Here is a 144,179-nt window from a genome sequence, read left to right on the forward strand (position 1 = left end):
AAAGAGCCGGCCCTGAGACAAAGCAAGACAAGCACATACAAAAGGGGAGTGAATACGAATGAATGCTGGTTCCATCTCTGCTGCTGACTTTCACGTCTCGACACAGGCCCAGCATAGGGTCTGATCAGCAACTGAAAGACTTGGCAAACTTGTACTAGTATTGGGCTGTTTAAAACATTGCTTTTAGCTGTCCGTTCTGGTCGCAGGTTCACAGCAGTGTTATAAAAGGTGGAGTTGCTGTGGCAGGCTCAGCCAGATGCCTTTTAAGAGGGTAAAGGAGAGAGGTAGGAGAGAGGAGAAATAAGGCAGGGAAGGAAAATGACACAGTAGGGAAGGGCTGACATCAGGAATCTAAGACTCACATCCCAGCTGATCAGGATTTAGCCAAAGCTAGTGGAGGTGGTGATGTTGTATTCCATTCCCTCTCCCTGACGGTCTGGTGATGATGTCTTTCAGGATCAGGACAATGAAGGCCAGATGGTGTCATGATGGATCCCAAAAGATGTTAGAGGTGACAGTCGTGATAGTAAAGCCTGCTTCTTGCAGTGCACCTTTCTTGCCTGTTCCTATTCAATGATCCCTGAGATAAAGAATATCCGAAAAGGGGTGGCAACCTCATTCCATTCAAAGTAACCAGTCAAAACCCATTTTGGTGATCTGAACCCAAACACTTCCTCCCATTTCTAGAATCTTCCAGATCATTGTCATACCAACTGGTAACTTTGATAAAAGCCTTAAGGACCCTGTGATGGGGTATACAAACCCCACCGTGGACCCAAAGGATTAAAAGACAATACTGGGCCCAGGTAGCCCCACCCCTTTGAGCTTGCTAAGCATGCTCTGACTGGAGGAGTGCGTTAAAAGGAGCTCAGACGCCCAGTCAAAGGCTGGTGAATAGGCTGCAGGAGAGAAGAATCCTTCTCTGGGAAGCTAGACAGAAGGTTGAGGCTAAAAGGGGACCACAGAGTAGGTAAGACCCACAGGCAGTGCCTTCTCCAACCACCATCCCCTTAGAAAAACAGCAGGTCCTGCAGGGCTTTGCTCTTTTGGACTCTTTTGGTAAGTGGTTGACTGTTTGAACTATAGGGGCCACACCCCAAACTGAAGGGACATATAGGTAGGAAGTAACCCAGGGCAATGGACTTAGAGTCTCTGCAGAGAAGACCCTGCCAACATAGTTTCTCAAGGGGCCCTGGGCTGAGACCTGGTGGAGAGGGAGGGCCTGGGTCCTCCTACCCAAGTCCCTTGAGGCCCAGATGCATGTGGAGTCCAGAAGATTCCTGGCTTAGGGTCAGGAACCAGGCACCTCTACTGCCCTGACAGAGAGGCAAGGGGCTGGAGGTCAGGTGTGCTAACTGGTAGGCTACCTGACCCTCTGAGTACCCTATCACAGACCCCTCATCACAATTCTTTTCTGTTAAACAATCTGGTTTGTACTAATCTTTGTCTCCAACTCCTGATTATTTTACAAACAATTTTATGTAAATGGGCTAATTTGAATTTTTGGATAACTAAGAGTACAGGCTTTGGAACAACAGAACCCCCATCATGAGTTCTCATTGATATCTGAAGTCAGGACCTTCAGCACAGAAAGCATGAGCCTCTACAATCTGAGCTAAAGTAGTAACTGCATTAGTTGGTAGCAGTGGTAAACTCTTATCCTCTTATGTGGACAATTCACTAGAATGCTGAACTAGTGAGCTACATTATCTCTATCCTTCCTATTTTTAATCAAGATCATCTGTTCATAGATGAGAACATAGACCTCTTGTAGAGACAAAGACCTTTATGAAGGACATCTGCTCAGGGTATAATATGTTTACCTTGTTATTGCTCTCTATAGCTTCATCAGCATATAACTTCTATGTAAGCATCAAAGTCACTGCTCTGTGTGTTGCATCTTCAGAAAACATGATGGGTGTTGGGACTGTTTTACTGAGAAGCATGACACTAACTACAGCTGATCAAAACTTCTGTTCACACTCAGTTTGGTACATCTGTTGTTCAATAGTTAGCTTTAATAACTTTTTGTTTTACTTTGCACGCTGAATTTGAGCTGTTTCAATTTGCCCCCTGCCTCTGCTGTGCAAGATACTTTCCTAGGAATATTTTTCTCTTTATTTTTAAATGTATTTTTAAAGATTTACCCTGAGGTGCTGTAGACCAGAGAAGAGCCTCTGGACAGCGTTAAGCACTGCGTTTACTTTTATGACTCCAACAATATCAGATTTTTACTCTAATTTTAAAAAGTCAAGCTGCTAGTAAAAAAATAATAATTAATTACACATCATGGTTCCTATTCAGCATGAAGGATTTCATGCTGGCAGGACTTAAAAGAACAGTGTCTTTCTCCTGCAATATATCTTTGTTTCTACTTTAAGCAAGTCACTGTCTCCAACAGAAAAGATGGTCTGAGATAACAAAGGCAGATCTGGTACCTATCCTCCTATTTTATAGTTTACCAACTGTATTCAGTATTCTTTGCTGTTCTGAGCACTGGTCCCATGCCTCTCGGGAATTGTCTGTGTACTAATGTTCAAAGGCTGACTGGAGGATTCGGCATGACTTTTTCTCTCCTTACTTTTCTGGCATTAGGCAAAGGATGACACACTTCAGTTAAGAGGACAATGATTTTTAATTGCTGCCACCATCATGCAGCATGACAGCAACTATTGGCCCAGCATGTAATCAGAGTGGCTTTGGCATTTGTGATGGGGCTGAGATGTCAATTCATTTGTTCATAAGTTGAAAGAAGTTCATGTATCATTCCCTTGAATGCTTGCTGGAATTTTAAATGTAAAGCAATTACAATAATGCTGTTTGCTTTATCATGTTTTTAAACCTCCTGAATCACCGCTCCCTGATACTAAATGTACACACCGCCAACCTAGGGGCTTTGCTCCAACTTGTGCAGCTGGAGCTAACATGTAGAGGGTATGCAGGGCCACCCCACCCCATTGAGATCTTGTTGACACTGCCAGAACACCTGCAATGCCCTTTGGGACAGACATGTATACTACCCCTCTACAAGCTCTGGTCCGGAGGGTGGGGGGAGCTATTCCACCTCCTTTGAGGTACAGTATTAGCACTAGGTGGCCCAGTCCTTACGGCACTGAGATTGTGACAGCCTCTTTGTGGGGAAGGGAGGCAGACTAGCTCATAGTAGAACAGCAGCTGTAACTGGCAGAGTTTTCATGAATCCAGGCCACTGTACTAAATACATCCTTATCTACCATGGAAGTGTAATATAAAATAACTATACCAAGGGGAGACTTCTGCCCCTCAGTCAGTGAGAGCTGTTCATAGGCATTCAGAGGTGAAATTTGGCTTTCAAAGTACCATGGCTGCAAAATTCTTTATATTCTAGAGGATGACCATAACATTGCTATGAGTAATGTGCCTGCCATCTACCTCAGCTGTCACCTGTAACATTACAGAGAAACTAATATATTTTAAATGGTCTAGGCAGGCACTAGTTGAATAATGTAAGTAATTATTAATCTATAATTTATTAAACAGATGCAAAAAATGGAATCAATTATTCAGGGTCTGATGTCACCGTCTCCCTCAGATGGAGTAGTCCCTTACTCGCTGATCAATCCCATTGGCGTTGATGGGGTAAGGTGCTAATTGGTATGTGGCAGCATTAGGGCCCTGATAAGCTGTTCAACTTTGCAAGTGGGTTGAATCTTAATTTTTTTTAAAAGAAATAAGCAGCAAATCCCCATCAAGTCAAAAGTAAACTTTGCTGAACAGTCTTTGAGCAGCAGCCTCTAAATACATATATATCTTATCTCCAGAGTGGCTGAGCAGCACACAGACATTAATAAATTTATCATCCCCATGTCCCAGAAAGGTAGAAAGGTGGTATTATCCCCAGGTATGGAGGGGGAACAGAGGCACAGAAAGATTGAGTGACTTGCCCAAGGTCACATAGGAAAACTGCGGCAGAGCCAGGCATCGAAACCAGCTGCACTGAGTCCCAGTCTAGTGTCTTAAACACGAGACCATCCTTCCTCCCTCATATGGACCGCTAGAAGGACTAATCTGTACAGAAGTACCTCAAACTCCTGCATGGCATATAAAAATGCCTCTAAAATATAACTGCACATCCTCCATTTCTTTGTCTGGCTCTTTTTCTTTTTCTGTCACATACAATTGGGCAGAGAGGTTAAAACATTAAGCAACTATTGGTTTCAATAAATTATAGTCAGATATGACCAGAGTCTTTTGATCAAAGAGCGAAAAGGTCATTTGCTGCACAGAAACTATGCCTATAAAGCATTAGCTATTTGAAAGAGCAGAAGCATAACAAAGGAAATTTTATCACAATCTTTAAATCTTATACTACAGAAAATCTAGTATTAAAGCTTAAAAATCATCTCCGTGTTTCCCTGGTCTGGTTACAGTACATTCCAAAAGACAAATGTGGTTTCTATTCTCACCAGAAAGGACCTCATCTAAATTCACTTATTTCCAGCAAAAGTTCTAACAGTTCGATTCTTATAAAACAATATTAAAGAGATCTTGGGCACAGACTACTCCCTGTTTACGATGAGAAGTAGGCTAAATACAACAGCACAACATCAGGCTCTGTTTTTATGGAGGGCGTCCCTACTGTTTCTCCCCCAGGAAGGCTATTACTGACCTTTCTGCACATTTTATGAGAGGAAAAAAGGAGAAATCTCATACTCTGTGGGTGAAATCCTGACCCCACTGTAGTCAATGGCACAATGTATATTGACTTCAATGGGGCCAGGATTTCACCTAGACACTTAACACTAACTAGCTAGAGGCAAGAAAGATGTGGTACGCAACCATAACCACTGCCTTACCTTACCAAATATCTGCCGTGGAGGTCTGTATTTGGGTGCCCAGCTGTATCCCTTTGATGCACACCTTAGAATGACTCAGACTATGGGATGATGCTGTCCCTTGCTAGAGACAGAAGCCCAATGGATCAGGCCCTAGATATCCATGTTGATCTTCTTAGATCTATCAGTTATCACTGGTGCTGGTGATCTTGATATGGTGTCAATTCATTTACAGAACCTAGTAGGAAGAGAACCTAGGGAACAATATGGGGCAATTGCCCTTTTGCCCCACAGGCCCTCTCATGTGATATGTTGCAGGTTTCTACTTTGATACACATATGAGATAATTAAGATGGGCAGGGAAGAAGTGCGCTGAGGTGCTTTCAGTATCTTGATCACACCCAGCATCATATTTCTATCTCATATAGTGTTGTCGAATGTCAGTCTCAATTTCTTGGTGAGGGATAGGTCATAATATGAGAGAGGCTATATCCAGATAAGACTGAGATGATGATGGTAGATTGGGGAAGTACTTAGAGGATATGGCAAAGAGGATGTTGCCTGTCTCCTGGCTGAAGACGTGTGTCTCTCATTTGTTACTCAGTTGTGTGTCTTGGAGGCCATCATTAGATTCCCAGATGCTTTTAGATAACTAAGACTTCTTTTTTTCCATCTGCATCTGGACAGGTGGTTGTGAACTTTTCTTTCAGACTTCACCGCTGTAATCCACTAACTTGCACTCTACAAGAGACTATATTTTAAATCCACCCAGGAGCTGAAATTTGAGCAATATGTGGCAGCTGGCTTGTTAAGTGAAGTATCTTGATGTGAGTATGTGATAGAATTATTTCATGATTTACTCAGGCTGCCTCTTGACTTCTGGATGGTTTTTAAGCTGTTGGTTTTGACCTACAAGCTCCCAAATGGGCTGAAACCCGCTTACTTTTGTGTGTGTGTGTGTGCAGGGCCGGCTCCAGGCACCAGCGAAGGAAGCCCTCATAGAGGACATCCTCCCAGTAGCTCGGCTAATTGCAAATGTGGCAGTATCACACACACACACACACACACACACACAGGTGCCCCAGGCTCCAGGCACCAGTGAAGGAAGCAGGTGCCTGGGGCAGCCAATAGAAATGGGCGGCACTCCGTCTGGTATTGGGGCAGCAAGTCCTGGTCTTCGGCAGCTGATCAAGCTCTCCGCGTTAGTCTTTGGCGGCACTTTGGTGGCGGGTCCATCTCTTCTTCTTCGGTACTTTCAGTATTTTGGTGGGAGCTCAATCCTTGTGTGTTTTTTTTCCCCACTGCTTGAGGCGGCAAAAAAGCTGGAACCGGCCCTGTGTGTGTGTGTGTGTGATGTGTGTGATACTGCCACATTTGCAATCAGCCGAGCTACTGGGAGGATGTCCTCTATGAGGGCTCCTAGAGTTGGAAATTCATTCCCTCTGCTTGGTCCAAAATACCCTATATTTGGCGACTTTCAGTGCAAACTTCAAAACTCCTATTATGAACTGGGTTTGGGGAGGTATGAAAGTGTGTGGAGGGGACAATGTGTTCAAGGGTAACTCTGACACATGATAAAGGGTCAAAGAACTTCTCTGCAGCTCAGGCCTCCTCCTGTCCATTAGCACTGAACAGGACACCATGATGTAACCTTAATGCTTGTTTATACTCTGTCCTCAGCTAATTCCTTATTTTTATTTTTCCCATAAAAAACACAGAAAGGAATTCAACGATGAACACTGTGACATTCTTGCTGATGGTGAAGATGTCAGAACAAATAAAAGATATTCTCAGGGCAGTTGGGTCAGTTAAATTTTAATAAACCTTTACGCTAAGCCCTGCCCTTCGATTGACCCCTTCATCAGTAGACAGGCATAGAGCAAATATTTGCAGAATCTGTTGTCAGATTGGCTGGCTACCAATAACCAGCACAACCAATGGCTCAAATCTCAAAAGTAAGTCAGATGAAACTGGTGCTACATGAAAGAGGTGGAAGCATGGAAGGGCTGTTGATAGGGAGGGGGAGAGGGAGGGGAAGGAAACAACAAAGCACAGCATAAAACAGAGAAGACAAAAGAAAAAAATGAAAAAAACAAGTTGAAAATTACAGGTGAATGGAAAGATAGTGAGTCAAATTCTGTTCTAGTTTTCATGAGTCCAGGGACTTCAGTGGAATTATTCTGAATTTCCACAGCTATAACTGAAAGCAGAATGTGGCTCAGTGAACAGAAACATAATGAGAATGGAGAAGGGTATTTTTCTAACCGTGCAGTTTCCTGCCCCAGAGGCTGTGAAATAATGATGAACTTCTATCTGAAATGTGAACTTCTATGGTAGTATATCAGTCAAAGAATGCTTCTGGAGAATGTCAAATTCTCTGGAGAAAACCAGGCACTAAAACTGACAATGTTTGTGGCCACTGTAGTTTACCTCTTGAGAAACTTAGAGAGTTGCTGAAGCTACTCAACAAAACAGAGAAAATAATAATAAAACTAAAACTACGGAAAGGGAGAATATTGGGCCTTACATTCCTTTAGCAATTATCTAATCAATAAACATTCTAGTGACATTACTGAATATTTAATAACCATAGCAGGAATAGAAGCTTAGGAATTGGGAATGTGGATCTGACAGCAAAAATATTTGATCCCAAACCTGCTTCCATTGAAGTTACTCATAGTTTCACCATTTACTTCAGTGAGACCAAGATTAGCTTCTTGTTAGCCTTAGTAGGTAAAATGTTGCCAGCTCTTGTGATTTTTATCTAGTCTTGCAATATCTTAGGTTTTACTTAAAGTCCCAGCTCCTGGAGACAAGTGATTCAGTGAGAATCTCAGCTTTCATTTTTTAAAAAAGCAAGTTTCTAGCCTTCATGGTTTCCGGGGAAAGCTTGAAAATGTGACCCAAGTGCATCCTAAAGACTCAAAAGCCAGAAGTTAAATAAAAAGAACCCAAGTTCATTGTTTTTTAATCTTGTGATTTTTAAGCCAATTTCATGATTTTCCAGAGCCTGGCTCATGATTTTTGTATGCTCAGGAATGGTAATATTATAGGTGAAATTCTATATGCTTTTCTGTTCCATATGTCCTCTTCATTCCATTCATAGTGATATTCATTCTGATCATAGTGCTGATTAAGGTGTGTAGATCTAACCCCTTTCATTGAGCAGGTCAGGGTTAAATGCAGAAATTGTGTTCTAGGGAGTTAGGAAAGTTAGTGATGGTACAGGAGATTCCCATTCACTGCCTTCTGTATACTTCGTCTTGCTCCTCTCTTCTTGTAGTTTCTCACTTTTACTACTTATGCAAAGAACTCTGATTAGGCGCAAGGCCAAATTGAAATAAATAGAGTTGGTTCTACTCGGGGCAGAACTTGTCTCAGTTTCGTTACTCCCGCAATACCACCTCACCTATGTGGAACTCCTCCCCAACATTACCTCTGTGAAGTCATAGCAAATTGATAAACTAAACAGTAATTAGTCTCCAGGACCTGATGGTATTCACCCAAGAGTTCTGAAGGAACTCAAATGTGAAATTGCAGGACTACTAACTGTCATCTGTAACCTATCATTTAAATCAGCTTCTGTACCCAAATGACTGGGGGATAGCTAATTTGACGCCAATTTTTAAAAAGGGCTCCAGAGGTGACACTGGCAACTATAGGCCAGTAAGCCTCACTTCAGTACCGGGCAAATTGGTTGAAACTATCGCAAAGAACAAAACTGTCAGACACATAGATGAACATAATTAGTTGGGAAATAGTCAACATGGTTTTTGTAAAAGGAAATCATGCCTCACCAACCTGCTAGAATTCTTTGAGGGGGTCAACAAGCATGCGGACAAAGGAGATCCAGTGGATATAGTGTATTTAGATTTTCAGAAAGCCTTTGACAAGCTCCCTCACCAAAGGCTCTTAAGCAAAATAAGCAGTCATGGGATAAGAGGGAAGGTTCTCTCATGGATTGGTAACTGGTTAAAAGATAGGAAACAAAGGGTAGGAATAAATGGTCAGTTTTCAGAATGGAGAGAGGTAAATAGTGGTGTCCCCCAGGGATCTGTACTGGGCCCAGTCCTATTTAACATATTCATAAACAATCTGGAAAAAGGGGTAAACAGTGAGGTGGCAAAATTTGCAGATGATACAAAACTACTCAAGATAGTTAAGTCCCAGGCAGACTGCAAAGAGCTACAAAAGGATCTCACAAACCTGGGTGAATGGGCAACAAAATGGCAGATGAAATTTAATGTTGATAAATGCAAAGTAATGCACATTGGAAAACATAATCCTAACTATACATATACAATGATGGGATCTAAATTAGCTGTTACCACTCAAGAAAGAGATCTTGGAGTCATTGTGGATAGTTCTCTGAAAACATCCACTCAATGTGCAGCAGCAGTCAAAAAAATGAACAGAATGTTGGGAATTGTGAAGAAAGGGATAGATAATAAGACAGAAAATATCTATGCCTCTATGTAAATCCATGGTACGCCCACATCTTGAATTCTGCGTGCAGATGTGGTTGCCCCATCTCAAAAAAGATATATTGGAATTGGAAAAGGTTCAGAAAAGGGCAACAAAAATGATTAGGGGTATAGAACGGCTTCCGTATAAGGAGAGATTAATAAGACTGGGACTTTTCAGCTTGGAAAAGAGATGACTGAGGGGGAATATGCTAGAAGTCTATAAAATCATGAGTGGTATAGAGAAAGTAAATAAGGAAGTGTTATTTACTCCTTCTCATAATACAAGAACAAGGGGCCACCAATTGAAATTAATAGGTAGCAGGTTTAAAACAAACACACAGTATTTTTTCACACAATGCACTGTCAACCTATGGAACTCCTTGCAAGAGGGTGTTGTGAAGGCCAATACTATAACAGGATTCAAAAGAGAGCTAGATAGGTCATGGAAAATAGGTCCATCAATGGCTATTAGCCAGGATGGGCAGTAATGGTGTCCCTAGCCTCTGTTTGCCAGAAGCTGGGATTGGGTGACAGGGTATGGATCACTTGATGATAACCTGTCTGTTCATTCCCCTTGGCCACTGGCCACTGTCAGAGGACAGGATACTGGTCTTGATGGACCTTTGGTCTGACCCAGTATGGCCATTCTTATGTTCTTATAGCCTGAAGCTTTCCATGTGTGAATATTTTAGATACTGTTAAATAAAAATGTATCTGCACGATTTCATATCCTTCCTCTTGAGGAGCCAGGTGGCTGAGTGCTAAAGATACATATAACAAGCATATTGGTCACAGCCTGATTAGGGTGAGGTGGAGAAGCTGCACTTCAGCAGACTTCCTGGAGGAATTCTGCACAACTCTGAGGAAATGCACTCTGGTGCAAGCGCTGAACTGCTATGTTGCACAATATAGCTTATATCCCCCATACCAGCTCAACTCCACTGGTATGAGTGGAAGGGATGGATGAAGCTCTGACTCTCTGCTCTTACCCTGCCCCTCTTGAGGAGACTAGCTATAGTGGCAGTGCTCAAAGTGAACCATTATTGCCTTCCCTCGAAGCAATAGAGCTGGAATTTTACCTGACTACTGCACAGGTCTGCCAAAAAGTGGAGGAAAATTCCTTATGTATCTACTCAGGCCCAAATAGTGTCTATCCCTAAGTAATACACCTGAGAAAGGATGCTGATTATCTAAGGGATATTGTGGCATGTTGTTTCTAAATGTATTTGATAACTGCAAATTAAAATCAGCTCTAGTCCCTGAATCCATTACGCCTCAACCAAGTTCACAGACAGATATGTATCTGACTCCCTGTTGCCCTGGTGGGTGCTATATCTGAGCCAAATAGCTGTAATGTAATACATCAATCACCAGCTTGTGTGATTAGTGCATTTGACAATGATTAATATATTTGACAAGGATATTTTTGTTTGATATTAGCTTCCACTTATGTGTACACAAAACTCTCCTTGAAAACATGCTGATAAAAAATAGAAAAGGACTCAGGCAAACATTGTTTAAAATGCAAGTTAAAGAAAACTCAATTGTGTTGGGCATTCACACCACCGTTTTGCTGGTATTTACTTAGAAAATAAAACTGACACAAATAGGTTGATGCTTTCCTACTAACTGTAGACAATAGGGGTAAATATAATCATGTTCAATTCTTGCAAAAGGGATCCCTCGATAAGAGATTCTATCAAGCTGGCAACAGGGGAATGGGGATAGAAGACACAATGACCAAATAGACAATCAAATAAATAGAAACTGGGAGAGATAAGGGCTGTTTTCCTCTGCATGCTTATCAGCTTCAGCATTGACTTTACAGCTCTTGAGCTTCTAGAAATCCCAACCGCAGTGGAAGATGACATACTATTCCACATTCCGGATGACAAGCTGACAGTGTGGTCTTGGAGCAGGAACTCTAGCAATCACCAAAGGAAACAGTGATGGATGGACTTTTGACTACAAATGACAGCAAGAAAATAATAAGATACGGCAGGAAGCAGCAATAGTTTTATAATGACAGGTGCTGCTGAAGTAAGAATGCCTACTTCTGGCATGCTGTCACTAGACTGGAATGAGGTTGGCACTTCTATTGAACAATATCTAACACTTATATTGTATTTGTAAATATATATGCCAGTGTCAATCAGAAGCAATTTCACTAAAGCCCGGCCAATGGCTTTCCAGCAGATTAAGGGGCGCATCATGTCCATACAGTATATATTCTACAATCACTTTAATTATAGCCGGTTGGGGGACAGGAGAAAATTAGCCTGAACATTTTTGACTTTTCATAAAAAAATGTAAAACCCCATTTTTGTTGTTGGTTTTTTTTTAACTGAAAATTTTTCAATTTGGGGATTTTTTATTTTTTGATAAATGAAAATTTTCCAAGGTAAGTACACAATTTCCATGAAATCTTCCATTTTATTAAAAACTCAATTTTCCTTTAAAAAAAGTTTTGACAAAAATTTTCAACCAGTATTAACTTTCCTCTACCTCTGAAATACATCAACTTCTGGGGTAGAATGCAATAGCTATATAATAGCATGCCGCAGTTCAGGATAAGAAATGAAGAATGTTCCAATAAGATCAAACTAAGTTTGTATCCATGCCCATATTTGTTTTTCCTTTTCAGTATTTCAGATTATTCCCTGTCTATCAGCTTACGGAACACCATAATAAGAGTGTTTGATACTCAAGGTATCATAATGTTATTTGCTATAAACACCCAGACTTGGTTTTGTAATTGTTGTCCCCTCAGAACTCCCTCTGAAAGAAAAGGGTGAATCCAAATAAATTCCAAATTCTATTTGTTTCTGACTCAAGTACATTGTGTTGTCACTTAGGCAGCATGAAAATATTGCTGCTGCTTTGGTTGGACAAAGCGCCTTTTCATTACCAGGAAATACAGATATTGATAAAAATAGATAAACTATGAAAATATTCAATTATTGTGAATAGTTGGGGATCAATTCCGTTGTACTGAAAGCTTTTACAAAATGGCACGATGCTGATATAAATATAAATTCAACAAGGATATCCATCTTACATTCCCAAATACAATAATTCCTAAGGTTATTGACCTACTCTCTCAGACGTTGCCAGATTTGGTTAGCGCAGAGTCTCTGCCATCTTGCTTTACTGCTAACAAGGAGAATGACACATGTTCTTACAGTGTAATATCAACATTATAGCAACATTCAATCCCATATGGGTCATACAAGCATTTCCATCTTCTGTCCTGTTTTCAGTTGCTTCTAACTTTTGAAAAGTTTTTCACTTCTCAGGATGAAATTTTCAGAGCTTGATCTCTTCCTAAAAAAAATGTCACACCAAGGAAGCTGGAGGAAAATCATTTGAACTGTTCTTGAGAATTAGTAGTGTGGAGAGAAAAATACATTTTTCCCCATTAAAGAAAAAGTCTTCTGACTCTTTTGAACGGCTCTAGTTCTAAAACAGTTGGGAGTAGAAAGTTAATATCTGGAAAGGAAATAGCTCCATTTAGTGGAAGTGCCTTCAATTGTGTCAGTGAAAATCACTTTTGATTTGATCATATTATGAAATATCACACTCTGCAATCTATAGTAAATTTTGCTTGATGCTTTCTCACCAAGAGCTTGATCCAAAGCCCTCTGAAGTCTGTGGAAAGACTCAATGGAATTTCAATCTGGATTTAAACCTGCAAAACTACACATGAAAGGAAGGCTATGCTGTACATAGGTTTGTAGTTTACCTGGCTGTGCAGTGAAAAATATATTTATATATAGTTGTGCTACCTTAACTGTCATAACAATTCAGAATAACTTTATTTACTAGGGCCCTGGTCCTGCAAAGGGATCTGAGCAGATGGTCTCTTCCAGGTGTGTGGTGTCCCATTGACATCACAGATTTCTTTGAGAATCAGGACCGTAGACTTTTTATGTTTTCTTCTATCCAAGGGATGCATTTTAATAATCTAGGCCCAGATTCTCAAAGAGTATTTAGGCACCTAACTCACTTTTGAGGTTCTGGGCTTTAGTCAGCAGTTACATGCCATGCAGTTTCTATGCAATTTCTTTTCCACCAGCAGTAGAGGTGCTTTGAGAGGTTTGGGGTAGCTGCTAACTCAGCTAATTTAGGAAGTCTATAGTACAGTTTAGGTGCAATTACGGGGATGAGGTAGTGAATGCAAAACTAATTTATCTGAAAAGGTAAATGGTCAATAAGTGCCAGAGCATTTTCACTATTTCTCTGTTAAACTTATTCTAGAGTTTAGAAAATGGAATTTAATCTGTGCTTTTCAATTAAGTGACTATTATTCTCTCCATTTTTGCCATGTACAGCACTGCAAGATGCTCTGAGGGACAGATTTAAATACCCTTACACATCTTGACTAGCAGCTTCCCCTATGGCTGGTTCCTATTGACTCTGGGATTATCTACATGAACACTCAGTTTGCAGGAAACTGGGGTCTAAATCTATCCTGCACTAGTCTGCCACACATTAAGTGTCTGTCTTGACCAGGAGTCGGCAACCTTCGGCATGCGGCCCATCAGGGTAATCCGCTGGTGGGCCGTGAGACATTTTGTTTACGTTGACCATCCACAGGCACAGCCCCCCTGCCAATGGGAGCTGTGAAAAGAAATCTGTGATGTCAATGGAACACCAAAAGAGTCAGAAGATTTTTTTTCTTTAATGGGGAAAAAATGTATTTTTCTCTCCACACTACTAATTCACTTTTCCCAGCCAATAGGAGCTGCGGGAAGTAGCGGCCAGCACTGGCCCGCCGCTTCTTGCAGCTCCCATTGGCTGGGAATGGTGAACCGTAGCCACTGGGAGCTGTGGGGGGCTGTGCCTGCGGACGGTCATCGTAAACAAAATGTCTCACAGCCCGCCAGTGGATTACCCTGTTGGGCTGCGTGCCGAAGGTTGCCGACCCCTGGTCTGGACACTACTTCTGTGCACTAAAAGTTCCCTAATGCATTCTACTCCCGTTTCAAAGCAGAATAGATCAAAATGCACTAGGGAATTTTTAGTGCATGGCTGCAGGGTCCACACGGACACTCATGCATGGCAGGCTGGTCTGGGGGTAGATTTGCACCCCAGTTTGCCACAAACTAAATGTTTGTATAGATAAGCCCTTACATGGAGCTACTCACAGCAGGGGTTCTGGAACAATTTGTATAATGGGGGTGGTGAGAGTTTACCAAACTGTAAACACTGTGTATGATGGAAACCATTTCAAGTCACCCCCCAGCACCCCTAGTTCCAGCACGTATGACTCACAGAGAAAGGTACTATCCAGTATGAGGCAGCACTTCTGACTCACAGAGAAAGGTACTATCCATTTTAGAGTTATACATACTTAAGGTTCTCAGAATGTAGGGAGGAGGGGCTGTTTCTGTTTTGTTTTTTAATGGAATAAAAGTAATTTTTAGCTATCCCATTTTATTATGAATGCTTAAGAGCCAAATTTTCAAAACATGGACACGCTGATCATGCACATTTGTACACACTAACATGTCTGTAGTCAAATGACAGAATAGGTATTTTTAAATCAAAGGCAAATCAGAGACATGTGCATGAAATCTCTAACATATGCCTACACAAGTGAGAGCATACAAGTGATGGTGTGCCCAAAATGCAGCTAGGTTAAGAACCTTTTCAAAATGTGCTCTTTAATGTCTTTGAGCTACTTGATTCCACCAAACATAAAGTGACTGGCATTCAGAATAGAATACAGGGTGTTAGTCATGTGGTTCCTACTGACACTCAGTAGGAGTTGAGCAGCTAACTACTTTAGACCCCTTTGAAAATCCACTCAAAAATCCTGTGAATCCAGCTGAAGACTTACTCCTCAAGAGTCACTAAATGTATTTAATCTCTGTGTGCTGACGAACATTAGTATCCAAAGATATTCCTTAGAATTAAATATTTTATGTTCTAATTGGGACTGTCAATTAATCGCAGTTAACTCACGCAATTAACTCAAAAAATGAATTGCAATTAAAAAAATTAATCACAATTAATTGCACTGTTAAACAATAGAATACCAATTGAAATGTATTAAATATTTTTGAATGTTTTTCTACATTTTCATATATATTTATTTCTATTACAACACAGAATACAAAATGTACAGTGCTCACTTTATCTTATTGTTTTTTATTACAAATATTTGCACTGTAAAAATGATAAACAAAAGAAATAGTATTTTTCAATTCACCTCATACAAGTACTGTAGTACAATCTCTTTATTGTGAAAGTGTAATTTACAAATGTAGATTTTTTTTTGTTAAATAACTGCATTCAACAGCAAAACAATGTAAAACTTTAGAGCCTACAAGTCTACTCAGTCCTACTTCTTGTTCAGCGAATCGCTAAGACAAACAAGTTTGTTTACATTTACAGGAGATACTGCTGGCTGCTTCTTATTTACGTCAGAACAGGCATTCACATGGCACTTTTGTAGCCGGCGTTGCAAGGTATTTACGTGCCAGATATGCTAAACATTCATATGCCCCTTCATGGTCGGCCACTATTCCAGAGGACATACTTGCATGCTGATGATACATGTTAAAAAAATAATGTGTTAATTAAATTTGTAACTGAACTCCTTGGGGGAGAATTGTATGTCTCCTGTTCTGTTTTACCCGCATTCTGCCATATATTTCATGTTATAGCAGTCTCGGATGATGACCCAGCATATGTTCGTTTTAAGAACACTTTCACAGTGTATTTGACAAAATGCAAAGAAGGTACCAATGTGAGATTTCTAAAAATAGCTACAGCATTTGACCCAAGGTTTAAGAATCTGAAGTGCCATCCAAAATCTGAGAGAGACGAGGTGTGGAGCATGCTTTCAGAAGTCTTAAAAGAGCGACACTCCAATGCGGAAACTACAGAACCCGAACCACCAAAAAAGAAAATCAACCTTCTGCTGGTGGCATCTGACTCAGATGATGAAAATGAACATGCATTGGTCTGCTCTGCTTTGGATCATTATCGAGCAGAACCTGCCATCGGCATGGATGCATGTCGTCTAGAATGGTGGTTGAATCATGAAGGGACATATGAATCTGGAGCGCATCTGGCACGTAAATATCTTGCGACGCTGGCTACAACAGTGCCATGTGAACGCCTGTTCACACTTTCAGGTGACATTGTAAACAAGAAGTGGGCAGCATTATCTCCTGCAAATTGTAACCAGACTTCTTTGAGCGATTGGCTGAAGTAGGACTGAGTGGACTTCTAGGCTCTAAAGTTTTACATTGTTTTATTTTTGAATGCAGTTATTTTTTGGTACATAATTCTACACTGGTAAGTTCAACTTTCACGATAAAGAAATTGCACTATAGTACTTGTATTAGGTGAACTGAAAAAGACTATTTCTTTTGTTTATCATTTTTACAGTGCAAATATTTCTTTTGTTTTTTACAGTGCAAATATTGTAATAAAAATAAGTATAAAGTGAGCACTGTACACTTTGTATTCTGTGTTGTAATTGAAATCAATATATTTGAAAATTTAGAAAACATCCAAAAATATTTAAATAATGGTATTCTATTATTGTTTAACAGTGCAATTAATCACAATTACTTTTTTTAATTGCTTGACAGCCCTAGCTATAATGTTTTGGGAGGAAAGGGGTTAATTTTATTTATAATATCTTTGAATCTCGTTTAACCTGTGGTTCTATTTCTGTGTTTACATACACAGAATATTAGAATATATAACAGCAAATATATTCTAAATTTTAAAAAGTGACTAGAGATTTGGGGAGCTCTCAACCTTTCCAGACTACTGTACCCTTTTCAGGAGTCTGATTTGTCTTGCCTACTCCAAGTTTTACCTCACTTAAAAACTACTTGCTTACAAAATCAGACATAAAAATGCAAAAGTGTCACAGCACATTACTGAAAAATTGATTACTTTTTCATTTTTACCATATAATTATAAAATAAATTATTTGGAATATAAATATTGTACTTATATTTCAGTGACTAGTTTGTACTGACTTTGCTAGTGCTTTTTATGTGGCCTGTTGTAAAACTAGGCAAATATCTAGATGAGTTGATATACTCCCTGGAAGACCTGTGGTACACCCAGAGGTATGCGTACTCCTGGTTGAGAACCACTTTCTTAAAGGGCCCTGATTTTCAAAAAGTACTGAGCACCTGCCCTCTGAAAATTAGATCCTTTTTAAGAGTCTCAAGTTGTGCACTCAAAATAACTCATAACTTTTAAAAATATGGACCCTGTATATATTACAGATATGGGGGAAATTTTCAAAGGTTGAAATGGCAGTTGGACACCTAACAAATGTCAATATGCAGTGTTGTAGCCGTGTTGGTCCCAGGTTATTAGAGAGACAAGGTGGTTGAGGTAATATATTTTATTGGACCAACTTCTATGGGTGAGAGACAAACTTTTGAGCTTACACAGAGCTCTTCTTCAGGTCTGGGACCTCAAACATGAAGACCTTGTCTATCAAATGTCAGTGTGAGTTAGTGTCTTTGAAAATCCGCCATAAGTGTTTACTAAACTTTGTCTTGCAATAAATATGAAAAAAAAGCATTTGAAGGTGGATCAAATGTTTTACTGCAATAAACCATTTCTGTGATTTTGTACTTGTAATAATAATAATAATAAAAATTAATAATAATATAGCTGGATTATGGGCTTTTCAAGTCATCTGATCTAGGTAATTAAAATATTCCCATTTGATAAAGTAATTTCACCCTCCTCCCCAGCCTTCATGAGACAAAGTTCACAGCTACCTGTGATGCTGTGTATGTGAGGTGCATGCAAAAATCTTATAAATCTTTAGGGGAGGCTGTATTAAGGTGCAGAATTCTACCAGATTTATCCAGACATCTGAGTCTCATTTTGGAATTTCATTTATTTACAGCTCTGGTGAATTTACTATATGTGCTTCATTATAATGTAATGTTGCATGATTCTGATGCCATGGAACTACATTCAAAGTCATTTGGGGGAAAATAACAAATGCATCATATTTGTTTTATTATTAAAATATAGATAAAATAGTCCTTTAAAATATTATCAGTTTCAAGAGCATTTACTAATTTTCCTGTCTGCCGTATGAATCATGACATGATCCTGGTAACTTAGCAACAGCATCAGTTAAAATATTTGGCAGTATACGCTGCCTGCATTTTAAGAGGATGAGCAGATTTTCTCTTCTATAACTAATCTCATTTTCTAGTGGTGTTCTAATTGCTATATGTGTGCAGTCTGTTGCTCCTATCGCTGATGGAAACCTAGCAATTTCAAGGACATCATGCATTACTTGCTGCTGATGCTGTGGATCTTGGAGGAAAAGTACCATAATACACGGATTAGTTCCCCTGAGAAGCACATCCATAAACTTATCTGGGCACTGCGAAGCAGTGGGTTGATTAATGCCAACACTATTCCCCATTTGTGGTTTGAAAGACCCAGTTGCTTAAAAATAAACAACAACCCTAAAGCAGATGTTACTGTCACAGTCACAAGTAAAGCATGACTTTTTGTCAGAATCACTCTCCAAATCCCCTTTCAAGCCATCACAGAGAGAAGTTATTGTTTGTCAAATCTGTATCTTGGATACACTTGTTCCTCAGTCAGACATGGAAGGCTGTAAAACAGAGATTAAATAGCCTCTGCCTATGAATTCAGTTAGTGGGGAAAGACGGTGTCTTCTTTCTCTTAGTTATTTTTGATTGTTTAAGAAAACAACACAGGAAAAGTGTCGTGTTTCAGAATGTGCATAAAAGTCAAATCCTCCAGTTAATAATAATGATAAAATTTCATTCCATCATCACCACCATCATTACTTAAGTGACAACAGTGTGTTCAACTTTATGAAGGCTTTTACAGTCCACACTACCACTAATTACTTAGTTCAATAAAGCACTATGTAAATACTAAATATTACATCTCAAATGAGCTGTACAAACATTATCTAATATTTATAAATCTCCTGTGAGGGAAAGAGCTATGTATTATTATCCCCATTCTAGAAACAATGTGATGGAGATACAACCAAAGTGATTGAGGTCAAACATTTCAGACTAAGGGCTCGTCTACACTAGACGTGCTCAGTGGCACAGTTGTCCTGCCCCCAATGCAGCTGTGCCGCTGCAGCGCATCTGGCGAAGATGTTCTATGCTGATGGGAGAGAGCTCTCCTGTTGGCATAATAAAACCACCTCCGCAAGAGGTGGTATCTATGTCGGCAGGAGAAGCTCTCCCGCTGATATAGTGCTGACCACATTGGCGCATAGATTGGTGTAATTTACGTCACTCAACGGGTGGCTTATTCACACCCCTGAGCAACATAAATTATGCCTACAGAGCCTGTAGTGTAGACAATCCGTAAAATTAGGCACTTAAATGTATTATGAGCTGGATGAAACCTTGTTATGGGTGGAGTTAAAACCTCATTCAAATTGATGTGTGAACACACCCTTCACTTAAGATAGTTGTAAGAACTACTTAAAGGGACATACCAAAAATAAGGCTGAATAGAGTCTGCCTAGAAACTAGCACCATGTGGGCATGGGCATTGTGACTAGGTTTGTTGTGGGGGAGGAGAGGCAGATCACACAGAAACTGAGAAAACAGAGAACATAGAACATAAGAACGGCCATACTGGGTCAGACCAAAGGTCCATCTAGCCCAGTATCCTGTCTTCCGACAGTGGCCAATGCCAGGTGCCCCAGAGGGAATGAACAGAACAGGTAATCACCAAGTTATCCATCCCCTGTCGCCCATTCCCAGCTTCTGACAAACAGAGGCTAGGGACACCATCCCTGTCCATCCTGGCTAATAGCCATTGATGGACCTATCCTCCATGAATTTATCTAGTTCTTTTTTGAACTTTTTTGAGAGAGAGGCAGAGGCAAAAAGAACTGGAAAGCTAGGGCAGGGCTACACTTAAAACACTGCATCAACACAGCTGCTCTAAACTGACGGGACAGAGCTTCTCCCATCATCTTAGTTAATCCACCTCCATGAGAGGCAGTAGCTATGTTGGCGAGAGAAACAGTCCCGCTGACATAGTGCTGTCTACACTGGCGCTTAGATCAGTATAACTAAGTGGCTCAGCGTGTGGCTAATTCACACACCTGAGCGATGTAGTTATATTGAAGTAATTAGGTAGTGTAGACCAGGGCTTAGAGAGAGCTTTTGGGTTTGGAGTTGACTAAAGAGGCTTGGGGCTGTAAGCTACAAAACTGCTCCTTTTGTTCTTGGTTCCTCTGGTGTTGGAAAATCCAGATTCCTTGTAAATAAACAAGACTTCATCAAAGATAATACCAGACTCCATCAATTTCTACTTCCACCAGGAATGTCCCCTGGGCCCCAGACTTTGACTAGCCACTCAGATCAAAAAGGGGCAACACTTTATTGAGGCACCTAAATAAAAGTGGGCCGAGTTTTCAGAGGTGCTGAGCACTTGCAGCTTTCAATGGAACCACTGGGAGTGACAGGTGTTCAGTGGCTCTGAAAAATCAGCCCACTTTTATTTAGGCACCTAAAAATGGATTTAGGGGCCTAACCTTAGGTAAAGTTTGAAAATGTTGATTTGAGTGATTTGTTTGTGACTGCTGAAGAAACCTATATCAGAAACAGGAATGAACACAGCAATTCTGATTCTCATACCTGTGCTCAGAGCCTGGATATCCCTATCTTACAGTGGTGGGGTGCTTTGGGGATTAGTTTGCTATTCCGCACCCCTGCTGATTACAGTCAGTGCTCATCCATAGGCCCCTCCACATCTCTGCCTACACATTCTTGAGTATGTTTTGTTGTTTCAAAGATCTTAGTCCCCAGGAAATAGTGAAATACGCCTCTTTCTGGAAAGAATATGTGACCTCAGACTTCATCTTCCGGAATACTTTCCACTAAACAACAGCAATTAGCATTTTCTTAATCGCCTCATCCAGTATGAGCATGATCACAGAAATATGAGGTGACTGAAAAAGGATTGGTATATAGCAGATTTCAATAAAAATCTATCCTGCAGTTTAATTCCCTTTTTTCCAAGTGAAATTCTTTTAAAATTTACCATTCTACCAAGATATTTTCAGTTTCCAGAACATAAATTGCTGGCAGGGAGTTTGTGTGGTTTCTTTTCCATCTTAAAATCTTCATTGCCTCCTGGTAGAGGACATAATCCGAAAAGACCCCCATCAACTTCGGTGGGCTTTGGGTCAGGCATTTATTACTAGAACTTCTACGGTTCTTTATTTGTTGATAGATACAATTATTGTCTTGTTGCTTAATCTGACCTCTTCTACTGATATTAAATAGACAGGTGGTTTTTCCAGGGTTTAATTTTTATAATTTACAACTGGAAGAATGTGTTAATCTTCCTATCATCCCTATGCTTCTGTGACACATCTGTTCTTAAACCAAAGTGTTGAGGTGAGATTGCAAGCCTCTGGGACTATTATCTGGTGTTAGGAGCAGTTGGTTTCCTCAGGATGTATTTTTGGAAGCAGCCACCACAGGAAACACCGTCTGACATATGAGAGGTCTGGATGATTGTCTCAAGTTCCCAGCATAGCTGACCCACAGGTATCTCAGATGCTAACTTCAGGTGGACCTTAGCTGCTGCATTCACAAAACAGATGTGGGAAAAGCTTGTTTCATGAAACTTATATTTTTTAAAGTCACTGAATGAGGTCTTATGGCTGTTTGTGGGTGTGGAAGAGGGCCAGGGAGTCTCTTCCCCCAGCACCCTTTTTCAGGTGGCAGTCATATATTTTAAGGCCAGAAGGGACCGTTGTGATCATCTAATCTGATCTCCTGCACAGCACAGACCATAGAATTTTACCAAGTGATTCCTCCATCAAGTCCATAAAGTCCTGATTGAACTGCTAGACATATCTTTTAGAAAAAATTTCCCTTGGGTGCGCATGCCCTAGGAGTGCAAGTGAGTTGGAGAAGGCCAGCTAATGTCATCCTCAGTGCAAACACACTCAAAGCCCATCCCCATGCACAACAGAGAGCACCAACTGAGCTGCCCAGGGAAGGAACACTGGCTAAGTCTTTTAAAATATGTAGCAAGTGTGTCACTACGCAGTAGCCTTCTCACCTTCCATAAGGGCATGCTTGGACACTAATAAATCCAGAGTAATCTTCTATTCCACATCCCACTCTACTTTCTTTTCTTGCAATATTCTGCCACACAGTCCTGCTTCTTCATCTTCTAATCAATGCAAATAACTCAGTGCTTCTTTACATGGGGATAAAACTTTTCTCCTGGAACTTGCTTCACAATGTCATGAGGCTGTTTTTGGTGGGAGTTTTTCTACTTATGTCCTGTGTTTTAAATGGTCTCCATGATTGTGGGCACAGTTGTCAGGGTAAGTGGCTGAATTTCTCCAGCCTTGGTCATTTTTCAGCTCCACTTTCAACTTTAACAGATCCTAGTTTCCAGAGTGAGGGATAGATTTAGTTTCTCCAAACTTATTTCATCAGGTTGTTCTGAGCAGAGAGCTTCTGTTACCAGCTACTTCCTCCAAATGAATACCAAGTGTATGATGAGACCAAATGTACAGGGCAAATGTTTAAAGAGGCAGGGCCCCAAAAGGTCCAATGCATTTCCAAAAGCAACCTCCAGCCTCAGTGTCCTGTTTCTCTTCCCATGTAGCTTTGAGCAGATGTTGCAATGGAGATGCTTAGGGCTGATATGTTCATAATGCATTGTATATATGAAATATAAGACAGAAGTTCTCTGCTCATGATGGGGTCTGGAGAGCTGGGATGTGAGTGGAATAAAATATATTGGGATAAAATATTTCTCATATAGTACTATATACCAAAGCAATACAGAAAAATACTTGGACAAGATGTGGATTTACACAATGACAAAGCATTTCTATATATTGAAACCATGCTCTGATGTTACTGATAGCTTGTTTATATGATCACCAAAGAATACCGAAGGCATGCAATGTATTTTGTATCATGTGGAGCACTAATGGGCAACCTGTGGCCTGCAGGCCGCACTCAGCCTGTCAGGGTAATCCGCTGGCAGGCCGCGAGACAGTTTGTTTACATCGACCATCCGCAGCTAGGCAATATTGGCCGGGAACGGCAAACTGCGGCCACTGGGAGCTGGGAGCTGCGGGCAACCATGCCTGCGGACGGTTGATGTAAACTAACTGTCTTGCGGCCCACCAGTGGATTACCCTGACGGGCCGCAGGTTGCCCACCACTGATGTAGAGACTAAATGTTTATATGCTTTACACTGAAAGGTTCCATCTGACTGCTTCCATACAATGGATACCTTCTTTTGTGATAAAGCTGGACCTGTTTAATTTAAGCAAGTTATTTTCGGCATGCACCTCATATTCACTTTGAAAATATTGTTAACTCACTGAGCTTAAATGCCCCAAAGCATCTGCAGAATGTCTAGCAAGTTAAACCTTTAACAAAGAGCCTTAGTTCTAAGATGACATCTTATTAAAAAAAAAAAGAAAGAAAAAAGAGAGAGAGAGGAAAAGAAATAAGGTAGAGATTAAATAGCAAGTGATTATCATGAAAAAAGTAGAAGAGAAACTGAATCATTCTTTACCCAGCTCTGCTATCTACTTTAGAAACTTGTATCCCCAATCTAATACATGTAGAAAATAAATTCAATAATAGAAAGAGAAATGGATAAACTGCAGAGAATAAATCTTAAGAAGCATTTCATAATGGTTGTCAGAGCAAGGAACTAGAGTTTTTAAAAATGGAATGACAGGGAATCAGACATAGGCGCCAACTCCGTGGGTGCTCCGGGGCTCAAGAACCCACAGAAAAAAAATTGTGGGTGTTCAGCACCCAGGAGTCAGAGCCTGAGTGTGGAATCAAATGAGTTCTATGCTGCTAAAAACTTCTGCTCTTGGGTCAGGGAGTTTGTTTATAAACAGAGGCAGGGTGATTAAGATAACAAAAGGCTTGTCATTAAATTATATTAAGGATCATTAGATGATCCTGAAAGCATTCCCAGGCACTCCAGTTAAAAGATAGGAAACAAAGAGTAGGAATAAATGGCAGATGAAATTCAATGTTAAATGCAAAGTAATGCACATAGCAAAATGTAATCCCAGCTATACATACAAAATGATGGTTCCTAAATTAGCTGTTACCCATCAAGAAAGAGATCCTGGAGTCATTTGGAGTACTTTTGAAGCACTATGTTTCCAGAATACTGCAAATTCATAAGAATCCTTCTCACTGTACCCTTATCATCCTGAATTCATTCTCCAGCTTCAGGAGACTTAAAAATTATTTCCGGTCATCAATGGGACAGATGCAACTGAATAATGTGCATCAAAACAATACCAGGGGAGCTAGATGTAAATAAGATTGCTGACAGTTTCATCCAGAATGCTACAGTGAAACAAAATGTCTTTAAATTGGGATGTTAGTGAAGACAGCTTTTAGGTGATTGCAATGATTTTAATATACTGTAATTCAGGAGAATGTAATTATGTAGTTCATAACAATTGAATCATTATTAAAATAGTAAAGATACCAACAATAGACTCATATTCAATAACTAGAATATGAAAGAAGTGTATACATAGCTTCCCCCCAAAGCTGGCAGAGTGACCCCCCAAACACACACACCTCTTCAAAAGCACCCACCAGCAAAAACAAAAGTCAGCGCCTCTATACGTGTATGTATATATACAATGCATACGGTGTATAAATGAAAAATATGTACTGCAAAGTAAGAATAAAACAGTGCAGAACATCTTAGCAAACAATGGAAATATCTACAATGGAAAAAGTATTATCCATAAAAATAACTAATTTAAAACCTGGGAAGGAAAAAAACCTTTGAAAGAAATATGTATATCAATACACAAGATTCAATCAAATATTTAACAAAATATTTGACACATAGGGAGTTGTTAATATATTATGGTATCAATTTTATTGATGATTTTCCTCCTAATTTATTCTAAGTAGACATTTTATTTTTGCCTTTTCTTTTCTTTCTTCTGGAGCTCATGCACCAATCAGTCATTCAGAGAAATAACATCACTCATACACTTGTCCAAATTATTTGTACAGATCTGATCATTCCCAATAGGTGACTTGGGTAAGGGCCACAGCTAAAATTATTGCTTGCCTAAGGTTTCATTTTGGTACCATGATAACTCATTTTGAACGTGAGCCCTGTAGAGTCCCTTTCAATTTATTACTCAATTTAAGTGAACTAATCTAAATTAAAATCTCCCTGAATCAATACCTCATTTTTATCATCGGGCATTCTGACTGTATCATACAGATCACTCATCCATTATTCACTGAACAGCTAGGCTAAAACAGATTTATGGCAAAAATGCTTTTCGCTACCATAGTCTTACATACTGTTGCCCCTTTTCAACCAGAGCAGCTAGTCCAAGTTTGGGGCCCTGTCCTATTTGGAAGTAGAAATTAACGGAGTCTGGTATTTTCTTTGACGCAGTCTTCTTTATTTACCAGGAATGTATGAAATCCGGTGTCTCTGAACACAGAAGGAACTAAGAACAAAAGGAACAGTTTCTTAGCTTACAGCCCCCAAGCCTCTTTAACCTACACCAGACCCAAAAGTTCTCCGTAGCTTTTTCCAGAGTCATACTGGGCTTACAGGCTCCTGCTTGGCTTTCTTGCCTCCTCCACTCTCTCTGTTCTTCTTTTCTCAGTTTCTGTGATCTCTCTTCCGCCTTCTCCGCCCCGCCCCCTGCCGCATACCCATACCAATAATCAGCCAGAAGTTCCTGGGCATGATCATATGCACCTTTGGTCTTAGGTTGGGGCTTATGATTACAGTTCTGCAGTGCTTGAGGTGCCACCAGAGCTCAAGCAATTAGGTGCTGGGGGCTAAAGCAATTTTTTTACATTCATAACTGATGCAGCAAGCCCAGAGGTGCCGGGGCTATGAACTGCCAAGCCTAGAGGTGCCGGGGCTCAACCCTAGCAAGCCCTGGCACAAATTAAGCACTGAAGTAATGTTAACTGAAGGAGGAGTTCACATCTCTCAGTCTCAATGGGATTTTAACTCAACCCATAACAGGGTTTACTTATTCCCAACTCATAATAACATTACCCACCTCAGCATCATTCATCCTTCCATGAGGCCTAAAATGGTGACACCCAACAACCCACCCCAACCGAAAGAAAACAAATTAAAAATAATTCAAGGTTAGCGATTTATGTATATACAGTGTCCTTCTGTCAAGATGTTTTCATATCACCAATCCACAGGAATTTTATTCCCGTCCAAATCTTTTTGGGGCTTTTCTCTCCCCAGGTTTCCTTGCAACCACTGGGGGTGGGGGAGAAGGAGGCTTTTACACAGCCCCTGAGGAATACCTATTGTGTTTGTGGAATCTGCTGGCTGGCAGACGGTGTCCATTTTGTTCAAATGGGGAAGTCACCTCTATAACAACTCTTCCAGCCTCATCTTCCACAGCTACATTCTCAGATTCAGGGGGCAGCCATGCTGGAATCTTGTTCCCCAGACTGTAAGCACTATCATCTGTGTCCAATAGGAAAGGGGGTTTGAAACATGGATAGGCCAAGTCATGTGCAGTCCCAATAGCCTAGTTCAACTTTGAAAAGGCTAAATCACACCCTGCTAATCTCTAAAATGGTTTCTCTTTTTCACTATTTGCTGCCTGTCAGAAACAGTCAGTAAAAGGGTAAGTGATCCATTCCCTTTTGATTCAGAGCCACAAGATCTCTAGCAGCTAAGATTCTCCACTCTCTGTCTCTCCCCTGCTGGAATGCTACCACAGCACAGCTGTTAAAATCATTTCCATCTCTGGGAGCAGGACAACTCATTCACTGCAAACCAGCTGCCTACAAACTATTTGTTTGACTTGGGCCATATTTTTAAAGGGAATCTCCACAAACTGAATTGGTTAGACACCTTTCCTAGCATTGATGACACAGTTATTAGCCAAACTCCCGATATTGTTGGTTACCTGCCCAGATCTAAACAAAAGTTTGTGGGGCTAATCCTTGTATCTCCACCAACATTTGCCTCTTCAGCGTGGTGCTCCTCTGTTTTTGAAAATGGGAGAGAGGGTTTCACTAGACACTTCTGACAGTTTGCCTTGACTTGCCTTAAACCTATAACAATCCTTTTTGTGGCCAGTTTTGTCACAGGACCAGCATTTAACTGATCTGTTTCCTTCAATTTTAGAATCATTGCCAATTTCCCTTGTTTTATAAACCAAATTTATCAGTTTTCTAATCATTCAATGAGGTCATGAACCAGATTAAAATCCCTCTTCCATCATACATATTAGACACAAACGGATTTACAGGGCTCATGGCAATCGGCTTCCATCTTCCTCACTAGTGGTTGCTTCCTCTTCTGGTGTACTGCTGCAAGGAAAGATCCAAATTCTGTGGCAAATTCCCCCAGCCTCTTGGAGCATCTCTGGCCTCCTTTCGCTGATCTTGAGCTGCAAGTCCAACTCCAGCTGAGCATCTATACATTGGTTCATTGTCAGTCCATCCTGGAAGGCCTCTGCAGTATTTGGATATGTGAGGAACATGAGTTCTGGTGGAGATTCTTCTTTCCCTCTCCTACTAGCTCTTTGCTGTGCCCTGGCCAGCTCAGCTTGATGGCTAGTTCCAAACTGTATGTCAAGGGCGTGTACCAGGTCTGGGTAACTCCATCTCTTTTCTGGGCATGAGTTCTGCTGCATCATCATAGCTGGGACACCCAAATTGGGTACTAATAACCTCTCTTTCTGTCCATCTTCCCAGCTGCTGATTTGAACTATAATGTTGAATTGAGCCAACTAAGCCTCCTCGGGAGTTTTTTCCCTCCACCACAGTGTTTTTTGGTCTCACTGGACCTGGGGCAGCCTGACCTCTCTGCTCTGGGCCTCTGTGGTTTACAAATGGGGTAGAAAACTGTTGTAACTGTCCAGTCTGTTGTCCAAGTTGTCATCCAGGGAGCTGCCTTCCACTGTGATCTGTGACCCTTTGATTTCCTTTGAAGTTGAATTTTCAGATCCTTGAGTCCTTGCTGCAGCTCATCTCTTTTAGCAAGTTGCAGGTTGGCTAAAGCTTGTCTTGTCTCCACTATTTCATGGGAAAACTTCTGATCTATGGCAGTCAGGTTGCTGGCCACCTTTTTGATCTGTCTTGCCATTCCAACCTGGGGCTTTATAGCTGGGCTTCCCAACCTCTCTGGATACTTTTGTAGTTGTTGCGTCAGCAGATATTTGATCTCCTCCTGCAAGTCAACCCTCACTCTTTTCTGAGAATTTGCCAGAAGCTGCTTATGTTCCTTTTGTGAAACTTCCAGGTCTTGTTTTAAATTCTTTTCTGAAGCCTCCAGCTTCTGTTTTAAATCCCACTGACTAATTTTGAGTTCTGCAAGCACTGCCATTATTTGTTCCACTTTGGTTCAGTAGGAATACCAGCTCACAATCTTTCTCCTAGGAAACTGGATCCCACTTCTCTAACACCTGTGTTGCCCCTTTTTGACCTGAGCAGCTAACCAGCATTTGGGGCACTGGGGATGTTCTGGCTGGAAATAGAAATAGATGGAGTCTGGTATTTTCTTTGAGGCAATCTTGTTTAGTTATAAGGAATGTACAAAGTCCTGCGTATCTGAACACAGGAGGAACCAAGAACAGAAAGAGCAGTTTCTTAGGGTATGTCTACACTACGAAATTAGGTCGAATTTATAGAAGCCGGTTTTATAGATATCGGTTTTATACAGTCGATTGTGTGTGTCCCCACATAAAATGCTCTAAGTGCATGAAGTCGGCGGACCGCGTCCACAGTACCGAGGCTAACGTCAACTTCCGGAGCGTTGCACTGTGGGTAGCTATCCCACAGTTCCCGCAGTCTCCGCCGCCCATTGGAATTCTGGGTTGAGATCCCAATGCCTGATGATGCAAAACAGTGTCACGGGGAGTTCTGGGTACATGTCATCAGGCCCCTCCCCCTCCATCAGAGCAACGGCAGACAATCGATTCGCGCCTTTTTACCCGGGTTACCTGTGCAGACAACATACCACGGCAAGCATGGAGCCTGCTCAGCTCAGCTCAGCTCACCGTCACCATATGTCATCTGGGTGCCGGCAGACGTACTGCATTGCTACACAGCAGCAGCTAATTGCCTTTTGGCAGTAGACGGTGCAGTATGACTGGTAGCCGTCATCGGCTATCTGGGTGCTGGCAGACGTGGGGCTGCATTGCTACAGAGCAGCAGCCCCTTGCCTTTTGGCAGTGGATGGTGTATCACGACTGGTATCCGTCATCGTTGTATTCCTCAGTGAGTTCAATCAGAGGCACCTGGGCAGACATGTTTTGTCTCCTGGCCTATTGAACCGTCTTGACGATGATGGCTAGCAGTCGAAGTACATTTTTTTCTGCCAAGCACCCAGAAGATGCCGATGGCTATCAGTCATGCTGCACCGTCTGCTGCCAGCTTAAGATGTAAAAAATAGATGGACCAGATTTGTTCTGTATTCATTTGCTTCCCCCTCCCTCCGTGAAATCAACGGCCTGCTAAACCCAGGGTTTTGAGTTCAACCTTTGGGGGGGGCCATTCTGTGTGACAGTTGTTTGTGTTTCTCCCTGATGCACAGCCACCTTTGTTGATTTTAATTCCCTGTACCTGTACGCCATGTCGTCAGTCACCCCCCCTCCGTCAGTTTTGCGCCTTTTTTCAGACCAGACGCCATAGCACTGGGATCATGGAGCCCGCTCAGATCACCGCAGCAATTATGAGCACTATGAACACCACGTGCATTGTCCTGGAGTATATGCAGAGCCAGGACATGCCAAAGCAAAACCAGGACCAGCCGAGGAGGCGATTGCAGCGCGGCAACGAGATTGATGAGGAAATTGACATGGACATAGACCTCTCACAAAGTACGGGCCCCAGCAATGTGCAAATCATGGTGTTACTGGGGCAGGTTCATGGTGTGGAACGCCGATTCTGGGCCTGGGAAACAAGCACAGACTGGTGGGACTGCATCGTGTTGCAGGTGTGGGACAATTCCCAGTGGCCGCGAAACTTTCGCATGCGTAAGAGCACTTTCATGGAACTTTGTGACTTGCTTTCCCCTGCCCCGAAGCGTCAGAATACCAGGATGAGAGCAGCCCTCACAGTTGAGAAGCGAGTGGCAATAGCCCTGTGGAAGCTTGCAACGCCAGATAGCTACCGGTCAGTCGGGAATCAATTTGGAGTGGGCAAATCTACTGTGGGGGCTGCTGTGATCCAAGTTGCCAGGGCAATCAAAGACCTGGTGATATCAAGGGTAGTGACTCTGGGAAACGTGCAGGTCATAGTGGATGGCTTTGCTGCAATGGGATTCCCAAACTGTGGTGGGGTGATAGACTGAACCCATATCCCTATCTTGGCACCGGAGCACCAAGCCACCGAGTACATAAACCGCAAGGGGTACTTTTCAACGCTGCTGCAAGCCCTGGTGGATCACAAGGGACGTTTCACCAACATCAACATGGGATGGCCAGGAAAGGCACATGATGCTCGCGTCTTCAGGCACTCTGGTCTGTTTCGAAAGCTGGAGGAAGGGACTTTCTTCCTGGACCAGAAAATAACCGTTGGGGATGTTGAAATGCCTATAGTTATCCTTGGGGACCCAGCCTACCCCTTAATGCCATGGCTCATGAAGCCGTACACAGGCAGCCTGGACAGTAGTCAGGACCTGTTCAACTATAGGCTGAGCAAGCACCGAATGGTGGTGGAATGTACATTTGGACGTTTAAAAGTGCGCTGGTGCAGCTTACTGACTCGGATAGACCTCAGCGAAACCAATATCCCCATTGTTATTGCTGCTTGCTGTGCGCTCCACAATATCTGTGAGAGTAAGGGGGAGACATTTATGGCGGGGTGGGAGGTTGAGGCAAATCGCCTGGCCGCTGATTACGTGCAGCCAGACACCAGGGCGGTTAGAAGAGTACAGCAGGGCGCAGTGCGCATCAGAGAAGCTTTGAAAACCAGTTTTGTGACTGGCCAGGCTACGGTGTGAAACTTCTGTTTGTTTCTCCTTGATGAACCCTCCGCCCCCCCCCCCGCCCCCTCCCGGTTCACTCTACTTCCCTGTAAACCAACCACCCCACCCTCCCCTCCCCCCTTCGAGCACCGCTTGCAGAGGCAATAAAGTCATTGTTACTTCTCATTCATGCATTCTTTATTAATTCATCACACAACTAGGGGGATAATTGCCAAGGTAGCCCGGGATGGGTCGGGGAGGAGGGAAGGAAAAGGACACACTGCAATTTAAAACTTTAAAACTTTAACACTTATTGAAGTCCAGCCTTCCGATGCTTGGGCAATCATCTGGGGTGGAGTGACTGGGTGGCCGGAGGCCCCCCCACCGTGTTCTTGGGCATCTGGGTGAGGAGGCAATGGGACTTGGGGAGGAGGGCTGTTGGTTACACAGGGGCTGTAGCGGCGGTCTCTGCTCCTGCTGCCTTTCCTGCAGCTCAACCATACACTGGAGCATATCAGTTTGATGCTCCAGCAGCCGGAGCATCGACTCTTGCCTTCTGTCTGCAAGCTGCCATCTTTAGCCCGCCACTTGCTCTGTTCAGCCCGTGATTCATCCTGCCACCTCTCCTCTCATTCATATTGTGCTTTTTTGCACTCTGACATTGACTGCCTCCATGCATTCTGCTGTGCTCTTTCAGCGTGGGAGGACATCTGGAGCTCCATGAACATATCATCCCAAGTCCGCTATTTTCTCCTTCTAATCTTCGCTAGCCTCTGCGAAGGAGAAACATTTGCAGCTGGTGGAGGAGAAGGGAGAGGTGGTTAAAAAAGACACATTTTAGAGAACAATGGGTACACTCTTTCACATTAAATTTTGCTGTTCACATTACACAGCACATGTGCTTTCGTTACAAAGTCTCATTTTTCCTCTTATATTGAGGGCCTGCCGGTTTGGTGTGAGAGATCACTCATGCAGTGCCAGGCAACAGAATTCGGCTTGCAGGCAGCCATGGTAAGCCACAGTCTTTTGGCTTTTTTAACCTTCATAACATGTGGGAATGGTTTCAAACAGCAGCGCCCTCATTTCCCATACCAAGGACCCATTGGGTTGGCCATTTAAAATGGGTTTGCAATGTAAAAGGAGGGGCTGGGGTTTCCGGGTTAACATGCAGCACAAACCCAACTACCCCCCCCCCCACACACACACACCCAATTCTCTGGGATGATCACTTCACCCCTCCCCCCCACCGCGTGGCTAACAGCGGGGAACATTTCTGTTCAGCCGAGCAGGAACAGGCGCCTCTGAATGTCCCCTTAATAAAATCACCCCATTTCAACCAGGTGACCGTGAATGATATCACTCTCCTGAGGATAACAAAGAGAGATAAGGAATGGATGTTGTCTGCATGCCAGCAAACACCGGGACCATACGCTGCCATGCTTTGTTATGCAATGATTCCAGACTACGTGCTACTGGCCTGGCGTGGTAAAGTGTCCTACCATGGCGGACGGGATAAGGCAGCCCTCCCCAGAAACTTTTTGCAAAGGCTTTGGGAATACATGAAAGAGAGCTTTCTGGAGATGTCCCTGGAGGATTTCCGCTCCATCCCCATACACGTTAACAGACTTTTCCAGTAGCTGTACTGGCCGCGATTGCTAGGGCAAATTAATCATTAATCATTAAACATGCTTGCTTTTAAACCATGTGTAATATTTACAAAGGTACACTCACCAGAGGTCCCTTGTGTGCCCTCAGGGCCTGGGAGCACACCTTGGGTGAGTTCGGGGGTTACTGGTTCCAGGTGCAGGGTGATAAACAAATCCTGGCTGTTGGGGAAACCGGTTTCTCCGCTTCCTTGCTGTGAGCTATCTTCATTGTCTTCATCATCATCATCATCATCATCATCTTCCGCATACCCCGAACCCACTTCCCTGTTGCGTGTTTCTCCATTGACGGAGTCAAAGCACACGGTTGGGGTAGTGGTGGCTGCACCCCCTAGAATGGCATGCAGCTCCGCGTAGAAGCGGCATGTTTGCGGCTCTGCCCCAGACCTTCCGTTTGCCTCTCTGGCTTTGTGGTAGGCTTGCCTTAGCTCCTTAATTTTCACGCGGCACTGCTGTGCGTCCCTGTTATGGCCTCTGTCCTTCATGGCCTTTGAGACTTTTTCTAATATTTTGCCATTTCGTTTACTGCTACGGAGTTCAGCTAGCACTGATTCGTCTCCCCATATGGCGAGCAGATCACGTTCTGTCCATGCTGGAGCTCTTCTGCGATCCTGGGACTCCATCATGGTTACCTGTGCTGATGATCTCTGCATGGTCACCTGTGCTCTCCACTCTGGGCAAACAGGAAATGAAATTCAAAAGTTCGTGGGGCTTTTCCTGTCTACCTGGTCAGTGCATCTGAGTGGAGAGTGCTGTCCAGAGCGGTCACAATGAAGCACTGTGGGATAGCTCCCGGAGGCCAATAACGTCGAATTCCGTCCACACTACCCCAAATGCGACCCGCAAAGGCCGATTTTAGCGCTAATCCCCTCGTCGGAGGTGGAGTAAAGAAACCAGTTTAAAGGGCCCTTTAAGTCGAAAGAAAGGGCTTCGTCGTGTGGACATGTCCAGGCTTAATTCGATTTAACGCTGCTAAAGTCGACCTAAACTCGTAGTGTAGACCAGGCCTTAGCTCACAGCCCCCAATCATCTTTACCCAACATACCCAAAAGCTCTCTCTTTAGCTTTTTCCAGGGTCACATTGTGCTTCCAGGCTCCTGCTTAGCTTTCTTGTCGGCTCCTCTCTCTTTGTTCTTGTCTGTTCAGTTTCTGTAATGATTCTCTCCCTCTCGCTCTCTCTCTCTGCCCCAATATGCAGCCAAAGGCTCCTGGGTGGGTTCACACACACATTTTGTCTTAGGTGAAGGCTTATGCTTACAGTTATGGTAACTGAAGCGTGAGTTCATACCTGTCACTCTCAATGGGGGTTTAACTAAACCCCTAATGAGCTTTCACCCAGATCATAACAATACAAATGTTATATGAAGTACAGCAATCAGTAATATGGCAAAGCTCACACAAATTTATATAACCCTTCTAGATTTAGCTCTTTATATATTCTACAGCCATTTCACGCCAGCCATTTATCATCGCACCATTACAGGGTAATCTAATGTGTAGTAAAATACTAACAAGGTACAAGATTACAATTTGGAAAATGATGGATTTTTACTCTTTCAGTTTCCTAATTTAGGAATGAATACACACTGTACCACTGTTGTGTTCTTCCACCAGTAATTAGGGTGATAAGAAAGAAAGAAAGAAAGAAAGAAAGAAAGATGCATATGTTTTGTGTGTGATAAGGAATGAATACATTTTTAAAGCAATTTTTTAAAATAAAATATCCTCATTCTTGTGACCAAATTAAAGTAACAGGAACAAAAAGTGATACATAGAGAGAGAGACCATTCTATTGACAAAGACTGCAAAAAATCTTTTAGAAGACTTATGCATTCACATCTTGTTCTTTCCATTATTATTTTATGCCCCACTTGTATTACAGTCTACAGCCAGTATATTTTATGTCCCGAATTTCATCTTTTTTTTCTTGACCTTCTAATTTACATTCATGATATTTCAAATGCAAGAGATCTGAATGAGCACTGTGGCCCTGATTAAGCAAAGTACTTCAGCACACACCTAACTTTAAGCATATGAGTAGGCCAACTGAAGTCAATAGAACTTACTCATGTGCATAAAGTTAGGCATGTACTTAAGTATCTTTCTAAATTAGGGCTTAAGTGTTTGATGCAGCAGAGTGCTGCGCCCTCTGTCTCCAATCCAGCAGAGCACTTAAGTATGCATTTAACTTTAAGCACATGAGTAGTCCCATAATGGAACTACTTGTGTGCTTAAAGTTAAGCATGTGCCTAAGTGCTCTGCTGGACTGGAGACAGAGGGCTCAGCATCATGCAGAATCATGCCCTTCATCGATAGATACTTAGAGACAAAAAATGAATACACGAATCAGTGAAATGAGGGTATTGAAGGGGGAAATAAGGACCGGCTCTGACATTCTAGAGATGGTCCAGATCCTATATTGTAGTCACATAATTTAAGGACATTCAAGGCCTTGTTTACAAAAACACCTGTGTACAGTTCTGCCCCAAATTTTCCTGTAATCACTGGCATGCTATCTGTCCTTTTGTGTGCCCAAATAACTGGCTTTCCTGTGCAATTGTGGCAATTCCACATACTAACTGGACATGTAATTGTGCACATGCATGTTTAAAAATCAAGCTGTCTGGGCATTTAGGAGTGCATCATTCAAATCAATGGGAGTTTTTCCATTGAATTATATGGGAGCAGTATCAAGCTATTAAAGTTTAATCAACCCTGGTACAGTGGTCACCTTAAATAATAGGCAGCTTTGCCTTGGATGAATTACTTCAATATTTGCAGACTTTCATATACTGCCCTGTAGTGTAGGGAGTACTGAAATAAATGTATCTATTATTGTCTAAGTCAAACCTGGCTAGTGTTCAGGGATGAGTACTGTATTGACTGGTTTGCATAATTCCATAAATCCACCATGAAGTGTAAACATTGTGGTTCATTGGTTCTCCCCTTTCCCCACAGCAGATGAGTAGGGTACAAAAGAGTCACTCTATTCACAGTTTTGTCTCTGAAAGCAAACTGCCAACTCCTGGATAGACAAAACTTGTAGGAACAGATGTCTTTTAACAGCTTCTTTTGATTTTGCAGCTACTGTGCTTTACCCTGCTTGTTGGAGAAATTCCACTGGAACCCACAATAGGAGCAATTCTGCCAGTTTCCTAAAACTGCAGCTCCTCTTTATTAATCCTAGTTCCCCTAGCAACAGCTAGAAATGTGACAGGTGGTACTGGTCTCACTGTCAATCAAACCATATTTAAAATTAGACAGGAAAACTTTAGGTAATATACGGTAAAGACCCTGCACTGGTCCAAGAGCGACAGATTAAAGATGGGATTTAACAGGTCTCTTTCATCTCTAATCTCTGTGATTCTGTGAATAAGGAATTGCCATGAAATCTGCTACCATTTATTGAATCCTGGATTCTAATTTTGGGCAAAAAATTGTATGTCAATTATGTGGTTTATACCCCAAAATGGCTCTGAAAGAGTTAACTGGAGCTGGCGAGCTCAACTGGGGTACCTGGCTACACCTGGAGAATGGGCCAGGCCCCGTCAAAGATGAGTCCTAGGTGGGAGAGGAGTTGGGTGGTTAGTATAAAGTATAAAGACAGTAATCCCAGAAGAGAAGGGGGCTGCAACCTTTTTTTAATATTATGATAAATGATTTCCCAAAACAAATAAGTGCTGGGTACATGTCACTCTATTCACAGATGATTGTACTCTGTGGGTTAGGCGTAAGAATACTGAAGTGGCAGAAAATAGAATCAACAAAGCATTACGAGAGACCTCTTGCTGGGGAAATGCATGGGGTTTCAAGTTCCCCATTGCTAAAACCAAAGGACTGATCTTTACAAAAGGGAAAGTTACAAAGGAATGTACCAGTATGGAGAACAAATAGATGTAGCTCAAAGGTTCAAATTTTTAGTGGTAATATTCAATACAAAGTTACTTTGGAAAGATCATATAAACTATGTTATAGATAAATACACAGGAAGGATTAATCTGCTTAAAAGTCTTGCTGGGAAAAATTGGGGGGGGGGAGAGGGTATATAAGAAAACACTGATGATGGTATACAGAGCCTTAATTAGACCAGTTATTGACTATGGCTGCTAAGCCATATTTCAGGGCCTGGATAGGACAAATGAAGTGCTTTGTTTAGAGTATCAGAGGGGTAGCCGTGTTAGTCTGTATCCACAAAAACAATGAGGAGTCCGATGGCATCTTAAAGACTAACAGATTTATTTGAGCATAAGCTTTCGTGGGTAAACCCCCCCCACACACACACTTCTTCAGATGCATGGAATGAAAATTACAGATCCAGGCATAAATATACTGGCACATGAAGAGAAGGGAGTTACCTTACAAGTGGAGAACCAGTGTTGATAAGGCCAATTCAGTCAGGGTGGATGTGGTTCACTCCCAATAATTGATGAGGAGGTATCAATACCAAGAGAGGGAAAATTGCCTTTGTAGTGAGCCAGCCACTCCCAGTCCCTATTCAAGCCCAAATTAATGGTGTTAAGTTTGCAAATGAATTTTAGCTCTGCAGTTTCTCTTTGAAGTCTGTTTTTGAAGTTTTTTTGGTGAAGGATGGCTACTTTTAAATCTGTTATTGAATGTCCAGGGAAATTGAAGATGTCTGATTTGTGTCCATTTATTCTTTTATGTAGAGACTGTCCTGATGTCTGATTTGTGTCCATTTATTCTTTTATGTAGAGACTGTCCGGTTTGGCCAATGTACACGGCAGAGGGGCATTGCTGGCACACGATGGCATATATCACATTAGTAGATGTGCAGGTGAATAAACCCCTGATGGTGTGGCTGATGTAGTTGGGTCCTATGATGGTGTCACTAGAGTAGATATGGGGACAGAGTAGGCAACGGGGTTTGTTACCAGGATTGGTTCCTGGGTTAGTGTTTCTGTGGTGTGGTGTGTAGTTTCTGGTGAGTATTTGCTTCAGGTTGGGGGGCTGTCTGTAAGCAAGGCCTTACTTGGTATTGATACCTCCTCATCAATTATTGGGAGTGGACCACATCCACCCTGACTGAATTGGCCTTGTCAACACTGGTTCTCCACTTGTAAGGTAACTCCCTTCTCTTCATGTGCCAGTATATTTATGCCTGGATCTGTAATTTTCACTCCGTGCATCTGAAGAAGTGGGTTTTTTTATCCACGAAAGCTTATGCCCAAATAAATCTGTTAGTCTTTAAGGTGCCATGGACTCCTCATTGATTTTGTTTAGAGTAGCAACTGGCCATTGTGGCTTAAACAAAAATCTTTTTTGAATAAATAGACACAAAGATGGACTATATGAACTCTGTAAGGTGAAAGAAACAATGGATCACCTTTTATGGGTATGCAAGAGCTTTGAGAAAGAAAGGGGAAAGTTTTCTGAAGAATTCAAACATCTTAAGATAAAAAAAATTACATTATGTTATTTAGTAAAAACACCAGGGAAATGGAGTATTATTAAAAAGGCACTGTTACATTACCTGAAAGACACAGGGAAGAGTGAGAGGATATAAACTGCTAAATACTGAGGAATTATAGTTGGTGGCGGCTATAGACTATTCAGACAAGTCTGCTTCATCATAAAAGAGAGAAAAAGACAAGAAAGAAGGGGGCTGCAGGGAGAGTGGGAAATAACTCTGTTGTCCCTGTCTGGGCAGTAGAGAAGTCTGCAGGGTAAAGGAAGGACATCAGAGATGAGAAGAAAAAGGAAGAGGAAACCCAGGGAAAGAATTGGTCTTTTGATCCTCCTTGAGTACAGAACTCTGGCAAGTGTCCAGGAGAGATAGGGAGAAGCCACTGTGCTGGAGAACGCTCCAGGGTTAAGCCTGGTTACAAGAGCAGCATCTGGGCCTCCAGGAGGTCCTCAACTGAGAAACAGAGCTCAGGGGAAACTTAAGAGGGATAAAAGATCAAGCCTGAGGAGGGCAGTTCTTTAAGTATATATTTTTAGTTGAGGTTTGTTGGGGGACTTCAGGAGGGAGCCCTGCAAGCCCCTGTGGTGAAAGAAAGGTGACTCTAGAGAAACTATGGAGTCAGAGAGGAATAAAATTACACAGTGGGCCCAGGAAGGGACTGTGGGAAATGTCTGATGGCATTCTGAGGTAGGAAGAAGCCCAGGGGAGAAAGTAGGGGATGGGTCTGAATACACAGAAATCGCCTATTTATATAGGGTCCCTGGGCTGGAACCCAGAGGAGAGGGAAAGCCTGGGTTCTCCTACAGGTCCACTGAAAAGATGCTGTGAAGACCCCAGAAACCAAAAGTGGAAGGTCTTGGATCAAAGACTTGGACTTGGATCAAAGACTTGACGTGAGACCATTGGACTCTTGTTTGTGGTACTCTGATACCCTGGAAAGGGTGAAATTTTAAAGTGACCTGGCTGTAGGACTGTCACAAGAAGAAGCTGACCACTGTAGGGCCGGAGTAGCTGTTGGCAAGGAGCTGCTAGATGAGGAGAGCCTGCTATGCAATGCCAAGCCACCAGGGAGTCACTCCAGCAGTGAGTCAACTCTTCTACAATGGTACAACATGGATGTGAACTCTACTAAGGCATCACACTAACCTAACATTTCCTGGCTCTGTTTGGTCCATGACATCTTGTCTGTTAATCAGCAAACTTGGCTTGCTGTAGTAGCAGTATCTCTGCTTGCTGCTTGGAAGTACAAGGGAGCAGTTTGATGTTAATGTGAACTTTGTGTTCCTCATTTTAACGGTGGTGAGGACTGAAGGGATGGCCTTCTGGTTTGGGGACACGACAGACAGCTTGTCTACACAGTTCATGTAACAGCAGTAGAAAAAAACAATGTAGTTAAATGAGTTTTGCACAGCTCTGACTAGGCCCCTTCTTGACAGACTCAGTGAGCCAAACTATGGTCTATCTTCTATTTGTCTCTGCTGCTACATTAAATACAATAGGCCAAACCTAGCCCTCAAGTAACTCAACTTGTTTGACACTGCTAGTTAAGCTTGCCTTCTGGGGAACTGCCTGGAATGCTCAACTAGATGTAAAAATCTCCACACCAAAATCAAAACGAAAGTGCAAGCATCCCAGAGTCCCCATGATGTAAAGAAAATCCTGGAAGAAATCACATGCCCCTGCTATATTGTCTGCCATTGAAATGGCAACCATTTTATATGTACCCTGCTAGCAAAAAAACCCAAAAAACAAAACCAGCCCTGCAGTAGATAAATCCATTTAAAATTGGCTTTGCTGAAGAATAATGAATATATATTGTACACATTGCGGCCCAACTCCCTCCAAAAGAGCAATGGTACAAATGCTTGTTAGAATAGACATTGGACTGAGGCTATTATAGGGAATTTCCATTTCTGAGGGGAAAAAAATTGACCTAGATTTCTTCTCAGCAAATATATTCACTCAGTCTGAAAAGCAGCAGTGGTTTAAGTTTTGATTACATTCAAACCTCTGCATGCAATTACAATATGACAGCATCAGGGTTAGAAATGGTTTGTGGTCTCATTCAAATCTTACCATGTTTGTATGAAACAGATAAATGCCCCCCAAACATTTTGATTAAACGATGTGAGGATAGAATTACATGCACCAAAGTAATGTGTTAAGCAGATTGGTCCTCCTGCTGAGGAGAGCCGTAGAGAAGCTGGAAAGAGACTGGGCATAGTTCAGAAAGTAAAGCTTGAAAGAATTGAGTGGTACATTATTGGAAAGGCAAGACTGTAAGTTATTTCTAAAAAATGTAGTGAAGTTCTCCTCTCTGGGAAATTAAAATAGTTAGGAGACCTCTCAAACCCCAGCAAGATCACACATGTTCCACATCCCCTCCCCATTCCTTTCCACATGCTGTTTCAAAAGCCATCACATAACAGAAAGGATGGTCCTTCTCATAGTAAGGAATTGTTGCTCCCTCAGCTGCCCTGAGGTAAAAATAAACATGCCAATATGTGTGCAACTGCCATCTGTACCTGAAAAGGGCAGAAGCTCTGTCTTGGTAACATAATTACTTCAATTTCAAAGGAGCAAAGAAAGGTATTGTGGCCTTATTGCCATAGGCAGGTTTATGTATCTGACTTGATGAAATACAGTGTAGGCTCACACAATGAGACTAGAAAGTATTCAAGAGCCTAAAGTGCATGTTGCCTATAGGTGTGAGCCATGTGTAAAACAGAGTGGTTTCTGAGGAGGTAGATAAGGGACAGTCCTCCTGCTCAAACTCTAATTTGAACTCCTGGCTTCCCATTGGTCACTAGATCTGTCTGTCTCATCTCCTTAAGAAAAACGGCTACATTATTCTACAGCAATGGACAAAACACAGTGACCTGTATTATTACTAGAGCCGTGTTTTGATTCTGCAGATATTAGTGCAAAATTTTAAAACAAACAGCTGAATTATGCCTCAGTTGGGGGTCAAAACTAGAGATCAACCCAAACCAAATCTTGGGATCTGTGATCCAAACCTGTAGGGAAAGCTAAGCTGCATACCTACATTTTGGAACCTGAGCTTCAAAGATGTTCAGAGCAGAGACTTGGATTCTCCTCTTTATAAAGATATTGCACCAAATCTTCAGCTCCACTCTGGCTGCTTTGTGCTACTTGGAATATCTCAAAGTAGCCCAAAGCTGGCATAACAATCCTCTTGACAATTCTTACAGCGTGCCCCTCCTGCCTCGTGGCATGACTGGGAGAAAGAGGGCATAGCTGAGATATCGCTATTCTCCAGTTATTGAAACATCCCATGACAGTCTGAGAAAAACCAGCATAAATTAGAGCAACTCTTAAACTGCTCTTCCTTGGCCAGGGGTCCCAGCTGGTGAAGACGGCCACTCTTGTTCCACCTCAGTCTTGTGCCAAGACCAGCTCTTCCAGACTGAAGAATTTCCCCCACAAAATTCAAACCTAGACTTTTGAGTTTGGGCCTTTCTCTAGTCAGAATCATATCAACCTACCGAATTTCACACGGTTTCTGTTGTAAACCATAACCTAGCCTTGGGTCAATTGAAATTCAGCCCAGGTTCATGCAAAACTCAAACTTGGCCCAAGATTCTGGCTGACAACCAAAGTAGATGGTTTCAGGTTTGTCACGAATACTTTTCACTGATCTGGCTAGTACAATATTTTGGTTGACTGTTGTCAGCGGCGGCTCCAGGCACCAGCTCTCCAAGCATGTGCCTGTGGCGGCAAGCTGCGGGGGGTGCCCTGCCGGTCCCTGCGAGGGCGGCAGTCAGGCAGCCTTTGGCGGCATGCCTGCGGGAGCTCCGCCGGTCCTGCAGATTCGGCGGCAATTCAGCAGCGGGTACGCTGAATCCGCGGGACCGGTGGACCTCCTGCAGGCATGCCGCCGAATCCGCGGGACCGGGGACCTCCCGCAGGCATGCCACCGAAGGCAGCCTGCCTGCCGTGCTTGGGGTGGCAAAAAAGCTAGAGCCGCCCCTGACTGTTGTATCATATTGTAATGTTTTTTATAATGCTATATGAACCATTTTAGCAAAGCTGGTAGCCTGGATATATTTATCATCAGCCTGAAGTTTTGTGCTTTCCTCACATAACTGTCAGTATTTGTCCTAAATGGGTAAGCCAGATGCTTATAGCCAACTTGAATTTATTTTCAAATATCCATGAATAAAAACACTTGCGCCATATGATCATCATAGTTTCTTTTTTTGAGGTTTATTATTGACACTTTACCTTTGCCCTGATGTGACTTAAGGTGCTCGCAAATTATAAATGCACATACATTCCCTTTATACAAGTGAAACCATCTTGGGTAAAACTGGCCAGACTTTCATCACCACTACTGTAGTCTGTATAGAAATGTTGTCCCTAGAGCTAGTGGTTTTGAAAGTGAAGGTGACTGACATGAAAATACAAAGTGGGTGTCCTGACCAGAAACGTTTACCATGAATAGGACACTAGAGTTGAGTTCTTCTATAGAGGCCTGAGTACTAGGAACTGTGATGTTTCTTTAGGGAGAGAGAGAACTTCTTTACTCCTGACCATCAGTAGCGCACAACCATTTTGAATGCTATCATTTGTGATGAATGTGGAATGAATCAAGAGCAGTTTGGAGTTTTGGGAAGTGTGCATCAAATAACACCATCAAATAACACCATTTGAAAGGATTATCAGTAGAGACGGGTTAGAAAATTTTAGTAAACTGTTTTGTGAATAAATGCCAAGATTTTCACAAAATTGTATTGATCTCCATGAAATTTTGTTTTGAAAAAGATTGGGGGAGGACATCCTGAAAATGTCAAATGTCCCATATTCATTGTTCATTTTGAAATTTATTTTATTTTATATTTAAAAAAATTAAAAATTAAAAAAGGAGGTCAGGCTAGCTGATCTGGCAGTCCCTAAAACTCCATGACTCTAAACATTTTGATGGGCCAGACTTTTTATTATTTTATTATTTATTCTGAATTTTCATTTCCCACCAAATTTTGGCTTTTTGTCCTGATTCAGGATGAAAAGCAATTTGAAATCTCAATTTTTGGCAGGACAGAAAATCTGTTTTCTGACCAGCTCTTATTATAAACACAGTTCCCTGGCTGGTGCCAATGGCACAGCTCAATTAAAAATTTTGTTTTCTCTGACCTTCTGTAGTTCAGACAGATAAACTCAAATGAATAATTACGTCCCTAGAATGTAGGCTAAAAATACTCTTAGGGTGAATTATTACAAGAAAAATGACAACCCAACTAAGTTAAAGAAAAGACACAGCCACAAAAAGTTATGTCACATTCTCTATTTCACAAGGACAGAACAAGTCAGAGACATAAGTCTAGTGTATGCTGTTACTTCCAACTACTGAGTGGCTTGTTCAAATTTCAGTTGTATTTTTGGAGAGGAATTGGGTTGAATCCGTTATTCAATTTGCCATATGCTAATACTGGCATCTCATGTTTGTCACTTCACAGGACCTCTTGCAGGAAAGCACAAAAATCACCGGGACCACAAATAAACTGTGCTTATGACCAAAACCATCCTGGTTAACTGTGATTCATTCTTTATTCAATCCTAGTAGATTGCTCCCTTTTGTGATGAAAGGACTTCTCCTGGACATGGATAGTGCAGCGTCTCAGTTTAATTAATGACGCTTTCTAGCAAGTATCCTTGTGAAGAAATATTAAAAGAACTAATTATAATTTGGCTAAAACTTCATAATAAACATATACAGTTAACAAGTTGGTAAATAACAAAAAGGAAGATAAAAAAATTAGGATTAAGTAAAATCCATTTATTCATGTCTGAATATTGGTGCTATCATAGCAGAATTTTCTGAAGTCTTCTCAATCCATCCCTAGTTTCGAACACTCAGCAGATTACCTCTAGTTATTTCCTGTATATCATCCATTCATCTCCTCGCTGGTCATCCCCTTATACAGTGACCCACCACCATTCTTTCTTTGATAACTTTTTGAGGTTATTTCCCTCCCTATGCTTGATGCGATCAAAGTACATCTATTTGCACCGGTTGATTTCCAACAGCAGGATCTCTTTCTCTCCAATAATATCTCTAACATAAGCATTTGTTTTCTTTTCCATCCAGGAGATATGTAAGAGTCTTTGACAGCACCATGTCTCAAAGCTTTATGCCAATCAAACCGTACCTTTTGAGATTCCACAGTTTTTCCAAGCTTTCATAAGGGAGGCCATGGATGAATGAGCCATTCCTAGTCCTCTTCTGATTTCTTTGGAAAAGCTTCCTTGGATATGTGAGTTCTCAGGTAATTATATTTATTTACTGCCTCTCCAACTTGACTATTAATTGTGATGTCTGCTTGCATCTTGTTTTTGTTAATTAAGTCAACATATATGCATTGCATTTTCACCCCATTCAGGAATAGTCCCTATTCCTCACTAACTGCTTTTACAAACTCCACCATTTGGCACATTGCATCAGTGGTTGTAGCAAAGAGCATCATGTCCCAACTACATCCACTTTGTCAAACCATCCAGGGTTTGTCTTGCAATAAATTCTGTGTCCATGTTGAAAAGGCTTGGGGGTAGAATACACCCTTGTCTCACACCCTGTACAGTAGAAAACCACTTGCTGTCTTCTGCTACTATTTGCATCATGATATATTGTTGATGTAGAGACCAGCGATGAGTTCGATGAGATGCTGTGGAGTCCCCATGTCTCCAGTATCATCCAAAGATGGTTATGTTGGATGGTGTCAGCCGCTTTTCAGTAGGCAATGAAGCACATGATCAATGGGTGATTATGCTCCCTGCAGTTTTCAATGATGTGATGGATGTTTGGAATTTGATCATGTGTGTCTCATCCCTGTATGAAATCAGCTTGTTACGGCAGTAGTTCTGCTTCCATGTTTTGCTTCATGCAATCTTGGATTATGTAGAGCAGAACTTTGCTCATGTACAATATCAGGGAGATTAATACAATTGTTATTGCACTCTGTTATGTCTCCTTCCTTTGATAAGGGCAGAAAAATTCCCTTCATCCAGTCACCTGGACAATTTCTAGTCATCCATACATTACTGCAAATTTTACATAAGAACAACACCACAGACACTAATCACTTTTAACAATTCTGCTCATATATTATCTATCCCTGTTGCTTTTCCAGGTTTCATTTTCGTAACAGCACACACCACTTCGTCTCACAGGATTGATGACTCTGGCTCCATGCTCTCTTCTGTCATCCTGTGTTGTAAATGGCTCTGATGAGGCATACATATTGATACAGTAATCTCTCCACCAGCATTTGATGTCATCACCTTCAGTAAGAACTCTGCCATCACAATCTTTTATTAAGTTTGATCATGGGGAAAACTTTTTGTAAGAAGTCTGACCACTATGAACATATCTTCTGTATTATTTCTCTCTTTATAATGATCAAATTCCCTGCATTTTGTCCTTATGTATTCACTCTTGTCTCATCTAGTCTTGGATCTATCTGTTCCTTGTACTCTCTCCTACGTTCTTCAATCTCCATGCTATTCCCTTTCACTCTGCATCTTTTTTTCACCAGTTCGAACAAATTCTCAGTTAAACCATGCTGCAGTCCATTGCAATTTTTTTTTCAATGAGTACTTTAACAGCTTCAAGCATGATAGTTTTCATTTTGGTCAGGTTGTTCTCTTTCATCTTTGACAACGTCTCAAATCTGTTTTAGACAGACCTTATATCGTTTTTGTTGATTCTGGACAAGTCCAAAATGTCAAATATCATATCTTTTTAAGTTTTAATTTTAGGTTTGGTGGCCAACCCACAGTTGATGGCCGACAGTTGATGGCCAACCTGTAGTCTGCACTCCAGAAAGTCTTGGTCCATTGGATGCTCAACCTCTAGCATTGCTGTATCATTACATAGTCAGCTAAGTTCTTTATAGTGCTGTCAGGTGACCTCTACGTGTAGGATGTTGGGTGAAAAAAGTATTTGTAATGACAAGGTGATTTGAGCAGCAAAATTCAACTAAAAGCCTCCCTCTCTCATTTTGTAAACCCAAACCATTATTTCCCATTACTACTTTATCAGAGCTTGCACTTCCAGCTTTTGCATTCAGCTTTTCAATTACAAGGGTGATATCTATCTTCAACTGGTATTTTAACGTGTCTCTCATCAGGCCATTCACAGAGCTCATCAATCATGCCATCATCAGCTGCTGCCATAAGAGCATAAACATGTATGATTGACATATTGACTGTCTTCACTCAAAGACAAACTGTGATGACTCTATCGCTGATTGGATTATATCAAAGAACATAATTTGTCTTCTTGGATTAGACAAATGAGACCCTATATTCTCTCATTTTCTCAGCTCTTGAGTAGTACACTGTATTCATTCATCATCATGAAACAACCAGTATCATTTCATTGTGGGCCTGAGATTCCATATATATCTAACATCTTTCAAATTATTTGGTGTTGGGATTCCATCTGAGACCTTTTCCACTTGGCTTATCCAGATCACTATGTTCAGTTCTAGAAGAACACTTTATCCAGTTCTCTGGGATCCAAAACAGTAAGTTTGACTCTGGATTTCATTGCTCGAGTCCCTTTATTAGGCATAGAGCAAAACTATGCTGAGTTGATCAGATTCACACGTAGGAGGTGGGTATAAGGCATACCACATAACCAAAGTTACACAGACAACCTCTTCCTTTGTATACATTTACACATTATTTGCTGTAGATTATACCACACATTTTTGGATTGGATTGGTTATTTTGCAGGAACCAGTACCTGTACAGCATGCTCTGTCTCTGTGCTGTTCATATGGAACCTGATCTTTACATTCCAGGTTTATCTTGTCCATAGTCCCTAGCTACTTAGCTAGCACGGACATCCTGACTACAGCATACTGTTTGTCAAGCCCCTATTTACAACCTAATCATTCATTCACCTTCCTAATTATGCCAACTAAGAAATGAGGCAAGTTACTTATGTCAAGCCAGGCTTACATTTGGTCACAGTGATGAATTTCCCTTCATACATATTTCTCACATTGCATGTTCCTACTCTGATGATTTGTTTGTGAAGGTTCAGGTTATTCTCTTCCTTAGTGCAAACATCAGACACCATATTTTCCAAGGATTTGGTACAGCACCATCATAACCACAGCCTGTGCCATGAATGGCTGGAGCCTCCTTCCCAGGATAATTTGTCACACATTCTGTCTTGGGGATCTCACTGCCTAGTGCCATATACAGATCTACACTTTGCCTTTGTACTGCCATGATAGTTCTCATGGGGAAAAGTACAGGGATTGATTTCCTGTTGCCTTCCCTCCGGTTTGTGGTTTTTGTTGGTTAAATCCATGATTTAACTCTTCCACCTTTCGATGGCATTTCCTCCAGCAGGGGTTCCATTACCCTCCCCAAGTGCCCATCCAACCAAAGCCATTGGCACTTCCTAAGGTTTGCCAAGTTACCTGAATGCCACTCATCGTGCAGGTGGTGCTGTCTACTGCCATTACAACAGCAGGCATTAATGCAGTCTGACCTGCCCCACAAACAACTTAGGTGTATAAGGAAATTAATGGGATAAAGTGTAGAAATGGAAAATCTGGGTTGAATAGCAGGAGAAGCTTCTTGACACTGAACTATATGAGGCTGTGGAACTATCTCCAAAGCAAGGCGGGAGAAGCCCCATCACTAGAGACATTTAAAACTAGACTGGATGAAGCCCTAGAAGATCTTTCACACTGAAGAGATCTGTTCTGCGTTGGCTGGAAGATGGACTGCATGACTTAACAGGTCTCCTCCAACTTTCAAGGCATGATGCAGCCCTGCCATATGGATAGTTGGCCCTTTTAATGATTGTGTAAATGCAAAGGAACTGTAATAATAATAAATTGCCATAATTATATGAACTCCTGCCTTCATATGGAAACAGGTTCTTGGAAGTTAGAATTAGAAATCACCCAGTAGATCATCAAGTCCATCTCCTGTCAATGAATGTTGTAGAGCCCCAGTCCTGCTCTCACTGAATAAGTCAATGGAAAAGTGTCCACTGATGTCAATGAGTGCAGGATTGGGTTCATATCTGCAGGCAGTGTACATCAGCTATTAAATTGAGCTACACTTGGTCTTAGGCAAAAGGCCTATAAAAAGTGAATGGCTTCCTGTTTGAAACCCTAATGCCAATCCAATGAGGGAAGAATGTGATGGATAGTACAAATCTTTCCCAGTCTAAAAGGGATCCCTGATGTCATGGCCCCAGCCCCATGGGACCCAAATGAAAGGGGGCAACATGAACCAGGAAATGTGGGAAACTAGGACCCAGAAGTATTCCTGGAGGGAGTGAAGGGAAAGAAGCAGAACAGCTACACTCTATTTTTCAAAAGCACAGATGAAGAAGACAGTATCCCAGGAAGATTGCTGCTAGGAGAAGACAACTGTCCACACCTGGAGAGCCTGTGACAAATGTATGTACTTTTGTTTTTCTTATTTTGCACTGTGCATCTTCTTTCAATGAACAACCTGAGGGCCAGCACGAAGAAACTTTACTTCGATTTGGATCTTGAAATAAATAACCAAGTATCGTTCCCAGTAAAAAGGTTTTTCTTCTGTACTAAAAAGGTTCTCTTGTTGCTCATGGGAAGGACTTAGGAATTGCACTCAGTCCCCCATATTTTCACCCTCTATTATTTCTGCTGTTGCCTTATTTACCCTCCAAAGTCAATGGTGATAAAAGGAAGCTATAATTTACGGTATGCTGAAGGCCATCTGTTGGAAGCTAATTGTTTTCCCCCAGCCACTTTCATATTTTTTTTTCATCATCTCTGTAAGTGTGTTTGAACCGGAGGCCACTGCAATCATGGCAACTACCCACGACAGCACACGCTTTTATTTTTCTTGGCAACAATTATTTATCCAGCTTGTCTAGTTGCTGATGACATTGAAAGAGCATCTGTTTCATGCTGTCTGCATCACTTAATGTAGTAGGAAACAATTTTCTGGACCATTTTGTTGGTTTCTCTGACGTCTTTTCTCTACTTAAGTTTACCATTGCTGGCAACTTTTACTTGAGCTTGACTTGTTAACTGTATCCTTGTTTACTTGATTAGCTTATTTACTGCTGCTAACTAACTATTTAGCTTTCACCATGAAATGTATCCATCTGGGGCTTTCCCCCATGCATTGCATTGCTCACTGACCTGTCTTGTGTCTGCCTGATCCGCACACTCCCTGGGGTGATTCTCCTGCTCTCAGTTAATACAATGAAGTAACATAGAGGATCCTAGGGAGAATAATATTGAGCCACTGCACTATGAGTAAAATAGCCATTTAGTTCCCAAAATGTTTACATAAACAATGGTATTGCAAATCACAGCATTCACTTTGGTATCTGACTTTAGTTTATTCTGAATAATCAATCGGGGGTTTGTTTCTCTCTGTTCTATATTCTAATTGCAAACAGCTATAATCACATTTCTACATGCAGATTACACACTGGTCCCAGGAAATAAGGGTACATATAAAACCAAATTATGGCTACTGAAGCATGGGTCCCCTTGGTGTGATGGGATGGAGAAGGCATAGGGAACCCCTTCACTTCCTATTGCAGGGTGAAATCATGATTTGTCTAGTAGGGTTGCCACATGTATGGTTTTTGTAGCACCTTGCAGGTTGCTGGTAAAAATGTGCTGTGGTTTTTGTTTGTTTGTTTGGTGTTCCCTCACAGCACCAACTTTCCCTCTGTAAGCTGTGTGCACATGTGGCCACGGCTGTGCAGCGATATTGTAACTCCTGACACATGCACATCGCAGGGATGGGAAGGGAGCCTGGACGGTCCTTCTCTGCATGCTAGGCCCTCAACCTGCTCTTGGCACCAGGGACTGGGAAGTGGGATGTACCCAAGGCTAGCCATCAGGGAGGAGTCAGGAGTGGGAACTGGGGTGGGGGAGGCAGGGCTCCTGGGTGGGCATGGTAGGCAGCTTACGAAAGGGCTGAGGGTCCTGGGAGGGGGTGGATGTAGGGGTCAATGGGAAGGTAAGAGACAAAGTGGCCTTGAATCTCCCCCATCCCATCACCTGCACTGCTGCCTGCGGGAAGGGATGGGATGAGAGGGGTAAGGCTGCTGGTGTGTGTGGGGCGGGCACCTGAGAGGGGAAGAGGAAGGTCAAGCTGGTGACCTGTTTGGCTTCCTGTTTGAAACCCTAATGCCAATCCAATGAGGGAAGAATGTGATGGATAGTACAAATCTTTCCCAGTCTAAAAGGGATCCCTGATGTCATGGCCCCAGCTCCATGGGACCCAAATGAAATGGGGCAATATGAACTAGGAAAAGTGGGAAACTAGGACCCAGAAGTATTCCTAGAGGGAGTGAAGGGAAGGAAGCCGAACAGCTACACTCTATTTTTCAAAAGCAGAGATGAAGAAGACAGTATCCTAGGAAGATTGCTGCTAGGAGAAGACAACTCTCCACTCCTGGAGGGGAGGCAGTGGCCAGGTTTGCTGTATTTCTGAGGTGGCAGGCCTAGCTGCAGGCCTGGGCAGTGCAAAGGATTTGAGGTGGCTAGCATGGCTGACAGTTCTAGCTGTTTCATTCATAAAGTCTGAAGCTGAATGCCTTTTAAGCTGAACAAGTGAAACTTTGTTTAACCCTGTGAACTGCTCTGCCCATGTGGCTGAATTGCTTCCAGCCTGACTCTCACTTTCAGCCTCTCAATAACAGTCCCTCCAGGGCATATTGGCGCTCTGAATCCAGTTCTACTGACGATGATACCCTAGTGGCCTCAGGGAAGGGCAGTGGAGGGATAGCTGATCTGTGGCAGTCATCTCAATGGCAGCTCTTTGGAAAATCCTGTCACTGATTTAAATGCCAGAATATGGGTTTAAGAGCCTAACACAATGTCTCTGACATGTTATTGGTTGACATACCAACTTCTCAAAAAAATCTCATGAAGCAAATGGATTAAACATCAAACTTGCATCCCTCAAGTGGTACTTGTGCCATGTTTGCACTAACTGCTAACTTTTGGCTCCTGTATGTGAAAATCTTTCTTATAATTAATCTTGTAGAAAACACCTGATGACTTTTATTTGAGGAATAGGAGTGTGATCATGTAATTAAAGAGTGTGAGCAATTTTCTGTTATGTTACCAGACTCACAGTGTTGTAACAGCAGCTTTGGGCCCTGTATCCTAACAGCCATGGGGGTCGGGGTCCAGGTGCATATACACTCCATTGGCATTTCCTGGAGTTGGAGTGCTTAATCATATGACCTACTGGGAACCACAAATTTTGTGGTTTCCAATAGACCTTAATGTAACTGTTTAAAATTGAATGTCTATTTATTCTGTAACGCCGACAGACCTGGTCACTCTGGGGTGGGTGTCCTGCTCACAGTTTTATGTTTATGAATCCTGCTTGCGGCATTTTCCCTAATTAATGTCAGGTGACTTCCCTCCTTTCATTAAAAGTTTATTTTCTACACTCAGACTCTGTGCTTGCGAGTGGGGAAGTATTACCTCCAGAGACACCCAGGGGTGGTGTGTAATTTTCCCAGGTTACTGGATGGGGAGACGAGCTGGTTCTATGTTGTACTGTTGAAAAGGAACACCTAACTGTTGAACCCAACACTGGTTGCTGCCGGTTCCACCTGGCAAAAGGGTTACAATTCATTTTAAATTCTGCTTGTTAGGCTCATAAGATGCATCCTGTTGCTGGGACAGTCCTGGGGGACAGCAATCTTCTTCTAGCATACTTGCTACTTGTTAGTTGTGCATATATATATAATGATATTGGGGGTCAAATTGTGACTATGCTTGCACACACTTACCTATACGTACTGTGACAGACCCAGACCAGTGGGGTACAGGAGTCTGGTAGAGGGCAAATATACTGGTCACTGGATGAGTAGTTTTCTGTTCCCTGAGTGACCAGAGCAGGGGCTGCACTAGAGTAATCAGGAACCTGCTAGAACCAGTTAAGGCAGGCAGGCTAATTAGGACACCTGGAGCCAATGAAGAAGAAGCTGCTAGAATCAATTAAGGCAGGCTAATCAGGGCACCTGGGTTTTAAAAAGGAGCTCACTTCAGTTTGTGGTGTGAGTGTGAGGAGCTGGGAGCAAGAGGCGCAAGGAGGTGTGTGTGTGTGTGCGCGTGTGTGTGTGCGCTGCTGGAGGAGGAGGACTGAGGAGCACAAGTGTTATCAGACACCAGGAGGAAGGTCCTGTGGTGAGAATAAGGAAGGTGTTTGGAGGAGGCCATGGGGAAGTAGCCCAGGGAGTTGTAGCTGTCATGCAGCTGTTACAGGAGGCACTATAGACAGCTGCAGTCCACAGGGCCCTGGGCTGGAACCCGGAGTAGAGGGCGGGCCCGGGTTCCCCCCAAACCTCCCAATTGACCTGGACTGTGGGTTCTTCCAGAGGGGAAGGTCTCTGGGCTGTTCCCCAACCCACATGGTGAATCTCTGAGGCAAGAAAATCCGCCAATAAGCGCAGGACCCACCAAGATAGAGGAGGAACTTTGTCACAATACATGCAGGCATGTGCACACGCTCTTCACTATGCTTTGAATGGGAGCGTTGTGCACTCCATTAACTGAACCCAGGCTGGGTGATCTGTGCTCGCCTGTGTGGAAGAGTGTCATGATCTCACCTTTACTCCATTCCATCCCCCTTAAAGGGCTAACATCACCATCAGCACTTGCCTGGAACAGAGCCAGCAATCCACACGCCTCCAATTCTGGCTGTCTTCTTTCACAGGGACACAAAGAACCTTCCATCTACTCCTAGCTCTTGGTGGTCACTGGTACCTCAGGCTGAATATGAAATGCTTGTTCTGATTGCTTTTTGGTTCAGAACAAGACCCCTTGAACTAAATTTGAGCTGTTCCTAGTTCTGCCATAAATGTGCTTAGATTGAGAGCTTCAGATAATGAATTAGTCCACGCAATTGTGACTCAGTGATTACAGTGCATTATTTGATTTAACACAACAGGAAGACCTTTGTGGCCACAGATCTAGGGAGCTTTTACTTGCCTGACAAGACTGTGGAAGCAATTAGTTAACACAGTAATTCTCAAACTGGGGTCCGCGGACCCCAGGATGTCCTTAGAGACTGTACAGCACCCCGAACATTCCTCCATGCCCCCCTAAGGGCTCGGGGAGGGTACACCAGAGATTTTCAAACTAAGGTTGGGGGAACACAACCAAAAATTGCAGCATCACTGCAGAAAAGAGCTCTCCTTCTGCGCACTGACTCCACGAGTAGGTAGCAGCTAGCCAAGGAGACACATCACTGCTCTGCCCTGCTACATCAGCACTTCAGGGAGCAGCGTCAAATGGAAGGCAGAAATCTGGGGTGGACACCTGACCCCATGTGCCCCACTCCCACGCATTGCCTCTGACGACACCCAGGATAGATAGACTCTGTAGAAGAAGCAGACACAGGGACACACCATCTCATTGATATCTGTAAATACCTATACTCTTTTGCTTAAAGCATTACTAACAGTACGTGTTGATATGAAGTACACATACTTTTGTCAATCAGTTTCTCAGTTGGGGGGTCTGTGATTAACATTGCATTTGAAAATGGGTCCATCAACAAAAAAAATGTGAGAACCTCTAAGTTAACAGATAATCAAAAGCTCCCCTATGAACATTAGATGTGATATTCCAGTGATTCATTGAGAACATTTTTCATGACTTTCAGTACAAATACACATATGGGACCCCCCTGCCTCCTCACACACACACACCCAAACCACCAATGGATCAAAAGTTTAGTCAAGAGGAGTCACAATTTTAAACCTTGATTTGCTTGACATTTCCCTTTCAGTATGAAATATCAGGTCTCTGAGGTCAAGCAATGACTTGGCACTGCAAACCCATTTTCTGGAAGAAGATTTTAAATTCATAGGATTGACATAAAGGTGAATCATTCTAGTAAAAAGGCAATGTGGATGTACTCTATATGAAACCTGAGCAGAAACGCACTGAACTCTGTCACATAATGTTACAAAGGTCCTTTACTCCAGTGAAAAGATCTAATTAGCATTGTGAAAGCTACTGTATTTTATTGTTGGCTGGACAGTATTCTCGGAAAGGAACTCAACAGCAGAAGAGACAAGAGAGATGAAATGGAAAAGATCTAAACATAACAACTTGAGAGAGACCTTCTGCCTGGTGTGGGAAAGTAGGTGGGAAAGGTACATTACCTCTGATGGCAGGATGGATGTTCAGGCTGCCGGATGCTTGAGTGAGAGCTTGGGGCATGATCCTGTTCCCAAGTGAAGTTTAGTGGAGTTCTATTGTCCATGTCAGTGGGTGCAGGATTGAGTCTTGGGGTCAGTTGTAGTGGGGCAATGGTGGGGAGAGCTTGGTATGAAAGGCATAGCAAAGTAAAAAGAAGCAGACACAGGAATAGATTTTATCAGTATCTTGATTCATAGACCTCAGAGATGATATTTCTTATTCAAAGGAAAATGTCTGCAGCACTTTGGAAAGCAAATCGAGGGCTTAGAATAATGCTTCTCTTTCCCAGAAGTTTGATTTGTTGATGGTTTTGTGTTGATCTTATTCAGTCTGTATTAAACTATTTAAGAGTAATTAAAATGTAATCCAGTAGCACCCAAAGGTTCTAAACAAATCTATGCAATGTAGAAACCTACGTAAGGGCTTACTCCCTTCCCAAAGAATTTACAATCTTAGATACATAATATACAGAGGGTGTGCAGAGAGACATACTATAGTACTATATGCATTTCCATATCCTTTTAATAACTATAAATGGATAAAATACCACCTAATTCACTCCTGTCCTCAAACTATCATTAATTGGCTGTGCTGGGAAGGGGGAGAAAGTGATTCTTAATACCATTTGGGCCAATAGAGATCAAAGTGCAGAAGGTCCCTTTCACGCCTGGATCTGGGGAAATGATCAAGCCCATGATAAAGCAGAGGTATCCTTCCAGAAAGCACCCTTGTCTGTGTAAGCCCACTGCTCAAGAATGTTCAGTGCTAGGAAAAAAAGAAAGAAAAGTTTCTAATGCATGTGTTGTACAAAATGTGTATGTTTAACTTTCTAAATATGAAATACACTCTCAACACACATGTCGCTGTCCCTCCTCAAGAATGACGGGCAGAGTTTAAAATGGATATTGATGTAAATCTGTAGTTACCCTCAAGTGGATCAAATTCTGCTATCTGCTAGTCAGGATTCACACTGCTGTAACGGGAAGCAAATTTTGGTCCACAACCTTCAGTAACTCTCTGTGAGCCCAAGCATTCCAAATGGAGCACAAAGGGAGAGTGCTTTTGTTTGATACTCATATTCACTTCATTGTGGCTGAGCAACTGATTCAATTCTTTGCCTCTCATCCTGCCTCCTCCCTCTTCCCGGCCCCCCCAGTAATCACCTTTGGGCTAATCCCAACTGCTCAAAAAGCGTGTTTGGTACATTGAGAGACGGGGTTAGGATACAAACAGTATCTCAGCCTTAAATCCAGCATTTTCTAAGATGAACTCTAAAATTGTTTATGGGCTGACACTGTTTGCCTGAGACACCTTGTGATAAATGAGAGGTGGGGGAATGTAGCTTCCTGTTATGGACACCCAGCCAGCTAGTTAGCTATAAAATCCCTCTTGGTGCTGTTCTTTACTTGCTTTACCTGTAAAGGGTTAACAAGCCCACAGGTAAAAGGAAAGGAGTGGGCACCTGACCAAAAGAGCCAATGGGCGGGCTAGAACTTTTTGAAATGGGGAAAAAACTTTCCTTTGTCTGTGTGTTGTGCTTCTCCAGGAAAGAGGGGAACAGGGCAGCAGTTATGCAGTAAGAAGCTGAAGGCCAGATATGAAAATCATCAGATCATATCTAGAACTACTTATTTAACAACCCAGATACGTAAGTAGATCAGGAATGTTTAGAAAGACACGATTAAGTTTATTTCTGTTTATTTCTTATTGGCTTGTGGACTCCTCTGAGCTAAACCGAAATGCTTTTTCTTTTGCTTGTAACCTTTAAGCGGGACCTCAAGAAGGTTATTCTTGATGTTTAATTTTTGTAAGTGGGTTTTTTAAATCCAGCAAAAGCCTAAGTTGCAGATGTATTTTCTTTCTTTTTGTTTTTAATAAAATTTACCCTTTTTTAAGAACAGGACTGGATTTTTAGGTGTCCTAAGAGGTTTGTGCATATGTTGTTTAATTAGCTGAGGGCAACAGCTAATTTCCTTTGTTTTCTTTCTCCGCTTTTCCCCGGAGGGGGGCAGTGAAAGGGTTGAGGGCACCCCACAGGAAGGAATTCCCAAGTGCGCCTTCCTGGGTTCCAAGGGGTTTGCATTTGCATGGTGGCAGCATCTACTCATCCAAGGTCAGAGAGAAGCTGTAACCCTGGGAGTTTAATACAAGCCTGGAGTGGCCAGTTTTAGTTTTTAGAATCCTTGCGGGCCCCACCTTCTGCACTCGAAGTGCCAGAGTGGGAAATCAGCCTTGACACACCTTATCAAAGAAAGGGTTAAGTCGGTTCTGCTAACTTGCCGAGATAGGTGACTCACTGCCCTCCTGGATACAAGGGAGGTGAAAGTGGTTCACTACAGAGAAAAGAGCTAGGGTGTGGACTGAACAGTCCTGAGTGAGGAACCCTAAGAGCAGCCACGCCCGGGGAGCTTTGAGCTGAACTTTATCTTATTGTTCATTACTGTGTTAATAAAACCAAGCCCCAGAAAGAAATTTGGTTTTAAATGGCTCATGCACTGTCCAAGTGAAGTCAAAGTTAGTGAACATAGAAAGCTCTTCTATAGTTGATTCTTAACTGCTGCTTCAGGAAAACTGGAATTCTGGCTTCAGAATTTTTGGACTTGGTAGTGGAGTAAGTGAATCATGGAGTCTGGAAGTTCCTTCAAGGAACTGTTTTTGCTGGTCCAGGCAGCACTTTAGGCTGGGACCGGTCCCCATTAATATACTCATGATAGCAGACCATAACAGTAGCATGAAGGGTGCCTTTGCCATCTGCTGTGTCTTCAAGGAAGTCTGTTACTGGCAGCACAAAATATAAACCTACCCTTGATGAGGTCTGGGGGAATGTGCAACCCTTCATTCATAGAGCCCTGCACGGATACAAATTTATACCCGTGGATGTGGATATCTACGGATATAAATCGGTATCCACGGAACCGCAGGGCTCTCCGGGGAACCGCAGCAGCGAAAGGAGCAGAACGTTGGGCCGCCACTCCCAGGAGCCAGCGCCCCATGCTGGCAGCTCCTCTGGTGTGGCTGTACCACCCCCAATCCCGTCCACTGGGGTGGGCACCAAGCTCACTAGCAGCTGTCCTGGGTCACGCTAGTGTGTGCAAGCAGCGCGCATGCCCCCTGACAGGACACGCAGACAGCTGCGTGGAAGGGATGGGGGCAAGGCTGCGGGCAGGGCTGCAGGCGGTACAGCTGTGCCAGAGGAGCTGCCGGTGCGGGGCACTGGCTCCTGGGAGCAGCGGACCCACATTCTGCTCCTTTTACCACTGTGGTTCCCGGGAGATCCCTGCAGTTGTATCCTCTATAATTCAGTTCCAGGAGGCAAAGAATCTCATCTGCAATTGCAGTCTCCAGGCAGAGTGCTTTGTTGTACACAGTGAGGAGCCGAAACTGAGCATAAGCTGCATGAGGAATTTGCTATGGGTTTTGGAACAAATTGTTAAACCAACTTTCACTTTTAGTGGTAGATTGCACATATGCTGCACAGTTGTCATGTATGTGTTAGAAACCTGCCTTTTAGTCAAGCACTCATACACGAGGCTTTGCAATAAAATGGCAGCCTTGTGCTCCATTGCTTACTGTCGTACTTGGTGGTGTCGATGCATACCTAAAGAAGTATAGGTCACATGGTATTATTTTTTCAGGTTTGGCATCAGCTATAGATCCTGAAACTCCCATGTATTACAAAACAAAATGCTTTTCCATAAAAATGTAGCAGCTGCAAACAGTCTTCATATTACTGCTGACATCAGCACTTTCTTCCACTTTTGATAGCACCACATCTTTTGCAGCCAGCTTTTAAGTATATGTGCAGTGATTCAATTCCGTGGATAGATTTACTAAAAACTACATCCATATCCCAGTTCATCGTCAATAAGTGCTTTAAGAGCCTTTCTGCTAAGCATTTGTTCCTCTTCAGTCCTGTTCAAAGCACATATTTCTTGGTATTTAGCCTCTGCATCGGCCATTGACATCACTTTCCCATCCATTAGAGCTTCTCAGAGGCAATTTAGGAACTCCAGCTGAGTCACACCATTTGCAGTAGTAAAATCAGTATTTGTTTCTGTTGTTTTTACCTTTTGACACAACACATTACATACAATCTTGGTGTAGCACTTGATGTGAAGCTCAGTGTTATCGGTGTGGGCATCTTTTGCATCAGTCGAGAGTCCTGTGGCACCTTTAAGACTAACAGATGTATTGGAGCATAAGCTTTCGTGGGTGAATGCCCACTTCGTCGGATGCATTCACCCACAAAAGCTTATGCGCCAATACATCTGTTAGTCTTAAAGGTGCCACAGGACTCTCTGTTGCTTTTTACAGATCCAGACTAACACGGCTACCCCTCTGATACTTTTGCATCAATGTACCTCTTAACTTTACTTTCTGAGTAATGTTCTTGGTAGAGTGACCGCTTCATACAGTTTCTCACCTGTCTCATGTGCCAAAACGGTGCTTAATGGATGACTTCAGGTTTCCAGCTTACCACAGAAGAAGCAGGTGTTCTTGAAATGCATACCATGGGACCTAGTATGAGGAAAGTCTTGCCCACAGCTCGCACTTGTCCTGGCATCTTCAACTTTTTCCTGAGGCTTGATGTACTTTCTCTCCAACTTTGCCAAATCCAGTTTATGGGTGCACTTCTTATAACTTGTAAGGTGCCACCCAGCATTGTGTTTAATCTGGTCCTCCACAGTGGTATTCTTCAACAATTCAGCTACTAGTTGATACTCTTTGTTCCCCCAATGATGCCTAAAAGTGATCAAGACCAAAGTGAAAACAAGGATTTTGTAATAAATGACATTCGGATTGTAATTTATTGTTACGTAATATGTTATATAACTAAGCGCATACTGTTTGCAGGTGGATTCTAGTAAATTCTGGCTTGATACTGGCATCTTAACCAATGCCTCATTACACCTGTATTGGCATAATAAACTAAGCTGATAATCAGTACCACTGAACTGCTTCTTTTTTGCCGATGAAGGCAAATCAACTTGAAGCTCCCCTTCCATTTATAGTAATCTCTACCATTAAAAAAAATAAGGTATCATGTTCTGAGCATTAAATGATAATGCAATACTGTCACTTGAGGGCTGCAATTTAACTTTATGAGGGCTTCAAGTTTGACAGGCCCGTCTTAAAGTATAATTACAAATAATTGATTTTTAAACATTTTCTCGAATATATATTTACACAATTGTTCTAGGTTTGTCTTGCTTGGCACTATTGTGGTCATGGAACATAGGCCTTTTGAATGATACTCAACTTGACCCATTTCCAATGACATTGTATTATCAATATTTCCACCACCCAGAGGACCTAGATCTGGGAGCCCTCCTATCATGCCACAGAGGTTGACACCATTGAAATTATAATTTGATAGATTTTTACAAATCAAATGATACCTCCATTATCTTTCTATCATTTTACTTGCCCTCAGAATTACACATGCTCCCAGACTAATTTGAAGATTGCTGGACTCAGTCTGTAGTGTCTGATGCAAGGGCAGGGCCCTCTGATGCATAGACAGCTGACACATGAGGATTGTGATATGTCCTTTCTGCACACAGCCCATGGGTCAATCAGGCCCTCTGTTTTCTATTACTATGGTATAAATCCTAAGTAACTCCACTGAAGTCAGAGTTATTCAAGATTCATGTCAAAACTCTTCTGTTTGGTGCATAAAGAGAAAGTATAATAGGTGAAGAGAACGTTTATACATGAATTCTTAAAATTATCACAGTCTACAAAGCATGCTTTATGTAATTATGATATGGACTTCAGTGTAGTAAGGTGGGTGTGTTGGGGGAGCTTCATGAGATCACTGTAAGTTTGGGGCATTTCTCTTTGCCCCTCATAGGGTGGAATTCAGCCTCCACTCAAAGCTGTTCTTAAAAATCCTTTATTCTACTTTCAGCTTCCAAGGCTGATATTGGCGAGAATGTGCTACTCTTCCCCTCTCATGTGTATCACTGCTCCAAAGAAAAATAATTTAGTGTCTCTAGCCAGAGAAAACTTTGCAGTTCTTTTAATAACTGATTCAGACACATGTATTTTCCCCAGAGATGTGGAAATGGCCTGGTTCAATAAAATGTAGGAATAAGAAACTAGATGAAGGCAGGGAGAGGGGACCCAGCTTTCAGACTCTTTATAACGAGATTTGAATATATAAATACTGTATGAAACACAAAATCATGTGGCTACTCCCCTATAAATGTCCACAGTGCTACAGTGTGATTTAACTTCAGTACTAAATGGTTTTAAAATATGGGTGCACACTAACTACAAATGACTAGTTCGCTCTGAAGAGGAATGAACACCTAAAAGACCAACCCCCCTCCATTAATAGGAAAAGTGTTATACATTTCTTAGAGAGCTCAAATAATAACTGCCTGCATAAAATATTCACTCATGCAACTGTATAAATATGATAGTGGAATTACGCAGTCAGTCGCTTTGAGAGTTAAACTGATTGCTAGAGTTGTTCCATTAGGCTCTGAAATAAGTGTTTGGAAGGCTTGATATGAAGAAGTAAATCAGGCTTTCCCTTACAGATTTTCTCTTCTAAAGTGCTGGTGGCTAAACTGACAGAAACATATCCTAAAAATCCTATCGAAGGTCTTCTCTTAGGTATTGTTAAAAGTGTATTGAATGATCACTATTGTATTTGTCAGTATTGGAGTCTGTAGGGTGAACTAAAAAAAAACCATAGCTAACTTAGGGCTTGTCTTCACTACCCACCTGGATCGGCAGGTAGAAATCGATCTCTCGGGGATCGAATTATCGCGTCTCGTCGGGACGCGACAATCGGTCCCCGAATCGACGCGCATACTCCACCAGCCCAGGAAGGAGTAAGCGCCGTCGACGGGGGAGCCGCGGCGGTCGATTTGCCGCCGTCCTCACAGCGGGGTAAGTCGGATCGGATATGTCGAATTCAGCTACGCTATTCGCGTTGCTGAATCTGGGTATCTTAAATCGATCCCCCCCCCCCCAGTGTAGACCTAGCCCTAGACTATTCTACACTATTACTTATGTTGGTATAATTCATGTCGCTCAGGGGTGTGACTAAGCCACCCCCCTGAGTGACATATGTTACCCTGACCTATGTGCCGGTGTGGACAGCGCTATGTCAGAGAGAGAGCTTCTGCTGATGACATAGCTTCTGCTGTTCATTGGGGGGAGGATTAATTAAGTCACTAGGGCCTGGTCTACACTGGGGGAGGGGGTGGGAATCAACCGAAGATACGCAACTTCAGCTACGAGAATAGCGTAGCTGAAGTCGACGTATCTTAGTTCGACTTACCTCGCGTCCTCACGGCACGGGGTCGATTGCCGCAGCTCCCCCGTCGACTTTGCTTCTGCCTCTCGCTGAGCTGAAGTCCAGCAGTTGATGGGAGAGCGATCGGGGATCGATTTATCGCGTGTACACTACACGCGATAAATCAATCCCCGATAGATCGATCGTTACCCGCCGATCCGGCGGGTAGTGTAGACGTACCCTAGGAGAGCTCTCTCCCATTGGCTCAGAGTGGCTACACTAGAGAGCTTACAGCAGCACAGCTGCATTGGTGCAGCTGCACCTCTGTAAGCCCTCTAGTGTAGCCATAGCCCTAAGATAAGAATAAGAGAGTTCAACTGATCTTAATCTGAAACTACAGAAGCAAGCTACAGAGAACTCCTGTCTGGTTCTACAGTAACCACTCACCCAAGCTTTTTAGCAGGATATCAGGATACAAGCATGACATCATTACACAACTCTCGGTAGATCATACTTGAGAACATGTCACTAGTATCACAGTATGTAGAAATACCAGTCTTGTACATTACAGCCTAACACTGTTTATGAATACCATCTTGTTTTCCATTGGGTTGTTCAGCATTTCAGTTATTGGAGGTGATCTGCTATGGAAAATGACTTTGCAAATATGTTTTCAGGGTTGTTGTAGCTTTCAGAAAAAAGGTGAGTGAGGTCATATCTTTTATTGGACCAACTTCTGTTGGTGAAAGAGACAAGCTTTCGAGCTACACAGAGCTCTTCTTCAGGTCTGAAGAAGAAGAAGAAGAGTTCTGTGTAGTTTGAAAGCTTGTCTCCTTCACCAACAGAAGTTGCTCCATGTGATGGGGCACCTGCCCCACACTAGGTTCTAAGGGGTTAATAGAGCCCTAGGGCAGCTGCATGGGAGGCAGCCAATCAGAGAGGGGCTGTGAGGAGCAGTCAATCAGGGCCAGGCAGGCCCATACAAGAAGGGCTGCAGAACAGAGCAGCTTCAGTCACTCCCTGGAGCTTGAGGAGGGAGAAGGACTGGCTTCCTTGCAGGCTAAAAGCAGGTAGCAGCCTGGATAGAGCAGTGCTGCAGGCAGAGATCTGGGGATCTAAAGGCAGCTCCTGGAGGCAGGGCCGGCAGTTGGGGGGCGATCGGCCGCGGCAGTTCAGCGGCAGGTCCTTCGCTTCTAGAGGGAGTGAGGGACCTGCCGCCCCCAAATTGCCACACGTGCCACCCCTCTCCCTTGGCCGCCCCAAGCACCTGCTTGTTAAGCTGGTGCCTGGAGCCAGCCCTGCCTGGAGGGCTGCAGGGATCTACAGGCTGAGGCCATGAGGCAAGGGCAAAGAGGGTGCCAGGGAAACCTACAGAAGAGTCGGAGGGGGAGCCGCAAGCAGCAGCCTTCTACAGGGTTCTTGGGCTGGGACCCACAGTAGTGGGTGGACCCTGATCCCCCCCCCCCACACACACACACACTCACCACTGGGGAAGTGGCTAAACAGTAGACTGCGGTCACCTCTGAGAGAAGTGGCTGGACAGGAACTGCAGAGATGTTCCCCTGAAGGGGGGAGCACCAAGTGTGGCATGGCCAGAGGGCTGTGTCACTGAAGAGAACATCACGGTCCGTGGAGGGACGTGGGTCCAGGAGCAGAAGAGGTGAGGGGTGGTGCACCACCAGAGCAAGGTGCACTGGCTACCAGAGCTAATTCCCATATTGGCCATGAGGAGGCACTGGTGTGTTGAGACAACCCCATCACAGTCCAATAAAAGATATTACCTCACTAACCTTGTCTCCCAACTTTGTAACCATGTCATTGTAGGGTCAGGTTTATTGTGTCTGAATGAATACAGATCAGATTTGCGCAGGTTACAAATTAAGGTCCTTTTTCTAGTTGTCAGCCCCATAAACTCACTTTAGTCTCTGAAAATTAAGCTGCATTCTTAAATACTCACCCATCATCAACCTGGCCCACATGAGGTGCACAGCTTAACTGTACTTTAGCTACATCTACAATACAAGTTTGTTGAATTAGGGTTGTTGGTGAAGTTGCACAGTCCAGACAGCACACAGATTGACTTTAGGATTCTAGGGAGAATTTGCAGGGGTGAAAAGCATTTTATAACTTATCAAGGGAGAAAATTTAATGTCACTTAATACTTTTCAGAGCAGTTGTGGAACCCTGTGATTCCATTTTTAGAGAACTGCACCAAGAATAATGTTTTTTAAATTACATCATTTAGATTTCTGAGTTTATCAAAATGACTTGCCATAACGGATTGTTGTATTTCTTTTAAAGTAACTGAATCAAATTAACCAAAGAATAAAATCTTCATACAGGGCACTAATCACTTACAACATGGCCTATTTGTTTGCAAGCATCCAGTAAGTCAGTTATGAATAACATGCTTACCTAGAAGAAATTAAACACAAAGATGTCAGCATGGCCCAAGCAAAGCTACAGGTCAACACAATGACCTAGGCAAAAACTAGAGATATACTTGACAATGCTAGGATTCACTTGAATAAACAGCTTTATATAAAGCTATCTGAGCAATACAAATAAATCTATCTTGTAGTCATTCTTAGTGGAGGCACGTCAGTAACTGACTAGCAGGGAATAAACAACCGTATAGTAGTAACAATCACTTTGTTATTAGATGTTACGAAGCATCAAGTTGGATTTATATGTGTTGACTACACCATGAGACAGCTTCAGATTAAATTGCTGGCTTGTTCTAGGACAAAACAGACGTTAAAGAGGAGAATGTTGTCTTTCAATAGCCTTATGATGATTTAGAGTAAGTTTAATCATCTCTCTCTCCCTCTCCAAAAAGATTAGAGATGTGATTGAAAGCGCACCATGTATGCTGCTTTTATTCTCAGAGAGATCACTCATTATAAATGTATAAATTTGCATGCAACCTACTTCACATTCAGAATGTGAGCACAAAGTTAGGAAGGTGGAACCTGGAACAGAGCATTTAAAATGGGAAACATGGTATGGTTCATAACACAGTAAACAGAATCCACAGAGCCTCAGGGCTGTTAGCAAAATGGACTATTCTCTAACTGCAAACTAAGCCGAGTCCTTGGGTAAATTAAAAATCTACCAGCATAAATAAATAAAAGCATATTTTTTAGTGGAGGGAAGGAGTGAGCATCTCTGCCAGCTTTTAGTTTGCTGTGTGATGTTTCCTTCAAATAATAGCTTAGCAACTCATTTTTCTAGTGTATGCATCCCCTGTGCGAATGAGACAAAATTCCCCAATTTTAATGCTTCTTAGTTTCACACTTATTTCATTTCCTGCAATCACCAGCAATCTCTTTGGTTTGTAAACAGGACAACTGCACAACTATACTCAAGCCCCATAATTATGACACTATTGATAATAATCCAGTAGATAAATTGTCTTTTGTGATTTTATTTTGTAAAGAACTAATACTATTTATTAGGGGGCAAGTGAGTGTGTTTGACTATAATAATGTGCGAGCTCAGTCTCACTCTCTCTCTCTGACCGACATTCACCCCTAAAACTGAGCCTTTCTGAAGACTTGAGAGTGTTTAGTTAAGGAACTCCCTATGTGTTCCCCATTCTCCTCTAGTGCTCAGCTTCCTTTCCTGAGAGGCTGGAACTGTTGTGCAGTCAAGGGGTATGCAAACTTATTTCCCTCCTCTGAGAACTTCAGGAACAATCTGCTAGCTTTGCTTTTGACCAAGCTACACTGGTGGTGTCTTCTTGATCAAACCAGAGCTCTGTGCTAGGATGTAAGGTCCAGAGCACCTTTTTCATTTTAATAAAAGAATCAGCACAGGAATTACTGCAGGGGCCTGTCTTCTGGACAGGGACAGAGGCCTGCTTCCCAGTCATCCCTGTAATATGCCAGTAGAGTGAAGTAGCATAGCAATCTTCAACAGGATAAATACTCATTATGAGGGATTTAAATCCTTCTGCTTCAGGGCATAAACCAATTAAGAACTGATTGGGGTTAAATTTCCCCCTATGTACAGGTATAACAACATGGCTGGATTCTTCTGATCACCCCTCCATTCCCTGCAAGGTGAAGCTAATTGAATTCTGCTGACTCAGTGACATATTGTGATGCTGTCTGATTAAAAACAACCATTTATATCAATGACATTGCCACTGTTAGACAGTTGCAACAAAACTTGTACAAAGTATATCATGTAAGGTATCAATGGAAAAGTTATCATTTGCTAAGTATGATTATCCTGTTTATATGCATGTATCACTTTTGTGTCTGAAGGTATGAATATTGAGCTATATACCTGTGTCACCATTGTGTTTCTCCTTGGGATAACACCCACCAGGTAAAATCTACATTGAAGCCAGATAGCTAGGTGTTGATGGCCCATTAAAGACCATTAGCTCTCACAATGGCCATAGAAAAAACTCATCCCGCCCAGCAAGTCTTCCTGTGGATGCCTTAGCCTCCAAGTAGCCACTGGATGTCCCTGCGAGGGCAGGTCTACACTACGACGGGGATCGATGCTCTGAGATCGATCCACAGGTGGTCGATTTAGCGGATCTAGTGAAGACCCACCAAATTGACTGCAGATCGCTCTCCAGTCGATCCCTGTACTCTACCTCTGACGAGAAGAGTAAGGTAAGTTGACAGGAGATTTTCTCCCATCAACCCCCCGCAGTGTAGACCCCGCGGTAACTCGACCTAAGGTATGTCGACTACAGCTACATTATTCATGTAGCTGGAGGTGTGTACCGTAGGTCAACTTACCGTGGTAGTATAGACATGGCCTGAGTCAGCAAGCCATGTAAGGGCATGTGACTTACTCATGTGTCCCTGGCTCCATCTTGTGCCAGTAATTTCCCACAAACTGCGCTGTGAGCTTTGTTTTGGGACAGTAAAATTCCAAGCACCTGGCAGAAAGTATAAAGGCCCCTTGAATCATCTCCATGTTGCCTCTTTCCTGATCTGATTCTCTCGACTTACAGCTAAAAGGAACATTCTAAACCAGCGGTGCGCAACCTGCGGCCCACAGGCCGCATGCAACCTGTCAGGGTAATCCGCTGGCGGGCCGCGAGACAGTTTGTTTACATTGACCATCCACAGGCATGGCTGCCCGCAGCTCCCAGTGACCATGGTTCGCCGTTCCCAGCCAATGGGAGCTGCGGGAAGTGGTGGCCAGTATGTCCCTGTGACCCATGCACCAGGAATGGTGAACCGCGGCCATTGGGAGCTGTGGGCGGCTGTGCCTGCAGATGGTCAGTGTAAACGAACTGTCTCACAGCCCGCCAGTGGATTGCCCTGTGGGCCACGTGTGGCCCGCAGGCTGCACATTGCCCACCACTGTTCTAAACCATGGACGAGGTCCTTCCAATCTTTTGGAAGTTGCCAGAGAGACTTTACAAGCGAGCAGTCTATAACATCACTGTTACACACCTGATATAAGAACTTTGTAATGATTGTATGTATATGATCTATTCACCATTTTTAACTCTCTTCTTTTCTCTTCTAAATAAATCTTTAGATTTTAGTTACTAAAGGATTGGCAACAGTGTGATTATTGGGTAAGATCTGAGTTATATATTGACCTGGCTATGTGGCTGATCTCTTGAGATCAGAAGAACCCTTTGTTTGATGAAATTGGTTTTCAATAACCACTCATCATTAAATCTAGTGTCTGGGTAGTGAAATATGGGCTGGAATGCCTAAGGAGACTGCATTTTTGACTTCTTGTTAACCAGTGTGGTGAGACAGAAGTTTACTTTTGGTTACTACAAAATAGGGAATAACTGGTTAGGCAAGGATTCAGCTGAAAAGGATCTGGGGGTTATAGTGGATCACAAATTGAATATGAATCAACAATGTGATGCAGTTGGGAAAAGGCTAATACAATCATTCTAGGGTATATGAACAGGAGTGTTATATATAAGACATCAGAGGTAATTGTCTCACTCTGTTCAGCACTGCTGAGGCCTGAGCTAGAATACTGTGTCCAATTCTGGGTGCCTCACTTTAAGAAAGATGTGGACAAATTGGAGAGAGTCCAGAGGAGAGCAACAAAAATGGGGAGGGAGGAGTTTAGAAAACCTGACCTGTGAGGAAAGGTTACAAAACCTGGGCATGTTTAGTTTTGAGGAAAGAAGACATAAAAGTCTTCAAATATGTTAGTGGCTCTTATAAAGAGGATGGTGATCAGTTGTTCTCCATTTCCACTGAAGGTAGGACAAGAAGTAATTAGCTTAATGTGTAGCAAGGGAGATTTAGATTAGATATTAGGGGAAAACCTTTTAACTAAAAGAGTAGCTAAGCACTGGAACAGGCTTCCAAGGAAGGTTGTGGAATCCCCATCATTGGAGGTTTTAAAGAACAGGTTGGACAAACACCTGTCAGGGTTGGTCTATTTACACTTGGTCCTGCCTGAGTGCTGGGGGCTTGTGAGGAGGTGTGCTAATGCAACAGTTCCACCTCTGGTCAGGCAGAGCATTGCATAGAGTCCACTCAGTCTGGCAGGGCAGTCAATCAGCTCCTCTTGCCTGAGTCTCTATGGTAGTCCCATTTCTGGGGTATAAAGGGTGTTAGTCTCAGTCCTGTTGGGGTGTACAGGTTTCCCCTTATCTTTGGCTGGGTTAGCTGGTCCAGGTCCTGAGGGGCTCTAGAAACCCCTTTGGTTCTTAAGTCTCTGCGGGCCTGGTAGGGGAGCCCAGGCCTATCCACTCTACTGGGTTCCAGCTCAGGGCCCTTAAATGAGGCAGGTGAAATCAAACCTCAAAAACTCCTCCTGGTGGGCCCTGAGATCCTTCTTACCTCTCTTAGTTCTGAAGGCTTCACCAACCTGTGGCTCTGTTCATCACTTCTCTGGGGTGTGGTCCCTGGGTGTTTTCTCACTAGCTAGCAGGCAGGACTTTCCTTCCCCAGCCTGCTTGCTCCTCTGGCAGACATCTTGCTCCTCTGCATCTCAGCTGTTCTATTCTCCCCATTGCTGTGAAGCTGAGAGTCAGCACTGGCTGGTGGTTGCTGCATTAACATCAACATCTACATTAACAACATGGGGTCATGCTGATCATGGTCATGGTCAGCATAGTGATATATCCTATGGCAGGGCTGAACTAGAGGACTCCTCAAGATCTCTTCCAGCCCTAAATTTTCATGAGTCTATGCATGTTCATATGTTTAGTCCCAAGACTTCTCTGTTAACTCAGGATGGGATTTTCCAAAGCACTTAAATGCCTTAAGAGCACAAGTCCCATTGACTTGTGCTTTTAGATCTCTGTAGCGGGGTGGTCACCCGCTCCTGCCTTAAGACTTAAAACAGCCTGGGGAGAGGGCTGTGGCAGGGAAGGAAAAGTGGGGCTGATTGGGGGAAGCAGCCTCAGCTGGGAGGCCATGCCCCAATCAGGCTGTGGCTGGCTTAATGAGGGCCCAGGTGGCCATTATAAGAGGGCTGGGGCCAGAAGCCAGAGCAGGACTCTCCCTCTAGCTCTTGAGGGAGAAGGGTCTGGCTGCCTGGGAGCTGAGCAGGGTACCTAGACTGGAGCAGGGCTGGGGGAAGGCCAGAGGTGCTGGGGAGCTCTGGCCTGGAAACCCCCTCGGGTTGCTGCCCTTGTTAAAGGCCAAGAACAGGTACTGGGGTTGCTGAGGGGAAGCCCAGGGGTAGGCAGAGGCAGCAGGTCCAAACCCCCCTTGTTGGTGATGAGTGGCACTTACATTGCAGTCTGCCCCAGGGAACGGGGGCTAGGTGATGACTGGCAGTGGCCATAGTCTGAGGTGAGATGAGGATAGAGGGTGGGAATTCCCCAGGGAGGGGAGACCCAGATCTGTGGGAGTACTGCCAGGGGGCAGCACCCTGGCCTGAAAGGGGCACCGGGGTCCAGGAGGGACTCGGGCCCAGTGGCAAGTGGGACACCGGCCGGCAGAGGGCGCTCCGGAGGCTGGAAATGCTAATTCCCTGGATGACCAACAGGAGGCGCTGCACTGGTGAGTCCTGCCCTGTGATAATCTCCTAGCTGCTTTTGAAAAATCCCACCCCCAAATTCTTACTGGACACATCCTCTGTAGTGTTCTGCTTCTGCAACAAATTCATTGTTACAATCTGCCAGAAAGTAGTGACTATGTCAATTAAAATTGTGAGTAACCATGGTGTCCCCTACCTCCCAGAGCTCTCCAAGTTGGGGACACAGGATCGATGATACGTCTTTTCCACACTCAGTTCCCTTTCAGACATTGTACACTTGTATTTCTGTCAGAGTCCTTCACTCGGAGAGCTTTCACATGTCTAATCATCCAATTATTTAGTCTTGTGTCATGTTGACAACCGGTTTGGTCCTGTTCCCATTGAAATCAAAACATGACACAATTCCTACTTATTTCAAAAGGAGCAGGATCAAACTCAGTGCTTACGAGAATAGGCTCTGGACAAACCCAGTTATTAGCAATGAACTTTCTTATATAAAAGTTAGAAAAAAATAAAAACCATGTCCAGATATTCATAGTATAGTCCAACATTTACAGGTGTACACAGAACAAAAAACCTAAATTCTTTGGCTGGTTGGCAAATAATACTTGGTCATACTCAGTAGCCTTGCGCCAACTACCACTGAATTAAGGGGAGTCTTACCACTGACTTCCTTGGAATATGGATCAGGCCCGAATTCCTTTCTGGATCCATCACAGGCTGTATGTGATTAACAAGTTAGTATGTTTTAAACAGTACAGTATTGATGCAGCCGCAAGAAAAATGCTGGTGCTTCATTTGGATTCTTAAAACAAATCATCTGTTTTCTTGACAATCTACTTGACTTCCCCCATTTGTGATTTCCTTTGATTGCTCTCACTGTAGTCAAAAGACTACACATAAAAGAGTTCTAGGAGAGCACATGTGATTAGACTAATACAGGATAACCTAGCAAAGAATTTCAATTCTACCGTCCAATTTTTGCTCATTTGATGCCTGCTCCTTCACTGCTTTTAATATCAGTCAAGACTCTCTGATAAAAATGAGCATTTTGCCTGAGTAAGCAGTCCTGGCCCAGATTATAGCTATTTTTTTTCATATCCAGCTTGAATCACTTTCCTTTCCAATACTGTACATCCAATAAATACACACTGTAACAAATAGCATTACTATTAAATAGCATAACTGAAACATTATTTAGTCTGTCATCTCCTGCTTCCCTACGTTCTCTGCCTCTCCTCCTGTTTTCCCAAACATAAAAGATGAAATATTGTGTAGTTAGAATAAGTTACTAGAAGGCAAGATGGTCCAATAGGGATGGAGGATGGTCCAGTGCACAGGACATGGTCATGGGGCTCAAGAGGCCTACGTTCAGTACCTGAATCTGACACAGATTTTCTGTGTGACCTTGGGCAAGGCACTTGGGCCCAGATCCTCAAAAAAATTAAAATTAAATTTTAAATCAATGGGAGTTAGGCACTTAAATACCTCTGCTTCAGTTACCAATCTGTAAAATGGGGATAACAGGACTTCTTTACTATGAAGTATGTGAGGGTAAGCTTTATCAATGATTGTGAGACACTCGGATAGTACAGTGTTGAGGACCATATAAATACCTAGATAGACAAGAATAATTTGGCTTGTTTCATCACTTTCTCCTAAAATATCACAGTAATTTGCCCTGCGCTCTGCTTTAAATAAATGAGAAACTGTTTTTGGAAGAGTGACTTTGTAGTGTGTGCCCCATTGGGAGCTATGAGCTTGTGTCAACAATGAAATAAAACACAGTGTGTCAGAAAGCTGCCTGCAGTCAAAAACAACAGCTGGGTTTGTATAGAAGGATAACACTCGATCTGGAGCCCAATCATCTCACAGGAAGGGGAAAGAAACCTGCTGGAAATAAGCTCCTAGTTTCTCCCTCCTTTTGTCCAGGAGAAGGGGTTTTCTAATCTCACACAGGAGACGCTTATGTAGCCTGGAAACCCTGCAGAGTCCTAAGCATCACAGGGAAAGTAGGCTGCAACTAAGCTGGTTGTGGGTTTACCATGGAGAGTCAGCTCTGTAGAGATGCTTCCTTGACTCTTCTTCTCCCCAACATTATCGCTATGCTGCCATTAGCTCTCATTCATGCCTGCTAATCCTCTGAGAAAGGGTAGAGGGCACAGAAGAGGAGTGAATGTTTCAAGCAGCACCAATTTCCAGATAGGTTTTGCTCAGAAATCCACTAGTTTTGCAAGGGACTGTGCAATACACAGGAACTCTTCTGTCTTTTGCACCTACTGACCTATGAAATCCCAACCCCACAGTACGCTTGCAGAGTGACTTCCGTGGAACTTGGGACAGCATTTTAAAAGTTTCTAAATGGCTTTCAATGGCTTATGTGCTCCTTTGGGTGCTATTTTGAAAATCCCTTCCTTTGACTTCAGCAAAGCCACTGATTTACCCCTTCCATTCAACACTGCCTATTTCTGCACAGATTTGCTCCCCTTAATTTTAACTCTTTCATCCTTTCTGCATATACAGTAAGGGGACAGCCAAAGTTCACAAAGAAATAATGAAAATGTGAATAATTGAAACTTTGTAAAAGTATTGAGAGCCTTTGTCAATTACACATGACAACCAGTTTTGCATGTTGCACAAATGGTACAATTAAGTACTGAGTTACCCCAATGCTCCAAAGTATGATCCTTGGCATAAGATGGCACATATGCTAACTCCTATAAGGATATGATCCAAGATTCCAAACCTCTCTCTGCACCCCTATCAGCAAAGTATCGTGCTATTTCCATATTGGCATGCAGAAGCCAGAAATCCGTTCCATTTCTAAGAGGTTTCGTAAGTCCTCTCTTTTTCTAGCAATCAAATGTTAATGGAATATGCCACTTCAGTTTACATTAATTAAGTTCATTTGTTTGCATAAAACCTTGCCAGACCATTTCCTACTAAACTGTTAGTCAATCTTATGTTTGGAGTCAGAATGAGTAGTTGGAAATAAAAGTATGTTCCTAGGAAGCAGTGTCCTCTCAGTATGAATTCTTTTTTTCTTAAACAAAACATTTCACATATTTTATACCAAGTGGAAACTTGGAAGAACTCATGTTTGATGTTCTTTTCAGATATGCAGAAGAAAGACTAAAGATGGTTTGCACAATGCCAGCTATCAGAGATACTTTTTCTCATTCTTATAATAAGCACTGGGTTAGGGAGCATATATAGAGTTTTAAGATTTACTAGTTTGTTGGATCACCATAGATGTTTTACTTAGTTTATTTATGCCAGTTTTCCCCCACATAACCTGTAGAATCAACATCCTAAGATCTTTATCCCATGCTCAAAAGATAGCACCAGGCTTCATAGCATCCTGATTTATGCTCAGACCTGTATGTAAGTGTGAAATGATTTTTTATTCTGCAGCAATAGATATAATAAAAAATCTGTACAGTGTTTCCATTGTGTGGTAGAACAACTGATCAGCTTAATATAGTCAAACCTTCTTATGGAGAAATTATTTAAAAGAATAACTTCACAATAAACAAGGGGGCACTGTGGTCCCCATTCTGCAATAGCATCTACTACCATGAGCCCCTGCCCCCAGATGAAGCCCTGTGGGCCATAAAAAATAAATTTAATGTTGCACTTAGTACTGAATTGAACCAATTTGGGACTCTCCTTCTTCTCGATATGCCAAACCCTGAAGCCATTACCCAACAATCTGTACTAGGGCAAAATCCCCATTGATGTCAACGGGAGTTTTGCTTAAGTAAGAACCACATCATTGAGCCAGGTAAATGTAACAAAATGTTGGTATTCATTGTATTAGCAATTAAGCATGAATTTAAAAATGTATTGGAAAATCCCTCTCCTATAAGATATGTGGCCTACTGGGTAGAGCACTAGGTTGACACTTAGGAGACATGGGTCTTACTCCTGGCTCTGCCAGAGGCCTGCCAGGTGAAGCTGAGTCTTTTTAATTCTCTACACCTCAGTTTCCACAGTTGTAAAATGGTGTAATGATGCTGACTTCCTTTTCTAGAGCACTTTGGGATCTACCAGTGAAAAGCTCCATATAAAAGCTAGGTGTATTCATTATTATTGTTGTAGAGAATGGAAATTAACAAATGGATCCGACTTAAATTGGAGTCCCCACTGTTTGGGCTTCCTACTTGCTTATTATATCAGATACTGTTTATAAAATCATTTAGTAATACTGGGCAGAAACAGTAAGGTATAATTAAGGTTTTTAAAATGTGAATAGATCATATCAATCTACATTAAATACAAGAGTGAAATTATTTCAGGCCTGCCTCTATGGGGTGTTTTAATACACTTGTGGAAATGAGAATGTTAAACAGCACTGAATGCTTTGCTGTCCAAAACATAACCAACAGTCATGGACATGGATGTGGTGGAAGCTACTCTGCACAGTTCTGCTGTTACATCTTGGTGCCAATGCGTTTCTTTCTACAGACTCTCAGACGTCATGAAGCCACTAGCTGAGGTACAAGCCACGGAGGGGTCTCATGGGAGTCAATGTTACTTAGAGCTGTGCTAAATCTCACGTGCACAGCTATGAGGCAAAGATGGGAACATGCCTATGGGAAGCTGCTTGTAGCAGGGTGTACACCTGCTCCTGCCTGGAAGGGCCTGAGATAGCCCAGGGAGCAGGCAGCGTGAAGGCTGAGCTGATTCGGGGAAGTGGCTGCAGCTGGGGCCAAGCCCCAAACAGCCTCAGCAGGCCCTATAAAAGCAGGGAGCCAGGAGCTCAGGCCAGAGTCTCTCTCTGCCTTCAGAGAGAGAAGGGCCTGGCTGCAGGGAGCTAGACAGGGTACCTGAGTGGAGCAGGGCTGGGGAAAGGCTGGGGAGCTCCAGCCTGGATAGCCCCAGGCTGTGGCCTGGTAGGAGGCCAAGGGGTACTGGGGGTTGCAGAGGGCAGCCCAGGACTAGGCCAAGGCAGCAGGTCCAAACCCTCCTTGCCAGTGATGAGTGGCCTATACTGCAGTCTGCCCCAGGGAGCGGGGGCTTGTTGGTGACTGGGAGGGGCCTAGTGCTGAGGCAAGGTGGGGATAGTAGGCGGGGGTTCCCCTGGGAGGGGAGACCTAGTGTGTGGGTACTGCCAGGGGGCAGCACCCAGAGCAAGGGGCACCGGGGTCCTGGGAGGGACATGGGAGCCCGAGGAAGAGGACAGGCAGATCACCGGCCTGCAGAGGGCGCTCCAGAGGCTGGAGAGCTAATTCCCCGAAGCAACCAGTAGGGGGCACTGCAGGGGTGAGTCCATACCCTTACACTGCTCCTTAGCTCTTTCTTCTGCTTCCTAGACTTGCCCCTCTTGACCATAAATTGCCATCCCCACAAAGCTAAAATGGGAGGATTTGGGAAAGCAGCTGCCCTTTACCCATTCCTGGCACACATCTGGCCTGCCTCTGTTTCCACTAATGGAGAGGGGCTTCATGCACTTGGCCCTTATGAAATTAATGTGAGTTTTGCCTGACCAAGGACTGTAGAGTTTGGCCCAATGTCTGCATATTATTTTCTGTTCAGTAACAGAATCATAGAAATGTAGGGCAGGAAGGAACCTTGAGAGGTCAGCTAGTCCAGCTCCCTGTGCTGAGACAGGACCAAGTAAACCTAGATCATCCCTGACAATGAGCTCATGGTTTCCTCTTTACTTTTCTAATTGCTGCTACACATCACTTCTCTGAGCTCTGCATGGTGACTTTTACGTCTTTCTCCTCAGAGAGACCCTGAAAAAATCAGATCTCATCAACCTATCAGCAGTTTAGCCTGTTTTTACTATTGTGCTTTACCTGACACTTTGCAACAACAAATTATCCTTTAATAATCTCTTATGGGGGCTCTGATCAGAGTCTAAGTAGGCCGTCTCCACTGGGTCCCCTACATTAGCCCTGTAAAGGGCTCTAACAAAGTTGAGAGCACAGATTTTCCTTACAGAAACTCTGTGGTTTTGATGCCATGAAGTTATAGTTATCCAATTGTCATACTATTCCATCCTTAACTGAACCCTCAATCAGGTTCCCTGCTATCATAACAAGGTTCAGGGATCAGTAATTCTTAGCTTCATTTTTAAAGATAAGCATCATGCTGGTGAGTTTTCAGTCTTCAGGTATAATCACTGTAAAGGAAATAATGTATTCTTGTTATTATCTTCACTATTTAATGCTTTGTTTGCATTAGATTCCTTGGATGAATATCAGCCAGTCCTTATGATTTACAGCACCAAGGTTTCTCAAACTGCATCACATATAGCTTTCTTCTTAGGATCTTCAGTCTATTAAAGGCCACAGCTTGATTTCAGATGAAGTGTCCTTTGAACAGGAAATTTCTCTTTATGCTCTACCATAAAGATTGATGCAAAAGAATAATTTAACATCTCCGTCCTCACATATTGTACCTGATGCAATCAGCATTTACCGGATATGACTGGACAAGTTGGAGGGGACATGGCTTGGTAGAAAGGCAGAAAGATCTGGGCAGAATGGGCAGAAAGATCTGTTCCCATGAGAGTATACTCCCCTCCACAGCCTAGAATGGAACTCAAGATTCCTGAGTCTCACCATTCCTCTTAAGTAAATCCATTTATTCACATCTGAATATTGGGACATCATAGCAGAATTTTTGAAGCCTTCATGATCCATCGCTAACTTCCAGCACTCAGCAGCTGATCTTCCAGTGAGGTGCCACACACCTTGCATCCATCTCCTCGCTGGTCATCCCCTACTGCTATGACCCTCCACCATTCCTTCCATAATAACTTTCTCAAGGTTATTTCCATGTGTAACCTAATGTGACCAAAATATATATGTTTGAGTCTGCTGATTTCCAACATCAAGGTCTGCTTCTCACTAGTAATGTTTCCAACATAGGTATTTGCCTTTTTGTCTGTTCAGGAAATACACAAGAGCCTTCATTAGCATCACATTTCAGAAGTTTCAGTTTTCTTCGTCAGCAGTATTAAATTCCCATGATTCACATCCCCAAGTCACTGTGGAAAAAATTAGGCTTTTCACAGTCGCACCTTTGTACATTTCAAGAAGACACTTTTCTTCATACTTTCTTAAGGGAGGCCAAAGCTGAACAAGTCTCCCTAATCATCTTCTGATTTTGCTGGCACAGCATCCTTGTTGGATATCTGAGCCCATAATATTAAATTCATCTACTGCTTCAACAGCTTGTCTGTTAATTACGATGTTGACTTGCAGCCAGTTTCTGCTATTTGTGTCGCTGTACATGCATTTTTCATTGCATTCAGGAATAGCCCATATTCCTCACTAACTGTTTTTATGAACTCCAACATTTGTTACATTGTCAAGATAGTTAAGTCCAAAGCAGACTGTGAAGAGTTACAAAGGGATCTCACAAAGCAGGGTGATTGGGCAACAAAATGGCAAATGAAATTCAATGTTGATAAATGCAAGGCAATGCACATTGGAAAACATAATCCCAATGATACATATAAAATAATGGGGTCTAAATTAGCTGTTACCACTCAGGAAAGAGTTCTGGGAGTCATTGTGCATAGTTCTCTGAAAACATCCACTCAATGTGCAGCGGCAGTCAGAAAAGCGAACAGAATGTTGGGAATCGTTAAGAAAGGGATAGATAATAAGACAGAAAATATCATATTGCCGCTATATAAATCCATGGTATGCCCACATCTCAAATACTGACTGCAGATGTGGTGGCTCCATCTCAAAAAAGATATATTGGAATTGTAAAAGGTTCAGAAAAGGGCAACTAAAATGTTCAGGGGTATGGAACGGCTTCCATATGAGGAGAGATTAATAAGACTGGGACTTTTCAGCTTGGAAAAGAGACAGCTAAGGGGGGATATGACAGAGGTCTATAAAATCATAAATGTTGTGAAGAGAGTGAATAAAGAAGTGTTATTTACTCCTTCTCATAACACAAGAACCAGGGGTCACCCAATGAAATTAATAAGCAGCAGATTTGAAACAAATAAAGGAAGTACTTCTCCACACAGCAAAAGTCAACCTATGGAACCCATTGCCAGGGAATGTTGTGAAGGCCATAACTATAACGGGGTTCAAAAAAGAAGTGGATAAATTCTTGGAGGATAGGTCCATCAATGGCTTTTAGGCAAGATGATCGGGGATGCAACCCCATGCTCTGGGTGTTCCTAGCCTCTGACTGCCAGAAGCTGGGAGTAGCTGACAGGGGATGGATCACTTGATGACTGCCCATTCAATTCATTCCCTCTGAAGCACCTGGCATTAACCCTTCTTGGAAGACAGGAAGCTTGGCTAGATGGACCATTGGTATGGCCCAGTATGGCCGTTCTTATGTTCTTACGATGGTTGGTGCGAAGACCGTTGCATTACCAGCATAGCTGAAGTTGGTTAAGAGGTGTCCACCAGTGGAAATCCCACCTCCTTCTACTTTGCCAAAACCTTCCAAGGCTTGTCCCATAATAAATTCTGTGTATATGTTAAAGAGGCCTGGGGACAAAATACACTCTTGTCTCACACCTTGCCCAGTGAAAAACCACTGCTGTTTGGCTACTGCTGTTCGCACCATGGTCTGCTGTTTGTGGCAGAGACTTGTGATGAGTTCAATGAAATGCTTTGGAATCCCCATGTCTGCCGATATCCTGCAAAGATGGTAATGTCAGGCGGCATCAAACGTTTTTGTGTAGTCAATGAAGCACATGATCAATGGGCGATTGTACTCTGCATTTTTCAATGTGAAGAATATTCGTGATTTGGTCACATATGCCTCAACCTTCTGTGAAACCAGCTTGTTGTGGTGGTAGTTCCGCTTCTACCCTTCATTTCATGTAATCCTGGATTATGTAGAGCAGAATTTTGCTTGTGTGCAATATCGGGGAGATGGTACCATAGTTACTACACTCTGGTATGTCTCCCTTCTTTGATAAGGGCAGAAATATTCCCTTCATTCAGTCCTCCAGCCACTTCCTTGTATGGGGTGAGAAATGAGATCCACTCCAGTTAGGCTTAAACAGCTTCTTTTAGCCTGTTTTATGACCATGCTATTATCAATTATGAATTGCATAAACATGCAAAAATAGACAAGGCAAGAAAGTAAATGGCAAATTACTCATCCTGAGAACTGAGTGACTTTCCAAATCTCTGGTGTCTGCTATGTTTGGCTTGTTCTTCCCCTGTTTCTCCTCCCCTCTCTTTTTGTCAATCATCTATCTTTTATCCCCTGTTCCATAACTTTGCGCAGACTCACTTTACCAAACTACCTCATCTTATCTATATGCCTGCCATTCAAAACCCCTAATTAAAGCATTCTCATGCATAAATCACAATAATTAACCTAAATTAATACAATTTTACTCTTATCTGTCTAGTTCCCCCACACTATTTCATCCAGCTGTACCTTCTCTTTATCCTTTTGACTGGGTTGTTTTGTAGCCTTGGGTTTCTACTTGTTTGCTAGATCTTGTCTGATTAATATATAATTTCTTTATCTTGATGGTCATCGTAGGGGGGATTTCACCTGGCCATTATTCACCGCAGAGATGGCAACTCCCTCTTGACTCTCTGTTTCACCCTACTATCTGCACAGACAGAAAATTATATGGCTAAGACACACTAACCAGTTTTCTAGTTTACACAACCTTGAAACTGTCTCAGAAAAGTCTGGAGCACTGTATCAGTGGAAACACATATAAAAAGCAAAAACTCCTTTATATTTTCTTATAATGCTATATATTCTATATATAATATTTATTTCTCTAACATTTAGTGTGTGTATATATATATATGTGACTAACACAATTAATTACACAATTCTCTAACACTAGTCATTCATACATCATTACAAATTGTCCACATGAGATCATTACCACATTCATCAACCGCTTTTAACAATTCAGCAGGCAAGTTATCTACCTCTGGTGCTTTCCCAGGCTTCATTTTCATAACAGCATGTACTACTTCCTGTCTCAGTACTATGGCTCCAGTTCTGTACTCACTTTTCTGTCATCCTGTATTATGAGTGGCTCTGGCGAGGTATACAGATTGGCATAGTAATCTCTCCACCTGCATTTAATATCATCAGCCTCTGCCATCATGAACTTTTATTAAGTTTGATCATGGGGAAAACCTTTTGGTAAGAAGTCTGACCATCGTGAACATACCTTTTGTATTATTAATCTCCTTAGAATTCTTAAGTTTCAGACATTTTGCCTTCAAATATTTGCCCTTCTCTCATCTAGTCTGCCTTTGAATCTCCTCACTACCTTGTATTCTCGCCGACATTCTTCCAACTCCATACCCTTCTCTTTCACTCTGCATTGTTTTTCTGCCAGTCCAAACACCTTCTCAGTGAACCACGGTGCAGTCCAATGCAGATTTTTTCAGAATGTGTGCTTCGGCAGTTTCAAGAATAATACTCCCTTTATTCAAAAATTCATTGGGATTATTCTCCTCTTTCATCTGTGCCAATGCCTCAAACCGATTCTGGACAGAAGTTATATAATTTTTGTTGATTCTGGACAGGTCCAAATGCAGTGAACTTGTAGTATATTGTATCTTTTTAAGTTTTAATTTTGTTTGAGGCTAAAAACTAATGGTATGACCCACAGTCTGCACTGCATTCGACATTCAATCTCCAGCATTGCTGTATCATTATATAACCAATTTGGTTCTTGTGATACCATCAGATGACCTACACCGGTATAAATGTCTAGGATATTGGGTATTTATAATGACCAGGTGATTCGAGCAGCAGAATTGAACTAAACATCTTCCTCTCTCATTTTGTGAGGCCAGACCACTGTTTCCCTCTTTATGAGACCTTACAACTCCAAATTTCACATTTAAGTTCCCAATTACAAGGGTGATATCTTTACTTGGTGTTTTAGTGAGTATCTCCTCGAGTCATTCTTAGAGCACATCAATCATGTTGTCAACTGCTGTTGTAGAGGCATAAACCTGTATGATTGACATACTGACTGGCTTTGCTTGAAGGTGAATTGTAATGATTCAATTGCTGACTGGATTATATCCAAGCACACACTTTGATGTCTCCTTGGCTCAGATAAATGCAATCCCATTTTCTCTCCTTTTCTCAGATCCTGAGTATACTGTGTATCCATCCATCATCATGAAATGACCCCCATCCTTCCAACACAGCTCTAAGATTCCACATATATCTATCTTACGTCTTGCCAGTTCTTTGGTTACAATTGTGACCTTCCCTTCGTACATACTCCTCACATGCCATGTTCTTACTCTGATGATTCGTTTGTGAAGGTTCAGGTCATTCTTTTTCTTTGGGGAAAACATCAGACACTGTTTTGTTACAGCGCCATCTTAACCACAACCTGTACTCTTAATGGCTAGAACCTCCTCCCTAATATAATTTGTTGTGACTTCTGGCCTGGGCATTACTGTGGGCAGCTCGCCACCATCAGGGGATCGTCGCTTTGATGTTTATATTATGACATTATACCTTCCAATATCATAACATATAAAAATTGAAATGATAAAGTTGAAATGAAACATTCCAATCTTAACTGAACATTTGGACCTTATTGAAACAAAACAGTCTGATAAAGTCATTTCGATGTTTCCAAAACAAAACATTTCAAAAATTTTGTTTTGTGATAAATTTTGACTTTTTGTTCTGATTTGGAACAAAAAGTTCAAAATGTGAGAATTTCCTGCTAAATGGACATTTCATTTTCTGACCAGCTCTCAGGAGAAGGAATGGTGGGGTCACAACCCAGCCCTCTTCACACCAGCCAGCAGAATTGGCTTGGCACGGAGAGAACCACATGCTTCCTCCATTGAAACAATGGCAGAGCTGCTGTTGCTGCTGCAGAGGGTGCTCCACTGGAAAAACTTTGGTTGAGTCAGCCAGAACTCCTTAGAGGAGCTCCTTCTACAGGGAATATGATGTCGCTGCATCCCCTCCAGATAGGACTGTAACTTAGAACTAGGTATAAGTTGGACATTAAATTAAACTTATTTCCATATCCTAACCAAAACTAAAGGTGAGCAAACAAACAAAAATTGTTAGAATTGTTAGCTAGAACTGAAACAGGAATAGGATGTGATTTTACTCAACAAGAAAATTTACTAAAGATATGAATTTTGTCTCTCTCCTAGCAGAAATACCTGCTCTTGTGCTGTTACTGAGACTGAAGGTAACTTTTTTTTATGTGTGCATCAAACAAGCTGTCTTTGGTCTTTTATTATTTTTTTTAACTGAAGTTGATATTTACACTTGAGAAGAGTGGCAACACTTGTTCTCTGCAAGATACTCAGTTAGGATCTGATTTGGCACTGTTGCTCGAGAGCATTAGGAACATGTTGTTCTCTGCTGTTACGGAAGGAACAAACTGCTTTCTTCGCACCGAAATCCCTGCTAGACAATGCACAAGGGAAAGATATAGATGTCAGTGGTGCAGTAGCTGTTGAATGCTGCCACTGCAAGATAGGTGTGTGGGTGTCAAGATGGGGGATGGGTATTAAAAAGGAGAGAAAGAAAAGGTTACTTGATTTCTTTTAAATCCATTTTTTGTGGTACACTATGAAATCCAGCAATTACAGCCCCAAATCCTGCTCGTCTATTCACCTCAGAGGATCCATGCAATCAAATTCAAACCAGACATAAATTCAACCCATTGAAGTTCCCTGGTGTGGCACCTGCTTAAGCCAAAACTGATTTTGGTCCATTGATTTCAATGGGACAACCCATGTGACTAAAGCAAGCAGGATTTGGCCCAGGCTCAGAACATGCCCTTGAAGTTAAAGAATATTGACTTTTCCCCTTCTCCCCCTCATCCTTTCCCACCATATTTGTTCTTTTTTTCCTCTCCCTCCCTCCTTTTCCTATCTATTCATTCCCCCCCCCCCCCCCCCCCCCCATTCTTTGGCAGGATGCTGAAATAACCCTCTGTGATTTCTCTGAAAATAAACTACAGTTTTACTGAGACTGCAACTTTTTTCAAATGGATCTTCTTTAAAAGTAGTTAGAATAGCAAACCTACCATTTTATGTGGCACCTACACAAACTAGTCTCTAACTGGAGACACCCATTTGAAAATGTGGAATTCGAACTGCACATTCCCATCAGCTATTATTAATATCTAACTCCACCCCCCAGCCTCCCCTCTCCATGTAGACCAATATGTTTGGAGGCACATGTTTAGGAGGAAGGCTGGTTTTGCTATTAAGACCCAGGAAGGGGAGCGGGGAGAACTGGGTTCTATTCCTGACTTTCCTACAGACTTCCTGTGATATCTCGGCCAAGTCATGACATCCCTCTGAGGCTTTGTTTCCCCGTCTATAAAATGGGGATATTTCCCCCACCCACACAAAGGTGTTGTGAGGTTTCATTGGTAAAGTGCTCTGAGGTTCTCCAATGGGAGATGCTATAGCAATCGTACCAATTGTTCTAACAGTACATGTTGCCTAAAAAAGCAACAGAATTTGGACAGATTAATACAGGTACTCAGTGAGAACACTGCAGGTATCCTTTAAAGGTGAGACAAAATTATCTTATATTTTTGCACTGTCTGCATAGATCACAAGACATAGTCACTGGCCCAATCCGCTGTATGACAAAGTCTTCTACAGTAGAAGTATCAGTGCCGTGATATCAGCTGTGACTTAACTATTGACATTGGCAGGAATGAGTAAAAACCATTGAAGGAAGTAAAGATTTTTGTCCTGCCTACAGTATGTATGAATTACTTCGCCCTCCACTGAAATGCAGTCCTCTCCCAGATGAAATGCAACAACTGCGTCACAGAGCACAGAAACATTACCCCACAGGGAAGAATGTCCGAATTGAAACTGGGTAGATAGAAGGTAATTACCTAAATTGGAATTTAGTCAAGGCAGCAGGGTTAAAACTCCTACTCTTGTAAAAGATGCTTTGGGTTCTCTACTGACAACAGATGGTAAGGATCTTGGTTTTGTTTCTTACCTGTACAGCAGTACCTCTATTAGCAAATAGCCTCCTAACATCATGCTGGAATATTGGTTCAGTACTTACCCTAGATGGAAATGTGAATGGTACCGGATAAACAATGCCATTTCCTGATGGAACATGGATATCCTTAGAGGTCTCCAATCCAAGTTCTGAACAGGTATGCACTATTCAGATTGTGAGATCTGATGCTTGAGGTACTATGGCAGAAAAAGCTAGATCTAAAACTATCCAACATCCATGACAAAACATAGGCAGACCCTGCGAATCCTTATTCACACAAATAGTCCCGCTGACTTCAGAGGGGTAACTTGTGTGAGTAAGAACTACTTATGACAGCGTGGGATTTATCTATATCAAATTCTGAACTCCATTTTGTATTATGTGCCAGGCACAAGTCTAAACTTATTTGAGAGCAGACAGACAGCTGCCCTGCCCAGAAAATGTGCTCCACTATCAATAAGAAGCTATCAAGACCACAATCTAGGCACAATGACTTTGAGGGTCTCTCAACTGCTGGTCCACCCCATAGAACAAAATATGTTTTCTATACAGGGGCCAGTGGGCAGGAAGTGGCATGGGAGAGAGAAGTGAGCTTTACCAGGTGAGGATTGAAGTATGCCAGATGGAGCCCATGGCGCAAGGAAGACACCCTACGTAAGAGCATGAGTTTGTTCTGTGCAAGATGGGGCAAACATTGTCACATGGAAGTAGGACATGCAGGTAGGGTTGCCACGTGTCCGGTTTTTGACCGGAATGCTCGGTCAAAAGGGGACCCTGTGGCTCCAGTCAGCATTGCTGACCAGCCACTAAAAGTCCAGTAGGCAGTGTAGTGGGGCTAAGGCAGGCTCCCGGCGGCTCCCAGAAGCGGCCGGCATGTCCGGCTCCTAGGCTCAGGGACGGCCAGAGGGGCTCTCCACGCTGTCCCCGCCTCGAGTGCCGGCTCTGTAGCTCCCATTGGCTGGGAACTCCTCCCTCTCATGCCACTTGCGCTCACCCCCTCCCCGCCCCAGCCCTGAGCCTGCACCCCAACCCCCTGCCCCAGCCCCAAGCCCCCTTCCGCACCCAAACTCCCTCCTGGGGCTGGCACCCCACACCCCTGCCCCAGCCCTGAGCCCCCTCCTGAACCCCAAACCCCTCATCCCTGGCCCCATCACAAAGCCCACACCCCCAGCTGGAGCCTGCACCCCCTCCCGCACCTACCGTCCCAACCCTGAGCCTCCTCCCGCACTCTGGACCCCTCAGCCCCAGCCTGGAGCCTCCTCCTACATGACCTCATTAGCAGCTAATAGCCTGAGATGTGCAGAGATGAGGGCACTCAGAACCTTTCAGGATTGGGACCCTGTGAGGTACTGAGCACTTCCTGCAAGGTTCTGAGGCCAAAAGTGTCAAGCTTGGTTGATTAAAGTAAGACCTTTAAATCCATATTTACACAACTAATAAGTGGTGGCATTTTTTTTTAAGGGAGCAGAGGGTGATCAGTGCCCTTTGGGCTTGTGCCGAAAAACTGCATAAGGAATGTAATTTTACAAGAATAACATGGCATCGACTGCTACAGGACACATGCAGAACCCTGAATGCAGGAGTCTGTCTAATATAAAAAGCCTTTCAGTTCACCTTTAGCAAAAGCTGCAGTATTGTTTTCCAGAATGGTGAGCTAACAAATCTACAGCATGGGCTAACTTTTTAAAACCAGCTTTGGCGTAGCCTTTAAGTGGCTGTAAGGAACAGATCATCTGCACAGCAATTAGAGTCAGAGGAGGAGGAAGAGGTCACTGGACCAGTCAATAATCAGTGCACCTTTTCCCCTACAGCTGGCACACAGAATGCTTCTAAAGCTTGTTGCTTAATTAAGCTTTGGAATTTTAAGTAGTGCGCTTCTGCCATCTAGAGGTTTTCCTGCCATCCTGAAAACCTATCTGTTGACTTTTTTCCATCTACTTCACGAACATAAGAAATGAACTGAACCAGAAACCCAACCATTGATTAAAGGATAACAATGTTAAGATTGATTCCACATCAAATTAAACTAAAAATAAAGAGTGGGGTGATGGTGGAAATGAACAGACAGGGAGTATCCTTGATCATTGCTTTGATGGGCAGAAAACTCTGCCTCACAATTATTACTTTTTTGTAGTATTCTCCATGGAACAAAATATATTTAGGAAGATGGAAGATAATATTGGAGATGTGCATCAATGTGAAAGATAAAACTTTTTTTAAAATGGATATAAAACACTGATTTTTTTTTTAAGTCCTCTGAGACTGGAAGAAACTGATCTTTATATTTGTCACCTGCAAAATAAATTGACTTGTAATGAAGGTTGATCCTGTGATTAATATAACCCTTATACAAAATGCATAACCAGAACATTGCAATTAAAAATCCCTAAGTATTAAATAGAAAGGAAATTTACATAAAGATTCCATTAACCTTACAGTTCCTTCCATTCGGTTTAATCACACGTAAAAATCCACCTTGCACATTCCACAAGCAACCTGAACTGTGACCCCCTCAGATATACTTAAAACCTCTGTCAACATATACGTCTCTGTAGATGAGTCTCGACAACTTTGCCAGAAAGAAGTTAGAGACTCCATATCACCACGCTAGCTGAGCTGCATGCTGCCTTTTATGTTTTAAGCACCCCTGCCACACTCCACCTTTAGCATTTAAAAGCCAGAGATTTTTCTTGCCCTCCCAGTAAAGAAGTACAGATTTCTCAACTATGAAGCTCAGGGAATCCACAGGACTGAATTAGTAGTGAGATCTACATAGGGGCAGGGAAACCCAGAGACCTTGGACCCTACTAGATCTTGGCCCTTCTGAGCTCCTTACCTGCCTGGAGAAGTAACTATTTGAATACTCCAGCACTTAAAGTTTTATGAAGGTATCACTCTAAGGGCTAAAGTGCTACACTTGATCAGTCCAAAGCCAGTTTGCTTCTAAAGCATTTAACTTCAAGGGGTTCAGTATTGTTAGGTGACGTGGCTGAGGCAATGGCTAGAAGGAAAATCTGTATACCATGGCTATAGGAAACTAGGTGGTGTGGATGCAAAAGTCAAGTCTTGAAACATGGATTTAAAAAGTTTGTCTAGAGGAAAAAAGAATATGAATGGGATAGCTATGATTGTGAGACCAGAGGTTGCTGAAGGTGTCATGATGGTAGAAAGAAGGTGTGACCAATTGATAGCAATGTGATTGATGATAGAGTGTAGGGTTATATGTATGATGTTGGCATATGCTCTGTAACTAGATAGACCTGTGCAATAGGAGAGCTTTAGAAATTAACCGGCAGAGTTGGTGGCTCTGGCTGAGAGAAACACCTTGGTAGTGGTCAGTGATGATTTAAACTGCAGTGTTGGTAAAGACAGCCTAATAGATGGAGGGGTGGGTAAATTTGGCTTTGGTAAAAGAAATGGAGAAGGAGAGAAGTGGGTTTAGTGGTGTTTGTTTAATGGGTTTGCAGTGGTGAATACATGGTTTGGAAAGAGAAATCCACCTGGTGACATCCTATAGTGGAAAAAGTAAAGCCCAGATGGACTATATTTTGTTAAGAAGAGAACATATGAAAATTATGAAAGATGTAAAGGTAATACTGAGTGAATATCTGGCAGAACAACATAAAGTATTAATAGCTAAAATTTGACTGCAACCTGAAAAAACAGTAAAGAAGATGGTGGTTATGTAAGAGGGGGAGAAAGGAGGATTTCTGCCAAAAGGTAAAGGAAGGCATTCATGCTTTGCCAATGATAATGAAGTCAATGAAACAAGATGGAGAAATTTAAGAACTGGAGGTAGGGGTACGATGGGGCGCTTTCAGAGAACAAGCTGGTAGTGGAAGGCTCAGGTTGTAAGACAAGGCCCATCTGCTGAGGGCTGAGCGAGTCTTGGTGCATTGCTGTGTCAATAATTTTGGTGTCCTAACTCTTTTTCATCACAGACCTCATAAACAGCATGTAACAAATCAGGTGGTATTTGCTTTCAGCAGTGTGACGGGGTGTGCATACCCCGCACTAGGCAAGAAAAGTTTAACCCCACACTATGGGTGGGGGAAGTCCCGCTCTCAGACCATGCTGGGCATGCTCCAACTGCTGTTTCAGTATAAAAGGGAGCAGCCCAGCTCATTCAAGCCTGACCATTGAGGAGGGAGGATGCTTGGTGGAGGCTCCAGCCCAGGAGCTGCTTCAGCACCTGACTGCAGGAACCAGAGATCCCAAAGTCCAGACCAGAGACCTGTTGCCTAGGGCTGGCCAACTGGAATCAGAATCCCAGGGAGCTAGCCCCACCAAGGAGCTCAAAGACCCGAGTGATGTATGGACCCTGGCTTCAGGAGACATGGTAGGAAGTGGCCCAGGGAGGCGAGGTGAGTGGTATCTCCCACCCGAGGAAGGTCAGCGTGTTGTGGTAGGATCCCTGCTGATTGGGTTGTGACCACACTTGCTGCTGACAGGGCCCATGGCCAGGACCCGGTGGAGCCAGGACGGGCCAGGTCCCGCTACCTGGCTGTCACCCCCTGGGTGGCGGCCCCTGACTCTGGCCATTAGTCCACACAGCCCTGATCCCCAGGGAAGACCTTGACTCTAGCTATTAGGCCATGCTGCCCTGAACCTGAGGGCAGCTGTATTTATTCTAGCCATTAGGCTGTGCGGCACTGACCCCCAGGGTAGCTTATTGACCCTGGCCATTAGGCTATGCAGCCCTGACCCCAAGGATAGCCTATTGACTTTGGCCATTAGGCCACATAGCCCTGATCCCCAGGGCAGCCATATTGACTCATCCCCTTAGGCCATTTAGCCCTGATCCCCAGGGCTGACATATTGACTCTGGCCACTGGGACACACAGCCCTGACCCTAAGGGCAGCTATACCGACTCAGCCTCGTAGGCTGGACAACCCTGATACCCTGAGGGCAGTTATATTAACTTGCTATTAAGCCACACAGCCCTGACCCCAAGGGAAGCCTATTGACTTTGGCCATTAGGCCACACCGCTCTGATCCCCAGAGAAACCATACTGACTCTAGCTGTTGGGTCAAGTTGTTCTGAGCTTAGGGATAGTTGAGTAGACTGTAACCACGGTGGTATCACAACCCCAACCGGCCCCAAGGAGACGGGTGTGCATACCCCTCAACAAGCAGCTATTTACTCCAGCTAAACAAACACTCATTTTGTGCCCATTATCTGTTAACTCATCTTAATGCAGTTACAGAGATGAGTGTGTTTTTAGGGTGCACTTCAAAACATGCAGCATCACCAGTCCATAGTCCAGTTCAGACTATACAGAAACCTGTCTTGTATTACAGACACTGGTATCTTTATTGGGCTTGCTACAGTTTGCCACACATAATACATCAGTTGCAGTTGCTCTTGCCTTCTGTAACCTACTCCAAGTAGCAAGCACCAGGGGGGAGGCTTGAGACACACCTCGGTAGAGAGGCTACATTCAGAACTGCCTTGTGCATGAGTGCTAATGGACTTGTAAAAACATATTGCTAAATTTCTAAAATCTCTTCATTTCAGAGGAGTGAAATATTTTTAAGGGATTTAATTTTGTTTCCATGTAACTGAAAACTTTGTCTTATACTACTGAAATTCCAGGTCAAATTCTTGTCTTCCTCTATATAAATAATTTGTTCCTATGAAAAGGTGGTTGCAAATCAGATATAGAGTAGTTCCTTGTGTTACAATCTCAGCTATGGAGCTAGCTCCATAACCTAGCATCTTTCAGCATAAAAGTTCCCAAAATGCTTTATGTTCATATACCATATTACATTTCATGCAACTGAGATTTTGTTCAAGGCTGTCTAGGAGATTTAGACAAACATCTTTTATTCATATTAAAATCTGAATTCCCTATACGGATTTGAAATTCTCAACCCTTCTGTCATTGAAATGCAACCACATCCGTATGGAGAAGGAACACTGGACACTGGTATCCCATATCCGAAAGCCATAAACAATGTGGTGAATGAGGGAGTGGAGCTATATGTGGCATTGTTTATAAATATATGCCCCTCTTGTTATCTGTTGATATTAATGGCTGGGCCACTGACTGGAAAGTACCTACCTAACTGACTGCATCCAGCCTGGCATGATTTACTCTTCCCAAGGCTGGTAGTGTAGAATCAAAAAAGGATTCTAAACCTCAAAGATGCTGGTCTTGGGAAGGAGGAGGGTGGGTGGGTTGTCAGCAGATTGAGCCCAAAGGGAAAGAGAGACAGAGGGAGCATGATGCAATCAGAGTCTGCTACTCCCTGAGTTGGGTGTCAAATAGGGGGCTCTTACCAAAGCTGTCAAGGAAAGATCAAGGTGCAAGACAGACCCAGGTGTGTAGGCCTTGTTTTTAACTTTTGTTCTGTGTGTCTTGTACCTTTGGGGGAATCAATAAATAATGTTTTGGTTTTGAAGATGCTGCTTTTGCATCATTTTAATAAGCTACTGGTCACAGGTCTCTGGCATGAAAGGGCTTACATATGGGAAACGGAGCTGCAGCCCAGAGATCCACCTGAGAGTGGGTGGACAACATGGTTCCACCCAGAATGAGGGGCGGGAAGCCAAACCTGTCACCTGAAGGGTGCATTCAAGAGGAAGAAAAAGGGGTCTAACAACTTACACAGCTCCCCTTGTAACCATGACAACCAACCACGATAAACCTTTAAACTAAAAGAAACTGCACTCTGGTGTTGTGAGGTGATTGAATTTAGAAAGGTTAATGTTTTTTGCACATTATGAATGAGCCATTTGGGATATATCACAGAGGGGCAGCTTGAAGTAAATCTAACCTGAATATAGACCAACTCACAGAAATTCATTCTTGACATCATAACTCTGATCAACTTCACTGCCACGGTGTCCTTAAACCTATACCCACATTCAGATTAAATAAAATGTTTAGATAGAGGAAAACATCTGATAGTGGGTTTTCTTAATGGCCATTCATATGTTTTGGCTGGTGATGGAGTGGGCATAGTCCAGCTCCAAGATGATAAAAGCATTGTATACAAAATTGTACAGGTACTTGATTAATATCTGGAGTGCGGGAGGAAGGGAGACGACTGATCAGATCTTCGTAGCAGTGACTGTCTGTGTTTTTTGTCTTTTACAACACTGAGCATGCTGTCCATGTTAGATCATAAACAATGATCGCATTCCATAGATGATTATTTCATATGCAGCTGAACTTAAACAATGACCTTTATGCTCTATATATGGCATCTACAAAAATTCTTAATGTGCCTGGCAGCCCTTCTTACACCAAGGCCCAGATCCTCAAAGGTATTTAGGCATCTAGCTCGCATTGGGAGGATCTGGGCCCAACTCCTCAACACTCTTTTCATGAGAGGGCCTGATCCTGGGATCATGGGAGTTCCTGGGAAAATCTCTGATTAACGTCCATAGAAACAGGATCAGGACCATCTCCTTTTTGTACACCTGTACATGGATATTCTAGGCTTAAAATGTGACCTATCTTAAGGCCCATCCTGCAAGCTCCTACATGAGTAGTCTGGTTTGAAGTCTCATTCACATGAGTAATGTTTATGGGATTGGGCCCTTAAAAAGATACTGAAAATGAACTGTGATGGGAAAATATGCCATACAGCTACTTGACTTTTTGAAATGCCTTTACAAATGCTAAATATTGACTTAAAAAACTACATTTACATAAACATTTTTGAGGGTTTTTTTTCTTTTTGTGGGGGAGTAGCAGGAACTGAGTATCCTCCCATTTACATCAGTTTTTGTCTGGTGTAGCTGTGATTACACTACACTGCACTAGTGTAAGTGAGAGGAAACTCTCCAGTTTTGCCAGTAGCCTCTAGACCCTAGTGACTAGACTGCTTTCCACTCGTAAGTTCTGTAACAAATGCCATTCCCAGAGCTGTACTGAAGTGATATTCTCCCTGATGTTGGCACACCCACAAATATGTGGTCAAGAAAACATAAGGCTGTTTCTGTTGGTAATCGCTTGAGGACAGGATAAATGCTCAGTGTAAGTCTCTAAAAGCAGCACTCATAAGGCACTATGGATGAATACTGAGTATCTAAAGATTGAACTGATGTTCTACACTATAGGAGAAACGTTGTCACCCATAAATAAGCACCATGTGAAGTGCTCAAAGCATTACGATAAGACAGTTGTGTTTAAAATTTTGGAGGGAGGGGGATGCCAATTGAAAAAATGACTCTATGGATTAATTCTGAAAGGATACTTACAAACAGTCTGGAGTAGTAAAATTAAAAACCTACTATTGCTGCTATTGGGGCACATACTTCTTCTAGGTTCATGCGTTAGGAACAAAGACCCATCTTTGAACCTCCTTATAATCAGACTATATTTCATCTGCTCACTGAAGAATCCTTTGTAGCAGGCTGGCAATGCACTTGGTTGTAGTGTGGGATGCTCAAGGGTTTAAAGCTGGCCCCTTATTCCTTCATGTGAACTTCTTTGGTTTATATCTGACTCCTCTCGCGGTTTTTATGTCAATGATTTCACTAACATACAATCTCTATTTTACTCTGCTCTGAAAATATGCAATGATTACAAAAAACCAAATCAGTGTTAAGAAGCAAAGCTGTGTAAGTGGACCTTGACGGCAAATGAAAAGGGAGGCTTTTAATGAGTCTCCTGACATGTTTTATGCTGCACCCAAAGGCATAGCCGCTAGTGCACCATCCCAATACAGCAAAGTAATGAGATCTACTGTAATCTTTTCACAGGAGATCAGCATTCAACTGGGAACCAGTCCTGACAGCATTCTGATATGGAACTTGCAATGGGAGTTGCATACAGCGTGCTTACAAGATTGAGCCCTCATGCAGCAAAATGGCATGCAAAATGAGCTACCCAGGGCCCTAGAGGTGGCACCTTTTTAGGTCAGCATTGAGGAATACAGTGTGGACAGTGTGTGGAAGCTTGAACTGCCACTGGCCAAGCTGTATATTTTGTGGAAAAAGAGACGGCGTTGGGATGGTTTAATGGGCACTTTTCACCAGAATTAAATTCACTAGCCAGTCCCTGTGCCTCCATATTAGAACACACTGATGCCATGTGAAGGGAGTGAGTAATAATTAAAAAAATGAAGTAAAAAAAAAAACCATGCAAGGCTGGCTTTGAACTTTGGGTCATACTTTGTATAAAGGCTCCATTCGTAAAGGGTTAACAAATGGTTAATAGATGTTTTTAATAAATGACTAGTCAATTGCTATAGAGCCCAGTGGGTCCAATAGGTGGTTATAAGCATGGGTTATAACCATCTATAATGCCTTCCACTGAGGTGCTTATAACCATCTCTAACACATCCCACTCAGGTCTGTTACAGTCTTATAACATTTATGTGACATTTATCAACCCTTAATATACTTTCTATAAATGTAACCTTAATGTAAAGTGGGACCAAATTTGGATTTTTCCCACATTCATGCCAAAGACTCTGCCACTGTGCTACGTGTAATAACCATGGCCTGTACAAGGCCGTAGGCACAACTTAAGCCCTGTGTTAATGGTTTATACGCAGCAGAGTCTTGTGTGGGCCCTCCGCCCTAAGGTGAATTTCGGACTATACCAGCAAGTGGAACCATAGGATTATAAAGTATCAGCTGCTTGTCCTTTCTAACAGTGGATATTTCCACAGAGCCTGTTAAAACCAGGCCCTCTATTAATATAGGCACAATTTTGCACCTACAGTGAGCTGGGCCTGTTTATTTATGTCTTTTCCTGTCCGGTACAATATTTGTGTGTGCAGAACTGAAAGTCTGGTTTAAAAATTGCACTGAAATGTATCAACCTGAGAAGGTGGTTGGTCTTTAGATCAAAGCACTGGAAGACTGGTGGCAAAGCTGAGAAGTATCATTCTTCTCATTCGACAGATAGGGAAACGATGTTATATAGAGGGGACGTGATTTGTTTACTATCACATTGCTTGTCAGTGGCAGTGCTGGGAATAGAACACAGTCTCCTGATTCCCCACTCCAGTGCCTGATGCACTGGACTACGGAGCCATCAAAATAAAGAGCAAGAGCCTAGTGTGGCCAGTGCCACTGATGATCTGAATGTCAAGGAAAGGGGACATATTGTTTTAAACAAATTTCGAGTTCATGAGCAAATTACACCCAAAAATGGATTACAGGCCCTGCTCTTTCATCTGATGATATATATGTCTATTGATTTAAAACTATATTTCCCCTCTCAGTAGTACTTAAAATTATGGGAATAGTGACTGATTCATCGACCAGTGGTATTGTTTCCTCTGAGGTCTGATGATAATTAATTTTATGTAATAAGTAGGGGCCAGGTTTAATAAAAGATCCATCTGGCTTCATATAATAAATTGATTTTATGGTGCCTCTCTGAAGTGGAAGCCAGGCAGAGTTTTTATTGAATCTAGGTCCAAATATAATACATCATAACTCTCATTTTCAGCTTATTTCATTTATTAATAAAATCCATTTAGTATCTTTGGATATTTTTCAAAAGGTTCATCCTTTATCCTGCTCGTCGTAATTAGTACTGAAGGTAATTAGTTTTTATGTAGGAGTTCTCCTTCATCTAGATATAAGTCATCTAAATTATTTTCATTTGCTTATGGAAATGAGAACACCACCGTTTTATTTCTCCTTCAATTGCTCCCTAGTGATTACCTTAAGTGGAATTACAATTTCTGTGCTGCTGTAGTGGAGTTTAACTCTTCTAGTGTTCTTGCTTTAAACAGCTAGCCGTAGCTATCTAATGTCATTTTTGTTGGGTAGAGAATAAGCAAGCTGTGTGAACCAAGACAGTAGGGTAGGAGGGCATGATATGAGGGATCGTCCTCAGTTTGGACGTAAAATATTCTCAAACAAACTGCAAAGGACACAGTACAGAATCAGGAATATGGGGAGTTTTGAGGAAGAAGTTCTTAAAAACAAAGAAACCTTACATACCACACACCAAAATTTCAAACAAATATAGGACACACTTCTTATATTAATACCTTTATAAGGGGTTAATAAATCATTAATAGCTTTGATACTCATGTCACAGATATGAGTAGAATGGATAATAGATGGTTAGAAGTGGTTCTAAGTAAAGCTGGTCAAAAACTTTTCTGAAGGAACGTTTTTCTGTTGGAAAATGCTGTTTCATTGAAATCAAAACTTTACACAAGAACATGTCAATTTCAACAAAATTTTGTTTGGAAGGAAAATTGAAAACAGAATATTTTGACCTTGTCAGAATGGAATGTTTTGATTTTTCACTTCAAAATGACTTCATTTCTCAATTTATTTTGTTATAAATTAATATCATATAAAAATGTTACAAAATCAACATTGAAATGAAATGTTTTATCAAAATTGAACATTTTGATCAACCTGAAATGATTTTTTTAAAAATTTCATTTCAGAAGAAATCTTTTTGGTTCTGGTCCGATTCGGATAGAAACTACATTTCAAAATGTTGGAATTCCCTGTGAAATGAAAATTCTGAGTATCAACCAGATCCAGTTATAAACAACCTGTTGGACTCTATAACAATTTATTAATAACTGTTTTAATAAATAGTTAATCATTCATTAACCATTTACAAGCTATTTATAAGTCTACATTTAATATAAAATTTGGCCCAAGTGGGCTTCAGAAATACATTTTATATTGGAAAAATGTAAAGGGGAATCATATGGGTGGAATAGCTATGCTCTGAATGCATGACAAAACAAAATCATTTGGAAATAGAAATCAACTGCACATCCAGTGCCTTTCTGGCAAGGCTCTCAAAATGATTCAACAATATTAATTAAGCCTCAGACCCATGTGAATTGGGTACTGGAAGTACTTTATAAATGATCAAACCAAGGCTGTTATTTGTATTTAAATTGAAATGGCATCCACATTGTGTTAGATGTTTTCCGATCGTGGAGAACACAGCCTTTACTCCCAGTGGTGGATTACCATATGGCCGACGGGGGCCTTGCCCAGGGGATCCGGCCAATTTGGGGGCCTCACCAGAGCACCGTCACTCTGGCTCTGCCCCCTTTTGCTTCTTTCCCTCCCGCCTCTCAGCCCCGCTCCTCCTCTTCCCCTTGAGGCCCCGCCCCCGGCCAGGTTGGAAGACGATGGAGCCTGTGTAGAGAGTGAGTTGTATTCCCCCGCCCGGAGCTGGCCGAGCCTCCTCTCCCTTTGCCCTCTTTCCCTCCCCCAGCGCGAAGCTGGCCCAAGCCCCCTATCCCTTTCCCTCCCCCAGCACAGAGCTGCCTAAGCCACTTGCCCAAGCCTCCTCCTTCCCCGCGCCGGGCTGGCCTGAGCCCCCTTGCTGCTGCTGCTGTGTTAGATGTTTTCCAATCATGCAGAACACAGCCTCTACTACTCCACAGGGTTTACAATCCTAAAAACACCAAGACAAAGAGTGTAGGGGCAACAGGTATAACACACAAAGGGGTCAGGCTCAGAGTAGTCACATGGCTTATTAGTCACACAGGCTTTTTTGTTTTGAAAAGTTACACACTCCAAGCCTCTAATCCAGCAAAGCACTGAAGCATGTCCTTAATGGCACTATTCATGTTTTTAATTTCAATGCCAGTGTCCTTATGATTCTCTCTCCACACAAATCAGCAGTTCACTTAGAAGATGAACAAATGAGGTAGATAAATAAGAACATAAGAATGGCCCTACTGGGTCAGACCAAGGGTCCATCTAGCCCAGTATCCTGTCTTCCAACAGTGGCCAGTGTCAGGTGCCCCAGAGGGAATGAACAGAACAGGTAATCATCAAGTGATCCATCCCCGTCACCCACTCCCAGCTTCTGGCAAACAGAGGCTAAGGACACTTAGAACAAATAGAACACTTAGCTAGTTTCTGTTGGCGTCATAAGGTATATCTATTCTGCAATGTAAACCCAGATTAAGTAAGACTTGTAGCCCATAGAGCAAGCTTAGCATTTGATTTTACTTAGCAATAACACAAGGCCTGTATCCTGTAAAACATTTGCTCAAGCAGGTTAGCATACTTGAAGCCTAGGCCTATGACTCTTAGTGTAGATAAAATGGCCTGATAGTTACCCTAGATTTTGGGGAACTGGGAATTGCTTGCTTAAGAGGGGAGTTGGTAAATAACGAAACCAGGCAACTGCAGGAACATTGAATTGATACTAGGCTTGGATAGGATAAAATTGTTAGCAGATGTTTAACCTCAAACTTGCTTTAGCAATAGTTGATGTATATGGTAATGAGCTAAAAGGCATTAATATGTTAGCCTATATAGCCTATAGAATAAAGGCACTCTGATATTATTAGGGTGAGGAAGTTAGATATGGACATGGGAGGCTGGGCATCTGAATGAATATTCATGACAGTCACCTGGGCCCTATAATAGGCCAGGTCACTATGTAAGGGATAATGAGCTTTTCATCATTGGGCCCTTCAGCTCTTCATTGTCATCATCTATTGCTGACCTTCGGGCCCTGGAGTCTGAACAATCGGACTCATGTGACATGCCAGGGACAGGGCTTGTCCTTTGTCTCTTACCACCAGATCCGCAAGGAAGTTTGTGAGTCTATACATGTATGAAGATATGTAAGGAAGACCAAAGATATACCTAATACTGTTACTACTGCTATTTGTTTATGTGATTTGGAGCTTTCTTGTCTTTATTGATTGTGTTAATAAAAGGGGCTAAGGCTTTGCTTTTGGCCTCAGTGTGAGTGTCTTTGCAGTGTGAGTGTCAGGGTTTGTCACAAGATACTGAACTTGTCAATTTTAATTCTGTTGTGTCTGATTCTGGGACTAGAACCCTATTACCCCCAACTCTTTAAATTGGTATTAATTGGCAACCAAGTACAATTATCAACCATTAAAGAATCAGACTACAGACTCAAGTCAGCTGACTCACATTAGAGAACCCTGGGCTTGAGCATCTACACTGTTTTTTTAATCCTACTGTCACTGTGCCTTAGTGGGTCACAGCTGAGAATACCAGATTCAGGACAAACTACTGAGAAATAGGGCAGACTCACCCTCAAACTGGTGGTTATTCTATCATTAGATAAACCAAGCCAGTAAGAAAAGTAAACTTCTTTCTCACCACACTGGTTACCAAGAAGTCAAAAATGCAATCTCCTTAGGCATTCCAGCCCTTATCTCACCACCCAGACACTAGACTTTATGATGAGTCGTTATTGAAAACCAATTTAATCAAACAAAAGGTTCTTCTGATCTCAAGAGATCAACCACATAGCCAGATCAATATATAACTCAGATCTTACCCAATAATCACACTGCTGCCAATCCTTTAGTAACTAAACTCTAAAGGTTTATTTATAAGAGAAAAGAAGAGAGTTAAAACAGTTAATAGATCATATACATACAATCATTGCAAAGTTCTTATATCAGGTTTGTGGCAGTGATGGAATAAACTTCTGGCTTGTAAAGTCTCTGGTAACTCCCAAAAGATTGGAAGGTCCTCAATCCATAGAATAGAATGCTCCTTTTAGTTGCAAGTGCATAGTTCAGAGAATCAGAGCAGGAAAGAGGCAACATGGAGATAATTCAAGGGTCCTTTATACCCTCTGCCAGGTGCTCACAGCACAGTTTGTGGGAAATTACTGGCACAAGATAGAGTCATGGGTCACATGAGCAAGTCACATGCCTTTACATGGCTTGATGACTCACAGGGGCAGCCATTACCCATATTCTGGCTGAGGCAGCAGTCCCGGGGCAGCCGGAGCAGCCGCTGTTCAGTGGCTCCCAGCAGCTGGTGCCACTGCCCTCCCCCAACAGCGGCAGCCCTCCCCCAACAAAGACCCCCCCCCCGAGATTTAGTCAGAAATATTTATAGTATAAGTCATGGATAAGTCACGAGCCATGAATTTTTGTTTATTTCCCATGACCTGTCCATGACTTATACTAAAAAATACCTGTGACTAAATCGTAGCCTTAATCATAACTTTTCCATTGACATCTTATATGACATACTTTGTACATGATTTGTTGCAATTGTCTAACAGTGGCAATATTAATGATATAAATGGTGATATTTCAATCATACAGCATCACACCTGCATTAAGACTTTTGTTACCCGTACTCAACCCTGGGACTCTGGCATCCACACTGCAGTGCATAGACCCGAGTCAAATCAACCATATCCCAGAGCCCCTAGCACCCTCCCAAAATGTGGCCACTCCAGCCCTATCACTATGTTGAACTGTGGGAACACTTTATTGCCCACCCTTCTGTGACATTCTCCTAGTGTTATCTGGACCGGTGATCTGCTAGGTCACGTCAATCCTTGACTCTGGGAGCCAGCTTTACCCTGCTTTGCTGTGAGAACCCCCACTCCTGGGCTGTTCACTCACAGCCTCTAGCATGTAAGCTGCTCCTTGGATTGTGCAACCGAATGACACTATCCAATATCTCTGGTCCCAGACACAACCCTAGGAACCTCAGTCTTGCAGTGTCCAGTTATGCCCGCTGGATGCTGCAGGCTTATATGAGTTTGTCAATTTAACTAAGAAATTGATATGCACCAGTCTTGTTATCCCAAGGGGAGTCTCTGACATGCTTCAAACCAAATGCAATGCTTCAGGTAGAATAAACAAACAGATTTGTTAACTACAACGATAGATTTTAAGTGATTATAAGTCAAAGCATAACAAGGGTATTTGGTCAAATGAAATAAAAGCAAAACGCACTCTAAGCTGATTTTAACGCTTTCAATGCCCTTACAAACTTAGATGCTTCTCACCACAGGCTGGCTGGTTGCTCTTCAGCCAGGCTCTCCCCTTTGATCAGCGCTTCAGTCACTTGGTGTGGTGTCTGTAGATGTAGGTGGAAGAGAAAGAGAGCATGGCAAATATCTCTCCCTTTTATCATGTCCTTTCTTCCCTCTTGACCCTTCAGAGTCAGGTTAGCATTACCTCATTGCAGTTCCAAACTGACCAAAGGAAGGGGGGTGACTCACTCGAAAGTCTAATAGATTATTTTGTTGCTGCCTAGGCCAGGGTCCTTTGTTCCTGTGAGGCTTGGCTGGGTTTGCCTCATACCTGCCCTGATGAGGTGTGAACTGCCTTTCTACTATTGGAGAGCTTTTGCCTGGGCTTATTTTAAGTCATGAGGATACATTTTCATAACTACATACATGAAATTATAACCTATAACATTACTATAACATTACTGTAACAACAATGCTCAGTGCATCATGAGCCTTCCGAAGACACCCAACATGACAAACTTTGCATTGGATACCACACAATCATTTTATAAAGATGAACATGGTGGTGTAGGGTGTTCCCCGAGATACAGAGCATCATACCTTCACATTACAGGAAGTTTGAACAGCCCACCAACACAGCCTGCCAAGAAGTCATTTTGGTCTGTGTGCTCCCAGCTACTAGAGCCAGCAACATGAGGAGGCACCTTTTGAAGAACTTCTCTTGCTTCCACTTTCACTCCTGTGTCAGGAAACTAGCAGCCCACCTGTGAGGCACTGGTGGACATTTTGGTGGTGTTTTCTGTCCCACCAAAGGTACCTGATGGGTTTCCTGATGGAGAGGCAGGAGGAGGAGGAGACAGCAGGGGAGGAGTACCCTGGCATGGCAGACTCACATTGGCAGATGCTGCTTAGAACAACTGGCATAGCCGCTGATGTCCTCTATGTAGACCAGCGCTTCTGGTGCAGAGCCACAACACAGACTGGTGGGATCACATCATCATTCAGATCTGAGATAATCAGCAGTGGGTCCAGAATTTTAGCATGAAGAAAGCTACATTTCTGGAACTTTGTGAGATGCTTGCCCCCACCCTCCCGCATAAAGAGACACAACTGAGGTCACCCTTGCCAGTCCAGAAGCAGGTTAATATAACTGTCTGGAAGCTGGGTACCCCAGACTGCTACAGATCTGTTGCCAAACAGTTTGGGGTTGTAAAGTCAACGGTGGGTAGAGTGGTGGTGGGGGTATCTGAGGCAATCAGGCATGTGGTTTATCCCAAGGTGGTGTGCATTAAAGATATTCTGGGGATAATTGGTGGCTTTGAGAGAATGGGATTTCCTAACTGCACTGGAGCCATTCATGGGACTCATGTGCTTATAGTTTCCCCTCCTCAAGGAACACATGAGTACACAAACCACAAAGGGTACTACTCCATTGCTATGCAAGCCTTCATGGACTACAGAGGCAGATTTATGAATGTCAACATGGGCTGTACTGGAAAAGTTCACAATGCCAGAGTTTTTCACTGCTTGGGAGTCTACATTCATGGACTAGCTGGGACGCTATTCCCAGCAAATGACATTGACATAAATGGAGCTACTGACCCCACTGTTATTCTGGGGGACCCTGCGTACTCCTTTTGGGGGACCCTGCGTACTTTTGCCTTGGCTTATGAAACCATACCCTGATTTCTGAGGCCCTGGCAAAAGAAGGTCTAATTACACTCTCAGCAGGTTTAGAATGGTTGCTGAATGTACTTTTGACACATCACGTGGGAGATGTCTACAGACCCATTTGGATACCAGTGTCATTAATGCTGTCTGCATTACAATGGCTTGCTGTGCTCCACACAACCTTTCTGAAGCCAGAGGTGAGCCATTTCCCCCTGACTGGACCTAGGACAGCGAGGGGCCGCTGAATTGGTACACTCAGCCAGAAAGTGCAGCTGTCACTGTGGGAGCTGGTTGCACGCGGGCAACAGAAGTCAGGGATAATTTGTGTTCTCACGTTATGGATGAATGTGCTTGTGAGGGAAAAGGGGCTAATTAAATGTTGGGACAGACATTTAGTGCTTTGGAAGGTGTGTGGGCTTGATTGCTGTGCAATATAATTATGAATAACACGATAATTAATGAATTGGGGGGTTGGGGGCAGCATGGGTTTATGTATGGAATTTATTGAAATGTGAATTGCTGCATGTTGGTAAGCAGAGGAATAGTGTTTGCTTACTAATGTATAATTGCTCATGATCATGTTTTTAGCTTTATTAGCTGAAATTCTGATTGTATCACGTGATGCAGTGACAGCATCTTAGGTCTTGAAGACCTAAAAGGCTTTATTTGTAAACAGGTTAATACCAGTCACCCAGTGTTGGACAGACCAGCTGCCATTACAACACCCCAAAACAAGTACCAAAAGAACATTTTCAAAGAAAAAAAATGCTGGAAACAGTGCAAACCCAACTCCAACCCGCTTCCGCTACATGCTTCCTGGCCTACATTTTCTTTTCCCTTCTTTCCCTGTTTTCCACACACTTGGAGCTGCAGGGGGAGGGGTGGAGGTATCCACGGGAAAGGGGTTGAAGAAGGAAGACTGCACAGGGTTTAGTTGCCCTGCCCAGCCGCTCATGAGACTTGAATGCATGGGTCACTCTGGCATGGAGTTGTCCAAGCTACTGCATGCCTGATGGTACATTGCAGGGGGATCAGGCCATGGTGTGGGGGAGGCAGTAGGAGCCGGTGCTCTTGCAGCCATGATGGAGGTGAGTTGCTGAAACAGTTCTCTCTGTTGAGGTATGTCCTCCTCCCTTTGCTGCCATTCCTGTTCCAGGAACTGCTTTGCAAGTGCATGCTCCCTCACTGAAACCCCCTCCTCCACCTGGGCAACAAGCCTCAGCCTTTCCTCCTGCCTCCTAGCATGCCCTTGCTCCTTTCTTGTGTCCCTCTGCTTCTGGTACAGAACCTGCTGGTCAGATCTCTCAAGAGCTCTCTCAAGAGGGGGAGGGATAGCTCAGTGGTTTGAGCATTGGCCTGCTAAACCCAGGGTTGTAAGTTCAATCCTTGAGGGGGCCAGTTAGGGATCTGGGGCAAAATCAGTACTTGGTCCTGCTAGTGAAGGCAGGGGGCTGGACTCAATGACCTTTCCCTTGCAGTTCTAGAAGATAGGATATCTCTATTAATTAAAGAACATTGACCATAACTTCATCACATAAATGCTTCCTTTTGGAACAGTCCTTGAAGGTACGTTGGGCCAGGGATCGAGTTCCTGATGAACACCAAGCAGTAGAGATTGAGGGGCCTGAAACAGGACAAGAAACAGAAGGTTATTGTCTAAAATAGCTCAGTGGAGAAGCACAGAATTAATTCTTGTGGAATTTCACGGACATAAAATGTTACATTTCTAAACTGGACCAGCATATATTATGAAGGTGCAAGGTCCTGGGACCCTGGGTCTGAGTGCTAGTTAGTGCAATTGCAGTGTAGATGCAAGGGGGGTTAGGCTTGATCATAGACATGTAAACATACCCACAGAAGAAGTGAGTCTTCAGGAGGAATTTGAATGAGGGAAAGGGAGTGGCTTAGCAGCTTTGCCGATGAACTCAGTAAGGGTGTTCCTGACAGGCTAATGGTTGTGGACCCTAGAAGGGGTTAATAGTGTTATTTTTCAGTGGCTCTTATTCTGGGAGTCCCTGAAAGATAGCCTGGGCAAATGTTCATCTATGTCTTCATCTGTCAGAGGGCTTCCTCCTGGGGGATCCCACCAGGCTGTCTTGCCCCCATTTACATTTTGAGTAGAAGGGAGGTTGTAAGGAGGGTTGGTAAGGAAGGATGGCTTACAATGGCTTCAGTATGCTGATGGCATCCAGATTTACATTTCTCTTTCTCTCTATCCTGTGGGTGTAAAGAAGTGCCTTACCCAGTGCTGTATAGAGATTGGAGTATGGATTAGGGCTAACTGACTGAAGTTCAGCACAGACAAGACTGCAATGCCATTGGCTGGAGAAAGCAACTAAAGGAGAAAGGCAAAACTCCTACTTGATGGTGTATGCCAGCCATTCATTTCTAAGCCGGGCTGCCTGAGTGCCTTGCTGCATCTCCAGCTGCTTTTGACCTCTCCGGTAGCAGTGGTTATCAAGTGTGCTTTCTATCCTACATGTTTGACATGAAGGTTGTGTCCTTTCCTTTCAGATTCAGAACTTGCAGCCTCACCCATTCCTTCATCTTAAGGTTGGATTATTTGCAATGTGAGTGTGCTCTGACCTGAGGCTACATCCTCACACCATTCACAGGTTGCAGACTGTGGCATCCTGCTTGTTAGGTGGTGTTTCTCGCTGCTCTAGCATCTGTAATGGCTTCCAGTTACTTACGGGTGAAACAAAGCTATTGGCTTTGAACTAGAGTTGGCTCCCAACTAAAAGGACTGCCTCTCTCCCAGTATGATACCCTGGCAGCTGCAATCCTCTGGGCTCAGAAACTAACAGCCCTGTGTTAGTATAAACAAGTGGGGATGGAAGGCAGGTGACAGGGTGTCTCTTCTCACTGAAGCATCACCGATTGAACTGTTTGAAATTTCTTTTATTCCAAAAGGAAGGGGAGGGGGGTTGCCAAGAAAAGCTACTCTAGCAAAACAATTTATTTGAAAAAAATTGGTTTCCTTTTAAATGTTTTGATTTTTTTCAATAAAATGAAAAGAAATTTCAGTTAATTTCAATTTCCAAAAAAATAAAAAAAAATCAGATATTGTTGTTCCCCCTTTCATTAAAATGCGCATGTTTCAATACAAAAGGAAATTTAAAAAGTGTGTGTTTCATCAAAAAATCAATTTATTTTTTCATTTCTTTTGAAGTTTTTCATGGGAAATATTTATCTTTTTCTGATTAGCCTTAGGCACTGGCTCTCAGACCTGCTTCCCATATAGGCTAAATCAAAGCCTCAATTTGACCTTCAACTTTTGACCTTTGACTTTTCCTGAATGTGGAGAATCAATGGGGAACATGGGGAAGATGGTTGTGTGTGATGTGATTATTCTGAAATAATTGTTTGATTATAAAATGTTTGCGTTAAAGCATGTAAAAGAGTATGATATAGATGTCATTTATCATTTCAAAATTAATAAATAAATGTAATCCAAAGTGTTTCCACCACCCAGTAGTCCTGACTCTAGTCCCCTGATCTAATCTCTAGATCACAGTGTGATGAACGTGAAGCTGTTTGTGAGGGTTTACGCCCCTCGTTACAGGGCAGCACAGCCTAATGGCCAGAGTCCATATAACCACCCCTGGTTGCAGGGCAGCACGGCCTAGTGGCCAAAGTCCATATAACCGCCCTTGGCTACAGGGCAACACGGCCTAGTGGCCAAAGTCCATATAACAAGCCCTTGGTTACAGGGCAGCAGGACCTTACTGCTGGCTCAGCGGGGGTGGTCCTACCGAAACACACTGAGGCTTACCAGGGGCAAGGTACCAGTCTGTCACCCACCCCGGGTCGGTTCCTACCAGTTTGGGAGTCGGGGTCACCCACGAATCCCAAGGTCCTCCGCGGGTCTCCGGGGCCGTCGCCTCCTCTGGTTCCTTCCCCGGTAGGGGTTCGTGCCGGTCGGAAGAAGCCTCCACTGCGAGCGGCTCCGAGAGCATCGGCTGGTCCTCTGCAGGAGCTGCCCGGTTAGGTCCTTCGGCTGCCAGCCCAGACTGAGCTGAGTTCCCTCCTCTTATACTCACGGAGCATTTGGAGCATGCCCAGTATGGATGGGGCTGGACTTCCGCTGACAGAGCTACCTGTCTGTCACTTCCGGGGCTAGTGCGGGGTGGAGCTGCCCCGTCACACTGTTATGTAATAATTTTATGAATACTGCATGTGCCCTGGTTAGTGAGCTAGTCTCTGTAGCTATATTGGGTTACTGGGCTTTCATATATGAATGTATTGGTGTAGCTTAATAAGGAGATATTGCAAAAACAAGCAGGATGGCCACAAAAGAGCTCCACATAAACAGCCTCCCAACAAACATGTGGCAGTAATTGCAAGACCATGCCTGAGCGATTAGCAGTGACGATACTACATCCAGACTCCAGCTGAAGTTACCCAGCTGTTCTGCCAAAGCTGGGAGCCTAGAGATCAAAGGAACAGTAAGTGGTTTAAAGGACTCTCTGCGGAGAGGGAATGGGGAATTGTCAGTGAGCTGTTCTTCAGGGAACAGACTAACGTGGGCACAGATACAGGTCCAGTGGGAATGTCTGAAGCAGTTGGTGCCTTCCATGCTTCCAGAGAAGGGTAAGTCTTAGGGAAGACAGGCCTGTATATAGACTGTGCATTGTTTTAAGATCTTTTTCTTTGGAATACTTTGGTTCTACATAAATACTTTGCTTTAAGAAGTGTCTTTTGAATGAAATTGTTAACTATGTTCCATTTGCAGGATCTGGTTGCTGGATGACACTTACTTTAGCTCCTGAGGAGAAGAATTACAGGTACTGAACATAAGTTGCACCTGCTGAGGTAACCTCCCACCTTGCAGGGTCCTAGAGCCCAGGATCCAGCCCAAGCCTGGAAGTCTACACCACAATTAAACAGCCCCTCAGCCAGAGTCCTGCGAGCTCAAGTCAGCTGGCATGGGCCAGCTGTGGGTATTTAATTGCAGTGTGGACATACCCTGAAGCTCAGACCTTCTGACACCCTGGGTCTGAGCTTGAGTGGCTAGCCTGTGCTACTGCTTGTGTCACAACATCCACACTGCTATTTTTAATGTGCTAGCTTGAGCAGAGCCAGTGCACATCTGTCCACCTGGGCTGGGCCTGGGAGGCATGCTCCCAGCTGCAATGTAGACACACCCAAAGAGGGTGCTGGAGAGGTCAGAGGCGTAGTTAGCATGGTAACTTGCCACACACTTCCTTCCTTCATTGTTATTTCAGTTCTTGGACTCAATTATTGTGCTGATAGGTCTTTTAAAAGTTCATTGGAGGTATTTGGATTAACTATAAAATGCTGAGAGAGATTCCATTCCAGCTGAATAAATTAAGACACAATAAAATCTTAATATAAATACATTTTAAAAGCTACATGTGTCACAACATCAGTCCATAGTTTCCATGGCATATATTTAATTTAATGTTGCAGTCATTTGAAATATTGGGCCTGATCGTGCTCTCACACCACTGTAAATCATGAGTAACTCCTTTAAAGTCAATGTAGTTAAACTGGTATAAAACAGTATGGGAGGAGAATCAAGCCCTTATATTGAAGATTCATCAATTTTACGGCCAAAAGGGACCATTAAATCATCTAGTCTGATCTCCTGCATAACACAGGCCGGGGAATTTCACCCTGTTACTCCTGTAGTGAACCCAATAACTTGTGCTCGATGAAGGCATATTTTAGCAGTTTTAATTTGAAAAATGATTGTGCGAAAAAAATGGCACCTTCTGTGTTTGGTACTTAGACAGCCCCCATTACCACAGTATCTGAGCACCTCACAATTCCCCTGGGAGGTAGATGGGGAACTGAGGCACAGAGATACTGGTGACTTGGCTAAGGTCATACAGGAAGTCTATGGTGCAGGAAATTTAACCCTGAACTCTCTAGTCCTAGGCCAGTAGCCTGACCATTGACCATTTCCTCTCCTTACTCAGCAAACCTGCTGTGTATGGGTATCCAAGGTCTAGGTCCTGTTACCCCTGCAGAACCAACACAGCTCTTGGAGCGTGAGATTCTTTTCTCATCATGAGTCTTTTGAATAAAATTGTTAACTATGTTCCATTTGCAGGATCTGCTGTGCAAACCTGCTGTCTTTACATTATGCCCTCAGTTACCCCATACTAACCTTCTGGAGCCAATAGGGCTTTACAGGTCTAATTTAAGGCATAATTTGACCTCTGTGATCTTTATTACTCATGATGATGCATGAGCCAGAAAGACTGCAGCTTTTTTTCAGATCCCAGGCTAACTTCTTTCAGGTCTACTGTTCAGAAAACATAACACAAAACCAACACCCATCTGTACTGGTAAACAGATCAAACTAGGCAAGGCAAATCATTCTGAAACAATAGATGGTGGAACTCCACACGAGACCAGACACTCTTCAGTGCAGAACCTCACTTTGCAATGTTTTCTTTTTACCATTGCTAAAAAACACCCTTGATGTTAAATATTTAAGCCTCAGAAACTCCACAATGTCCTCCCTGAATTCCTGTACTTTGCTTCAGGGATCAATTAAAAAACACATTAAATTTTCCTTCCATCCTTGCAGGACTCTTCCTCGCTGCTGTTGGGACCTTGGGATTGTTGGTTGTGTGTAAGGTGGAATTTCAAGTGAGATGCAAGAGGCAACTGAGAAGGCGGTGGGGCAGAATCTGCTCATTTTGAAGTTATTTATAAAAATATGATCACGTTAGTTTTACATTCTTATTCAGAGGAAGCATATTTTACTGAAATTGCTGTTAGTAATGCAGCCTGAACCACATCAGGAAGAGAGGGAATCTAACAAAGCTCAAGTGACAGTTTCTGGCAGAGAAACATAAAGGAAACAGCTGGAAAACATAAGAAACATTTTCAGATAAGTAGACAGTTTCTAGTATTCTTACAAAGTGGACAGTACATGATGCCAAAGATACATTAGGCCTTATTCCCAATTGTGCTAGCAATCTGACAGTGTACAGAGAGCAGAAACTGCCCTCTGAGACTACACCCCTTGTGCAGGGGTTTCCATGACGTTTAGCATTAGGGACACATCAGGAGCAGGAACTGAGAAGGCAGAGGCAGGCCAGGTGGCAAGAGAAGGTGTGGCTGGAGTACACTGCACTACAGCTATTCACTGCTTCCCATGGCCCAGAGGAGCTGATAAGAAGCAGAGCATAAGTTAGAGCAACCCCTAAAATGTGGGGAGTGCAAAGGGGGCTTAAGGACACTTTTGTCTCCTATCTCCAAACATCCTGCTGCAAGCATCGGCCAGGAGGAACTGAGAATTTGGCGCCATTGGTGTAGAGAGACCAGATATTTTTAAGTTTAAAAAGGAATGGCTTTCTTACTATCATACATACAAGGAAGATTTGCATGTGGGATGGGTTTGACAAAAGAGGATGAGATGGAAGCAGGAGATTATTTTATGGGGCTGCAGAAGGATTTTGACAACCGGTTTCAGGGGATGGGCAGGTTAGTAAGGATTGGTAACTGGGGCAGGTGAGTGGGATGGAGGTGGGAGATGCAAGACAATTCAGCAAGAGATTGTGGTAAGGTTTGTTGGAAGGGAGCATGGATTTGGGGTGACATCCACAGAGTGCAGGAGGATTTTAACAGATGAGACGGTCAGGCTGCAGGTGCTTGTCCTAGGAGCCTGGAAGGATTTCGTAGCTGAAATAGGGATTGGGCTGTGGTGTCTCTGGGTATGTCCACCATTTCTCATCTTCCAGGATCTGCCTTTCTCCTCTAAAATAGTCACAAGTCCTTTGCATACAAGAATTGAACAATCATTGTCTGCACTCCATGGAAACGTAATTCCAATTATTCCTTGAAGTATATGTCACAGTTTCAGGGTAACTGCCCCTGTATCCCCGTTCCATGGTCCACTCCAGGAGTACCCAGTCAGGTCTCCAGCCATTACCAGACTTCGTGTAAGGATTCTTGTCCCACTTTCTTCTCACCAGGTATTTAAGGCTGTACAGCTCCCTGCCTTACATTGAAATGTTTCCAACTAACCACTCTGCCCAATGACCAGCAGGTTCTCTCTTTGAGGGCTATGAATGGTATATTGCCAGCAGTTACATGGTATCACACAGCTCTTTCTAAACAAGCACCTTTATTTTTAAGTCAAAACGTCATTAAAAAGTTCCTATATGTATGCTAAAAACTCACCAGAGGTCAACCATCAATCTAATGGGGCCAGAGTAGGCCATAGTCTTTCCAATCCTTCCACAAGGGTTTGGGGCCCCCTTGAACAGAAGGTCCTGTCTGTTTTCAGGATTAGAAAAAGGCAATGAGTCCATTCAAGCTCATCCTTTCATACCAAAAGCCCTTTCTTTGTCTCCTAATCTCTGGAAAACAGGGTTTGAACCAGTACATGTGAACCCTCCCAGGTGGTGGTGATACAAGAAGCTTTTTAGCTGCCTTGATCCTGTGTAAGAAATACAGCACCCAGGACAGAGACATTCAACCACACGCACACAGCTGTAAACAGCCAGTCGGGCAGAAAATATAGTAAAGATCACCTCTCCCAATTAACATAACAAAGGTGGTGCCAGTGTCATAATGCTTAAACATGCATAAAATGTAATTAGTTTCAAATTTAAGGCTTTTGATAAGTAATAAATAATGATAGTTTATAGCTAGAAATCCAAAATGGCGGCCGCAATAATTTTGTATTAGAGATATTAAAATGGAAGATTCAAACTACATTGACCACTAGCAGACAGGAGATTAGGGTGAAATAAATTTCAGTAGGGTGTGGCTGATCTCACTCCAAAATACCTGAAGGGAGGGGTCAGGAGAAGGTTCAGCTCTAATGACAGGTAAAGCTGATTGCCTGAGCAGGTATAACCCCACAGGGAGGATCCATGCTAATAGTTGGAATTGAAGAAGCAACCAATCAGAGAAGGCCAAAAATTGTATATAAGGCAAAGAGCTCACAGGCTTTGGGTGAGAAAGGCTTTTGGATGAGTGGAGAAGACGACAGAAGGAGCAGCAAGAGAAGCAGAACATCGGAAACAGTAGAACAGCGGAGGACAGAAGCAGCACCAGTAACAAGCAGAGAACTGACAGAGCAGAAGGACCCTGAGACGTATCAGAGGGATCTTGAGAAGAAGGAAAGTAAGTATAATATAGACACAAAATCTCTGGTAAAACCCCGGCAATTCCTCAAGGGCGGGCCACCCCTTGTTACCCATTGAAGTGGGCCAAATTGACAATTGGCTTATGGTTATAGGCAAGCCATTACTGGGGTGCCTTGGGTCCAAATTTTGGTGTAACAGTGCTAGCTCCATGGATTCCTAAGTGATTCACCTTAATAACCCCCCACTGTTTTTGGAGTAACCTTTCCCCAGGAGCTGTATACAGTCTCTGGTCCATAGTGATACAGGAACCATTCATAAGCTTAATACAATATGGTCCCTGAAGATACTGCATGTGGTTGCTATATCTGTCATAGTATGACTCAAGCTTCCCCAAATCAATATACCTCTCTGTCAGACATGTCACATTTTAAAGTCTGTAAATTACTTCAGAGCTTTGTCTCCTGACAGCATTCCTTCTGTTGTGTCCTGTAGATCCAAATTGTTTTGACATATGACAGAATCTCTTAATGCTAATAAAATATCTACCAGCATCATTTATCTTTATAGAACATCCTTCACACAAAAGTATCCCAGCACACTTCTCACATGGTTTCCTTCTATGATATCTGTGACGGGTTGGATCACAGAACCCCCCCTGGAAGCTGCCACCTGATGTGCCCAGACTACTTCTACCCCTGCCAGCTCAGGACTCCAGCACCCTGTCTTGCTGAGCCAGACACTCCCGTCTGCTCCAACAAAGACCCAGGGTCTGAATTACTTGCCCGAAAGCTGCAGGTTTACCTGAAAGCAGCTAACAGAAGTGTTCTTGTCTTTAACACTCAGATGCCCAACTCCCAACGGCGTCTAAACCCAAATAAATCTGTTTTACCCCGTATAAAGCTTATACAGGGTAAACTCATAAATTGTTCACCCTCTATAACACTGATAGAGAGATATGCACAGTTGTTTGCTCCCCCAGATATTAATACATACTCTGAGTTAATTAATAAGTAAAAAGTGATTTTATTCAATACAGAACATAGGATTTAAGTGGTTCCAAGTAGTAACAGACAGAACAAAGTAAGTCACCAAGCAAAATAAAATAAAATGCACAAATCTATGTCTAATCAAACTGAATACAGATAATCTCACCCTCAGAGATGCTTCAGTAACTTTTTTTCCTCAGACTGGACACCTTCCAGGCCTGGGCACAATTCCTTCCCCTGGTACAGCTCTTGTTCCAGCTCAGGTGGTAGCTAGGGGGTTCTTCATGATGGCTCCTCTCTCCCCTTTGTTCTGTTCCACCCCTTTATATATCTTTTGCATAAGGCGGAAATCCTTTGTCCCTCTGGATTTCCACCCCCCCTCACTGGAAAAGCACCAGATTAAAGATGGATTCCAGTTCATGTGACATGATCACATGTCACTATAAGGCCCCAAGCCTTCATTCCTCCCAGCCTGACTCACAGGAAGGCTTGCTTGCAAACGGAGCCATCCAGTCATTTGTCCTGGTTGATGGGAGCCATTAAGATTCCAAACCACCATTAATGGCCCACACTTTGCATAATTACAATAGGCCTTCAGAGTTATATTTCATATTTCTAGTTTCAGATACAAGAGTGATACCTTTATACAAACAGGATGACCACACTCAGTAGTTTATAAGCTTTGTAATGATACCTTACAAGAGACCTTTTGCATGAAGCATATTCCAGTTACATTATATTCACTCATTAGCATATTTTTATAAAACCATATAGACTGCAACATCACAATATCCATTCAAGAATTCCCTATAAGAGGCAGAGAGTAGGATTAATTACACTAACTTCCCTACAAAGTCAGGTCCAGCTGCTATTCCTGGTAGTTGTTGAAATGAATGGCAAGTACAGCAGCTCTGATGATCTGGCACATCAAATTTCAACTGATGTTTCAAGTCTGAAGAAGAGCTCTGTGTAAGCTCAAAAGCCTCTCACTCTCACCAACAGAAGTCAGTCCAATAAAAGATATTACCTCACCCACCTTGTCTCTCTAATATCCTGGGACCGACATGGCTACAACGACACTGAATGCTATAGATGGTCAGATAATTCTGAGAACGTGTATACTGAGCATCATATTTTGGGTATATATAAGTGCAAGAGATTTTTCCCTTGAATGTTCTGAATAAAGGTTACAGAAAAACCTCAGAAGGGGGTTTAAAATTAGTAAAATTATATTTTTCTCAATTGGACATAAGAAGAGTGGTGACGGTATCAGGACACTTCAGTTTGCATAAAATAGTAATTAGTTTTAAAATTAAGGCTTTAATTAAGTTATTAAGAAATTAATAACAGTTTAAATTTAAAAAATCCAATATGGTGGACCAAATGGCAGATATAGGGATAACACAGTAGTGGGGAAGGATCTTCTAGAACTTTCTAGAACCTTCTAGAAACTCCTAGAATCCAAGATGGTATCATAGGGGGTGAAGTCACATGTAGGTACATGTGACCAGTCACATGCACATGGTCATAGAAAGCTGAAGCTGATTGGCTAAGAGAACATCACCCCATTGAAAGAGCAACCAATCAGAGACTAAGTGAATGTCATGCCACTGAAAGATGACCAATCAGAGACAAGCTGGGTAGGCTGGAAATTGTATATAAGGGAGACAGCCGGCAGGCTGAACTTGTAGTGGGTTCAAGATCCTAAAGAAGAACAGAAGCGACAAGACCCCTTTAGGAAGACACCTGCCTGGGAAGAAGAGAGTTTTTGGGCTAGCTTTGGGTGTAGTATTGTGAGACTTTGGGAGTGGGTTCTAGGAAGCCATGGCCTGCAAGAAGTCACAAGAAGCATTAGACGCAGTAGCAGCAAGAGAACCCTGAGGTTGCCCTGACAAGGGTTGCTATAACAAACAAGCCAGCGGCCACTGCCAGCTGCAGCTCTGCAACTACCATTGGAGGGCCACCGTCGTTCCCTCAGCTGCCAGCCAGAAACAGCTTTGGCGCTGCGCATCACCTGAGAGAGAGAATGCACTGACGGCGACCCCGGCTTCAACTGAGACAGAGCAGAAGGACCTTGAGAGTTCAAGAGATAATTAAGAACAGTAGAAGTAAGTGTAATTTTCCATCTAGTATTAAGGAATGTTTGAGTTTAGCCTGTAAATAAAGCTGGATCCCTGTGGTCTGAATGAGATCTTACCCTACGCATTCAGTAGCCGCTTGGCCAGTACCTACTGCAGAAATGGGCAGACATGGCAGGTAAACAAACTGGCACGGCCCACCGGGGGCTTTCCCTGAACAAGCGGCGGACTGGCTTTGAGAACCACTGTGTTAAATGATAATTGTTAGTGTTACATGTTAAATGTTACTGTTAGTGTTACGTGAATTATTACATTATTATACGTTATAGTCTGTGTCTGTTATTTGATGCACCATTTTATTTTAAACTCTAACTCCATTATCTTATCATACTTGACTCATTTTCTTCTTGCTTTTCTGTAACCACTTAACTCCTTTAATAAATGATTATTTCTGTTTTCGAAGAAATACTGCTTGTGCGTGTGCGTGTCAATCCTTGAACAGAAGGCAGTATCTGTGTCCTTTCAGGGATCAGTGAGACTAGCTTGCTCGGGGAGCCCTCTACGGGTTGGAGATAATTCTTTTTGGGCAGGCCACAACCTTGTTTACCCTTTGTTAGACAAATTTGTAAGTAACATAATTGGTGTCTCAAAATCTTAGGGTAACACTAGCACCTGATATGGTTGTACCTGCCCCCATAGAGGTCAATGGCAAAACTGTAATTGACATCAGTTGTGCAGGATTGGGCATAAAAATGAGTATGGGTAAAACATACACCAAATTGCCACATTGCATTATGGCTATAGGGGTGTGTGAACCTCCAAAAGGTTCTGAGGTATCACATGATAAGTTTATTTATCCAAATCTATATGGACCTTTTTGAGTTATCGTCTTCACTCACCCTCCTTTCTCCTAATACAATCATTTCTTCCCCAATCCCATACTTTACTTCCCCCCAACTTCCTTCCTGTCCTTATAGCACATTTAGTTATTTTTCTGATCCCCCATCCTGATTTCAATTCCAACCTTTCCCATGCTTCTCCAGAGAGTTGCTTTCAAATCTTACTCACAATCTGGGGTTTCTACAAATAGAAAAACCATCCCAGAATGCATTGCTTGTCTCTGCTTCAGGGAAGCTCCAGTACAGCTATGATTTGAAAACAACAGCTGAACTCAACACTGCATGACCAATCTGCCAAGATTCCTGGTTGGAGTTTGTGGGTCATCACAAACAGGTCCTTAATAGATGTTATGAGGATGTTGCAGATACAGGCAGTATGTGTTATAAATGGTTATAAGCACATCAGAAGAGGGTGGTACAGTTGGGTTATAAGCTGGTTGAAATGTGGAATTTTCATTCCATGAGAAATTCCAACATTTTGAAATTTCTTTTTGTTCCGAATCAGAAGTCAAAATTTTGACATTTTCCAATTTATCTAATAAAATATCTAAATCACTTTATAGACTTTTTTTCTGATAAGATCAAAATACTTTGTTTTAACTATATTGTTTCAACTATTATATAATAATATACTATATAATTATATCCCCCATTGATCAAGGTGAAAAAAGAGAATAGCTGTACGGGCAACAGGAGAGGAGCAGACCCCAATGTCTGAGAAGGAGGAGGAGCCACCCATCCTCAAACCTGGGAGGCTCATGGCCACTGCACCCAAAGGAAGGAGATGAAGTGTACTGGTGGTCGGGGACTCCCTTCTGAGGGGCACAGAGGCATCCATCTGGCAGCCTGACATGATGTCCTAGGAGGTGTTTTGCCTCCCTGGATCCTGTGTCTGAGACATTACGGAAAGGGTACCAAGGCTGATCCGTTCCTCTGACCACTATTCCATGCTGCTCATCAACATCAGCACTAATGATACTACCAGGTGTGACCTCGAGCAGATCAGCAGTGAAGGGCTCTGGGAGCAAGGGCAACGGGGTTGGGGACTCAGTGTGTGTTCAAGACCATCCTCCTGGATGAGGGTAAGGTTCCAGGCAGGGGGACATGCATCCTGGAGATGAATGCATGTCTGTGCAGATGATATCAACAGGAGGGCTTTGACTTCTCTGACCATGAGATGCTGTTCTGAAAAAAAGGTGTGCTGGGAAGAGGTGAAGTCCACCTCACCAAGAAGGGGGAGAGCATTTTCATGCACCGAGTCGCCAACCTAGTGAGGAGGGCTTTAAATTAGGTTCAAGGGAGACAGGTGACAAAAGCCAACAGGTAAGCATAAAAAAGGCAACCTTAACAGAGGGCTAGATGTTGGGGTGAACACAGAAAACTACAACAGGGTCAAAGGAGCAACAAAAAGGAAATCAGTGGGGGGGAGGGGAGGAATCTGCTCAACATCTTAGATGTCTATATACAAATACAAGGAGTATGGGGAATAAACAGGAGGAACTGGAAGTATTAATACATAAACTAAGACTTAATTGGCATCACAGATAAGGGATAAGTCTCATGACTGGAATATTGGTATAGAGAAGATTAGCTTGTTCAGGAAGGACACGGGGTGTGTTGGGTGTGTTTTGTTAGTTTGTAAGTATATAGCAGCAATCCAAGATGGAGTTTGAACTGCCAACTTGTGACCACCATCTTGTTGTTTACTGTTATCTTAGTCATAACTGGATCCAACTGTTTTTTCCCGCCACTGGCAACTCCAAGGACAATTTTACCTCAGACTGTTTCCCACCTTTGCTAGGACTGTACCATATTTTCCCGCCACTAAAGGCATAAAGGGACTGAACTCACTGACAAATGGCGCAGTCCATCCCAGTGACTGTGCATGCGCGCGGTACAGGCCTTCAAAGTACCAGTGCATCATTGAAGGGCACCACCGTTCCTGAGGTGAAGAGAAAGGGAAGAAGACATTCCATCTTACCTGCTCCTGTTCCTGGATACATCATCACCAGAAGGTTTCAGTCCACTTCTTCCACCCTGAGACATCGAGGGACTCTCCAGTGCTCCTCCTCTGTGGGTTCCAGTTACCCAACGAGTGTAGGTCCTGGACTTCACCGCCGCCACAGATGTGCTGACAACATAGTGAAGTAAATAGGGTTTTCTCAGTTAGGGGTTTATGTGTGTTATTGCCAGGGTGATTTGTATTTTGGGCCTGAGCTTCATGCTCCTGTTTTAAAACTGCTGTTTCACTGTTTTGTATTGTTTATCTAGTCACTGTTTATTCACAATTACCCCTTCCCTGATTTGTAAATTTATCCTCCCAATACACTTACCTGTTGTTTTTACCTTTACCTATTGCCAGTTTTTATTATTTGCACTACACATAAGGAAGAGGGAGGGAGACCTGTACACCAGTCCACCAGTGACAGACACGGCAGAGGGCGGGTCTGCTCTTCTGAGTAAAAGGGGCTTGTTTTACATCTCGATACCTACATCATTATACATTTAGAGTTACCTTGGCTCCCCTTTGAGGTAACAGGTGGGAGGAAGGGGTTACATCCAGGGATTTTCTTTGTTTCTAGACTTACAAGCCTATGTCTCATATTGACTGCATAAGAGTTAGGAATTGATTGCTATGAAAAACCTTTTCTAGTTTTGGACAGGAAGGAAAAAAAGTTGCTGGTATGACTTAAACATGAACCAAAATATTTGGAAGCATTTTACTAAACCTTTCTTCTTGGCAACAATGAGAAATTTTTGCATGCAGCCTTAGTAACTATTTCATTTGTTAGTAGTCATTTTAGGTTAGGTTAGAATTTTGAAATCCTTCTCCAGCTTCCGTGGCCCTTTTTCCTTTTCTTTACCAGTTACCATTCTGAGCACCAGGTGGCACTAACATCTTACAGTTACCAAGAGTACCTTCACAGACACATAAAAGATCTCATTTCCAGGGTCAACAGGATTCTGTGGAAATCTCTGAACAAATATGGTTCTTTCCTGACTGTACGTTATATTAACATTCCATAAAGGTTCTCATAACTGCTTTAGGAAGTTAGGACCTGCTGTACTCCATCATATCAATGGTCCATTTTTTCCAGTACTCTGTCTCTAGTGGTTCAGATGAAGGTGCAAGAACTCCACAGTGGAGAATTTTTAATACATATTTGTGAGGAATAGAAAATGGTGGCTCTTATTGTTATTTAAAAGACTCTTCTTCTTCCACTAAAGCACTTGGGATACTGCACAAGGGTGAAACTACCAAAACAAATTAAGTACAAAACAAATTAAAAACCGCATAAAATAAAAAGAGATGAAAAGCCAAATTAAGTGGCTTCATTTAAATATGAAAGTGGGTGGGAAAGTCGTGTAGAGGGACTGGCATGGAAAGAATGAAAACATTTCTAGGAAAAAGTGCTTTCAGATGCTTTATATTTAAAGTAGGGAAAGATGCATTTCCTATATATTTGTACTGTGGTAGTGATTAGATCAGGGCACATTGTGCTAGGCACTGCATACACATGTAATGGAAAGATGGACCCTGCGCCAAAGAGCTCACTTTTCAAGGTACAATAGGTGGGTGCAACAAATAGATGGAGGAGCACAAGGTGTCAGGAATCAGAGCCTGCAGTTGAGCCTATCTGGAAGTAGGGCCTGCAGGAAAGCTGGTCTCTGGGCAACCTAAAAACCACAGCTGACCTGCAGAAGGCTGCTTGATTGGCCCTGCCGCCTGATTGGTCGGAAGGATCAGCAGACTGGCTCTTACGCCAGGCAGCAGCAGCAGCAGCAATTCAGTAGCTACTCAAAGCATTCATCCACAGCTGTGATCACTCCTGCCTCGTTCCCAGTCCTGCTCCTGCCTTGTCCCCACCCTTGCATCACTTCAGGTAACCCGGTTCTGACCCTTGGCTCTGGCCTCTGACTCTGGTTCTGTCCCTGAGCTCAGACTGCTGGCTCATGATTCAGTTGCTGACCCTTGGCTCAGGCACTGGGACTCTGACTCCAGCTCTAATCGTGGGCTCTGATTTCTGACTACTGCTTCATGCACCAACCACTATGCCTGACTCCTGCTCCAACCATTAGGCACAATTGGCCACGTCCTAATCACATGACACAAGACAAAAGAGAGACAGTTATGATTAGTGTAAATGTAAGCAGGGTCTGAATGAATACTCCCATGACAGCTAGTTGGGAGGGGGAGAGATTTTGTGTGTGTTTATGTAAATACAGTTTGCTCCTGCTCTGCTTAGATATTCAGCACATAGAGTGGTGTCAAAGTAATCAATTTTGGCTGGTGTTGCGGACAAATCACCTTAGTTCTGAATGCAGAGGTAGTGAAATGCTGTTACCAAAATGTTGTAATTATTGTGGGAATATAGGGAAGCAGGACTGTGGTTAACCTGTCCCAAAGGAGGGTTGTCACCTTCAGCTGAAAGGACCTTGGTAAGCCAGGGGCTCGAATGCCAGAGCAGTGTGAAACTAAGAGGAGTAGGGACAGATGTCCCAGCCAGATGTCCCATCTGTGTGGACGCTCCCTAGGACTCTCCAGACTGGTTTAACCTGTTTCTCCCACCGTTAAGAGAATAGAGCTAAATAGGCTTCATTAGGAGCTTCTTTGTTATTTTAAATGCTCAATGAGAGCTAAAAATCAGTTGTGGTGAGACTGTGTTTCTACCCAGAGCTGAAAATCACTGAGAGCTGAAGTCACCTGAGATGGGGCTGTGTTTCTGCCCAGCCTACAAAGAGCTGAAAATCACTAAGAGACTGATGTGCAGAGGTCACCGCAGAGAGAGGAAGGTGGCAGCAGAAGGTGACTGACAGTCGGCTGATGAACGAGTGGCTGATGAGGGGATGACCAGAACGAGTGGCCAGCAGGGCGGCTGGCAGAGAGTCGCAACAAGCGGCCAGCAGGGTGGCTGGCGGAGAGGTGCAGCGAGTAAGGTGCCTCCTTACCTCCACCCAGGGTGGGAGGTGAACTCTGCAGATGCACCTTTGAACTCTGCGTCTGCACTGACCAAGGACAGCAACTGTGAGTGGGGTGCAGAGAAGGGACAGGCACGCTAAAGGGACTTTTGGGTTGCTGGACTTAAGAACCTGAGGGGAAAAGGACACTGCCCAACATACTTGGGATGGGTCTTTTTCTCATGGTTTATGTTTATGAACCCCCTATTTGCGGTGTTTTCCCAAATAAACACCGAATTACTTCCCTCCTTTTATTAAACGTTTATTTTCTACACTCAGACTCCGTGCTTGTAAGTGGTGAAGTATTGCCTCTCAGAGGCACCCAGGGGTGGTGTGTAATTTTCCCAAGTTACTGGGTGAGGGCTCGAGCCGGTTCTGTGTGGGAACCCCTAGATAATGAACCCGGCCATGGTTGCTGCTGGCTTCGCCTAGCAAAAGGGTTACATAATAAACAGCAATCACAGCACACCAGCTGCCTAATCATCACTAAGGCTGATGCCCAGGGAAAGCAAGTTCTAACACAGAACTCTCCAAGGCAGCAGAAAAATCTGTCTTAATTGGCACTTTGCGTGAATAAGACTGGGTTAGAGTTAAACTGGGTTAACCTATATTTCCATTGGGAATGGACAAACCAATTCAGACATAAAAAAAAATGTATTACTTGCACCAAACAATTTTAAGGTCCAGGAATTAGCCAGTTTAAATTCTCTCCTTTCTTTCCCTACCTGGGTGGTGGTGGGGTCTCTCTTGTCCAGGCCTTCTTGCTGCTATCTGCACAGAGGTGTCATTCTGAGTGGTATTCTACAGTGCACAGCAGGCCTGAGAAGCTCAATTTCATGGACCTCTGGACGTGAGAGGCTCATTGGGGTGTTATGACTAACAATGGAAGCCCCAGACCATGTGGAAAATTAAAGCTTGCAATAGTGGATATCACCATTTGATGTTGCTGCTGGAGCAAGGGCCATGAACCATCCTTGAAGACTCATGAGCTAGGTACTGGAGGCTGTGGTGAAGGAAAGTTGCTGGGGCAGAGAAAAATGTCACAGAGCCTGGGGAAGCCCCTAAATCATGTGTGGAAGTTCAATTATGATTCAGTTAAGCATTAGTACTTTGAGAAAATATTACAATTAGAAAGGTTAGAGAATCATTCTCATGCAGACAGTCTGAGTTTGAAGATTACAGGAGAGATCAGAGGGTAAAGAAGTAGCTACTTCTTCCTTCAGAGAATTTCAATCTGTTCTTCTGGGGGACTTTTTGTGATACTAAATTTGATTTTCCTCTTTAGTACTGGAAAATGTATTTTGTCTCCTGGCCTTTCAAGCATGGAAAGGAATTTTGTTGCATATTTCTTTAACTGTTTTCTGCTCTATGGGCAATATAGGTCAAATTTAACTTGTATACAAAAGAAAATAATTGTGATTTCTGGACAATGCATTCTAATATTTCCAAGTATTGCAAAGATAGAATTACACTGAAATGTGTGCTCTTCAGAGGCGCTTTTTTTTTTGGTGGTTGGACATTCTTTGCTATGTGTAACACTTGGTTATTAGTCACTATCTTATCTTCAGAGACCTGCAGAAATTCACATGGTGATAAATACTTCCAGTCAGCATTGACATGGGATGTGATTTGGGGTATGTCTACACTACAGCTGCTACTGCAGAACAGGTATGGCCCTGCAGCTGTGCCACTGTAGCACCGTAGTGTAGATGCTTCCTACATTGTCAGAAGGGGTTTTTCTATTGAAGTAGTTAATATACCTCTCTGAGAGCTGATAGCTAAATCAATGGAATAATTCTTCTGTTGACCTCGCTGCATCTATACAATGGATTAGGTTGACCTAATTATGTCCCACAGGGTGTGAAGATTTTTACAGCTCTGAGCAATGTAGCTGGGTTGATCTAATTTTTAAGTGTAGATTTGGCTTAAGATACTGTGTTGTGGTTGAGTTATTATATAGTGGTTAAATTAAGTGATGTAACTATGAAACAGAAAATACCAAATAGATCCATAATTTAAGGGGGAGGAAAGCAATCTGTACACTTAAAATGCTCTCCATATTAACTAATTTGAACAGCACCCCTGTGAGATACACAATTATATCCGTTTTACCAGTGATTTGCCCAGAGTTGCACAATGAGTCACTGGAAATACTGAGATTAGAAAGACAAGTTAGGTGTGGTAATATCTTTTATTAGATCAACTTCTGTTGGGGAAAGAGACATGCCTTCAAGCTACAAAAAGCTCTTCTTCAGGTTAGAATGGTCATTCCTGTCTCCTTGTGATTAGATCACACCCTCTGGATCAAAACCTGTACTAAGTACATTCTAGGAGAAGACGTGTCCATTACCTTTACCAGATGGTGATGGAGCAGGGAATTGCCAAGAGATTAAGGCCACTGAACATCCCAGCACTCTGCAGTCAGGTCAGGAATGTGTCTTCAACCACTCTAGTTAAATGAGAGAGAATATTTTAATTTGTGAATATTTTAATTCTCTTCATCAGTTACTGTATTAGTGGGTGGGGAATTGCAGTTAGGCTAATCTTGTCCAATGGAGAGGCCCAATCTCCTGCTATTTGTCTCCTTCCATCAACACTGTGATCTTCCTGTGTCTTTTTCTAACTTCACCTGGTTCAAATTGGTTACTGTGGCAGTTTGACTGGACATGGGACCCAGCTCTCGGTTCATTGAAATGACATAATGTACGAGAAAACGAACAGCATTTACTTTTGTTATGAATAATACAGCAAACATTAAAATGCCTCCAGTCTTTGTCAATCCCCTTCTGGATGGATTACCCAGGGAAAAAAGCAATCTTGGCACCCATCTGGATTGCTGTTAAACTCTCTGATATAGGATGCAGAAGGAAATGAAATGGAGCAGTAATCCGGGCAAGTGGCTGGCTGCAGTGGAGTAATAGGTAACAGGGAACGTATCCATTTTCATCATCCCACTAATAGTACTAGGGCTGCAAGAACTTTACACATCAATGGAAGTCATTACAAGTCATTCAAATCAGTGGAAGTTTCACACCTAGAAGACTGATCTTAATATTTTCTCCCATTCCTAGAAGTGTGATTCTCTTCCAAGTGGAAAAGAATGATAAAAATATGTCTGTGAACAAACTTACCCTTTCACCATAGGACTTTTGAAGTCAGTGGGTTTTCTGCATTGAGGGTGCATTCTTTGAACCTACACTAGTTCATCATTGTCTCATTGAACTATTTAGATAAAGTTTCCATAAAGGGAGATCATAGTGTACAATGGCAAAACCAATCCTATAATAGTTGACATTTGGTTGCAATCATTTAACAACAGGAGACTTTTAGACCAAAAACCTTAAAAATCAGGAAGGAGGCAGAGTCAGTACATTTTCTCAACAAGTGATGATTCTTAAATAAACAAACATTCCTTTTAAGTGAAAAAGTGATGTAGAGGATTAAAAATAATAAACTTATAAATTAAAGCAAATGAAAATTACAGGGGGAAAATTAGAGTGACAAATACCACAAACATTGTTATGTCCAAAAGTTTGGCAAACTGAGATTTAAATACGCACCCTGTTCATTGTAAAAGGATGCTGGAAGCTGTAGACTGAGAAGTGGACAACAGCAGCAATAATTAATTAATAGTCTGTGTTTAGAAATGTAAAAGGTGGATTACTGCCTATTCCAGATAGCAAAATTATAAGGACAAATGAGAAGATATTCAGTAATGCCAGAAATGGCTATGGAATGTTTAAAGGCTCTGAAAATTGACAGGGCCCCAAGATTCAGACTACATGAAACTGAGAATATGAAAATAAGTAAGAATGGAAAGTGAAGGAGTTTCAGCTGACATTTTCACACATGTACTTAGTTCAGGAGAAAGTCCCTTAGGATTAGAAAGTAACCGGCATAACATTTTAAAAAAAGAATCAAGGGACCCAACAGGAAAATACAGAACAGTCACACTTACAATCTATTTGGAGGGATCAAATGGAGGAATAATTAAAGTAGCCAGGCCTCTCTTGCCTTCAGATGCATCCTTTGTTAGAATTCTTTGAAGATCTCTGACATGGTACTCAAGAGGGATGCATCCTTTAGCTAAGATCTCCTAAAATACTTGATAATGCAGCCCACCAGCAATGAATGTCTAATGTGTAAGAAAGAAACATTGGCAGATAAGATAGGAAGTGGGACAATGGGATAAGAATAACAGGCTGTAATAAATGAATCCTTTTCAGGCTGAAAAGGATACCTGCATACCTTAGAGATCAGTGTTATAACTGATTTGTTGTTTTTGTCAACAAGTCACTAGAGAGAGAGAAATTTAAATTGTTTGTGCTTCTTGCTCAATAAAAAGAGAAAATGCACTTTAAAGCTGAAAAAATAGAGTTAGGTACATTAAAACTGATTTACTCTACAGGGTGCTTTTCCTGAAATTCTGTTCAGCTGGTACTGGAGATTTTAAACAGCTCTATCCTAAGCCTTGAACAAAGCACTAAAAGCGTTATGAATGTCTCAAGCATACAACTGCAATGTGCCAAATATATAGAACCTTTGCTTATGGGATGGAAAAGATGGGTAGAGACTCAATTTTTTACCAATGCCCCTTATTAACAGAGTTAGAAGACATTTGTTAGGTACAACCTTAGGAGGAGCAGGAACAGGTCTTGGAGTATTAAATAATATAGATGTAGAAGTGTAGGCTAACAAACCCTTAAAGACATCCCTAAATGAAATAAGTACTAGCCGTCATTTAATAGCCAGTTTGCTTCCTGGCTGGTAGAAGCTGCAAGAAGCAGATCACTAAGTACTATTGCAGACAGTAGACGTTCTGCAAAGCAATGTGTTTATGGCATTAACTTGCATACAGGCACAAGCGTGGACCAATGATGTGATAAAATACATCATAAAATATGGAATGAGTGGTATTCTGCCATTAGAAATAAGAAGTATAATGTGGAAACATGCTACTATTTCTGTACAAAATCTGTATTCCTGATGGAAAATGGTAAACTTTGCCTATGCTTTACAGTTAAACCACATTACCACATATATAATAATGATGTCAAATGCTCAGATAAAATGAATATCCCCTATTGAGGCATTGGGATTAAATGTCAATAATAGTGTAATGGAACATAATTATGGGCCATAAATGAAACCTCTGTATGGAAAACAGTAGAACTTGAAGCTTGTATAGAAGAATGTGAAATTGGATATGTTTGTAATAATCATGCTACATAGCCATATGATATATGTTTCAATTCAGAAAAAAGGGAAATGTCATTACCAATTGGATCCTTTTCCATTTAATGGATCTGTGGCTATATACATGGGAAGCAAATGTGTATGTATTAGAAATTAGTGTAAACTGAAGTTAATCATTTGTTCAATGTAACTCATGATCCTCATGATAACCAATGTTTGTCTAATATAACTGTTGTAAAGTAGGGGCATTGCCAGCAGATTGAGGGACGTGATCGTTCCCCTTTATTCGACATTGGTGAGGCCTCATCTGGAGTACTGTGTCCAGTTTTGGGCCCCACACTACAAGAAGGATGTGGAAAAATTGGAAAGAGTCCAGTGGAGGGCAACAAAAATGATTAGGGGTCTGGAGCGCATGACTTATGAGGAGAGGCTGAGGGAACTGGGATTGTTTAGTCTCCAGAAGAGAAGAATGAGGGGGGATTTGATAGCAGCCTTCAACTACCTGAAGGGGGGTTCCAAAGAGGATGGAACTCGGCTGTTCTCAGTGGTGGCAGATGACAGAACAAGGAGCAATGGTCTCAAGTTGCAGTGGGGGAGGTCTAGGTTGGATATTAGGAAACACTATTTCACTAGGAGGGTGGTGAAGCACTGAAATGCGTTACCTAGGGAGGTGGTGGAGTCTCCTTCCTTGGAGGTTTTTAAGGCCCGGCTTGACAAAGCCCTGGCTGGGATGATTTAGTTGGGAATTGGTCCTGCTTTGAGCAGGGGGTTGGACTAGATGACCTCCTGAGGTCCCTTCCAACCCTGATATTCTATGATTCTATGAAAAGGATCTTATTTTAATTTTACATTACCTGAAGTTAAATATGGGAAAAAATAAGGGTCAGAATCAAATGTATTCAAGTGTTAAGCCAGTACCATTAACTATAAATATAAGTTTAGTTAAACATTTACTTACTCATCCTGAGTTGCAGATGCAATTACAAAAAGAATACACACAAAAAATGTTACGGTCACTGTGCATCACTCAGCTAATGAGATTGAACAAATTATGGAATTAGTAAAAAGAGATGCTAAACATAAATGGTGGGAAGTATTTTTGGGATGGTCTCCCACAGCAACAGGATTCTTAAATGCTATTTTACATCCTGTTATAATAATTTTGGTATTTTAGATTTTGGTGGTTTGTATGCTCATCATCCTACTGTGTTGGATCAGAAGAAGGTTTAAGCAGCTAAAGTATATATAATCCTTGAATGTTCAGCCTTAGAGAGGCAGAATCAGGGGAAGTAAGGAATTGTGCCAACAAAAAGAAAAGCTTGCTTGGTCTTGGAGGAGAGCCATGAGCTAATGTTGGACAAAATCGAGCACCCACTGAACTCACTAATAAGATTAAGACGTGATGGTTAGATAAATAAATCTATCAACTATTAAGGAGAGGAATGATACTGGAGATTTTAAGCTGCTCTATACTAAATCTTGAACATAGCAGTAAAAGCGTTATGCTGGTATGATTAGCTGAAGATAGGGGAAAAATTAGTAAAAATAATCTGAACTGATAAAGAAATAGAGTGACAGCTATACACCATAACATTGAGTTAAAGAGAGTGACAATTGGAATGTGAATATGCATACTATAGGGGAGAAGTAATTGTTTATATTTTGGTATGTGTGGAATGTTGGCACACAGCCAAGTAGAATGAGTAAGCTGTTTGGAATGTTGCCATGCATCTAAGTAGAGAGAGGAGCATGCTCAACAGGAAAATGGGCTAAAGGTTGCTTGGGCACTAAAAGCAGAGTAAAGGCTGATCTGCTCAGTAGAAAACTAGGGGAAAGGTCACCTAAGTAGGTCAGGCAAGCTTGCTCAGTGTGACTATAGAGTAAAAGTTACAATAATAGTACAGACCACAATATTTGGCAGAACATAATAGTAAAACACACCATAATATTAAGAAACAGGCCCAAACCATAATAGTCACTAAACATATCATAATAAATGGGATACCATAATATTTATTATGATTGACAGCTGAAGGCTTGGACAAATATGACTGGAAAGTAAAGTATGCTAATATCAGGATTGAAAAACAAGCCAATCAGAAAGGGTCTGATAGCTGGCAGAAATAAATATAAGGCAGAGAGCCCGAAGGGATTTTTTTGGAGTTATTCAAACGGTTGGAGAAGATGTTAGGGAGGAGATAGTGAAACAGGAGATTTTGCTTTTAGCTTCTCTGAAAAACCTTGCAGCACCTTGGACAGAGACCTGAGGAGAAAAAATACATCAGTCAGAGGGGTTTAAAACATCGTGAAAATCACCTCTCCAGATCTGAATAACAATGGTGGTGGCAATATCATAATGCTTTAGCTTGCATGAAACAATAAGTTTTAGGAATAAGGCTTTAGATAAATAATAATGAATTATAGTTTATAGGAAAAAATCCAAAATGGTGGCCACACTGATTTGATATTAGAAACTTCAAAAATGGAGGACACAGACAAAATTGAGCAATAGCAGATAGGAAATAGGGGTGAAATACAGTTCAATAGGTATAACTCAACTCATTCTAAAATACCTGAAGGGTAGGAGGCTGATCAGCTCAAATGACAGGCAGAGCTGATTGGTTGAACAGTTGACACCCAGGCAGGGAGGATCCATGCTAATTACTAAGCTTGAGACAGCAACCAATCAGAGAAGGCCAGAAACTGAATAGAAGGAGCCAGCCGGCAGGCTGGTGTGTGTGAGTGTGAGCTGAGGAGAAGGAAGAAGCAGAAGATTCGAGAAAGAACATCAGCAGTTGGTGAAGCAGAAACAGTAGCTGAAGAACCTCCAGCAGCCTCTGAGGCAGCAGCAACAGCAGCGTGGAGACATCAAACCCAGCTTTTCTTTTATGACAGAGCAGAAGGACCATTAAGATGAGTCAGAGGCAGTGTGAAGGAGTGTCAGTTTGATTTTCTGTCTAATTTTAAGGAATGACTGGGTTGTTACCCACAAAAAAATCTAGGGCACCCTGCCTATACCCTCCTGAGGATTCAAGGCGTGATCCAATCAATTTAGGTACCCCCACCCTTTCCCTTCCCAGGGCTCAGGGTGTAAGGCTCCTATCCTTACCCACGGGGCTCAGGAAGAAACCTGGTCAATTTAAGTACCTGCCCTTTCCCTCAGAGCTCAGGGCTCTACAGATCTGCGGAATCTTTTCCCAGTGAGAGAGCCTTACACAGCTATGTTCTAAACAACTATTTATTAGCAACACACACAAAATACATATACCAAGCAAATCTCTTAAGCTCACCACCCCCAATATACAGACAAAATTCACCTGATGGCCAGTCAGGATCCTCTTGTCTGGGGGTTTCCAGCGATGCCTCTGCATGTCACGGTCGTACAGAGGGGTCAGAGTTCTAGAAGCTTGATGTTAAATTCCAGTCCGGAGATGGTTCCCATAAACCACTGCTTTTTTTGTTACATTATATAGGTAAAAGTAGCTACCTCCTTTAACTTCACTAAACCTATCACATTATTCAGCACCCCTAGGAAGGGCCTGGGGGGTTGTAGTTTTTGCAACAGATCAAGAAACCAACAAAAAGCAGCTGCCATGAGAGCAACAGCAATTGCAGCAACCATAGCAGCAGTAGCAGTTACACTGACAGGGAAAAAGGTGCATTGACAGAGCAGAGGGAGAGAAGCCTATGGAGAATAAGCATGCTAGCTATAGTGTAAATATAGCATAGAAATAGTATTAACGAGTATCTGTATGTACATCTGGATTAATAAAGATGTGTGTTTGTGTTATGAATGTCACATTGTTTTACAGGTATAAAGTTTAAGCTCTAACACTGCTGTCAGCAACTGCACATGGCTGATCACCGTATGCCGAGTGAAACACTTAGTACCATTCTAATGATAAGACATTGCAATTGGGATATTTTAAAATCTGTATTAAGGAACTGTCTTGTTTAGATTACATTGTAGCCAGGGATCATCAGTGTGCTACTGTAATAAAACTGTGTCAATCAATCATATAGGAAGGCTGTATCCATGTCCTTCCAAGAGTAACTGGGCTGAGGGTTTTTTCTAAAAAGGAACCTCTAGTAAACCCAGGTAATTCTTCTAGGGCAGGCCTCCTTTCACCCTGCAAAAACATAATAGGTTAATAGGCCACCTTGAGGGGAACCTCTGGTAAACCCAGGAAGGGGCAATATACTGATGAGCTACTCTGTGGGTACCCTAGATCTGTTTTGGGGAGTAACACAGGATTTAGTGCCAGTCTATAAAAAGAGAATAAGGACCACCCAGGGAATTACAGACCAGTCAGCTTAACTTCTGTACCTGGAAAGATAACGGAGCAAATAATTAAGCAATCAATTTGCAAACATCTAGAAGATAATAAGGTGATAAGTAACAGTCAGCATGGATTTGTCAAGAACAAATCATGTCAAACCAACATGTCAACCAAGCCTTCTTTGACAGGGTAACAAGCCTTGTGGATAAGGGGGAAGCAGTAGACATGGTATATCTTGACTTTAGTAAAGCTTTTGATACTGTCTCCCATTACCTTCTCATAAACAAACTAGGGAAACGCAACCTAGATGGAGCTACTATAAGGTGGGTGCAAAACTGGTTGGAAAACCGTTTCCAGAGAGTAGTTATCAGTGGTTCACAGTCATGCTAGAAGGACATAACAAGTGGGCTTCCGCATGGACCAGTTCTGGGTCCGGTTCTGTTCAATATCTTCATCAATGATTTAGATAATGGCCTAGAGAATACACTTATAAAGTTTGCGGATGATACCAAGCTGGGAGGGGTTGCAAGTGCTTTGCAGGATAGGATTAAAATTCAAAATGATCTGGACAAACTGGAGAAAGGGTCTGAAGTAAATTGGATAAAATTCAACAAGAACAAATGCAAATTACTCCATTTAGGAAGGAACAATCAGTTGCACACATACAAATTGGGAAATGACTGCCTAGGAAGGAGTACTGCGGAAAGGGATCTGGGGGTCATACTGGACCATAAGCTAAATATGAGTCAACAGTGTAACGCTGTTGCAAAAAAAGCAGGCATCATTCTGGGATGTATTTGCAGGAGTATGGTAAGCAAGACATGAGAAGTAATACTTCTGCTCTACTCTGCGCTGATTAGGCCTCAACTGGAGTATTGTCTCCAGTTCTGGGCGCCACATTTCAGGAAAGATGTGGACAAATTGGAGAGAGTCCAGAGAAGAGCAACAAAAATGATTAAAGGTCTAGAAAACATGACCTATGAGGGAAAATTGAAAAAAATGGATTTGTTTAGTCTGAAAAAGAGAAGACTGAGAGGGGACATGATAACAGTTTTCAAGCACGTAAAAGGTTGTTACAAGGAGACAGGAGAAAAAATGTTCTTCTTAACCTCTGAGAATAGGACAAGAAGCAATGGGCTTAAATTGCAGCATGGGAGGTTTAGGTTGGACATTAGGAAAAACTTCCTGTCAGGAAGGTTAAGCACTGGAATAAATTGCCTAGGGAGGTTGTGGAATCTCCATCATCGGAGATTTTAAAGAGCAGGTTAGACAAACACCTGTCAGGGATGGTCTAAATAATACTAAGGGCAGGTCTTCCACTACCTGCCGGATCGGCGGGTAGAGATTGATCTATTGGGGATTGATTTATCGCATCTCGTCTAGACGTGGATAAATCGATCCCCGAACGCGCTCCCTATCGACTCTGGAACTCCAGCTCGTGAGAGGCAGAAGCGGAGTTGACGGGGGAGCGGCAGCGGTCGACTTGCCGCCGTCCTCACGGCCAGATAAGTAGACCTAAGATATGCCGACTTCAGCTACGCTATTCGCATAGCTGAAGTCGGCGTATCTTAGGTCGACCCCCCCCAATGTAGACTGGGGCTTAGTCCTGCCAAGAGTGCAGGGGACTAGACTAGATGACCTCTCAAGGTCCCTTCCAGTTCTACGAGTCTATGATTTATTCTAATTTATACTGTAGGACAAACATAAAACTTGCATAATATGGTTTTACCATATTGTATGCTAATATCTTTTTAGTGCTCAGGTGAGAGGGAAAGTGGGGGCTATTTCTTTTTTAGGGCCAGATGTTCAGCTGGGGTAAATTGGTGTAGCTCCATTGAAATCAAGATGCTTAAAACTAAGCACATGCTTAAGACCTTTGCTGGATCAGGGCAAGAGTTCGCAACATTTTGAAGGATTGAGGAAACTTGACCACACTCACACGGAAGTCTGTGGCAGACCCAGAAATTAAATCCAGATCTCCTGAGTTCCAGTGCAGTGCCTTAACCACATGACCAACCTTCCTCTTTGAAGGATGTCTTTGAGGTCATCTGTGCTTAAAAAGTGCTGCTTTCACTCAGCTTTCCATCACTTAGCTCCTCTTCAGTGCTGTCTGCTTCTACTCTTGGCTAATTATTTTATGTATCATACCTATCTAAATATGACTGTAAGCTACTCAGGGCAGGGACCTATTTGTTTGTAAAGTGCCATATATGCCTATGGTACTATATAAATAAATAATAAGACTAATAGCGCTGACTCTATATATAGGATCTTAAATGTCACACAATCTTCTTAACATCAATCAACTACTTTATTAGCTGCCAGTGAATCTTGCAGATTCACATCAGCCAGTTTCAGTTGGCAGCTTAGCTTCAGGTGACAACACATCTTTTCTTAGTAGCATAAAAATAAATCTGGCAGCAAAGAAAAATGGGAAGAAATATTACCTGCTAAAAAAAACCAAATAATACAATTCAAGAAAGAGATGTAGGATTGGGGGGAGAGGGAAATCCGTAAAGCTGGTGATGATTCAGAAGTGCCAAAAGATGCTGGATTCACTGCTACTGATGGTGCTGTCCTGGACATTAGGCAATACGCATGTCATGTCATTCCAAGCTGGTTGTCTGAACTCCCATTCCTTTTGCCTCCTTCTTTTTTAACTTGTCAGTGGTGGGAGCATGTGACGAGGAACTGAATTCCTGATCTGACTGATAGCTAGAGCTACACCAAGTGGGCTGTGAGAATGGAGTAAGCTGTTTCACCAGATGAATTGTTAAATTACATTAAAAATGGCTTGGTGTAGGGTGACCAGACAGCAAGTGTGAAAAATCAGGACAGGGGGTGGGGAGGTAATAGGCTTCTGTATAAGAAAAAGCCTCAAATATCGGGACTGTCCCTATAAAATGGGGATATCTGGTCACCCTAGCTTGGTGTTTGATTCATTTAATAGATTCTGGGGCCATTGTGATCATCTAGTCTGACCTCCTTGTAACACAGGCCATAGGGATTCCCCAAAATAATTCGTAGGACACACCTTTTAGAAGAAACATCCAATCTTGATTTAAAAATTGCCAGTGATGAAGAATCCACCATGACCCTTGGTAAGTTGTTCCAATGGTTAATTACTCTCACTGTTATAAATTTACATCTTATCCAGTCTGAATTTGTCTAGTTTCAACTTCCAGCCATTGGATTTCTCTGCTAGATTGAAGAGCCCATTTTTAAATATTTGTTTCCCACATAGATACTTATAGACTGTAATCAAGTCACACATTAACCTTCTCTTTGTTAAGCCAAATAGATAGAGCTCCTTGGATCTGTCACTCTTAGGCATGTTTTTTAATCCTTTACTCATTCTCATACCTCTTCCCTGAACCCTCTCCAAATTATCAATGTCCTTTTTGAATTGTGGACACCACAACTGGACACAGTATTCCAGCAGCGGTCACACCACAGTGCCAAATACACAATTAAAATAACCTCTCTACTGCTACCCGATATTCCCGATTATGCATCCAAGGATCTCATTAGCCCTTTGGGCCACAGTGTCACACTGGGAGCTCATGTTTGGCTGATTATTCACCACAACTCCCAAATCTTTTTCAGAGTGACTGCTTCCTATGATAGAGTCCCCCATCCTGTAAGCATGGCCTATATTCTTTGTTTCTAGATGTATACTTTTACATTTAGCCATACTAAAACTCCTATTGTTTGCTTGTGCCCAACATACCAAGTGAGCCAGATTGCTGTGTTTCAGTGACTTGTCGTCTTCATTATTTACAACTCCCCCAATTTTGTGTCATCTGCAAACTTTATTCAGTGATAATTTTATTTTCTTCCAGATCATTGATAAAGATGTTAAATAGCATAGGGCCAAGAACTGATCCCAGCAGGACCCCACTAGAAACACACCTGCTTGATGATTCCCCATTTACAATCACAGTTTTAGACCTATCAATTAGCCAGTTTTTATTCCATTTAATGTGTTACATTAATTTTATATCTTTCTAGTTTTTTTAATCAAAATATCATGTGATACTAAGTCAAATGCCTTACAGAAGTCTAATTATATTACATTAACATGACTAGTTTTATCAACTGAATTTCTAATCTCATAAAAAAAATCTAGTTACTTTGACAGGATCTATTTTGCATAAACCCATATTGATTTGCATGCATTACACTACCCTCCTTCAATTCTTTATTAACTGAGTCCCTTATGAGCCACTCCATTATCTTTCCTGGGATTGATGTCAAGCTGACAGGCCTATAATTACCTGGGTCATTCCCCTGTTTACCCTTTTTAAAAACTGGCACACCACTAGCTTTCTTCCATTCTTCTGGACCTTCCCCAGTGCTCCAAGACTTATTGAAAATCAACATTAACAGTCCAGTGATCTCCTCAACCAGCTCTTTTAAAACTCATGGATGCAAGTTATCTGGACATGCTGATTTTAAAATGTCTAACTTTAGTAGCTTATGCCTAATGTCTTCCAGAGATTTAGTAGAATAGAAAGAGTTTTATCATATGATATAACTATATCCACTGTTTTTTCCCCAAATATGGAACAGAAATGAACACTTCTGCCTTTTCTGCATTATTATTGTTAAGTCTATCATTTCCATCTAATAATGGAACAATAGCATTGTTAGGATTCATTTTGTTCCTAGTAGACTTAAAAAAAAACCCTTCTTATTATTGTCAACTCTGCGGAGCATAGATTTCTCCTGGTGTCCCTTGGCTTCCCTTATCAATTTTCTACAATTCCTAGCTTCTGATTTATATTCATTACTATCTGCTTTCCCTTTCTTCCATTTGTTATATATTATTAATATTTTAATTGCTGCCTTCACTTCACTTCTAAATCAGGTTGGTTTTTTAACCAATATGCCACTGTTAGCACCAAACTAACTGGAATGCAGTTCCAGTTTCAATTTTCAATAAATTGCAAATTCAGGCCACGATTTCGAAGGTGACTAGTGTTTTGGGATCACTCAGTTTTGTGTGCCCAACTTGGGTCACCTTTCAAAAAGAGCTGAGATTTTCAGAGGCAGATGCCTGGCACGTTATGAAAGTTATTGCAAATTGGGCATCTTAAAACCAAGTCACCTCAAACCATTACTCAGCTTGGGGAAAATCTTGCATACTGACCTACCATCTTATGGGGTGGGGTGGGAAGAAGTGAAAATGAAACACAGGATATTGTTTTACAAGGTCTGCTACCCACATTAGTAGAATAAACACTCAAGCCTAATCAGCTCAGTAATCCCGAGGCCTTGTCTACACTAGAAAGCTGTCCTGGTAAAAGTTCTGCGGCATTGTGCCACCACCAAAGCTATTTCAGAAGAGTGTGTTCACACTTGGCTGCTTCTGCCACTGCATTGTGTCCACAGAGCACCAGGCTGTATTGGCAAAAAGCATATTTCACTGTGCGTATGTATCCCAGCTTCTGCGCTGCATTCAGACTGCACTACCTTGTGGTAATTGTCACTGTATACTGTGGAGCAGCCACTGTGCATTATGGGATACCTGCACACTTCTCAGGGAATTGTGGCAGTTGGGGTTCGAATACCCACAATGCCCTCTGTTATATCCCATAATCAATGGCTCTTGTGTGTCATTTAAGAATCTGCTGCTACAAACATGGATGTGTCACGGAGGAGCACAGCTCTCTTCTCCATTGTAAGATCAGGGCATACAAAACTGTTGTATTTTGCAAGGATGCAGAGCTCAGACAGACTCAACTGAGAATGTCTGAATAGTGAACAAATGTTTCACTGTTGGAACAGCTCTTGGCATGGACATTCAGACTATGTATGGGGGTCTGGACAAGTATTGAACAGTTCCTGACTTTCACCTATACTTTTTCATGCTGTCCACTTCCTGGTTGATGCATGTCCACCACATCTTGATAGCTTTCTTCCTCCTCTGCAGGATGCAAAATATCTGCAGTGGTTACAGGGGAGGTGGTATCATCCCTGCTGAATATAGCATCCAGCTCATTATAAGAGGCACAGGTCATGACTCTGGAATTCTCATTCTCCTTCACCTTCTGGAAACCCTGCCTCAGTTCCTTTCCCATTCCATGGCACTGGGCTCCTCTCTTTCCTTTCCTGTGTCATTGCTCCTGTGGGAGTGCCATAGCTGTGGCTGCACATGCTCCTCCTCCCCACAGTGCACTGAAATTGAGCACCTCTTTCCTGCACCAGTCAGCAGCACGGGATCCAGAGTGAGGAGCCATGCTTTCAGCAAAAAGGTAGCCGGTTACAGGAAAAGAAGTGGCTGAGAAGACCACACTGGCCCTTTAAGAGCGAGGTGGACTTCTGCACACTGTAACCTGTGGGTAGTAAGGGTTATGAGAAGGTCAGTCCTGAAAGCAATGTTGCATTGTGGGATTACAGTGGGAGGACTGCTAAAACCAGTATGTGTGTGTCCAGACTGCCATTGTCCTGATAGAACTGTACCAGCAGGGGGGCTTATATCACACCATAAAGGGGAATAACTGCCAGAAAGATAGGATTGTCAGTAGGAGACACAATTAAATCTGGATGCATGCCAGGCTGTGCCAAAAAGGAAAGTTTTGCTAGTACAATATTCTAGAGTAGAGCAAGTTTTACTCAGGCACTGGTGCTTTTAACTTAAATTGGAGTAGTGTGTGTAAGGCTTCGTACATGAGAAAAACTTGCAGGACAAGGTTCAATAAGCTCAAATTACTCTATGCTGCTACAGACCAAATTTTCAATAGCTTTGTAATTATTTTCATCTTCTCAATCTCTCCCATTTTATTTTCTAACATATTTACTCCTTTGCCCATTGCCTGGAATTTACCCCCTATTGAGAACAAAACGTTTGTCAGCAAAACAACATTTTTAGGTAGGATGGCAATCTTTAATCTTAGTGTCCCTTTTTCGAAAGTCATGTCTTGTGTTTGATCACTAATCCCCTTCTTAGCATTTCTTATCTTGTGGGTGGCTTCACCAGTGAGCCCCACAAAGGGACTGCTTCTTAATGTTTTTTTGTTTGTTTGTTTTGGAATGAGGCTTATCTGCCACTGTCACACAGCACAGTGGGTCATCCAGAAACACAAGCAGGCCTGTTGTGTCACTTTCAGAACTTTGCTTTAACTAGAGCCACACTGCCTACGACATAGGCACACAACTCTTGCATCAGAACCATTCTCTCCAGGTCTCCGCATTCCACTCAGCCTTCAGTTTCTTCAGTAGCCTTTGAAATTTCAGTTAGAAATGGTGACATGGATACAGTTTCAGAAGAATCCTTTACAGCTCTCCAACTAACAGCCTCAGTTTGTTCCTCAGTAATGCTCATCTTATAGAGAAGAGTAGTTTAGGGGTTATGGCACTGAACTCTCAAAATCTGAGTTCAGTTCCTAGCTATACCACAGACTTGCCCTAGTCACGTAGAGTATATATACTCTGCATAAGAAACCTACAGCAGGGGATCTCTGAGCCTAAGTCAACTGACTCAGGCTTGCAGGGCTCATGCTACGAGGCTAAAAAATAGCAGTGTAGATGTTTTGGATTTGGGCTGGAGTCCAGGCTTCGAGACCCGATTCCCTCACCGGGTTTCAGAGCATGGGGTCCAGCCCCAGCCCAAACATTTAAACCAGTGTATCTCAACGACTGGTCCGTGGACCAGTGCTGGACCCTGAGATCTCCCTGACACAGTTTAGGAAGGCAACAAGCTGGTCCTGCTATCAAAAAGGTTGAGAAACACTGATTTAAACAACTATCACAAGCCCCACAAGCCTAAGTCAGTTGACCCAGGCTCTGAGATTTGCTGCTGTGGGTTTTTATTGCAGTGTAGACATATCCTTAAATTATCCATGCCTGATCTGTAAAATTGGGATAATAACCCTTCCTTTCTCCCATCCACTAGCTGTTTTGTTTATTTAGATTGTAAAGCCTTTGGGACAGACTCGAGACTGTCTCCTACTCTGTTTGTACAGCACCTAGCACAATGGGGCCATCATCTCAGCTGAAGTCTCTAAACACTACTGCCATACAAACCCCAAAAAGTTCTTTGATAGTCCACAGTGCAACAACCTTCCTTATACAAGAAGGATGCAGCATTACATGCTGCTCTTGTTCCTTGTCCAGCCAAAAGGGTTGTTGCAGAGTGACACAAATGGCTCTCTTCAAGAGTTCAGGACTTTTATGGAAGCACCTTGCTAGTCATTGTTCATGATTCCATATTTCAGTATTTTTAATTACTTTCTAGCTGTTGTCAGCCTATGAAACAAAAGCTTGGACCAAAGAATCAACGCTGATTGTTTCATATGGTACTACAGTGCCCTGGCTACTTGAAGGTTTTGTTCTTTTTCTTTTTTTTTTTTTAACCAAGCCTCCTTAGGCACAATTTATATAGATTTTCATGTAACTTAATTAGCAAAACTGCCTAACTGGAATCTGCCAGAATTCATATCGCATGGGACATCAGTACTATAAAGAGCTGTAAGGGAACCAGATCTTTCATTTTGGGGGCAGAGGAAGTTTCAAAATTTTGAAATTTCTTCCATTCTGGAATGGACTGAAAACAATAAATTTCTAAATTTCCTGCCAACTGAAATTAAAAAAAAAAAAAAAGTTGCTTTGATCAAATTAAATGTTTTGTTCCGATTTCAACTTTTTATTTTATAATATAATAGTTCAAAAATGGAAGTCACTTTGCAATGGAAAATCGAAACGTTCCTGTAAGCTAGGGGTGGAGAAACTTTTTGGCCCAAGGGCCACATCTGGGAATAGAAATTGTACCGCAGGCCATGAATGCTCAGAAAATTGGGGTTTGGGGTGCAGGACGGAGTGAAGGCTCTCGATGGGGAAGCGGGCTCCGAGGTGGGGCCAGAAATGAGGAGTTGACGGTGTGGGAGGGGGCTCCGGGCTGGGGGAATGGGGTGCAGGCTGCGGCTGGAGGTGTGGGCTCTGGGGTGGGGCTGGGGATGAGGGGTTTGGGGTGCAGGAGGGTTCTCTGGCCTTGGATCAAGGGGTTCAGAGGGCAGGAGGGGGATCAGGGGTGGGGCAGAGGGTTGGAGCGCAGGAAGAGGTTCAGGGGTGCGGCGCTTACCTCAAGCGGCTCCTGGAAGCATCATCATGTCCCTTCTCCAGCTCCTATGCAGAGGCACGGCCAGGCGGCTCTGCACACTGCCCCATCTGCAGGTATCACCCCTGCAACTCCCATTGGAGCGCCGGAGGGGAGCCATGCCGCTGCTTCCGGGAGCTGCATGGAGCGTCCCCCAACCCTGCTCCCCAGCTGGAGCGCTGGAGCAGGGCAAGCCACAGACCCCGCTCCCCAGTGGGACATCGAGGGCTGGCTTAACACAGCTGGCGGGCCGAATCTGGCCCGCAGGCCGTAGTTTGCCCACTTCTGCTGTAAGCAGTTGCTCTTACTGCCATAGCACCCACCCATGCTGGCAGGAAGTGGCGTTGCAGTGGTCTCCACTTCTAGTGCCCCCTAGTGACCACTTCCTTGGCCCCATGAGGGCCTGTAAGTCCAAACAAATATCTAAACTAATAATTCGTCTGCACCTTTTGGTTACCCTGATGTTATCTGCCTTTTTTGCCCCTGCTCCTGGGCCCTGCAGAGTTTCTCCTATGCTGCTTCTTCCCAGCAGGTTTCTGCCACCAGGGTCTCCAGCAGCTTATCTCAGGGATCGCCATGCTCCTTACAGGTCCTATCTCAGGGCCACCCCACAGGATCCTGTCCTGCTCCCCATATCACCTCCAACCTGACTCCACCAGGCCTGTTCCCAGAGAGGAAGAAACCCCTGGCTCCTCTCTCCTAGGTCTCCTCTCTGGACTGAGTTCACAGCTCTGTTTAAGTAGCGCTCTCTGATCCCCCACCGCTGGGGTCAGCCATTATAATTAAGTCTCCATTACACTCAGCTGGGAGGATAGCTGCTTGGTCACAAGCAAGGCTGAGCCCAACTTGCTTTAAAGGGGGTAGCCAGCCTGTGCCAGTTCCATTCCTTTTTCAATTTTGCTTTTGAAAGGAATTTTCATCGAAGGTGACACGCTTCTGAGAAATGTTTTGCTTTCAACAGATCAGCATTTTTTGACAGAAGAATGTTCTGTTGGGAAAATTTCTGAACCACTCTAATCATAATGCAATGGATTTTGTGGCTGGTAGGCTAAAGCAGCTGGAGTACAAAGGTAGTTGGGGGGAAAATCAGCACAACCAAGCATCTGTACCAGTTCATGATCAAGGAATTCAGACTGCGTTTGGAAATGTTAGTTCTACAAGTCAGGGTTAGACCAGCCACAGGCCTTGTTAACTCACACAGGGATACAGCAATTGCCATATCAAGTCAGATCAGTGGCCCAATTACTCCAAAATCCTATCTCTAGTGGAAAGCAACAAAGAGTCCTGTGGCACTTTATAGACTAACAGACGTATTGGAGCATAAGCTTTCGTGGGTCAATACCCACTTCGTCAGATGCATGTAGTGGAAATTTCCAGAGGCAGGTATAAATATGCAGGCAAGAATCAGTCTAGAGATAACGAGGTTAGTTCAATCAGGGAAGATGAGGCCCTCTTCTAGCAGTTGAGGTGTGAACACCAAAGGAGGAGAAACTGCTTTTGTAGTTGGCTAGCCATTGACAGTCTTTGTTTAATCCTGAGCTGATGGTTGTAGATCACTGATGATGCATTGGAGAGGTTTTAGCTGAGGACTGTAGGTGATGGCCAGTGGAGTTCTGTTGGTTTCTTTCTTGGGCTTGTCTTGCAGCAGGAGGCTTCTGGGTACACGTCTGGCTCTGTTGATTTGGTGTTACACGCACAATTATTTCAAATTTGGTGACAATATATACCTCCAGACCAGTGGCACCGCTATGGGCACCCACATGGCTCCACAATATGCCAACATTTTTATGGCTGACCTGGAACAACACTTCCTCAGCTCTCGTCCACTCATGCCCCTTCTCTACCTATGCTACATTGATGACATCTTCATCATCTGGACCCCTGGGAAGGAGACTCTGGAAGAATTCCACCACGATTTCAACAGCTTCCACCCCACCATCAACCTCATCCTGGACCAATCTACACGGGAGGTCCACTTCCTAGACACCACGGTACAAATAAGTGACGGTCACGTTAACACTACCCTATACCGAAAACCCACCGACCGCTATGCCTACCTTCATGCCTCCAGCTTCCATCCCAGACACACCACACGATCCATCGTCTACAGCCAAGCGCAGAGGTACAACCGCATTTGCTCCAACCCCTCAGACAGAGACCAACGCCTACAAGATCTTCACCAAGCATTCTCAAAACTACGATACCCACACAGGGAAATAAAGGAACAAATCAACAGAGCCAGACGAGTACCCAGAAGCCTCCTGCTACAAGACAGGCCCAAAAAAGAAACCAACAGAACTCCACTGGCCATCACCTACAGCCCTCAGCTTAAACCTCTCCAACGCATCATCAGTGATCTACAACCCATCCTGGACAATGATCCCTCACTTTCACAGACCTTGGGAGGCAGGCCAGTCCTCGCCCACAGACAACCCGCCAACCTTAAGCATATTCTCACCAGCAACCACGCACTGCACCATAACAACTCTAACTCAGGAACCAACCCATGCAACAAACCTCGATGCCAACTCTGCCCACATATCTACACCAGCAGCACTATCACAGGACCTAACCAGATCAGCTACAACATCACCGGCTCATTCACCTGCACGTCCACCAATGTTATATATGCCATCATGTGCCAGCAATGCCCCTCTGCTATGTACATCGGCAAAACTGGACAGTCCCTACGTAAAAGGATAAATGGACACAAGTCAGATATTAGGAATGGCAATATACAAAAACCTGTAGGAGAACACTTCAATCTCCCTGGACACACAATAGCAGATTTAAAGGTAGCCATCCTGCAGCAAAAAAACTTCAGGACCAGACTTCAAAGAGAAACTGCTGAGCTTCAGTTCATTTGCAAATTTGACACCATCAGCTCAGGATTAAACAAAGACTTTAAATGGCTAGCCAACTACAAAAGCAATTTCTCCTCCCTTGGTGTTCACACCTCAACTGCTAGAAGAGGGCCTCATCCTCCCTGATTGAACTAACCTCGTTATCTCTAGACTGATTCTTGCCTGCATATTTATACCTGCCTCTGGAAATTTCCACTACATGCATCTGACAAAGTGGGTATTCGCCCATTAAAGCTTATGCTCCAATACATCTTTTAGTCTGTAAGGTGCCACAGGACTCTTTGTTGCTTTTTACAGATCCAGACTAACATGGCTACCCCTCTGATACTATCTCTAGTGGAGTTCAGTAACAAAAACTTTAGAGAAAGACCCCATAATTGCAAATAATAGTCTTTTAACTCAAGTGGTACAGGCTTATGCTTTTAGTACTTAGTGGCCCCCAGTTCAAACCCCCCTCTTAACACAAGTGGGGTCAACTACATTCAGATCAGTGATTTTGGTTTGAGCCAGTCTCTACGCTTCATTCCCCAACGAGAATGTGTATGAACCCAGAAGCAGTGATTAGCACTACAGTGAAATTTAAGCCATTGGGAGCAACATAATGAGCAGAGTTTGCTGAAGCAATTCTCTCACTTTATGCCAGGAATCCAATCTGTTCTTGGCTCTTACCCATTTATGAAGGCTGTGTTCAAATTTAGGTTTTACCATATATGGTCAAATACGGATCATATCTGCGCCTAAGGAACATTTTGTCTGACGTTATTTTCTACAGTTTCTTTCTCCTCCAGCTAAGTAACACTTCAGTTATTCTGAGAACACTCTCCCCATTATAAATACATCAGTATATATTGGCATGTTTTCTTCATATATGTCAATATGGAGAATGTTATCAGCAGTGATAGAATTCCCATAGACCAATTACTCTCTTGACATTTACTAAATAACTACCAGCCAAGACGAGATACGAATTGCTATAGTTTTCCTATAACCCTATTGCCCTGTTAGGACAGATAGGCAAACATTTTTGCTCAGCCGTTTCTCAGGATTTGTCACACACAAACTAATGGAGTGGTCAGACAGACAATTACTTTTCCTCATCTAACTTTTGGATACCATGATTTACTTTTTAAAGTATTAAAAAAATTACCCCAAATCCTAAATATAGGTTTAATTGCTGGATGCCTTATATATGAGTTGCATTTAGCCACACATAGATGATTTTAAATTCATACACATCTTCTGCCTCTGCAAGTTTAAAAATCACTTCTATGCTGAATGATTTTCTAATCCTTTCTGTTTGAAAGGGTCGATATTAATCTGATTTTTCTGTCAACTTTATAGTGCAAAGCACAGCAATTTCAATAATAATATTACTTATTATTTAAAGTGAGATATTTGCCTGTATTTTGAATCTCAATTGCTCAAAATTAAGCACATGCTAAGTACTTTCCTGGATCAGACCAAAGAGACCACCTGAGAGGAGGGATTCATTGAAGGGACCAGGAGTGGCAAGGTAGGCCTGTGAGCTGTCAGCAGACAGATGGTAACTGAAGCTGTGTGAACAGATGAGATTATGCACAGAAACTGTATAGAGAGAGAGACGATGCAGGGCACTAAGACCAAGCCTTATGGGATCGTCACAGGAAGCAGAATTAAGGAGGACCTGCCAAAAGAGACATTGAAAGAGCGTTTCTCTCCATCCCTTTGCATCTTGTGTGCAGTTCAGCAGAGCAGTATTTTATACCCCTTTTGCACTCTCTTGGTGTAGCTATAAATGACTACAAATGGTGCAAAGCAGTGGAGAATCAGGCCCACAGAATAGCCAGAGTATATAATACTTGACATTTGTAAAATAAAATTCCATTCATTATCTAAACGTGGATCCAGATTTTGGAAGAGGCCCTGTATTTACTGTATTTGGCTGAACCAAATCCCTGGATCCAAAATTTCCCAAGCTTTGGAATGTTCCAAATCTCAATTTTAAATTTTGCAGATCAGATTGCAGCTCTAGTGAAACCTAGATGAGGTTTATCCATGATTATCCTTCTCTCAAAGCTTGTCTACACTAGCCCACTGAATCGGTGCTGCTGCATCAATTTAGTGGGTCTGGTGAAGACGTGATAAGTCAATGGGAGAGCGCTCTCCCGTTGACTTCAGTACTCCACCTCCCCAAGAGACGGAAGCTAAGTTGGCAGGAAAGCATCTCTCGCCGACATAACATGGTGTAGACACCACGTTAGGTCGATATAAGCTACGTCGCTCAGGGTGTGTGTGATTTTTTTCACACCCCTGAGCGACGTGACTTACATCGATTTAAGCGGCAGTGTAGACCAGGGCTCAGTCTCAGAAACATTTTAGCGTAATACAAAATGGGGCAGATGTTCAACTGGTGTAAATTGTCAAAGCTTAGTTGACTTCAATAAATAACTCTATTTGAAGTCAATAGAGCTATGACAATTTACACCAGTGGAAGATCTGCCCAAAGGTATTCATCCTTCTTTCTGTTTACACTGAATGTGATGCAGTATCTGTTAATCAGTCCTATAGCCAGATTCCTAAACAACTGAATCACTGAATATTGCCGAACAGAGATGAGAAAAGTCACTTACAAAACTTCTCATTTCATATAGTTGGTGGAGGAAATGGTTTTATCTTGTTCAACTTAACCAACAAATGATGAAACATTGACCTGACCTTTGCACTGTAGTTTTCTTTTCTTGCTTTAGGATAAGCATTTCATTCTTCCCCACATATGCCGCTACTGCTTAGTAGATACCACCTGCTGAAAAGTCTCTTCCCACACCATATAATACCGTATGGTTGCTCTGTCACTTCTGACACTAATGGAAACAGCATTCTAAATACATTTTTACCTTTGAATATTAAGATTTTCTAGAGGAGAAAAACAGATGAGTAGTGGTTTGCATCTCTGCTTTGTTCTGGCAGCCAGTGTATATATATATCAATGTTTGAAGGATATGAACATACAGTTCCAAGCCAAAGGTCTTCTTACTGCATGTGAAACACATATCAGACAGGTGAATTTTAATCTTTCCAGATAAAATTAAAATTCTTTTAATCTCAACTTCAGAAGCAGCAGCAGGACACTGACTTTTACCTGCATGCACTCTTTCTAGACCAAGACTTTGATTCTGTAAAGGTTGTGAAAAGGATTTCACAGATTGTCTGATTAAAGAAAATAGCTCTTTTATGTGTTCTTTATATATGCCTTTTTATGTATGGTAATTTGGCATTTGTACCTGAGAAGCAGAGAGGTGGAGATTTAGGGTTGATCCTGCCTGGTTCTGAGCATCCTCAGCTCACCCAATAGGAGCTAAATATGCTGAATATCTCACAGAAAACATTCAGTGCTTTGTGATAAAGCCCTTAGAAACGTATTTTATCTGTTCCTTCTTGCAGTGATGCATGGACTATTACTGTTGTTGCCAGTATTGTGGGAAAGGACTAGGATTTCTTCTTTTTTTCATATCTGATGCCCCTTTTGTTGATATCCACAGGGATAGTATTTATTGAAGTTTTTGAAAATGTATTCTCTTAAAGGACCAGTGTTTGGTTAAAATGAAGTTAAACAAAATAAACAAAATCCCACTTGCCCAAAGTCACAATTCCCGTCACATGTTCCAAATTATCCCTTAGAGTATTAAAACAGAAGATTTCAA

This window comes from Terrapene carolina, unplaced genomic scaffold (genome assembly GCF_002925995.2).
Source record: "Terrapene carolina triunguis isolate 2854851 unplaced genomic scaffold, T_m_triunguis-2.0 Scaffold58, whole genome shotgun sequence".
In the NCBI taxonomy this organism is placed as follows: domain Eukaryota; kingdom Metazoa; phylum Chordata; order Testudines; family Emydidae; genus Terrapene; species Terrapene triunguis.